The sequence below is a fragment of the Carcharodon carcharias genome, chromosome 2 (assembly GCF_017639515.1).
Source record: "Carcharodon carcharias isolate sCarCar2 chromosome 2, sCarCar2.pri, whole genome shotgun sequence".
NCBI classification, from domain to species: Eukaryota; Metazoa; Chordata; class Chondrichthyes; order Lamniformes; family Lamnidae; genus Carcharodon; species Carcharodon carcharias.
Window position 1 is genome coordinate 118,975,974 of NC_054468.1, and position 129,869 is coordinate 119,105,842.

Sequence of the window (129,869 nt, forward strand, 5' to 3'; positions counted from 1 at the left end):
ATCCAGGAATCCTGTTTGAAAACATAACACATTTCTCAGTTGATATGAATGCAATTGGATAGGGATTGTAGACACAATCTCTGTGGGAAAGGATGGGTTTGAGTGGGACATCATTCCCTCCCACCACCTCCCCCTCAAAAAAACCGTATTGCTGGCTTGGTTATCTCTCCCCTAATCCGGTCTGCCCCCCGGAATTGCTCTGGTTGTTCCCACAACTCCTTAAGGATAGTTATCCTTCTATCGAAGATAACCACGACCCATCTCATCACACTTTCTTGGTGTCAAGAGAAAGCAGGAATGTGGGAAGCTAGATAAGCACATGGGGGAGAAAGGAATAGAAGGATATGCTAATAGGGCCAGATGGAAAGGAGTAGGGGAGGAGACTTGCAGGCAGCATAAATGCCAACACAGGCTAGTTGGGCCGAATGGCCTGCTTCGTTGCTGCCAGATCTATATAATTCTCTGCAGCAATGATTAGAGAGGGGTGGGTTTGAAATAAAATAAAAGGAAGTGAAGAATCCTAGCAAACATAGACAACATGAAGATTATGTGGAAGAAACATTTCATTGGACCACTCATGAGACTAGCGAAAGACTTTTGTTCCAATATACTCCTGTGAAGCATCTTGGGACATGTCACCACATCAAAGGAGCAAACTGAAACAGGAGATGCCTTTAAGATTGTGAACAAGAGAGAAAATATTTAAATACTTCCACTGCAGTAAATGGAATGAAGTCTTTATTAATAAACAAATGAAAATGCTTTCTCAGTATAATAGTTTATTAATGAATTTCTCTGGTGTAATTTTACTTTAATCAAATGCTAATCCAGCAATCTCTGCTGGATGTTTCAATAAAAAAAACTCTTGCTGACATCACAAGCAAAGAGTGACAACTGATTAGTATCGTTCACATTACTTTTCAACCATGCCACTAGCAAAAGTGTATGTTTGACACATCGATGTTAGACAGTATTAGCTATAAATATGTTGTTAATATTTGGTACAAATAACAGTTAAGAAGGTTTTAGAATAAAAGTGAATCAAGCAGAAAAAGGAAGTGAAACACAGCTGATGATTTTGGAACAGAAAGAAAGTCAAACACATAGAAACCTTTTGGCACAAAAGCTATTCCAATTTTGACTCCACACAGATCAGATTCCATTTTTGTACGGCAGTGAAGCAGTGTAGTATCTATTAACAACAACTTGCATTTATATTGTGCCTTTAAGGTGGTAAAATGTCCCAAGGTGCTTCATAGGAGTAGTAATCAGACAAAATTAGACACCGAGCCATGTGAGGAGATATTAGGATATTACTGAGACACTATTTTAGTCATCACACAGTGTACGTTCATAATTAATGTTGCCAATCCAGCAATAAAGGGCTTAAGATTTATTTTGAGATCTAGTTAATGTTGTATGACTCTTGGAAACCAGCAGTGTGGTATTTGTTGAACTCTGTCTTTATTTTCCACTGCTTGCTACGCTCTTAATGACTTTAATCCACTCAGCGAGTTCTTCCCGTGTTGCGGCCTGTATCAGATAGTGCACTTCATCCGCTGTAATGATTTCAAAAAGGTTTCCCTTAACTTCAGATTTCTTTCCTGTAAAGAAAATTCTTTGTGTGAGAGACTTGGCGGCAAATATTCAGCATAAACAAAATATCAATAAGAGCTTATTTACGATAATCTACCTTCCAACTTTATTAAGCAATCTTTGTAAAAAAAAAAAGTTATATCAAAAGCAGTTTCGTAGAACATAGCGAAGGATTTATTGGCCTGTATTTTGTCTCGACAGATATCTGAGGTTATCAATGATAAAGAATCCATTTCCATCCATCCATACCCTGCCTCTTCCCTTTTAACTTAGCTACTGTTTCTCTTTCCTTTCAACTCCTTCCCTTGTCTCCTAGACATTTTCAGTGCCCCACGTATCTCGCAAAGTGTGCCTCCCATAATTTGATGGTTGATCATTAACTATCCATGGTTTAACCCTATTTCTGACTGGATTGTCTCTTTGGCTTTTTCGACTTCAAATTTCTTTATTGATTGGTTTTCTGTAAGCAATGTTTACAAAAAAACTACATTGGTCAAAAGAAAGTCAAACACATAAAAACCTTTTGGCACAAAAGCTATTCCACTTTTGACTCCACACAGATCAGATTCCATTTTTGTACGGCAGTGAAGCACCGCAGTATCTTTTAATAACAACTTGCATTTATATAGTGCCTTTAAGGTGGCAAAATGTCCCAAGGTGCTTCATAGGAGTAGTAATCAGACAAAATTAGACACCGAGCCATGTAAGGAGATATTAGGACAGGTCAGGCAATGACCATCTCCAACAAGAGAGAATCTAACCATCACCCCTTGACATTCAATGGCATTACCGTTGCTGAATCCCCCACTATCAACATTCTGAGGATTACCATTGACTAGAAACTGAACTGGGCTAGCGATATAAATACTGTGGCTACAAGAGCAGGTCAGAGGCTGGGAATCCTACAGCGAGTAACTCATCTCCTGACTCCCCAAAGCCTGTCCACCATCTACATGGCACAAGTCAGGAGTGTGACGGAATACTCTTCACTTCACTGGATCAATGCAGCACCAACAACACTCAAGAAGATCAACACCATCCAGGACAAAGCAACCCGCTTGATTGGCACTCCGTTCACAAACCATCACTCCCTCCACCACCAATGCATAGTGGCAGCAGTGTGTACATCTACAAGATGCACTGCAGGAATTCACCAAGGCCCCTTAGACAGCACCTTCCAAATCCACAACCACTACCACCTAGAAGGACAAGGGCAGCAAACATATGGGAACACCACCACCTGGAAGTTCCCCTCCAAGCCACTTACCATCCTAACTTAGAAATATATAATTGTTCCTTCACTGTTGCCGGGTTAAAATCCTGGAACTCCCTGCGGGTGTACCTACAGCACATGGACTGCAGTGGTTCAAGAAGGCAGCTCACGACCACCTTCTCAAGGGCAATAAAGGTTAGGCAATAAAGGCTGGTCTAGCCAGCAACACCTACATCCCGTAAATGAATAATAAAAATGGTGACCAAAATCTCAGTAAAAAAAGTTAGCTTTTAAGAGGCTTTTTAAGGAGGAGAGAGAGGCAGAGAGGTTCAGGGAGAGAATCCCAGAGCATGGGGCTCAGGCAGCTGAAGACACGGCTACCAATGGTGGAGAGAGTAAAATCGGTGATGATCAAGAGGCCAGAATTGGAGGAGTGTAGAGATCTCGGAGGGTTGCAGGGCTGGAGATGGTTACAGAGTGGGATGGAGCCATGGAGGGATTTAAAACAAGGGTGGGAATTTTAAAATTGAGATGTTGATGCCCCTGATGAAATTATTGGCCTGCATTTTTAGATTGTGGGGCAGGCGCAACCAGCAGCCCCAGGATCAGCCGGGAAACAGATCACTGACTGTGATCGGCCCCTCACTGTGACTTCACCCTGAATTGCCGACCGACGGCCAGTTAGCGTGAAGCACGCGCTGAAAAGCTCAGCGCTACCGGAGCGGGGGCGGGAAGGGGGTGGGCGATGACGTCAGCGCAGGTGCGGGGCCAGCGCTGACAGAAAGCTCCCTGAAGGCAGAGAGCTGCCTTGGGGAGCTCTGCAGACCTGAAAATGTTCCAATGAAGCTTTAAAAAGCAGGAAGAAAATGTCCCAGCGTCACAGTCAGGCACCTGAAAATATTGGTGATAAAAATGCTGCCCACAGGTTTTTATTTTTATTTTATTTCATAACAGAAACCTCATCCCACCCTTGGATGAGGTTTCATGAAAAATGTAAAGGCCGCTTGGCTGATTCACTCATCCGCCAACTGTAAAATAGCAGACGATTGCACCGTTAATTGTTTTGAAGGCATTTTTCTTGATGAGTTTGTAACCTAGAACAATAGTCTCCTGGGTTAGAGCAGCAGGGACACTTACCATCTGGGAGATCGTCTGTCGCAGTCACCACACAGCTTCGCAGGTGAATAGAACCAAGAGGCTGATCCTGGTCATCCTGTGGAGCAAGATTAATGGGGAAAGAGTCAATACGTTCCAACACAAAGTATGGGCCTTGTTACACGGCCACATATCTTGAAGGATTTTGATAGAGTAAATAAGGCAAAACTGTTTCCAGTGGCAGGAGGGTTGGTAAGCAGACGACACTGATTTGATGCAATTGCCAAAAGAACCAGGAGTGAGGTGAGGAGAAAAATTTCGCAGTAAGTTGTTGTGAGCTGGAAGGCACTGTCTGAAAGAGCTGTGGAAGCGGGTTCGATACTAACTTTCAAAAGGGAATTGGACAAATACTTGACAGGCAAAGATTTACAGAGCTATTGGCAAAGAACATAGGGGGAGTGGGACTGACTGTATAGCTCTAACAAAGAGTAGGCACTGGCATGATGGGCTGAATGGGTTATTCTGTGACTCTATGAAGTCAAGTATTCAGTTTGTAAAATGACTTTCTTCTCTTATATCTTTGCATATCTTTCACTCTCCTTTCTTGTGGTGTTACCTGGAGCCAGGCCACTGAATGGGCTGCCCCGCTATTCTCAAAGCCATCCTGCAGGTGCTGAAATCAGAACTATTTCTACCAGGCAGGAGAGAGTAAATGTTCTCAGTGACCTGCCCAGAATTCAGTGGGATCCATCCCTTTCCTGGATAGCGAGAGCGGGAATTCAGTGCAGCAAGAGGCCAGAGACAGGTACCTGCAGGCACAGTTCCATTAGTCAAATAAATGAGGAGGAGTCAGGAGCTCTGGACGCAATCAGGAAGGGATGGGAGATGTTGTGGGGGCTGGGGAGGGGTATCCTGGGGGAAGCAATGGCCCTGGGCTTTCTTATGAAGGCTGAAAGAGGATTCCATCGGGGCATGGCAGGAAGGATAGTACTTGTTTCATTTGAACTGCAGCTGTCTCCCTTGGACCCAGATGGGAGGAGTTAAAATTGCACCCTGGATTTTGGAAGTTAGGATGGCGGGGAAGCAGCAAGGGACAGAGAAGCTTCTGCGGAGTAAAGTTTAAACATAATGCACTCAATCTCTACCGCTGTAGGGTCATAATAATGCAAATAGGCAGGATCATCTCGCAGGACAAACTTTCGGACTTTCCAGTTTTTCCTCCTGTGGCCCTGTTAGGGAAAGAAAAGACAGCATCAATAGCCTCAGTGAAACCTTCCACAGTACACCTGTGCCCAGAGAAAAGAGATCAGCTCCCAATGGAACATGTCAAACATCAGAGTTTCAGCATTTCTGAATCCAGTCAGTGTATCAGAACCTGGTGACAAAGATCAGTAGCGACCAGGCCTCTACGCACCTTCCCCCCTCCCCCACCCCGCCCAGCCAAGCTCCACTCAGGTCTGACCGCTAATGCTCTGCTGTTACATTTTGCTATTTGTGACTTTGATAGTGCCACAGTGAGTATTGTTGGGTCTCTGAATGCTGTAGGCTTGAACTTCAAGGGAACATCAGCAATCAGTGATTGCAACACCAGAGAAGAGCAAAGAACCCTATTAAGTGCAATGGCAGATAGTCTCAGGTAGGAGTGGTATGGAGCAGGGATGCAAAGCAATGGAGAGGGGAAAAGGGGTCAGAAAGGAGAACAAGGGTCAGGTAGCCCAGCCTGAACTGAGGGAATGGAGGCAAGATGGCTAATTGAAAGAAAAGAAAGGCTTGGAGTTAAATAGCGCCTTTCACAACAATCAGACATCTCAAAGCACTTTACAGCCAATGAAGTATTTTTGAAATGTAGTTACTGTTGTGATGTAGGAAACAGAGCAGCCAATTAGCTCACAGCAAGCTCTCACAACAGCAATGTAATAATGACCAGATAATCTGTGTTTGTGACCTTAATGGAGGGATAAATATTGGCCAAGAGACTGGGGAGAACTCCCCTGCTCTTCTTCGAAATAATGCCATGGCATCTTTTACATCTGCCTTAACAGACAGATAGGGACTGGTCTAACATCCCATCCAAAAGTGCAGCACTCCCTCAGTACTGGGTTTTTTTTTGTGCTTAAGCACTGGACCCTGCACCTAGACACTCAGTGCTACTCACTGAGCCATAGCTGCCCTATCACAATTGGATTGCACAGACAGTGTTGCAGTAAAGTAACATAGATATGGTTATCCTTTTACTGGCTCCATTACAGTTTTTACTTTACTCTTTCATAGAATGTGGAAGGCCAGCATTTGTTGCCCATCCCTAATTACCCTTGATTCTGGGTGTGGAGTCACAAATAGTCCAGAGCAGGTAAGGAAGAACATTAGTGAACCAAATGGGTTCTACAACAATCAATGATAATTTCAATTCCAGATTTTATTAATTGAATTCAAATTCCACCAGCTGCCATGGTGGGATTTGAACCCATGTCCTCACAGCATTAGCCTAAGCCTTTGGATTACTAGAGCAGTGGCATTACCACTACACCACCATCTCCCCCTACATTGCAAACATACATGTTGCTGTCTCTTTATTCCTGGACTCTATAGTAATGTAACACTGGTCCAATTCTTTCTTACCAACCTGTTTCAGCAGACATCCCTGTTTTATAATGACCCCTCGAAACTCCTCTTTTAAAACTTCATCATCATCACTTGAATTTCCTTCACTGAAAAAGCCACTGTCGGCCTATAAGATGGGGAAATGCAATACAGTTAGACACAATTAAACACCTTGCCAAAGTAATGCAATCCACACAATTTCACCGAACCAATCAAGCCGCATACGATCTTCGGTTGTTGTGTTTGCAGAAAGGGGAGAAATCACAGGAAACACAAATACCTCAATAATACGGCCCTTGAGAATTGTGTGCTGGACTTGTCTGATTTTCTGTGAGGCAGCTTGAGGGCATTTCTATGTTAAAAGCAGTTGGTATTGAGGGAGTGCTGCACAGTTCAAGGTCCCTTCCTTTGGATGATACATTAACTGAGGCACAGCCTGTCCTTTTAGCTATACAAAGCTCTAGTTAGACCACACCTAGAGTTACTGTGAGCAGTTCTGGACTCCACAACTTAGGAAGGACATATTGGCCTCAGAGAGAATGCAGCATAGATTCCCCAAAATGATACCTGGACTCCAGTAGTTAAATTATGAGGAGAGATTAAACAGGCCAGCGTTGTATTCCCTAGAATTTGGAAGGCTAAGGGGTGACTTGGTCCAATTTTTCAAGATATTAATAGGATATAGAATACACAGAAAGATATATAAAAAGGGACTACTCCCATTGATCAGAAGTCTAGGACTAAGGGCCATTGCAGGAAAATTGGAGCCAGACCTTTCAGGAGTGAAATTAAGAAACACTTCTGCACACAAAATGTAATAGTAGCTCAGAATTCTCTTCTGCAAATGGCAATTAATGCTAGATCAATTGTTAATTTCAAATTTGATACTGATAGATTTTTGTTAAAAGCATTAAGGGATATGAGGTGAAGTGAGTACCTGGAGTTTGGTCTCAGCTCAGCCATGATCTCATTGAATGTTGGAACGGGCTCAAGGGGCTGAATGGCCTCTTCCTGTTCCTATGTTCCCATATTCCTATGTTTCTATGAATGTTAATTATTTTGTGACACAATTTGAAGAAAACCAGGGGCATTCTCCTAATGTCCCAGTTAGCAATTAACCCCCAACTAAGATCGCTCATAAAAAAGCATATCTAATCATTTAATCTCATTGGTCTCTGTGGAACCTTACTGTGAGCAAATTGGATCATATGTTTTCAACATTTAAATGGTGTGTACACTTCAAAATTGGTTAAACACAATTATTAACCCTCTTGAAATTAGGTGAAGGATTTGGAGACACTTAGATAATTGCAAGCATTTTTTTTAACTGGGCAATTGTCAAAGATCTGCCATGGAGAAGATTGAAGCTATTTACTCCACCTGGGTGAAATGATATAAAGGAATAATCTTACTCTGTTTGGATCAATGACACATGAACAGGAGAAGACCGTTCATGTACTTGAGCCATTCAATTAGACTGTGGCTGATCTGCACTTTAACCCCATCAACTCATCTGAGTCAGTAACACCCCTGAGCATAGAATCCAGGAATGTTACAGCAGAGGGGACACAACTTGATCCACTGTGCCTGTGCTGAGTCTTTAGTAGAGCTGTCCAAATAATCCCACTTTCCTCATTGTTCTGTAAACTAGTTATCCAATTTCCTTTTGGAAGTTACTATTGAATCTGCTTCTTCTAACCTTTCAGACAGTGCACTCCAGATCACAACAACTTGCTGTGTAAAAAAATTGTTTCCCTATGTTGCATCTGGTTCCTTTGCCAATCATTTTAAGTCATGTCCTCTGGTTACTGACCCTTCTGCCACTGGAAGAAAGTCTCTCCTTATTCACTCTGTCAAAGCCGCTCAGGATTTTGAAGACCTCTATTAAATCTCCTCTTAACCTTCTCTGCTCTGAAGAGAATAATCCCAGTTTCTCTAGTCTCTCCACATATCTGAAATCCCTCATCCCTGGTACCATTCTGGACCCTTGCCTAACAAAAATGGCTGTTGTCAGACACTTCATAAAATGTTCTAAAGTGCTAGACAGAAAAACAAACAAATATTCTGACCACTTACAAAGTAATAATATGCATCAGAGTCATCGATAAAGCAGTTTTCTGCTATTTGATCAGCTGCTGCCTTGGCCTTATCTTCAGCGGGCTGAATATACCCATCGCAGGTGAGAGCTGCTGCCAACATCACCCCCTCCCGGCGGTTCCTGACAAAGTTAGATGACAGCAACCAGTCAATCACAGAGGAACCTGCAATAATAATTTTAAATGAATGAAAAAAATGCTTTATTCCTTTTTCTAGCATTATTTATTCTCAGGATACAGGCAGAGTAGAGAAGCCATCATTTGAAGCCCTTGTTGCCCTAGAGATTGAAGTGGGAGGGTATTTTGAGTCAATCACTTATCGTGGGCCTGAAGTCACCTGCAGGTCCAGATCAGGTAAAGGTGACAGATTTCCTTCTCAGCAGGAAATTCATAAGCCAGTTGAGTTTTTGTGACAATTCGTCATCTCCTGCAACCATTTATTTTTCTGGTGCAAGTCCATAAAACACCAGGTTTGTCAAATTCAATTTCACGACATATAACTTGGGATTTGAGCTCATGTCCTCTAAGTAGCTAATCTAATTACCATAATATTAATGGTTTCAAAGCCATATCCGCAGATTTTCCATTGAGAACCAGGTCCAATTTTTCATTGAGGAACTCAAGTAAATTTAATAGGCAAAGATTCCCTCCCATAAATCTAGACTGACTCCAGAACATGTGTCATTTCATGGCTATTAAGGTGTTTCAGTGGCCCAGATTTTGCAATCAGTGGCAAAGTTACTCTGCTCGCCTCCGACCTTGAAGAAGGTCTAGCGATCTCTGTGACATGACAAGTGACTCCTTTCCCAATGTCAGTTTGAATCAGGTGCCAAGTCAAAGGGATCTCCAGACATCCAACAATGGTGATATCATCAAGCAGGGTAAGCAGCCAACCACTTTGAAGTATTCTCAAAGACAGCAAAGCAAGAAGCACTGATTGTCCTTCACTTTTTATAAATTTTACAGAGGGCAAAATAAAGAATGCAACATGCACATTAGAAGCTGAAATATCATTTAAAAAAACTAATAGTTTTTATTATGCTAGAATACTATGGGATTTGTATCATAGTGGGAAAAAATGACATTACACAAATATACAATTAGTTTTCCAAAGTCAGAGATGTTGTTCATCAATAGTTATGACTTCGTACATAGTTAACCCAACTACACCTCACTAACAAGGAGATTTTAACAGTGAAATTACAGTGTGAAAGGAGAAGTTCTCATCAGTTCAGTGATTTCTAAAGAATGCCATCTGTGGAGACTTCAACAGCACATCCTGTGGAGGAGCAAGGAATCACTGACAACATCTTCAGGATTTCTGCACTGAACTGCTCATGGGTGGATGTCAGAAGTTGCTCTCAGTTTCACAGAGTAATGACATCGAACGCTAACAGTTTCACCAATTTTTCAAATGCAAAATTCAGTCCACTAATTCTTCTTTCAGGCTGCTTTATTACTTTATCCATAACAGGATGTCAGGCTCATTGACACAGCACATACAAGTAGCAGAATACATTAAACTCACCATCATACACAAGTTAGTCCATTTACTCAATAATAACTTTATTTGCATAGTGCCTTTGAAGAAGTAAAATGTCCCAAGGCATTTCACAGGAGTAATGATCAAAATTTGACACTGAGACATATAAGGAGATGTTAGGACAAGTGACCAAAAGCAAAGAAGTAGATTTTCAGGGGCATCTTAAACAAGAAGAGCGAGGTGGAGAGGCGGAGAGGTTTAGGGAGGGAATTCCAGAACCTATGGTCGAGGCAGCTGAAGACACAGCCATCAATGGTGGAGCAATTAAAATTGGGGATGTGCAAGAGCCAGAATTAGTGGAGCGCAGAGATCACATAGGGTTGTGGGACTGGAAGAAATTACAGAGATTGGGTGATTTGCAAACAAGATGAGATTTTTAAAATGGAGGAGTTGCCAGACCAGGGATAGAATTTTACAGTCCCACTGCAGCGGGGGCAGGACTATAAAACGCAACGAGCCGTTCAAAAGTCCATTGACTTCAGCGGGACCAGAAGATCCCGCTGGCAAGAGAGTCTATAAAATTCCACCCCAGAAGCCAATGTAGGTCAGTGAGCTCAGGGGTTATGAGTGAACAGGACTTGGTATGAGTTAGGATATAAGCAGCAGAGTTTTTTCACACATCATTCATGGTAAACATCAAATGATTCTTTTAATAAAGATAGAAATAAGGTGACAACAGCACTGTACAATTTCACACATATTGGTGTTGCAAGCAGTGAGAATGTTGCTCAAAGTCACAAAATACAAGGGAAAGCTACACCGAGCATTTTCATTTTCTCAAATGTCGGGTTAAATGTTCAGCCTTATTGCATGGGCGTTAATCTGAATGTAATGAGAATCGGGCCAGTTTTGTTATGGGCAGGTGGCACACCCTGCCTGATTGTTGTGGATTGGAAGCTAGGTAGAATTAACAACTTTTGAGCTGCTGTACACAGTTTTCAACTGTTCTTTACATTTCTTAATTTGCGCTATGAGTAAGTAGAGATTTTTAATCACCTTTATTCCTGATGATGTGGCAATAAGAAAACTGAAAAAAGAGACATGCTGTCAAAACTTTTTGTCTGACACTCATCAGGACAGATGCAAGAATTCCAAGGGTAGAATTCTCCCTTTGGCAAGTGGGGGTGGGGCCTGCTCCCCGACGCATAAAATGACTTGCGGTGGCGTCGAGCGGGCATCCCGATGTCACAGCACATCATTTAGATTTTTAGTTCAGCGGGTGCACAGCCTAGTCGGCTGCATGCCCACCGAGCTGTCAAAGGTCTATTAAAGCCTATTGAAAAGTAATTAAAACAGTTAAAGGAGCTGCCCGTCCAACCTTAAGGTGGGGTGAGGTTTCAAGAAGTGTTTAAAAATTCAATAAAAGTTTTAATAAAAATTCAATGACATGACACTGTCACATGAGGGGACATGTTTTTAAAATTTTAAATTCCTTTATTTCAAAGTTTAAAGTTTAAACTAATCTCCCTGAGGTCCTATTATCCCCTTCTGCTCCTCAGTCAAAGTTTTGTTAAGTGCCCTGAGATGTTTTGTTATGTTGAAGGAGCTACTTCAATGCAAGTCATTTTGTTGCATTTTGTTCACTTTAATTTACTTTGGCCACCAGCCTGAGGGGACTAATGAACATGAGCCCATGCGATTAAAGTCTATGAGGCAAAGTAACAGGTGGTCTTGGCATCTAAGCTTGTAGTCTGCTGATGGAAGAAATTACATAGGCCCCTCAATGACACTATCACAGAGAGAAAAGCATTCATTCATTCTGAATTTACCTGCAAAGCAATGATTGAAGACTTTCTTGTCTTTTTGCAACTTCAGTTCTTTGACTCCCGTCTCTGGGTCTTTCATAGAAAAATATAAAGCACTAAACAGAGGGGAGAAACCAGATTTCTAAAATTAGGACCCACAAGTCAGTCTCTTTATAATAGCAAACAACACTGAATGAACACGGGTTCAAATTTGTTTTGAATAGGACTATTGATAGGTCTGTATTTGATAAGAAAAGCAGAGTAGATCATCCCAGGGTGCTCTTCAACAAAGACCAATAAATAAAATGCAAGAAAACTGAATGGGGGAAGTTGAACTAACATCACACCGCTGCTAACTGAAGAGCTATAATTTCCATTTGAGAGATTTATTTTTTCTTAGGCCAATTTACTGTATCTCATACAAATCACACTCATGTGCACACACACACACACACACACACACATATGCACATATGCACACATAAGCCCATACGTACTTCCAGCAAGCTACTTGACTGAAGAGAACATTGCAGCCAAGGCTTATCATGTTTATGCATGCTCATTTTACAGCAAGAATAAGAGAGAGAACAGGGAAGGTGGGCAGTTAATCTGATGGGCAGGTTATGACCAGTGGTATCCCACAAGGCTCTTTGTTGGAGCTTCGATGATATAGCATTTATTAATGACTTAGATGAAAGGATAGAAAGCCACATTTTCAAATTTGCCAATGACACAAAGCTAGGTGACATCGTAAGCAGTGGATATGAAAGTATAAAGTTACAAAGTGATATTGACAGATTAAGTGAATGGACAAAACTGTGGCAAATGAATTTCAATATAGGAAAATGTGAAGTTATCCACTTTGGATCCAAAAAGTGTATACAGGGCACTTTTTAAATGGCAAAAAGCTAGAAACAAGGAGAAACAAGCCTGGAGGTTTGAAGCAACTTGGATTCTAGGTAACCAGGTCATTAAAATGACAAAAACATTTACAGAAAATAACCCAAGGGGCGAATGGAATGCTGGCCTTTATATCTAGAGAACTGGGATACAAAGGGGTAGAAGACATGCTTCAGCTACACAAAGGCCTGGTCAGACTACACCTGGTGGACCGTGAGCAGTTCTGTCACCACATTATTATTCACTCACGGAATGTGGGTTTCGCTGGCTAGGCCAGCATTTATTGCCCATTCCTAGTTGACCTTGAGAAGGTGGTGGTGAGCTGCTTTCTTGAACCGCTGCAGTCCATGTGGTGTAGGTACACCCATAATACTGTCAGGAAGGGAGTTGCAGGATTTTGACCCAGCGACAGTGACGGAATGGCGATATATTTCCAAGTTAGGATGATGAGTGGCTTGGAGGGGAACTTCCAGGTGGTGGTATTCCCATTTATCTGCTGCCCTTGTCTTTCTAGATGACAGTGGTCATAGGTATGGAAGGTGCTGTTGAAGGAGCCTTGATGAATTCCTGCAGTTCATCTTGTAGAGTAGTGGAGGGAATGAATGTTTGTGGATGTGGTGCCAATCAAGCGGGCTGCTTTGTCCGGGACAGTGTCAAGCTTCTTGAGTATTGTGGGAGCTGCACTCCAGGCAAGTGGGGAGTATTCCATCACACTCCTGACGTACTTTGTAGATGGTGGACAGGCTTTGGGGAGTCAGGAGGTGAGTTACTTATTGCAAGGTTCCTAGCCTCTGACATGCTCTTGTAGCCACAGTATTTATATGGCTATTCCAGGATGTTGATATTGGCGGATTCAGTGATGGTAATGCCATTGAACATCAAGGGGCGATGGTTGGATTCTCTCTTTTTGGAGATGGTCTTTGCCTGGCACTTGTGTGGCATGAATGTTACTTGCCACTTGTCAGCCCAAGCCTGTATATTGTCCAGGTCTTGCTGCATTTGGACATGAACTGCTTCAGTATCTGAGGAGTTGTGAATGGTGCTGAACATTGTGCAATCATCAACAAATATCCCCACAACTGACCTTATGATGGAAGGAAGGTCATTGATGAAGCAGCTGAAGATGGTTGGGCTGAGGATACTACCCTGAGGAACTCCTGCAGTGATGTCCTGGAGCTGAGATGACAGACCTCCAACAACCACAATCATCTTCCTTTGTGCTAGAGAGTTTCCCCCCTGATTCCCATTGACTCCAGTTTTGCTAAGGCTCACACTCGGTCAAGTGATGCCTTGACGTCAAGGGCAGTTACTCTCACCACACCTCAGGAGTTCAGCTCTTTTGCCCATGTTTGAACCAAGGCTGTAATGAGATCAGGAGCTGAGTGGCCCTGGTGGAACCCAAATTGGGCATCAGTGAGCAGGTTATTGCTAAGCAAGTGCCGCTTGATAGCATGTTGATGACCCCTTCCATTGCTTTACTGATGATCGAGAGTAGACTGATGGGGCGGTAATTGGCCAGGTTGGATTTGTCCTGCTTTTTGTGTACAGGACATACCTGGGCAATTTTCCACATAGCCAGGTAGATGCCAGTGTTGTAGCTGTAGTGGAACAGCTTGTCTAGGAGTGTGGCAAGTTCTGGCGCAAGGTCTTCAGTACTATTGCCGGAATATTGTCAGGGCCCACACTCATTGCACTATCCAGAGCCATCAGCCATTTCTTGATATCATGTGGAGTGAATCCAATTGGCTAAAGACTGGCATCTATAATGCTGGGGACCTCCGGAGGAGGCCGAGATGGATCATCCACTCGACACCTTTGGCTGAATACTATAGCAAATGCTTCAGCCTTATCTCTTGCACTGATGTGCTGGGCTCCCTTGTCATTGAGGATGGGGATATTTGTGGAGCCTTCTCCTCCAGTGAGTTGTTTAATTGTCCACCACCATTCACAATGTGGCAGGACTGCAGAGCTTAGATCTGATCTGTTGGTTGTGGGATCATTTAGTCCTGTCTATCACTTGCTGCTTATGCTGTTTGGCGTGCAAGCAGTCCTGTGGTATAGCTTCACCAGGTTAACATCTCATTTTTAGGTATGCTTGATGCTGCTCCTGGCATGCCCTCCTGCATTCCTCATTGAACCAGGGTTGATCCCCGGCTTGATGGTAATTATAGAGTGGGGGATATACCGGGCCATGAGGTTACAGATTGTCTTCAAGTACAATTCTGCTGCTGCTGATGGCCCACAGCGCCTCATGGATGCCAGTCTTGAGTTGCCAGATCTGTTTGAAATCCATCCTATTTAGCACCATGATAGCGGCACACAGCACAATGGAGGGTATCCTCAATGTGAAGGTGGGATTTTGTCTCCACAATGACTGTGAGGTGGTCACTCCTCTCGATACTGTTATGGGCAGTTGCATCTGCAGCAGGCAGGTTGGTGAGGATGAGGTCAATTATTTTTTTCCCTCCTGTTTGTTCCCTCACCACCTGCCGCAGACGCAGTCTAGCAGCTATGACATTTAGGACTTGACCAGCTTGGTCAAAAGTGGTGCTACTGAGCCACTCTTGGTGGTGGACATTGAAGTCCCCCACCCAGAGTACATTCTGAGCCCTTGCCACCCTCAGTGCTTCCTCCAAGTAGTGTTCAACATGGAGGAGCACTGAGTCATCAGCTGAGGGAGCAGTTCTGGGCATCACACCTTAGGGAAGATATGTTGATCTTGGAGGGAGTATAAAGTAAATTTACCAGAATGCTACCTGGACTCTAAGGGTTAAATTACAAGGTAATAAAGTAGGTGGTCATGGTGATGGACTGGATGGGGGCTTTTACAATTAAATTAGGTTAAGTAGGACACCGAAGTTTGCTCAGGATGGTTTTAGGTTGCACAGACTACAGATTAAACATGTGCCCTTCCTGGTTTGTGTTGCTTTCATAACAATCTGCATAATGCCGTTACACACTTTGGACAATCAGCAAACATTATTTTACTGCCCCTTGGGGCAACAATATTTTTTTACTGATTTTGACTGAGAGGTGGCCAGGTTCAATTGGATGGTGGATGGGTTGGAATTACTGCAACCAGTTGCATAGCAAACACCAAAGAATATGCACAGACAAGTGTGTAAAGATCAGAACAAAAACAGAATTACCTGGAAAAACTCAGCAGGTCTGGCAGCATCGGCGGAGAAGAAAAGAGTTGACGTTTCGAGTCCTCATGACCCTTTGACAGAACTTGAGTTCGAGTCCAAGAAAGAGTTGAAATATAAGCTGGTTTAAGGTGTGTGTGTGGGGGGCGGAGAGATAGAGAGACAAAGAGGTGGAGGGGGGGGTGGGGGTGTGTGGTTGTAGGGACAAACAAGCAGTGATAGAAGCAGATCATCAAAAGATGTCAACGACAATAGTACAATAGAACACATAGGTGTTAAAATTAAAGTTGGTGATATTATCTAAATGAATGTGCTAATTAAGAATGGATGGTAGGGCACTCAAGGTATAGCTCTAGTGGGTTTTTTTTTATATATATAATGGAAATAGGTGGGAAAAGGAAAATCTTTATAATTTATTGGAAAAAAAGGGAAGGGGGAAACAGAAAGGGGGTGGGGATGGGGAGGGAGCTTACGACCTAAAGTTGTTGAATTCAATATTCAGTCCAGAAGGCTGTAAAGTCCCTAGTCGGAAGATGAGGTGTTGTTCCTCCAGTTTGCGTTGGGCTTCACTGGAACAATGCAGCAAGCCAAGGACAGACATGTGGGCAAGAGAGCAGGGTGGAGTGTTGAAATGGCAAGCGACAGGGAGGTTTGGGTCATTCTTGCGGACAGACCGCAGGTGTTCTGCAAAGCGGTCGCCCAGTTTACGTTTGGTCTCTCCAATGTAGAGGAGACCGCATTGGGAGCAACGGATGCAGTAGACTAAGTTGGGGGAAATGCAAGTGAAATGCTGCTTCACTTGAAAGGAGTGTTTGGGTCCTTGGACGGTGAGGAGAGAGGAAGTGAAGGGGCAGGTATTGCATTTTTTGCGTGGGCATGGGGTGGTGCCATAGGAGGGGGTTGAGGAGTAGGGGGTGATGGAGGAGTGGACCAGGGTGTCCCGGAGGGAGCGATCCCTACGGAATGCCGATAAGGGGGGTGAAGGGAAGATGTGTTTGGTGGTGGCATCATGCTGGAGTTGGCGGAAATGGCGGAGGATGATCCTTTGAATGCGGAGGCTGGTGGGGTGATAAGTGAGGACAAGGGGGACCCTATCATGTTTCTGGGAGGGAGGAGAAGGCGTGAGGGCGGATGCGCGGGAGATGGACCGGACACGGTTGAGGGCCCTGTCAACGACCGTGGGTGGAAAACCTCGGTTAAGGAAGAAGGAGGACATGTCAGAGGAACTGTTTTTGAATGTAGCATCATCGGAACAGATGCGACGGAAGCGAAGGAATTGAGAGAATGGGATGGAGTCCTTACAGGAAGCAGGGTGTGAGGAGCTGTAGTCGAGATAGCTGTGGGAGTCGGTGGGTTTGTAATGGATATTGGTGGACAGTCTATCACCAGAGATTGAGACAGAGAGGTCAAGATCAGGTTGTGTAAAACGTCAGGATTTGAGTAGATAATTCAGGGTTAAAGCAGACCGAGGTTAAGGCATGGTCATTCTGTTAATTTCATCATCATATTTGGCCTTTGCACCTTCATGATTTCTAGACTGCTGACAAACCCTCCTTAGCCAAATTCTTAACCACATCTTCGACATTCACACCATCATCACACCAGCTCTGACAAAACTCATGTCACAAAAGTCCCTGACTCTCACTTTAACAATACAATTTAGCTACAGTTCAACGCTTCTAAATCTCACCAGATTGGACCAACTACACAGGTTAAACAATTTGCTGCTGTATCTTCAGAAGTTATAGGCAGGGAAACACAGATCAATTGAAGTCTTTACCCCAAATTTATATTTTCAGGCAACTTGATAGACTTCCTTGTTGACTTGCGTGCAAACCTCTGTCCACCTTCGATGCATTGAATTGCTCTCTTAATGTCCTTCACCCAGACATCACGTTCTTCAAGATGTGTAGCTTGCAGATAATGGTCCTGATTTTTCCCCGTGTGAAACTTGAAAACAAACTGGGAGAAAGAAGACATCACAACAAGGAACTGCAGGATGGCCAAACCAATTCAAGAATAAACACACACAAAAGCAGTCCAAATGAAAGAGAGTTTCCAATTTCTACCCAGCTGCTGTGATCTGGAATGTGCTGCTTGGATGCAGGGCAGTGGATGCAGATTCAATAGAAGAAGGGAAATTGGATAACCATAGAATCATAGAAACATTGCAGCACATTCATCCAACCCATCGTGTCTGCACCGGCTGAAAATGAAAAAAAAAAACTAGCTGCCCATTTCAATCCCACCTTCCAGTACCTGGTCCGTAGCCTTGCAGGTTACAGCACTTTAGGTTCAGATCCAGGTACCTTTTAAATGAGTTGAGGGTTTTTGCCTCCACCACTAAACCAGGCAGTGAATTCCAAACACCCACCACTGTCTGGGTGAAGATTTTCCTCATGTCCCCTCTAATCCTTCTACCAATCACCTTCACTTTGTGCCTGCTGGTAATTGACCTCCCTGCTAGGGGAAACCTGTCTACTCTATCTAAAACTTGAAGGGAAAACAATGCAGGAATCTCTGGGGTGGGAGCAGGGGGAGTGGAAACAATTGATTGCTGGACTGAATTTCGCCACAGGTCCAGAAGGAGAAAAGGCAGTGTGCTTTGCTGCTGCACTGTTCATTAGTACCTATTAACATGCACTGCATAGGGCATTTCAAGTCATAAATAGCACTATTAATATAACTTACTTGATGGAAACTATGGTTTCAAAGTTTGTATTTTTTTGTAGGGTTTAGACCCTAACGGAAGGAGAAATTGAACTGTCAGGTTTCTAGGGAAACTAAAACTGAAACTTGAAACTGAAACTGAAACTGAAGCTGGTTGGAACCAGATAAAAGAGAAAGAGCCATCTGAGCCAACATTACCTAGTGATGCAGATGAAAAGAGGAAACATGAACACTGGATCTGAGAGGGGAGATAGAGGAAAATAAGGTCTCTGCTGCTGCTTGAGTCATTTTAAAGGAACTGATTGAACAGCTTTAGCCACACTGTGCACAGGAGGAGTCCCAAGGGTTCAGATAAAGGTGATTCTGGTGGAGTCACACCATCAATGCTGTCGTGAACAGAGCTGAGGTGGTTCTGCAGAAGTGTGCCATTTTGGTGAGGACCATGCTCGTGGAGCTTGGGTAGTTGGGAGCTGCTGTTGCATGAGGATCCATGGTTAAATCCTCAAATGAAAGGAACTAAAATTCTACCTGACGAAGTTCAAAGCTTCAAAGGGTTTTGTGGCTAAAATTAATACCATACATGCTGAGTAGACTGCCCGGTAAGTCCATGAGATCTATCTTTGTCATATCTGCTATTTAATATTTAATTAGAGATAATATTAGATCCAAGGAAGAGGCATGCAAATTGGCCAGAAAAAGCAACAGATCTGAGGATTGGGAGTAGTTTAGAATTCAGGAAAGGAGGACCAAGGGATTGATTAAGAAGGGGAAAATAGGGTACAAGAGTAAATTTGCGGGGAACATAAAAACTGATGGTAAAAGTTTCTATAGGTATGTGAAGAAAAAAAGATTAGTGAAGACAAACGTAGGTCCCTTACAGGGAGAAACAGGGGAATTTATAATGGGGAACAAAGAAATGGCAGACCAACTAAATACATACTTTGGTTTTGTCTTCACAAAGGAGGACACAAATAACAACCAGGAATGTTGGGGAGCACAAGGTTTAGTGAGAGGGAGGAACTAAAATAAATCAGTATTAGTAAGGAAATGGTGTTAGGAAAATTGATGGGATTGAAGGCTGATAAATCCCCAGGGCCTAATAATCCACATCCCGAGTATTTAAGGAAATGGCCCTTGAAATATTAGATGCATTGGTGGTCATCTTCCAAGATTCTATAGACTCTGGAACAGTTCCTACAAACTGGAGGGTAGCTAATGTAACCCCACTATTTAAAAAGGGAGGTAGAGAGAAAACATGGAATTATAGACCAGTCAGCCTGATGTCAGTAGTGGGGATAATTCTAGAGTCCATTATAAAAGAGTTAAAGGCCGAGTACTTGGAAAACAGTGGCAGAATTGGGCAGAGTCAGCATGGATTTACGAAAGGGAAATCATGTTTGACAAATGTTCTGGAAGTTTTCGAGGATGTAACTAATAGAGTTGATGAGGGGGAGCCAGTGGATGTGGTTCATTTGGACTTTTAGAAGGCTTTCGACAAAGTCCCACATAAGAGATTGGCGTGTAAAATTAAAGCGCATGGGATTGGGGGTAGTGTATTGAGATGGATAGAAGGCTGGTTGGCAGATAGGAAACAAAGAGTAGGAATAAACGGGTCTTTTTCCAAATGGCAGGCAGTGACTAGTGGGGTACCACAGGGATCGTTGCTGGGACCCCATCTATTCACAATATATATTAATGACTTAGATGAGGGAACTAAATTTAATATTTCCAAATTTGCAGATGACACAAAGCTGGGTGGGAGGGTGAGCTGTGAGGAGGATGCAGAGATGCTTCAGTGTGATTTGGACAAGCTGAGTGAGTGAGCAAATGCATGGCAGATGCAGTATAATGTGGATAAATGTGAGATTATCCACTATGGTAGCAGAAACAGGAAGGCAGATTATTATCTGAATGGCTATAAATTGAGAGAGGGGAATGTGCAATGAGACCTGGTGTCCTTGTACACCAGTCGCTGAAGGTAAGTGTGCAGGTGCAGCAGGCGATAAAGAAGGCAAATGGTATGTTGGCCTTCATAGTCAGAGGGTTCGAGTACAGGAGCAGGTATGTCTTGCGGCAATTATACAGGGCCTTGGTGAGACCACACCTGGAATACTGTGTGCAGTTTTGGTCTCCTTATCTGAGGAAGGGTGTTCATGCTATAGAGAGGGTGCAGCGAAGGTTTACCAGACTGATTCCTGAGATGGTGGTACTGACATATGAGGAGAGATTGAATCGGTTAGGATTATATTCACTGGAGTTCAGAAGAATGAGGGGGAATCTCATAGAAACCTATAAAATTCTAACAGGACTAGACAGGGAAGATGCAGGAAGTATGTTCCCAATGGTGAGGGAGTCCAGAACCAGGGATCGCAGTCTGAGGATACCGGGTAGACCATTTAGGACAGATGAGGAGAAATTCCTTCACCCAGAGAGTGGTGGGCCTGTGGAATTCACTACCACAGAAAGTAGTTAAGGCTAAAACATTGTATGTTCAAGAAATAGTTAGATATAGCTCTTGGGGCGAAAGGGATCAAAAGATATGGTGAGAAAGCGGGAGCAGGCTATTGAGTTGGATAATCAGCAATGATCATAATGAATGGCAGAGCAGGCTCGAAGGGCCAAATGACCTACTCCTGCTCCTAGTTCCTAGGTATGTTTCTAATACGTCATTTATAGTTTATATTGATTGCAATTGGCCTGTTAATTCATGTTTAATTAATGTTGATTTTCATTCAATTGTTAAAATAAAAATTATAAAAAGTGAAATCTTGTTCATTGTTTTTCTTGTTGGGGTCATTCAGTAAATTTGTTTTGTTGGCCACCACAGGGATCATAACAATACTTGGTGTGTTTTATAACAATTTTTAAAAATTGTTAATATTTATAAGCAACACCCTCAAAAGAGATGCGATCAACAATTTGGATTAAAATAACTTACCATTCTTTTGCTGTAGTCCAGACACGGGGATGTAATTGAACTTCCCTTCAGTGGAATGACTCCTTTGGGACTCCCATCACCTTTTTTACTATAAAATTCAAACCCATCTTCTAAAAGAACAACCCAAACTGCCTTCCAGGAATTAAACATATTCCCCTAGAGCAGAAAGAAAAGAAAATATCACATTAGGAGGTATTAATACCTGGAATGAGTTCCCAGTGTTTAACATAAATACTGACATTTGTGGAAGCTTTTATTTTGGGCTGTCAGACTTGCAAACCTCAAATCCAATATTACATACCAGACTCACTCGTAACCAACTGCCTAAGATAGCTCTCTATGTAAGGGTTTGTAACTGATGTGCACACCTAACCTATGCCCCATTCCCCTCCAAGCTTCAGAGTGACATATCAGTTTAGATTGGAGCTCTATCACCCTTTTACAACAAATCCATGTTTGTCCTGGGGCTCACAGTGTAGACGAAAGAAGCCCGTCTCTTGCAAGTTTAGGAGTTTCAAGCCATGAAGGAGAATTGTTTGGACACTGCAACCTTAACTAGTGCTGGGAAATTGCTGCAACTGAGAAATGGTTAGAGTTACCCTTCATTCGATGATGCACCGAAGGACTAAACAAGCTGCATTTGGCGTTCACCAGAACAGATATTAATCATCAGTTGAGACAGACACTCCTGCAGCTTCCAACAATCCATAAAACGCTAATGGCACAAATAAAAACAGCTGTTAGAGTGTTAAATCCAAAAAAATTATCCTTATACACTGGGCTTCCTTCTGGTGGCTCTCTCTTCAGCTGTCTAGGCCCTAAACTCTGGAATTCCCTTTCCAAACTTCTTAATTTCTCTGCCTCTTTCTCTCCTCTAAGATGCTCCTTAAAACCTACCTCTTTGACCATAAGTTTTGATGTCCTAATATCTCCTTATGTGTCGATTTTGTTTGACAGTCGTTCCTGTGAAGTGCCCTAGGGACAGTTTTACTGCACTGCAAGCATTACAAACTCTTGCTGCTGTTTACAATTTGTCATTAATCTGCTTCACAAGAGTCACTGTATTTGGTTGAGTGAAGAACTTTTAGACATTTTGAAGTGCGAAGGCATTACTTAAAAATGTTTTCATTTTACAATCTCTATCAACCTTCACAAAATTCTCATCATGTAGAAAAGCAGAAACCTTATGCCAGATGCAAAGTGACCGGAAACTTAATGAGTATGGGTAAAAGTTTTGTCTCAGCATTCCTGGCAAAGGCAAAGAAGCACCTATCAGGACTACAGGTGTGTGCCTTCTACTGGTATAGTAGACAGGAAATCACAGGGATTTGTGTCTGAATTCGCAATATGTAGTCTTATGATCAGCACAAAATAAATTGAAGTAATACATAAGCCTGCTCCAGGAAAGCCCTATCTCAAGCCCAAGGTTTCAGTTCATGACCAGAACCTGTCAGCAGTGGATAAGTTCACTTATCTCAGCAGCACACTCGCTCGAGCTGTCTATATTGATGATGAGACACATGCAAGGCTTGCCAAAGCAACTTCAGCACTTTGGCAGACTTCAAATATCAGTCTGGGGATGAAGCGGAGAAAATCTGCCTATCAAACTGAAAGTCTATGGAACAATAGTCCTGCCCACTGCACTACACATGTGAGACTTGGACTGTGTACCAGCGTCACACCAAGAAGCTCAACCACTTTCACTTGAGCTGCCTTTGGAAGCTTCTGAAGATCAGATGCAGGAATAAATATGGGTGTATTCTCAGGGCAGGAAGTGCCACAAGGGCACTCTGAAGGCTTAACTTAGGAGTTTTGGTATTGACTTTGAGTCTGGGAGACGCTCCTGAGGCAACAACTCATCTAAAATTCAGTCATCTGTGGTATCCTGTCCTATTTGCAGCAGAATCTTCCCACCGCAGATCAGCCTTAGCAGTCACCCAAGTACCCACCAGAACTCTTCCATTACCCCAGATGCTGAACATGGTCATCTTCACCTCGAGGGACAAACAAGAAGATACAACCCAGCACACGATCCTCAGCACTAGAAACATTGAAATGAAGGTGCCCAAGTATCTAACTAGTCCTGAGAGTCAGTGGGCTTTATTCCCCCAATTTCTTTTCAATTAGTCAGAAGCATACAGAATTTCTGAAGCACTATTAAGCCACAAACACATCAGCAGTCATAATATGTAGTCATGCAAATTTGAGGAGCCTGTCAGCTGCATCCAGTTATTGACTGATAGAAAGTCTAAATGACGCTTTGATTGAGTTTACTGTGCTTGTCAAACACCTCAGCACCTTCTGGCTGATTTACAGTCCTGCAATGTTGCCCCAGGGGTGACGTGGAAACTGCTGTTTGTGTTGAGGATCTGACTGCATAATTCTCCAAACAACATATAATGCAAATGCATGCACAAGCCAGCTCATTTCAGAATCGCAATTCACAGCTTTCTGGCCTTCAACTTATATAGACATTCATTGTGAACAGCTGGCCACAAGGGGAAGGACAGGAGATTGCAATCTTGCATGTGTTATTTTCAGAAGATTGAAACACAGCAGTTACCCAGCAGGAACCCTTCTGTTTCACATTCAGTCTGTCACATGTGAGTATTAAAGAATTATTCACTCTATGCAGTGCTGCTAATGGCAACTTCTTGTTTCTTGTGTACAAGGTTTGCTGCATCAAACCACCGCCAATTGTTCACATTAGTCTGGTTCCAATGAATCTTTATCATTATAGGTAGATGCCAGCTGTGGCTCAGTGAATAGCACGCTTGTCATTAAGTCAGAAGATTGTGGATTTAAGTCTCATTCCAGGACTTGAGTGCAAAAGAAAATCTATCAGTGCAGTATTGAGGGAGTGCTGAACTGTCAGAGATGAGGGCTGGGATTTTCTGTGCCCACCTTTGTCTGGTGTGTTTGGTGGCATGAGTTGGCAATATGGCGAGAAGGCCAAAAATCAGTTTCACAACATCGTGAAACCAATTTGCTATCATCCGCTCTGCCCACCCATTGGATGTCGGGAACCTCATTTTAATACATCAGCATATCATTATAAGGCCAGCCCGCCGGAATCATCCCCCCCCCACTGCTATGACTCCATGCGAAAACCCCCCCAACCCAACCCCCCCCCCCCCACTGGATTGTCTGCCCACATCGGCCAGAAAACTCATTGACATGTTTCACAACAGCATATAAAAGGCATACACTTGGTGAGCTGCACTTCGCTCGGCATTTTGCGGTTTGTTTGCCTACCTTGCTTTGGTCAGCACTCGCAGTAATCAGCCCCAGGCTTCACAGGCAGCACCACATCACTCTTAGGGGGCCTCACGGGTAGGTCTCTACCTACCAGATCAGCCACATGTGGGTGACTTTTCAACAGCTGCAGGGCTAGGGCTTGCTTGGGAAAGGGGGAAAAGTGGCCTCAGGCAAGGGAAGAGGCTGCAGGACAGGAGCTGTAGTGGGGAAAGAAGGTAACCCAGGGCATATGTGGGGGCACACGTTGATCTGTGCAGGTGGTCTCAAGACATTGAGGGCTGAGGAGGCAGTCTCCAGAGGAGATGAGGCCAAATGGAGATGTGAGGGTATGTGTGTGAGAATGGATGGTGATGTCCCTTGAGCTGGCAGTGAGTGAGAAGTCAGTGAATGTTTGATGGGCTTGAGTGTGTGAGTTTAGAATGATGAGATGATTGCCATATCCTGGCTGCACAGAGGAGCTCATTCGTCCTCTGTCTACATTGGATGGCTAACCTCTTCTGTGCAGCATTGGCACGGACCACCACTGCCATCACCTACCAAGCCAGAGTGGTAATATAGCTGCCCCCTCCTGCAGCCAGAGTGGGGGTAGATGACATCACAGCGGGCCTCCATGGCATCCAAAAGCCACTCGAGGGCTGCAGTCTTCCTGCCTTTCAGGGCCATGTCTTCTTTGCTGCAGTCTTGGGCTGGAAGCACTGAGCGTGGCTGTACATTAAGTGTAGTGCCTGGCGTGGTGAAGCATCAAGGTGATGGCATGGCTGGTGAAATGGCATGTATCCTGGGAATGCATAATTAATGCAACAGGTTTGGGATGATACAGCTTGAAAAGCCACCTTTGGCGCCGGTGGGTGAAACGTTGTTTTACTCGCCCACTGCCACACTTAGTGCAAATCTGGAATGATTCCAACTGAGAGTCTGCAAAAATATCTAACAGCACAAGTAGGAGTGAATGGGATATCTGGTGGGAACGTAACAGGCTGGTAGAGAGTTGGATGGGAGAGAGTGATGGTCTAGATAATGTTTTTAGAAGTGACCATGTTGCCAAATGCTTGGTTGGATGAAAATCCAAATACAACTTGATAATCTTTGCCATTTTTTAAAAAAAACTATTAATTATTAAGTATAAAATTATGAAAATTAATCTTGCTAATTTTAATTTGATTCAAATTTTTCCAAAGTGACATTCTCACAGGACCTTCCCCTTAAACATTGATTTTACATCTTTATGCTTTCATCAAGAAATAAGCAGACTAAATATCGAAAAGAGGGAGCAGGTCAATCAAAGTCTGGAAAGAGACATGGGGCAGAATTTTTTGCTGAGCGGGTCAGGCATGATAATAATGCGTGATGACGTCGGACACGCGTCCTGACATCATCGCGCACTCGTGCAATATTTCAGTCGGCGGGCGCGTGCGGGTGCTGGAGCCGTGCCCGCCATTAATTAAGAGGTAATTGACGTCAATTTTTCATTGCCCATGTGATTTTGTGCTCAACGAACAGGCAGGTGACCAGCCAACAATTTCAAAAACCTCATCCACAAGCAGGATAAAAAGGGTCAGCAGCATTGCCAGTGTGAGTAGTGAGGAGCTTGGTAGATCGTTTGCTGCTGGTGACTTACTGGCAGCTTCATCTCTGTGGGCATGGAGGCAGATCTCTAACCTTCAGGCTAGGCTGCCAAATAAGTGTTACCACCTCATGCCAGGAGTGCTTTCTCCAGCTTGGATGTCTGCAAGGACCCTTTCCTTTGACCCCAATGTCAACTCAGTTCTTGTGCAATAAAGTTTCGAGCCGCCCATGTCCAGCATTACATTCTGCACCACGTTAAATAAAAAAGTTGAAGCATACTCAGGCCATTATGACAAAAGAAAATTAACCTCGTGTTGACAGTCAAAACAAATTAACAGAACCTTCTCTGGTCTTCAGACCCAGACCAGTAAACATAAACAAAACAGAAGATCACCCACAACCAGTCCCTCTTGTGTTCATGGTACCTTAAACTTACGTTTATGAGTGCAACATCTTGGTTCTCCCCCCAAGCTGGTACCGGCATTGGAGACAGCCTGCTGACTCTGCTGTCTTGTTGACCTTGATGACCTTGGCAGTCATCCTCTGGCCAGTGGAGCCTGTGCTGGCCCTGCCTGGGAGGGAGCGGCCAGTGCCATAGCTGGCATCTGCCCAGTCGTCACAGCCTTATCAGGTGCCACGGTCACTGGCAGAGGGGCGGAGCAGCTGCCATCATCCTGAGTGCTTAGAGAGGAACCCGCAGAGATGACAGGCAGCTCATGTGCCAACGTGAAGTCACTCTGGACCTCGCTGCTCACCACTGACAGACGGGCATCTAGCTGGGATACTGGGTGCCTCATCCATCTCCCATGCATACACTGGCCACCTGAGATCATTGCCTGTGTGAGGGCTTGCAGGTCCGAGCGCAACGCCAGGAACCCCTGATTCTGCTCCAGGAGCTGCCTCTCCAGGAGAGTCACCACTCTCTCAATGGAGGAGGCAGTGTGCTTGGTCATGAGGGTCAACACAGTGCTCATGCTCCACATGGACTCATCCCTCCTCCATAACGAAGATCATGGCACGCATACTCTCATGGAGATGGAGGAGAGAGAGTTCATGATCTGAAGTTGTTGAACTCAGTGTTAAGGTCAGGAAGGCTGTAAAGTGCTTCCGGACTGAATACTGAGTTCAACAATTTCAGTTCATGAACTCTCTCCTCCATCCTCATCCCCTTTCTGATCCCCCTTTTTCTAATAATTTATAATTTTTTAACATATTTTTCTTTTCCCACCTATTTGCATTATTTTTATATTTATTTCCATCTATTGTTTTATCTCCACCTTTTAGCCTGCTTCGATCCCTTCCCCCCACTATCTGCCCCTTGCTCGTCCTACTTTCTACCCTTAATGTCACCATTAGCACATTCCTTAGCTAATATCACCACTGTCAACACCCCTTTGTCCTTTTGTCTATGACATCTTTGGCAATCTCTTCTTTGCCTCCACCTATCACTGGCCCCCTATCCAGTTCTACCTGTCCCACACCCCTCAGACAGCTTATATTTCACCACATTTCTATATTTCCTTAGTTCTGATGAAGAGTCACACGGACTCGAAACGTTAACTGTATTCCTCTCCACAGATGCTGTCAGACCTGCTGAGTTTTTCCAGCTATTTTTGTTTTGTTTTATGAACAAGTGACAGATGGCCTTTGCTGTGGTGGGGGAGAGGACAGTGGTGGGAAAAAAGATTGAAAATAGGATAAAAGGTGAGGATAAAACAGTTAATAAAAATGAAAATAAATACAAATAAAAATAAGTAGATAAAAAATAAAACTTTAAAAATGAAAAAATTAAAATTAAAAAATGAAAATGAATAGTGAAAAGGGGGGATAAAAAAGGGGGTGAGGGTGGAAGAGAGAGTTCATGATCTGAAATTGTTGAACTCAATGTTAAGTCCGGAAGGTTGTAAAGTGCCTAAACGGAAGATGAGGTGCTGTCCCTCCAGTTTGGTTTGGGTTTCAATGGAACATTGCAGCAGGCCAAGGATGGGCATGTGGGCATGAGAGCAGGGTGGCGTGTTGAAATGGCAAGTAAAGGTCTGGGTCATGCTTGCGGACAGACCGAAGGTGTTCCACAAAGCGGTCACTCAGTCTGCATTTGGTTTCTCCAATGTAGAGGAGGCCGCATTGGGAGCAGCGAATGCAGTAGAACAAATTGAAGGAGGTGCAAGTGAAGTGCTGCTTCACCTGAAAGGAGTATTTGGGCCCTTGGACAGTGGAGGGAGGAGGTAAAAGAGCAGGTGTTGCACCTTCTGCGATTGCACGGGAAGGTGCCTTGGAAGGGGAATGAGGTGATGGAGGAGTGGACCGCGGTGTCCCAGAGGGAACGGTCCCTGTGGAATGCCATTGGGGGAGTGGGGGTGAAGAGAAGATGTGATTGGTGGTGGCATCATTCTGGAGTTGGTGAAAATGATGGAGGATGATCCTTTGAATGCGGAGGCTGAGTGGGGTCCTCACTTATCATCCTCTGCCATTTCTGCCAACTCCAGCATGATGCCACCATCAAACACATCTTCCCTGCATCCCCACTGTCAGCATTCCGTAGGGACCATTCCCTCTGGGACACTCTGGTCCACTCCTCCATCACCCCCACCTCATCCCCCTCTCATGGCACTTTCCCATGCAATCACAGAGATACAACACCTGCCCCTTTACCTCCTCCCTCCTCACCCGTCCAAGTGCCCAGACACTCCTTTCAGGTGAAGCAGTGCTTCACTTGCACCTCCTTTAATTTTTATCCACTTATTTTTATTTTTATTTATTTTCATTTTTATTCATTTTTTATCCCCACCTTTTATCCTATTTTCGATCGTTTTTCCCACCACCACCCCTCCTCCTATCCCACCCCCACAAGGGCCATCTGTCACTTGTTCATGTTGTTCTTTCCAGAGTGCTTACCCTTGTCCTGCTATTATCACATTTACTTTCTAACCTTAATGCCACCATCAGCACCTCCTTTAGCCAGTACCACTATCATTAACACCCTTTTGTCCTTTTGTCCATGACATCTTTGGCATCTCTCCTTTGCCACCCCCCCCACCCCCCCATTGCTGGCCTTCTATCCAGCTTCACCTGCTCCACTCCCCTTAAACAATATAAATTTCATCGCATTTTTACTTCTCTTTAACTCTGAAGAAGTCATACAGACTCGAAACGTTAACTTTAAAGTTAACATCTCCACAGTTGCTGTCAGACCTGCTGAGTTTTTCCAGCATTTTCTGTTAATGACTTAGCATGTGAGAGAAAAAGGACGCCTCAGTTTCAACATCACAGCACTGTCGCTATAGTGAACTGACTGGGGTATCCTGTTTCACAAGTTTGGCAATGCATACATTGCTGTGGCGCTTTTTAAAAAAAAGCAGCAGAAGTGGTTCAACTTGAGCAGGATGAAATGGGGGAGAATGGTCTTTTAAGACAAAGGAAGCAAGAGGATTGTGTCATTGACTGGATTGCATTAAAAAGTGTAGAAATGTTTAATGAGAATGGTTCTTGGGATGAGGAACTTCAGTTCTGAAGATAGATTCGAGAAGTTAAGACAGTTTTCCTTAGCAAAAAGAAGGCTGAGATGACTCATCTCCATTTGATGCGGAAACGGGACAGTAATGGCCACAGGTTCTCCTGCGCAATTTAGCCTGCTTTGTTATCAATGGGATAGTCAGGTTTGCAAAACAATGTCAAATGGAGTCCAGTCCGGAGAAGTGTGAAGTCATGCATTTGGGGAAGGTTAACAAGGCATGGGAATATACAATAAATGGCAAGATACCGAGCAGTGTAGAGGAACAGAGGGAATTTGGAGTGCACGTCCACAGATCCCTGAAGATGGCTGGTCAGGTAGATAAGATGTTCAAGAAGGTATAGGGGATACGTACCTTTATGAGCCGAGGCATAGGACATAAGAGCCAGGAGGTTTTCCTGGAACTGTATAGAACTGTGTTACAACACAGCTGGAGTACTGCATATTTTATGAGGGATCTGGACTGAGTCAATCAGGAGAAAAAGTTCCCACTTGTGAAAGGCTCGAGAATGAGAGGGTACAGATTTGAAGTAATTAATAAAAGAAGCAAAAATGATACAAGGAAAAACTTTTTCACACAGTGAAGGGTTAGGGTCTGGAATACACTGCCTGAGAGTGTGGTGGAGGCAAGTTCAATTGAAGCATTCAGAAGGGAATTAGACTGTTATCTGAAAAGTGCAGGCTTACGGGGCGAAGGCAGGAGAACAGAACTGGGTGAGTTGCTCATTCGGAGAGCTGGTGCAGACATGATGGCCTGAGTGGCCTCCTGCACCATAATAATTCTGTGATTCTGGGAAAACTCTAGACTAGTTTCCCTAAGCTGAACTTTCTCTGGGTTTTATTTCTGTAAAGCTGCTGGATGTGCTGAGCTGAACGCAAGGTTATAAATAGAATGCAGAAGTCATGCAGAGGAAAAGGGCTGCTGTGCAGTTAGTTTTCACTTGATCTTTGGCATCTTTTCAGCATCTTTCAGAAATTGAGAAAAGCAAAAGAGGAAGTTGTAAAATAACAGTCGATTTCTGAGACGAAACGTTCCCATACTGAGAGAGCCACTCACGTTCAATTCAGTGTTATTGCTTTCATATCTGATATTCCTGTCCTGTGCTGTTGTAAGGCAGAAAGAAAACCGAACCACAATCACTGGACGGAACGCACAATTGTGTTCCTTATACACTGGCTCTGCTAATGAAGCTATTGCGAATACAAAAATGATTAAACATTGTGGAGATGATTCTGGTCTTATTGTCCCATTTGGATGTGGAAACAGGACAGTAATAGCCATAGGTTCTCTTGCACAACTTAGCCTGCTTTGATAGTCAGATTTGTGAAACAATGTCAACTGGGGTTCAATCTGGAGAAGCGTGAAGTCATGCATTTGGGGAAGGTTAACAAGGCATGGGAATACACAATAAATGGCAGAATACCGAGCTGTGCAGAGGAACAGAGGGACCTTGGAGTGCATGTCCACAGATCCCTGAAGAAGGCTGGTCAGGTAGATAAGATGTTCAAGAAGGTATAGGAGCCTTTATTAGCCGAGGCATAGAACATAGAACAGGAGGTTTTGCTGGAACTGTGTAGACCAGTTAGAACACAGCTGGAGTACTGTGTGTGGTTCTGGTCACTGTACTATAAGAAAGATGTTATTGCACGAGAGAGGGCACAGGAGAGATTTATGATAATGTTACCAGGAATGGAGAATTTTTGCTATAGGGAAGATTGGATAGGCTGGGGTTATTTTCACTGGAATAGAGGAGCAGAGGGGAGGTTTAACTGGTGTGTAAAATTATGAGGGGCTAGATAGAGTGGATAGGAAGGCTCTCTTCCACTTGGTTGAAGGGTCCATAAGCAGGGGCCATAGACTTAGGGTAAGACATGGGAGGTTTAGAGGGTTATTATTCTAGAATCATCCAGAGGGTGTTGGGGATGTGGAACTCACTGCCTGAAAGGGTGGTGGAGGCAGAAACTTTGATAACAATTAAAAATTACTTGGATATGCACTTGAAGTCCCTTTACCTATAAGGGTACAGACCAAGAACTGGAGAGTGGGATTTAACTGGATGGCTACTTGTCAGCTGGTATGGACATGATGGGCAGAATGGCCTCCTTCTGTGCTGTAAGTTCCTACAACTCAGCAGGTTTTCTTTGGAGAGGGGGAAGGGGAATGGGCGAGGAGGGTGGGGCGGATGGTCGGTGGGGGTTGCACGGATTCTAGAATAATTTCTGCAAGAAAGAACACCGGTCTGAAACAGATTGGAGCCTCACAAATATTGTCAAAGTGAGGCCACATGGTGCCGTTAGGATGCTGCCATTTTTCAACCTTAGTCTGGGATCATTGGCTTTATTGGTAGAGGCATTGTGTACAAAAACAAAGAGGTTTATGCTGAACATTTATAAATCACTGATGTGACCTCAGCTGGAATATTATATTCAATTCTGGGCACCACAGTTTACAAAGGATGTCAAGACCTTGGAGAGGGTGCAGAGGAGATTTGCTAGAATCATCACAGGGATGAGGGACATTAGTTAATGGAGAAGCTTGGATTGTTCTCCTTAGAGAAAGTTAAGCGGAGATTTAATAGAGGCGTTCAACATCATGAAGGGCTTTGATACAATTGATGCAGAGAAACTTTGTCCACTGACAGCAATGCTGGTAACCAGAGAACACAGGTAATTGTCAAAAGAACCAGAGACAACATGACGAAACATATTTTTTTCTTCATTCTTTCATGGGATGTGGGCATCACTCCAAGGTCTTGACATCCTTCGTAAACTGTGGTGCCCAGAATTGAATACAATATTCCAGCTGAGGTCACATCAGTGATTTGTAAATGTTCAGCATTAACCGCTTTGCTTTTGTACTCAATGCCTCTACTAATAAAGCCAATGATCCCAGACTAGGGTTGCAAAATGGCACCATCCTAACGGCACCATGTGGCACCATGTTGTCCATCCCTAATTGTCCTTGAACTGAGTGGCCATTCCTGAGCCATTTCAGAGGGAAGGTAAGAGTCAACCATGTTGTTGTGGGTCTGGAATCACATGTAGGCCAGACTGACCAGGCAAGGGTGGCAGATTTCCTTCCCTAAAGGAAAGTAGTGAACCAGATGGGTTTTTATAACAATCAGTGATAATTTCATGGTCACCATTACTGAGACTAGCTTTCAATTGCAAACTGCCATGGTGGGATTTAAACTCATACCCCCCAGAGTATTAGCCTGAACCTCTGGATTACTAGTTACATTACCACTACACCACCATCTCCCCCATTTTATACAGTGAAATGCTGTAATCTGGAATACATTATCTGAAAGGGTGACGGAAACAGATTCAATAATAACTTTCAAAAGAGAATTGGATAAATACTTGCAGGGAAAGAATTTATAGTGCTATGGGGAAAGAGCAGGAGGAGTGGGACTAATCAAGATAGCTCTACCAAAGTGTCAGCACAGACATGATGAGCAGAGTGGCCTCCTGCTGTGCTCTATCATTCTATGATTCTATAATGCCTGGCTAATCCCATTTCCTGCTCCCACTCACAAACTATGGGCATTGCAAGTTCTGAGGCAGCCGTTTCAAATGCTACCTAAAAGAGTCCACAGCTTCTCTTTGGTAAAGCTTTTCAAGGGAGTTTTCTTGCTGAAGCTGTGGACTTTCTGATGGTAAAAGTTTTTAAGGGATGCTTTTACCTGCTATTTTAGCTTCTGCACTGTAAAGGTGCTTCTGGCATTCCAGTCATTTCTTAACTGGAATCCATCTAAGAATCCTGTTTTCAGGGGAGAGTGAGCAGGACAATGGATTAACGGAGCTGCATCTACAGAAAGGAGGAATAGAAGACAACACACCAGAAAAAACCTTGACCCTTCTAACAGAATTTCTAGGCCCAGAACAACATATCACAGTGTAAAAGGAGTGTTTGATTCTCCAGGGAGGCAGCGACAGCATTATGCTACATTCTTTAAGAAGATTTTCAACCAACTGCTAGAGTTAATGCCATGAGCATAGACAATAGGGAAACCCTGTAACCTGTGCAAACCCAGACACTTCATCAATCAAAAGAAAGAGTTACACTTATATAGCACCTTTCACAACTTCAGGATGTCTCAAAGCACTTTACAGTCAATGAAGTACCTTTGACGTGTAGTCACTGTTGTAAAGTAGGAAATGTGGCAGCTAATTTGCACACAGCTAGCTCCCACAAAGAGCAATGCAGCTATGACTGGATAATTTGTTTTTATAGAATTATGGAATTGTTGCAGCTCAGGAGAAGGCCATTTGAGCCACCATGTCCATGCTGGCTCTCTGTAAGAGCAACTCAGCTCTTCCCATTCCCCCAGGTGATGTCAGTTGACAGATAAATATTAGATAGGACACTGGACAAAACTTATCTATTCTTCTTCGAAATAGTGCTATAGGATCTTTTATATCTACCTGAGAGGGCAGATGGGGTCTTGGTTTAACATTTCATTTGAACAACAGTACCTCTGATAGTGCAGCATCCCTTGAGTACTACACTGAGGTGTCAGCCTAGGAGTTTGTGCTAAAGTCTCTGGAGTGGGGCCTGAACACACAACCTTTCTTAATCAAAGGCAGGGGTTGCAGCAACTGAGCCACAGCTGTCGTCAACAAATGGCTCCAATGCCTGAACTGGTCTGGGTTATTTTAGTTTATTCTTGATACATGGGCTTTGCTTGCGAGGCCAATCTTTGTTGACCATCCTGTGGGGATGTATGTTTTTAGAATAGAGGGGCCTCTCAAGGGCTGGTTGTCTGTCTTTGTTGTGTGTAAGGTCTGTGTGTAAGCAGATTGGAAATGGGTTAACATGTGCCTGGGGAAAAGGCTGTCAACTGTCTCTGTATGAGCCAGCTTCCCATTCTGGACATGTGACAGGAAGAAACAACAGGTGTGAGAAATAATTATGAGGCAAAGAGGTGCATGAAGTCTTCACCAGGAACTTCTAGAGCACAATGGACAGCTGGGAATTGAAGAATGCAGACAAAGAGAGAATGAATGCAGATAGAATGAGCAATATAGAACCATAGAACCATAGAAAAGTTACAGCACAGAAGGAGGCCATTCAGCCCATCTTGTCCATGCCAGCCCAAGGACACCCAGGTGCCCTTTCTAATCCCACCTTCCTGCACCCAGCCCATAGCCCTGCAGCTTACAGCACTTAAGGTGCAGATCCAGGTACTTTTTAAAAGAGTTTAGAGTTTCTGCCTCTATCACCAACTTGGGCAGCGAATTCCGGACACCCACTACCTTCTGCGTAAAAAAGTTCTTCCTCATGCATCCCCTACACCTTCTGCCACTTATCCTGAATTTATGTCCCCTGGTTCTAGAATTCTCCACCAAGGGAAACAAATTTATCCTGTCCACTCTATCTATTCCCCTCATAATTTTGTACACCTCAATCAATTCACCTCTCAGCCTTCTTTGTTCCAAGGAAAATAACCCCAACCTATCCAATCTCTCCTCGTAGCTACACTTTTCTAACCCTGGCAACATTCTTGTAAACCTCCTCTGCACTCTCTCCAGAGCTATTACGTCCTTCCTGTAATGTGGTGACCGGAACTGCACACAATACTCCAGTTGTGGCCTCACCAGTGTTTTATACAATTCCAACATTATATCCTTACTTTTATATTCTTTACCTCTGCCAGTGAAGGAGAGCATTCCATATGCCTTCTTTACAACCTTGTCTACTTGAGATGCTGCCTTCAGGAACCTGTGTACTTGTACGCCAAGATCTCTCACTTCATCTACCCCTCTTATTATATTCCCATTTATTGTGTAATCCCTGCAACTGTTTGACCTCCCTAAATGTATGATCTCATACTTCTCTATGTTAAAATCCTTCTGCCTCTTTACCGCCCACTCCACCAACCCATCTATATCGTTTTGGAGATTATGGCTATCCTCTACATTATCCACTACTCAGCCAATCTTTGTGTCATCTGCAAAATTCCCAATCGTGCCTCCCACGTTCACATCCAAGTTGTTAATATATAATACAAACAGCAAGGGAATATGAAGGGAAGCCATACCTTGACATTACTGGTGAGATCATTAAATTTCTTTTTGCATTGCAGTCAAGTTCTGTAGGCAATGCTCCATGTATTGACCTGTCATTGATTTCCCATCATGCCATCTAGATTGACACTCACCAACCATTCAATCTTAAGGATTTCTTTCCTCTCCTGAGCTCACCCCATTAGTCTCTCCGTGGCTTTAACTGATAACCCTGAGAGCACTGCTGGTGCTTCCCTTGCCCTGAATCTCATCCTGAATCTTCTCATTGCTGCACCCTTTCCTTGCCCATAGAAAAATGCACCTCCCCTTTAAGCTGCTACTTGCCTTTAAGGATCTACTTAAGCACCTGATTTTCCGTCTCTGAACCAATCAGCTGCCATTAGGGGGACATTGTTTATGCTGGCTATTCACCCATGCATTGAAATGAGCGGCAAACAAAGAACCTGAGATAAATCTTTAAAATACTTTTTTTATACGCATAAAAAGGAGAATTAGGATTTGACTTAATCTGATCAGATTAAGGTTTTTGATTTCTTTTGATTTAAAGCATATAGCCATATAATGTAGAATCCTAGCAAACTACAACATAGAAGGCCATTCAGCCCATCTTGTCTGGGCCAGCTCCCCCCACTCTTTGCCCATATTCCTGCAATATTTTTCTCCTTCAAGTATTTATCCAGTTCCATTTTTGAAGGTTATTGCATCTGTGAATTTTAAATCCTAAACTATTGTGTAAAAAAGTTTAACCAAATATCACCCCTGCTTCTTTCCAACCACCTGAAATGTGTCCTCTTCAGCCATTGGAGGCATTTTTTTAAATTTATCCTATCAAAACCCTACATGACTTTGAACACCTTTATCAGATCTCAGCTTAGCCTTCTCTGCTCTAAGGAAAACAACTCCAGCCTTCCCAGCCGATCCACATAACTGTAATCACTCATTCCTGGAACCATTCTAATAAAATCTCTTTTGCACCCTCTCACAAGTCTTCACATCTTTCCTAAAGTATGGTGTGCAGAATTGGGCACAATACCCCAGATGGGACTGAATCTGTGTTTTATACCGTAGCTAGAACTAATAAAATGGTCAAGTAGCTCATTCTGAGAATTCTTGTGCGTATAGATGGCATTTAGCAAGAAAAAATGTTATCGGCAATGAATAGCTTTTTTAAAATCAAGGAATGATGAATAAAGAGTCAGCGATCTTCAGGATATGATGCCAGTGCAAATCACAAATGGACACAATGATCAACAGATTAGTCAGGAAAATTGAGACACAATTTTTATTCACGCCATAATGAATCATCAAGGATACAAGGATGGGTGCAAGTGACTAGAGACCTATAAAGATCTTAAGCTTTCCTTCACATAATTTGTACAAAGGGAAAGACAAAAGAATGAACAAGGATTAGATTCCAGAGCAAAAGTGGATATTGATCTTTACTTCTCTGTACAACTACTGCCCACTGAGCTTGTCAAGACTTGGTTCAACCCAGTGAAGGTTATTTGTAAACCAATAAATTAGTGTCAAGTCTAAGAACCTTACAAGCCTCCAGCTGACCCCACTCAGCAGATATTACTCATACTCCACCCGCCACCCACTAGGATACCAAAATCAAACCTCAGCATCTTCCACCTGATAAACTTGAGTGTGAAATGATGGTTAGTGTATCAACAAAGACTCAAAATGGAATAGTTTTTTCCTGAATGGAGTATACATGTGCTGCCATAAAGCAGATAAAGAACTATGAAATAGTGAAGGGAAACGCACAGATAAATAAGTTACTTGTTGATGTCAGGGCTCAATACCACTTGCTAGGTGGGTATTCTTCCTCAGGTTATTGTTCAAAATACAAAAAGCAGAAATGTCAATGTCAAGAAGTTGTTGGGAATAACATTCACGACCAATAAAAAGTGAGGCTGAATTGTAAAATTGCGTCATACACATGGAGCTACATGCATTTTCACCAGAGCTGGATGCTTAAAAATAAATTTCAATTGAGAGTTGTGTGTCAGGTTTGTTCAAGATCTTTTAATTTGTAAAGAATTAGAAGCTGATTTTTCAAAGCAAAGAAGGATTCAAATCAGGAACTTTAGTTTTGCATGCGAAAGGATTATTAAATTTGTAAAGATGTTTCTTTTTAATATGTTCCACACACCATTCCCATAAATTATACTCTAAACCCTAGTTTTTTCCAGGAAGCATATGTGTATGAATGTATATAACTGTGCTGCTGTTTTCTTAACACCACATTCGGAAGAAACTCAATCTCCCTCATTCATATGGTAACTGCTGACTGCAGCATCTTGTTTTATTGAACAAGTTATCCAAAAATATCCAAGGGCAAATCTCCATTGATTTTTTTCTCTTGGTAAAATAAAGGACAATTTTGAAATGTTCTTTTCATTTGCTCTGTATTCTGAGTCAGGAGTCCAGGAAGGGTTGAATGGCCTCCTCCTGTCCCTAAAAGTGAGAACTGATCTGATCAGAATGGAGTACAGTACTGTATTTTCCTTTCATTTCACATGGTCTCCATAGAAGTGCTATTCTTCAAACTCCCCAAATACCTAAAAAAAATTGTGAATTGTGAACAGCCTTGAATTCTTCTGCAGACTCTGTCCACCTTGCCATTTCCTTTTCCTTTCAGATGCTGCACTGACTCATTCAGGGGTTAAAGCACCACGCCCACATTGGCTCCAGTTTCATGTCTAAGTGGCCATTCTTTGGGGTTCAAATTCCCATGCTGTAGAAGTATTAATACTTTAGCTTGAATGGGTTAATAGCTCCTTTCAATCCTGGTCATAGGACTATCATTTAAATGTGATGGGGTAAAATTTCCCCTTCACAGGAGCCTGCAATCCATAAGCACAAAATTGAACATTTCCAACAAGTGATTTACCATCCGCAACCTTTGGTGCATTCCCACATCAGTGTGGTGCAATTTTTATGCCAATAAGAATTTGTGTTCTAATATCATGAATACTAATTTCTAGCAGAATTTCCCCAGGGTTCTTGCAATCTCTCATTTTGCAAAACATTGGCAGAAACCTCAGGTAAATGTTGTAATCGGCCATTTTTTAGCCATTTGCTCCACTTCTCCAGGTATTATGAAGTTACAGCACCCTACTCCCACCACTGCCCCACCCCTTCCCCCCAACACAAGGGCATTCCAGCTGAATGGCTCCACAGCTCCCATGTGTTCACTCATCCAAAATGGTCAGCTGAAACACACCCAGTCTCCTGGCACCTCCTTTGCCATTGAAGTCTTGCAGGACTGGGCATTGTAGTGATCACCCATACTTGGCACCAGTGTGATTCTAGTTCCTGTACCAGGCCTTTACATGTAGGGTTCACAAGTAGAAGTAGCACATTAACCAATGGTCAAAGAATCACATCAATTGGTTCATCAGATCACTAGTGCTTAATGGGTTTATTAATGATCTGCTGTCACCTACTAATACACAGTCTGTCTTCACTATCAGAATCTCACCTAAAAAGGGGAAGAGGTTGGCAGCTGGGAGAAACTGTGGGGATGAAAAATGCAGCAGTTGGACATGTCAGGAGAAGTCAGGATCCACAAATGGGCAGAATAAGAGGCAAAGATTTAATTATTATAATTATCTGACTGTTGCTTATGAACAAAAAGGAAGGCTAGGGTAACAGCAACAGTTTCCCAACAGTGTGAATGACCAACAGAAATGACATATGTTGTAGATAGCAGAGCACAATCCAAACCATCAGTTGAACGGCTGTGACGTCAGGTAAGAATCAATACAATATGAGACAATGGGCAGCAGGAGGGAACAAATTTGCCCTCCTATCCTATCATGCCCAATTTCAAAATCTGCAATTTTTTGTAGAAGGATACAATGCAGAAGGAAGCCATTGAGTCTGCATTGGCTCTTTCATAGAGCGATCCAATTTGTACCACTCCTCTCAGTCTTTCCCTATATCCCTGTACTTTATTCTCCTACAACTATTTATCCAATCTCTTTTGAAAGCTACTGTTGAATCTGTATCCACCACCCTATCAGGGAGTACATTCCAAATCCTAACCGCTCACTGTGTAAGAAAAATTCTCATCTTCCCTCTGGTTCCTTTACCAAACACTTGGAATCTATGCCCTCTGTTTCTTGATACTTCAGGCATTGGAAACAGTTTTATTTTATTAACTATATTGAAATGCTTCATGATTTTAAACAGCTCTATCAAATCTCCTCTTAGTGTTCTCTGGTCTAAAGAAAACAACCCCTTTAAGCCAATACCCAAAAGACACCTTTGGTAATTACCAAGGATCACAAAAGTGTTACTTATGTAAACAATCACACATTAAGCATGTTGGGTAATAATATTTAAGCCTGGATTTTCACCAAGTCAGGCCAAGTCAGAAGTCCTTTAAAATGGCAGATGGGACCTGATTCTAAGATTCCTGACCCATTCCCATATCCATCAATTTTTGTCAGTGCATAATAAAGATGTGGGTAGCCAGCCTGCATGCAGCACTCCCAGCCATGCTGGCTCCATTGTGGTGGCGAGTAGTTCAAACCTGCAGCAAACCACCCCTCCCCCCACCCAATCCCCCAGGACACCATCCCCTCCCCCCGCCCACCCCCGTCGCACCACAATTTTTGTGGAGTCAGCTTCCTTCTGTGAGAACACATGATTCTTGGCGCCTTAAATAAGTCGTGAGCACAGGGGAAACCCAGTCCTGAAGTGGGGTAGGGGGCAGAAAAAGACAATCACCTGTTCCTGGAATTCTTTTATTGACAGGCTTTGAAATATAAAAAAAAAGTGCTTTCAGTTTCAATAGTTAGATGCTCTATTGTACGTTAGATGGATTTTTATTGCAGTGACTGATTATCAGGCACTGTACTGCAGAGGTGATCAGCATTGAGTAGCTGTTGAGATGCATTTGAGTACTTTTCCCATTGAGAAACATGCCATTATGCATTCAAAACTGAAGAAAGCAGTGCTTGAGGACTTTAGGCATCATGATCTGAAGTGATTTAAATATTCACAGCCATTTAAAATTGAAAACAAACCTGCTGTGCAGCTTCCCACAGAGAAAAAAAGCAGGCACCTACTCCTGGGGTGCACTGATTGACAGGCCATCTGGTGTAGCTTGGGAAAAAAGACCCACCTATTTTTGCAGTTTCAATAGGCTTCATTGCCTGTGGGCTATAATAGTTTGATATGAATATTGAGCCCATTATGAATGCTTTGCTGAGCATCATAAGCTACAGAATCACTTATCTCAGCAGGGGACTGTGAAGATAATTTGATTGACAGTTTTAAGAGCTTATTAGAGGATTATCTGTGTTGTTAATCAAGAATCTACCTACCTCTGCCTTAAAAATATTTATTGACCCTACCTCCACCACTCCCTGGGGAAGAGAGTTCCGCAGACTCATGACCCTCTGAAAGAAAAAAAATCCCTCATCTCCGTCTTAAATGGGAGACCCCTTATTTTTAAACTCTGTCTCCTAGTTCTAGTCTCTCCCACAAGGGGAAACATCCTTTCAGCATCCATCTTGCTAATTCCCCTCAGGATATTTTATGCTTCAATAAGATTACCTCTCATTCTTCTAAACTCCATTGGATACAGACCCAACCTGTCCAACCTTTCCCCATAAGCTAACTCCCTCATCTGAGGAATCAGTCAAGTGAACCTTCTTTGAATTGCTTCTAATGCAATTATGTCCTTTTTTAAATAAGGAGACCCAGGGCATAAATTTTCACTTGGCAAGTATGCCGGGGTCGGCAGCGTGCCCACTGACAATTGGAAGGCTTGTTAAGTCCATTGAATAATCAATTAAGCTAAATTTTACGCTGCTTGTTCAACCTAACAGTTGACAGGCAGGCGAAAAGGCCAAGCGGCCGTTGCATTTTTTTGGAAACCTCACCCACAGGCAAGATGAGGTTTCCAAAAGCAAAGAAAAATAAAATAAAAGTTTTCAAATTTAATTAATAACATGTCCCTGCTCATGTGCTCATGTCACATGTTTTATTACATTTTTATTTTTTTAATTTTCTTTTTAAAAAACGCATCATCTCCCTGAGGCAGCTCTCTGCCTCAGGGAGATTTTCAAGCCCTCACTCGCGCGCATGTGCAAAGCTCGTGCTCAGCCTACTTGCCCTCCTCCCTGCAGCACCTCCCCCACCCTCCCACAGCACAGGCAGCGCTGAGCGCTGCCACTCATGTTTCATGCTGGGCAGGCCTTAATTTGCGTTTGGTGGTCAGCTTCCCCACCACCATCACCGAGCCCGCCCACCAAGGGCAAAATTCTGCCCCAGAACTTTACACAGTATGCCAGATGTGGTCTCACCAATACACTATACCACTCTAGCATTTTTTACAGGAAACAGGTCTGCTGAGTCAGGTAGTCTCCCAACTCAACCTTCCCGCATCCTCCATGAAAATCCAGCCCTTGATCTTTAGTAACTGAAACGTGAGCATGTGCTTGTCAACAGAAGTTAAAAGTGGATATGAGTAATTTCCCATTCAGTACATTTCTGAGTGAAGTCACTTGCTAGTGACTCAAGGATTGAAATTGTAACCTTTCTGACCTGCCTGGTTCAGTATCACACCATGTAGTAGTAGTAGTACATTACCCTCTGATTGGCTCTTTTTGAGGTGTTCAACATCCAGGGAGGAAAGAACTTTTAAAATTTCCTTTGTTATGTGTGATAGTTCCTCATAGCTATTCTGTCATAACTCTTGTATAATGGATGAGGACTTAATCATAGCATTACATAGCACAGAATGAGGACATTCAGCTCATTGTGAAAGTTCCAGCTACTGTGCTGAATTAGTTAATCTCAACCAGGGCAGTGATGGGACTTCTACAAATTGACCCCAGCACCCCTGAATTAGTGGAAGGGAAATCAGCTATGGTTTCTCCTCCTGACCCCACAAAATCATTTACATTTTTCTTTACCTTTCCCAGGGCCACTGTTTAGGTCACTCCAAACTTTGCAGTCAGCATGGAACATCCTCCAAATGGCATTGAGTATCATAGGACCCCAATTTGCATGCACTAGTGAGGATGGCATCTCTTTCTACTGGGCACCTGTGTTTACCCCTGTCAAAAACAGCAGGGCCAAAAATGGCATCGACAGAACCAGGCAAACACAATTCTCAGCACTCCACTAGCTGGCTCCTATCTAGAAGTAAAGCCATAAATTGGCCCTCCCTGTCTCAATAGTGTAAATACACAGGAAAGACTAATTCAACTCATTACTCTGAAAAACCAATGCAGCTGTATTTGCTTTGTGGTCAGTTCCAGTCAAAGAATTATGGGTAATGCAACTTTTGTCTAATTTGCATGTGGTCTTTGCAGAATGTAGATGCTAGTGTAGTTGTAATCTCACTGGACTAGTGTCAGAGGCTAAGACCTCATTTTACGTTTTTATTTTATAAATATATATCATCATGGCTAATTTATAAAAATCTTAAAAACTGGACAATGGCTTTAAAATGGCTGAAGCCTGGCTATGACTCAAACAAAAGGAACATTCTGGCATTCAGAGAAGCTGACATCTCATTATCTCTAAAGAGATGTTAATGATACTTACCTGGCAGGAGAGAGACCTTTATCGCATTTCTGCCAGGGAAAGAGCAATGGCTATAACCAGTCAAACTCCTTACCATGGGGTACCTAACACCATCCGAGTCATGGTGAAGGGCAGCGAGCTAGGAACAGGAATGGATAGGACCTTCTTCACCAAGAGGATCCTATTCAAGCTGTGTGGTTTCGAGGCTGCGGAGATCTACTGCCTACAGGATTTCCCCAGCGCTGGTTTCTTTGATATGACCTTCACGCACGTGGCAGCTTGTGTCAAACTCCTGAAGGTGTTTGAGGAAAAGAAAGACAGAAATAAAGATCCTGACGGCGGAGCCGCTCTTTGTTCTACCGTTGCATCATGAATGGGTTGCGACGGTACATCTGTACAACCCCTACGTCCCTGTCGCTGACGTGCTCACCTTCCTTACCAGGTACTTCGATAAGGTTGGGAGCTGCACTGAAGTTAAAGATATTTTGGGGATCTGGACATGTAAACGCCAGGTTAAGATAACGCTCAAGACCGACGGTAAGGGAGCCGTTTTCCACCCCCCTTCCAGATTCGCTATCGGGGGAAGCCGTGGGTACCTTGTCTACGCGGGGCAACCCATACTTTGTCGCTCATGCGGCAAGTCTGGTCATGTGGCGGCCAACTGCAGAGCTGTCCTCTGCAAGAACTGCAAAAAGGAAGGGCACCAGACAAAAAATTGTAAACAGGCTAAGTGCTGCAACCTGTGTGGCGAGGCAAGTCACCTCTACAAGACCTGCCCTAAACGTTGCCGTACTTATGCACAGGCAGCTAAAGCCAACGAGGGGGAAGCAGAAGAAATGCCTCGTGTCACTCCAACCACCAAGGCCCCCAGGGAGAACAACGGGACAAAGGAGGACACAGAGAGAGACAAGGTGGAGGAAAAGATTGGGGCAATGGACAGCCAATCAACAGCACTGCCCCATGAACCTCCCACTCCTCAGGAGAACAAATCAACGGAGGAGGAGGAGGCAGCAGTGGGAAAGCAGCAGGGGGAGTGGCAGCAGGTGAAGAGAGCAAAAAGGAAGAAGGAGCAAAAAAGAAACCAAGCCTCTTCCCAGACAAGAGTCAAGAGGCGTCTCCTATCCGACACAGATAACAAGAGCAGCGGCTCTTCGGATGAAGAAGTGCCAGGGCGGCACCAACAGAAGAAGCGGCAAATCGCTTGGGAGTTGGAGGACGAGACACCCAAGCTCCAGAACATTGGAGAAAATGAGGAGACCAGCGCACCCCAACTTTGCCCACAACCTGAAGAGGCCAGTGCACCACAACCCCAGGAATCTGGGAGCGGCGAGGCACTCAGCGCACCCCAGCTCCGGGAAGCCGGGAGCAGCAACGCCCCAGAGGGGGAGAGGATTGGAGAAGCTTCTCCAACCGAGGACATTTCAAACCCCGCTCTCTGCACAGACCCCCAGAAACCACCCGAGCAGAACACCGCCAATGGGGAGGTTCAGGACGCTTTCCTCAGCCCATCCCAAGTGAAGCAATTTGAGCACACCACGGGCATGAAGGAACTCTCAGAGACAACAGGTTTGGTAAGCGACTAACTGTTTTAAAATGGGTGTAAAGATTGTATCCATAAAAGTGCGTAGCATTAAATCTACTACGTGAAGTGTTGCGACCTTGGACTACCTTGCCAAGGTCAAAGCTGACCTGTTGTTTCTGCAGGAGTGTGCGATACCGCACCTCAGCTCCTACAGGCAATGGTCACAGTGGTGGTCCCATGGGCCATCGATCTGGTCAGGAGGAAACGACTCTCGTTCCTCCGGCCTGGGGATTCTGCTGTGGGGAGGCAGCCTCAGCGTCTCCCAGGTTAAGGAGGTGGTGGGGGGGGCGCCTCCTCGTAGCAGACATAATGTACAAGAATGCTCCACTCCGTTTAATTAACGTCTCAAGGGGCTGAGCGGCTGGAGGTTTTTCAGCAGCTCCCACTGTTGCTGGCGGCCTCCAGACCGGTCATTCTGGGCGGTGACTTCAACTGCATCATCGATGCGGCTGGACGATCCGGCAGGGCCGACAGCAGATTGGACGCTACGTCCAGATCCCTAATGGAAACAGTAAAGGATGCCAAGCTGCACGACGTCTTCAGCAACCCTGCAGATGGAGCGCAGCGTAGATACACCTGTTCGTGGCCAGACGGGTCCGTCTGTTCCAGGATAGACTTCCTGTTTGTGTCCCGTGCATTCACAGTCAGATCCACCGACGTCAAGCCGGTGTTCTTCTCTGACCACTGCCTCCTACTGGCTGACTGTCACTTAGAGAAGGACCAGAGGGTTGGCAGGGGGGTATGGAAGCTAAACGTGCAACTGCTGACCCCAGAGAACATTGAGGAGCTCAAGAGGGATTACAAAGGTTGGAGAACCATGAAACCCCACTTTGAGTCACTGACACACTGGTGGGAAGCGATCAAGGGAAACATCAAGAGGTTTCTCGTCCTCAAAGGCACCCAGAAAGCTAGAAAGGAACAGAGGGAAATGTCCCGACTCCAGGAAAACACGCAGAATCTGCTCTGGCTGCAGTCGATGGGGGTCAATATCAAGGAGGAACTCCAAGAGGTGAAGAGCCAGCAAGCCTCGCTCTTTGCCTCGGAGGCCTCCAAGATCATTTTCCGTTCCAGAGTCCGCTCCGTGGAGCAGGATGAGACGTGCTCACGTTTCTTCTTCCAAAAGGTACACAGGGAGAGCTCTGTGATCAGCAGCCTGAAGGAAGAAGACGGCTCAGTAAAGTCATTGCAATCTGACATTTTGAGGATTAGCAAATCCTTCTATGCCGGATTATATGACGTGAAGCCCACAGACAGCACGGCCTCCCAGTCCTTCCTGTCCTCTATCACGGAGGTCTTAGATGACAGTACACGGGAGAGTCTGGACAAAGCGCTAACTCCGGACGAACTGACTGAGGCCCTTGAGTCCTTCGAGAAGAGTAAAACTCCCGGAAGCGACGGCTTGCCGGCGGAGTTGTATTTGGCTCTGTGGGACTGGATCGGCCCAGTCCTGCTAGAAGTGTACGAGAGTATGCTCCTGGCTGGCAGTATGTCAGAATCCATGAGGAAAGGCATTATCACCCTCATCTACAAGCACAAGGGGGAAAGGGAGGAAATTAGAAATTGGCGACCCATTTCACTGTTGAATGTGGACTATAAAATTCTGTCCAAGGTCATCGCCAATCGGGTCAAATCCGCTCTGGAATTGGTGATCCACCCTGACCAGACCTGCACTGTGCTGGGCAGGAAGATCTCTGACAGCCTCGTGCTGCTCAGGGATACGATTGCCTATGTGCAGGACAGGGGTGTGGATACCTGCCTCATCAGCCTGGATCAGGAGAAGGCCTTTGACAGAATATCGCGCACCTACATGGTGGATGTGCTCTCCAAAATGGGGTTTGGGGAGGGAATTCGCAATTGGATCCAACTGCTCTACACTAACATCAGTAGTGCAGTCTCAATCAATGGGTGGGAATCAGATAGCTTTCCTATTAAATCTGGAGTCAGGCAGGGCTGCCCTCTCTCGCCTGTTCTTTTCATGTGTTGCATAGAACCCTTTGCTGAGTCCATCAGGAAGGATCCGGGCATAAGAGGAGTGACTATCCCAGGTAGTGGAGGCACTCAGATCAAAACCTCTCTGTACATGGACGATGTCGCTGTCTTCTGCTCGGATCCGCTGTCGGTGCGCAGACTGATCCACATCTGCGACCATTTCGAACTGGCCTCGGGAGCCAAGGTAAATCGTGGGAAGAGCGAGGCCATGTTCTTTGGGAACTGGGCTGACCGATCCTTTGTCCCCTTCACTGTCAGGGCTGATGGCCTGAAGGTGCTGGGGATATGTTTCGGAGGGACTGGGGCATGCGTTAGAAACTGGAAGGAGCGAGTGTCTATGGTGAAAAGGAAACTGGGCATGTGGGAGCAACGCTCCCTCCCCATTGCAGGTAAGAACCTGGTCATCAGGTGTGAGGCACTCTCGCTGTTGCTGTATGTGGCGCAGGTCTGGCCCATTCCACACTCCTGTGTGGTGGCGATCACCCGAGCCATCTTCCGCTTTATCTGGAGGTTGAAAATGGATCGTGTCCGCAGGGACATGATGTACAAGCCTCTAGATAAAGGGGGAAAAAATGTGCCCAACATCGCCCTCATACTGATGGCCACCTTTGTGTGCGGCTGCATCAAGCGGTGCATAGACCCTCAGTATGCAAACACCAAGTGTCACTACATGCTGAGGTTCTACCTGTCCCCGGTGTTGCGAAGGATGGGTCTGGTCACGCTGCCGCGGAACGCTCCAAGTAGTTGGACTGTGCCGTACCACCTGTCCCTCGTGGGAAAATTTATGCAGAGAAACACCTTCGACCACAAGTCCATCAGGCAGTGGTCGGCACGTAACGTCTTAAAGGCCCTGAGGGAAAAGGAGAGGGTGGATCCTGTGGGATGGTTCCCTGAGCAGACTGACAAAGTCATTTGACAGAACGCCTCATCACCAGAACTTTCCAACAAACACCAAGATGTAGCTTGGCTGGTGGTGAGAAAGGCCCTCCCTGTAAGATCCTTCCTACACGCCAGGAGTCTCACCCCCTCTGCACGTTGCCCTCAAGGTGGCTGTGGTGGGGAAGAGACCGTTGTTCACCTCCTTGTAGATTGTGTCTTTGCAAAGAAGGTCTGGAGAGAGATGCAGTGGTTGCTGTCGAGGTTCATCCCGAGCAGTTCTGTGACAGAGGACTCTGTGCTCTACGGGCTGTTCCCAGGGACACACACTGAGACAAACATCAACTGCAGCTGGAGGATCATCAGCTCGGTGAAAGACGCTCTTTGGTCTGCCTGAAACTTGTTGGTTTTCCAGCGCAAAGAGTTGTCCCCGACCGAGTGTTGCAGACTGGCACTTTCCAAGGTCCAGGACTACGTGCTGAGGGACACAGTTAAGCTTGGGGCAGCCGCCGCAAAGGCGCAATGGGGAAGGGTCGCTGCCTAAGACCTTTCTGCCACAGTGCACTGGGGGCTGGGAACTGTAAAGAGCCCCTCAGGCTGTACAGATTAAAATGTATGTCTGCCAATGATTGAAATATTCATTGATTTTTCTGATACACCTTTTGTTTCATGTTGTAAAAGTTGAACCTGTTTGTATTTTTGTAATGGTGATTTGAAATGTTTCGAAATGTTTTTGAAGATTTATGAATAAAGTATATTTTTGCAAAAAAAAAAGTTAATGATCCCTGTGACAGTAGAGACCAAATTCCAAGGGAATTGTACAAAGGTCTGGCCAACAGAGGCTACCAGTCTGACAGGACAAAGGACACTGAAACCTCTTTTAAAATTCCTAATGGTTGAAACTTTTCCAATCTCAAGAATCTAGACTATGGAACATATAATCTTTGTCCAAGCCAAACTTGGGAGTTGGGAGTCACATGACCCTCTCTACACACCCACCACAAACTGGTGGAATATTGCTTTGAGAAGCTGCAAAGCAGTCTGCCATCTTCCATTTAGCAAGCAGCAGCACTGAACCAGTATTGTGTCCAGGTTTGAATGCCTGGCCCTATCTACCTTGTTTCAACTGGAACTTCTGAACCTCTGTACCAGTGCCTACAAGACTACTTTGCCTCTATGTTCCTATCCCAATGTGGATATCATCTCCACTGGAAAAATGAGTTATCCAGCATCAGCCTTCAACCTGCCGACTCTGTGAAAGAATACACGATTGGATTTTGATTCTGGACTCTGGACTCTTGTGAAACAATAATTGTTTATTTTGTGGTTTTTACTCTGGTAAACCCCTTTCTTTCTCTATTCCCCCTTTTACTGTATGAGTGAAAAAAGTGGCTACATTGCCACTTCTCCACTTGGGTTTGAATATATGCAAATAAACTACCCCTCTGAGTCTATTCTATCTTGCTGTAAAGTTATTAATGGAAATTGGGTCACACCAAAGCTGAAAGGTTAGGAATATACACCACCACTTATAAAGGGGGAAACCAAAATCAAAATGCCTTTCTGTTTACAGATGGGTGGTGAGAGGAGAAATCAGGGCTGTTTAAATGAATTCCCCCTCCTGTCTGTGACACTAAACTCATTTGGTTCACTAACGTCCTTTAGGAAAGGAAATCTGCCATCCTTACCTGGTCTGGCCTACATGTGACTCTAGATCCACAGCAATGTAGTTGATTCTTAACTGCCCTCTGAAATGGCCGAGCAAGCCATTTATTTCAAGTACAATTAGGGATGGGCAATAAATGCCAACCTTGCCAGCAATGCCCGCCTCCCACAAAAGAATAAATTAACTGCAGCTACTGGTAAACCTGCACCGATACAAAAATATTCAATGCGTTATTCTATAGGCACGCATTACAGATAGAACCTACATTCACCTTGGTCATATCCGTCATATGGTGTATTTAAAAGAAAGTTTACGGCTAAAGTTAATGGCTTTCTACTTGGGTTGAATTGAACAGAGGAACTAAGAGTGTTCGACATATCTGAACTCCAACAGAGATACATTGACAATGTGCATTTCCACACTAATAAATTTGTGTTATAATTAGTTTTTTCACCGCTGCAGCCTTTAATAGTGGCCCCTTAGTCAGCCACACAAAAGCCACATCAATAAGAGCAGGAAGTAAACATTTGAGTTCTAAATCAGCCATCTGACTACTCACATAAGATGCTGAAAGGAAACTTGGACTAAAAGTTACTCAGGGTGCTTTGTGTAAGGTCTTCGGAAATATTCTTTCCTCTGTGTTTTTACAACATCACCACGCACAGCAACCAGTCATTTCAGCTGGGTTGTTGTTTATAGACCATGGAAGCCAGAGACCGTTGGCTAAACCAAGTGTTGAGATGTTAGTGTAGGTGTGAAAAAAATGTTTTTTTGACAGCAGCAACATCTTACGTTATTAGAGTGTCTTTAACATCATCAGACAAAAACAGGCACTGACAAAGAAGGAGGAATGAGGAAGGGTGACCAAGCAATTGGTGGGACTTTAAGAAACACCTTAAAGGAGGGGAGGGTGATTGAGACACAGAGGGGATTGGGCAAAGAATTTCAGAGCATTGTAACCAGATAGGTGAAGAAAGGGTGAGGTGCATATGCAACCAGAATCACAGAAGCAAATAGTTCATGGGTGTTGAGGAAGGTTACAAGGACAGGGCAGGATGAGGCCATGAGGGGATTTAAACACAAGAATGAGAGTCTCTTGGGGGGTGCGTCAAGCCGATATGGGTCAACATTTCAAGGATATTTGAGTGGATGTGGTGGAAGCTTGGATATTGGGCAGCAAAGGTTTGAAAGAGCTGAAGTATATGCAGTGGGAACATCAGCAAGGAGAGCATTGGGATAGTTGAGCCTGAAGTTGGAAAAGGTCACCAGGAAGAAGGTAGAATTAATATTTCTGGAAAAGGGTCATAAGAACTGAAATCTTAAAAAGGCCTTCCTCTATGCACAGATGCTGCCTGATGTAAAGCCTGAGTGAAACCACATTCTTTGTGCAATGTGGACTCCAACTATGGGAAGGACATTAGGTAATAAATTCACTGCAACAATTAATTAGGATGTGGAACAGCAAATAAGAAAGATTTGAAAAAATGAAACAGTTCTCATTTAAACAGAGGAGGTGAAGTGGTTTTTGATAAAGATGTTTAAATGGTGATGGGACAGGGCAGAGCAAATAGAACCAGACTGTTTCCATTAATTGAGACATCAAGAATGTTGAGACCTTCTTAGGCTGGAACAGTATGGCTATTAGCTCTGCTGTATGACTGTAAAATGGAAACTTATGTGTTAAAAGGGTCTGTCCCCTGACAGTGGTGAGTTTTCCATCTTGCCAGTAGACTCGGGGGAAGATTGTGGTAGCCATAGTGATGGTTGGACCACAGTGAGAAGTCACTTCCCACCATTCATGGGATCCTGCCATTCATTTCTGCCAAACAAGAAAGTCTCCATGTCAGTGTCATAACTTTCACAAAACTAGCTGTATGGAAATACAATTTTGTCTGTTGGATTTAGAAACCAGCTTCTGACAGACAGGAAATGCACACAAGGCAAACTAAGCAACATTTCTCATGAAGCAGAACCTGGTCCTACAAACCAGCCTTTTTATCATCTTGCTCTTTCTTACAGCTGGTGTAAATATAGAGCAACAATTCTAATTTTACATTTAGGCGGTCAAGCCAGATAATTGCATCATGAGTGGCAAGTGTACCACTGTGATACTTCCATTGTATTTGTGAATCTGGGACTGAGTCATTATATGTTCCATAGTTCATTCTGGGTGACCACAATAACACACTGGAGAGGCTTGAACTCCCCATTTGTGCATCAGTATCTGGATGAACTGTGGTGTATGTGGATGTGATTTATGGGGTCACCTATGAGCTGGGTGGATGATCAAAGCCAGGGACCTACTACGAGGTGTTTATTTGTGACTTCTTGAGAACTCCATTCAGCTTTCCGAGCTTCATCAGGGTTGAAGTCGCATTGTTGAATATTAAGTGTATGGGTCCAAAAGAGTTTGTGCGACTTCAAGTGGTGCTGAGGGACGTTAGCCAGAATTTTCCAGCCCCCCCTGCAGCTGGTTCCCCCGTGGCGGGGCCTGCAGGCCATTGAAATCTCCATTCACATCAGCGGAACCAGAAGATCCCACCGGCATGAGAGGCTGGGAAAGTCCAGCTATTGTTAACCTCCTGGTGGCTGGGGAGATGTTTGTGTTCCCAATATTCCCAATGCAGATTAGAACAGGGTGAGGAATAAGCATTTGGATTAATTCAAAATTGAATCCAACTAAAGCTTGAATTAATTTGCATCCTTTGTAAAAACAGTTCTCAAAGGAACGAGGACTGACTAAACTCTGGTGATGTCAAGGAGGGATGAAGGTGCTTCCTTCATTGCTTTGTGGATTTTTTTTAAAATCAAAGGTCCCCTAGTTCTTGAGGTTCCTGTGAGTTTTCCGAGAAATTTCACAGGATCATCATATTTTTTAAAATGTGACCTGCATTGCTTTTCTTTGGTAGCTGGTTCTGTGAGTTCAGTACCTCTATCTGAGTGACTGTGATTAAAGGAGTTTGTTTTACTTCGGAGATTGACCTAATTGCTCAGTTAACAGGTTTTATTTCTTTATATGTAAACAAATTGACAGAACATAAGCAGGTATCTCAACTCACACAAATCCAAATCTGCCATGTGGGAATCTTAACACAATTCTTCATGAGTTCTCTAACCACAAGGTAGTGCAGGGAGGCAGGTCCCAAATCCACCCCATCCAGAACAGGGATTGAAGCATATACTGTTGGGATGAATCTGATGCCATCATAGGCTGACAGGGAATCTTTCCCACTCTAAACGCCTGTCAAGCTGATACACAACCTGCTTGGTTGTTCTGAACACACCTTCCTTGGCCATCAAGTCCTAGAATGGGACTCAAACCCAGAGTTTTTGGCTCAGAAGCAAGGACACCACCCACTGCACCACAAGACCTCCTCCATGCAGTTAGGGGAAAAACATTACAGGGATTGGGGAAAGAGCAGGGGAGTGGGAATAATTGACGAGCTCTATCAAATAGCCAGCACGGACATGATAGGTCGAATGATCACCTTCTCTGCCGTATAATTTCATACTGCTAATTAAGTAAAGAAGTGATGGCAACATGGCACTAGATGAACTGCTTCTCCCGGGGACCAGCACGGACACGATGGGCGGAATGGCCTCCTTCTGTGCTGTAACTATTCTAATGATTCTATGATTCTTCAAAACCTCAGCAATGCAATCCAGCCATAAAAGCGTCCAGCTCAGCTGTTTGCACCAGAAAACATTTTGGATGTCTCGAAGTGGCTGCGACTCCTCTTGCAAAAAAGGCAGTTTGTTATTGCCTCCCAAAGAAGAACCGTTCGCCCCGGGAATTTCCAAAAAGGAACTTTTCGTATACCTTCTAGATAAACAGTGACTCAAAACGCCTATAAACTGGGACTCTCAAAAACCGCCTTAACACTTCTTAAAAGTTTGCCAACTGCTAATAGTGGATGAAAAAAAATCTGATTGGCTCAAATCGATAACTTCTACTCCCAATGAAAAAAAGTTATTCTTTTCTCTGACAAATTGACAAAATTAAAAGCTGACGGGGAGTATAAGGTGATATATGTGGGTAAACCAAAGTCCTGATGGAACAGGATAAGATGTACAGTACACACACACACACACACACACACACAGGAGTAGTTTATAATACTTGACCCCTTACCTGTCTAGCACCAGGGGCAAGAGTGGGGCAGCAACTTTTAAAAGCTCTAATTCACAGCAACATTGCAAAGTAATTAGAGGTAATTTGGAAGTTGCTTATATGAATCAATTGTGCAGAATTTTCACAAGAATACAGGGATATCTTCTAATTGCCCAGAAGCAGAATAGAGACAGATTCCAAATGAACCTTTCAAAAATATTGATTAATTGTAGATTAATTTTAATTCCCTTTAATCTCTTGCAAAACATAAATTGCTTGGAGTTATGCTGGCACCCGCCGCGAGCAAGCAAACAGGTTACAGATCTGAAATGACATCCCCGACTGACAATGGTCGATCCAAAAATATAATCTACCTTTTTGACGAGATAACCCTCCCGGATAACTTTCGCCTCCACTTCCATGCTTTTGGCAGTTGCCTTCTGAACTGACAAGCTTCAGACTGGAGACTGAGTGTCAGTCGCTTCTCTATTTTATCCACCTCCCCTCCCCCCACTTTTTAAAAAAATATAAAATGCTAGTTCCTCACTGACACAATGCATCACGACCAGAAAAGTAAGTTTCCGCTCCCAACTCTGTTAAAACCTCAAGAAATGACTGCTGATATAAACATTGCCTGCACATTGAGAATAGGGAGGGGTGAAGGGTTTCGACTGGTCAGGATGTAGCTGAAATTGCCCCCACGCCCAAACAATGTGTGTGATGCACTCTAAGCCATTCGGTCGCTGCAGTCAATTTACTCTGCAGGAACCATGTTTTTGTATCATTTGAAATAGTTACTAAAATTCCCACTGTTTCAGAATCCCATTTCATCTCATTTTGATGGACCGGCTGTTTAAAATCTCATCTGAAAGAAGCACTCCCAGCAGGACAGCACGCCCTCAGTACTGCACTGGATGGAGTGTCAGCCTAGAATCTATGCTCAAGCTCTTGAAACCACAACCTTCTGACGTAGAGGCGAGTACTGCAGCAGAGCCTTTGATACCTAAGTAGAGGATGCAATTAAAGCTTGGCAGCTTCCATTTTCAATGCACAGTTTAAACACAATTTAAAAATAAGGGGGCTCCCACTTAAGACAGAGATGAGAAGAAATTATTCCTCTCAGGGGGTTGTGAATCTTTGGAACTCTATTCCCCAGAGAGTGGTGGAGGCAAGGTCAATGAATACTTTTAAGGCAGAGTTAGATAGGTTCTTGACTCACAAGAGAGTCGAAGGTCATTGGGGGTAGGCAGAATGTGGAGTCGAGGCCACAATCAGATCAGCCACGATCTTATTGAATGGCAGAGCAGACTCGAGGGGCTCTACGCCCTACTCCTGCTCCTAATTCATATGTTCGCATTAGATTTAGAGAGTAACAGAAGGGCATTTAGGGAGGTCTTGTGGCACAGTGGGTAGCATCCCTGCCTCTGAGCCAGAAGCTCTGGGTTTAAATCCCACTCCAAAACTTAATGACTAAGGAAAGTGTGTTCATAACACAAGCAAACAGATTGATTATCAACCAGCAAATCTTTCCAACACACACCTGTGGCAAGAGTGGGAGAGATTCCTGGTCAGCCATCTGATGGAAAAAAAAATGTTGAAGCCTCTCCCATCACTATCCATAGCTCCAGGCTACAACATCCATGTGAAAGTATAGGTTGCCATGGTAACTCAGACTCCCTGAGTAAACATCCCTCTATGTATCCATGTGTCTACCTTTCTGTAACACATCTCATATGTGACACCCTATCAAATGTCTACCACATTACCTTTAACCCTGTGAAATAATTTCCCCAAAATTCTCAAAGCAAGTAAGATCCAATCTTTACAAATCCGCATTTGACTGTCCTTGATTAGCCCGTGCCTTCCTCGGTATTTCCATTTTCACGACAGCAGGCTGGGACTGACTTCAGCCATATCTACCCATCATTGTTGTGAGAGGCTTTGTGGATGATGAATTCAACATGCTAAAAATTGATAAACACAATACTAATGCTAAAATAGAGCTTCTTATTAATAGTACAGAAGTAAGGGATGGAGCACTGGTATAATCAGTCATACACAAAATGATATGAGTGGTCCCCGTGCAAGGTCCCCAATTTGTTATGATCCCCAATTTGCTAACTTCCAGAACAGAACCCCAATTTTGTTACGCTCCTGGGTAAGGAGGAATGAGCTGGCTCCCCTTCTTTATTCAACCCCTCAGTTGGTCACAACAAGGTTAATTTAAAAAGGATCCCTTCCATTATGGACACCTTTTCCCAGTTCAAATGTATTTGTTTAGAAGAAGCCAAATTAACCAGGCTTTCTTGAGTCAAAGAAAGATTAAGTTTATTAGTTACTAAAAACCCAAGAAAAAATAATAAAAATGCAACACATACACACAGATTAGAAATGAGAAATTTAGTTCAAAAATAATTTTTTTTAAAGATATACAAATCAGTCTTTGGTTTGTCCATGAGGAGTAGATGGCAAAATGTTGTGGCTGTTAAGTTGGGTGATTCCGGTAGAACTGACTTTGGCAGTTCAACAGTTGGTTTGGAGACACTTGGTTCTGCAGGTTAGTTGAATGAGTTGTCCTGTTTCCTTTTTGACTGTGGCTTTGCTGACTTGCTTCTAGCCAGACTGAGAGAGAGAAGACAATTCCCTACAAGTTGCAGGGATGCCTAGTTGCTGTTCTTCTGCTGTGACCTTCACAGGGCACATTAGCACACCAGATGAGGTTTTCAGCTGCCTTTTTAAACTCCTATTCTTGTGTATTCCAGGAAGGGAAAAAACAAACATGCCTTTCACCCAGAATCTGCTTTCTTTCAACTTAGGCCACTTCCACATTCTGGGATATAACTCAACAGGAGATGGTTTTTGCTGAGGTGGTAATCATAGAAACATAGTAGGACATTTGGCCCTTCAATATGATCATGGCTGATCCTCTATCTCGATGCCATATTCCTGCTTTCTCTTGATACCCCTTGATGCCCCTAATATCCAAAAAATTATCAATTTCTTTCTTGAATATACTCAGTAACACAGCCTCCACAGACTTCTGTGGTAGAGAATTCCACAGGTTGACCACCTGTGAAGAAATTTTTCCTCATCTCAGTCCTAATTGGCCTGTCCCGTATCCCGAGACTGTGGCCCCTGGTTCTAGACTCCCCAACCAGGGGAAACATCCTCCCTGCACCCAGTCTGTCTAGACCTGTTAGAATTTTATACGTTTCAATCAGATCCCCTCTCATTCTTCTAAACTCTAGTGGATACAGGCCCAGTCGAACCAATCTCTCCTCATACGACAGTCCTGCCATCCCTCGTGTCAGCCAAGTGAACCTTCGCTGTACTCCCTCTATGGCAAGTATATCCTTTCTTAGCTATGGAGACCAAAACTGCATGCAATACTCCAGATGTGGTCTTACCAAAGCCCTGTATAACTGCAATAAGACATCCCTACTTTTGAACTCAATTCCTCATGCAATGAAGGCCAACATACCATTTGCCTTCTTAATTTCTTGCTGCACCTGCCTATTTACTTTCATTGATTGGTGTACAAGGACACCCAGATGCCTTTGTACATCCACATTTCCCAATATATCACCATTTAAATAATACTCTGCCTTTCTGGTTTTCACAGAGAAGCATATAACTTCACATTTATCCACATTATACACATGGCATCTGCCCACACACACAACTTGTCTGAATTGCCTTGAAGCCTCCTTGCATCCTCCTCACAACTCACAACCCCATCCAGTTTTGTGTCAGCAGCAAACTTGGAAATATTGTATTTGGACCCCTCATCCAAGTTATTAATATACATCGTGAATAGCTGGGGCCCAAACACTGAACCCTGGGGTACATCACTAGTCACCGCCTGCCACTCGGAAAAAGACCCATTTATTCCCACTCTTTGTTTCCAGTCTGTCAACCAATTCTCAGTCCATGCCAGTATATTACCCCAAATCCCATGAGCTTTAATTTTGCCCACTAGCCTCTTATGTGGGACCTTATCAAAAGCCTTCTTGAAATCCAAATACACTGGTTCTCCCTTATCTATTCTACTAGTTACATCCTCAAAAATCTCCAGTAGATTAGTTAAACATGATTTCCCTTTCACAGACCCATTCTGACTTTGTCAAATCCCGTTAACGCTTTCCAAGTGTTCTGTTACCACGTCTTTTATAGTAGACTCTAGCAATTTCCCCACTGCTGGTCTTAGGTTAACTGGTCTGTAATTCTGTTTTTTTTCTCTCTCTTTTTAATAGTGGGGTTACATTTGTCACCCACCAATCTGTAGGAACTGCTCCAGTGTCTATAAAATTTTGAAAGATGACCACCAGTGCATCCAATATTTCCAGGGCCACTTCCTTTAGTACTCTGGGATGTAGATTATCAGGCCCTGGGGATTTTTCAGCCTTTAACCCCATTCATTTCTCTAGCACCATTTATTTACTAATACTCATTTTCTGCAATTCCTCCTTCTCATTAGACCCTTGGTTCCCTAACATTGCAGAGAAATTATTTGTGTCCTCTTTTGTGAAGACAGAACCAAAATATGTGTTCAATTCTCCTGCCATTTCTTTGTTCTCCATTATAATTTCCCCTGTTTCTGACTGTAAGGGGCCTATGTTTGTTTTTGCTAATCCTCTTCTCTTAACATATTTATAGAAGCTTTTACAGTCAGTTTTTATGTTCCTTACAAGTTTACTCTCATACTCTATTTTCCCCTTCTTGATCAATCTTTTTGTCCACTTTTGCTGAACTCTAAACTGGTCCCAATCCTCAAGCTTGCTGCTTTTTCTGGAAATTTATATGTTTCCTCTTTGGATCTAATACTATCCCTAATGTCTTTTGTGAGCCATGGTTGAGCCAACTTTCCTGTTTTATTTTTGCGCCAGACAGGAATGAATAATCATTGTAATTCATGCATAAGTTCCTTAAATATTAGCCATTGCCTATCCACTGTCAACCCTCTTAGTAAGGTTCCCCAGTCCATCATTGCCAACTTATGCCTCATAACCTTGTATTTCCCTTTATTTAGATTTAGGACCCTAGTTTCAGATTCAACTTCTTCACTCTCCAACCTAATGAACAATTCTATCATTTTATGGTCTCTCTTCCCCAACAAGATTGTTAATTAATCTTTTCTCATTGCACAATACCCAGTCTGGGATAGCCCTCTCTCTAATCAGTCAAGTTGGTTCCTCAATGTATTGGTCTAAAAAACCATCATGTACACACTCCAGGAAATCCTCCTCCACAGTATTATTGCTAGTTTGGTTTGTCCAATCTATATGTAGATTAAATTCACCCATGATTACAGTTGTACCCTTATTGCATGCATCTCTAATTTCCTGCTAAATGTCTTTCCTTACATCTCCAATACTGTTTGGGGGCTTATAGGCAACCTCCAACATTTTCTGCCCCTTGATGTTTCTTATCTCCACCCAAAAAGAATCCACATTATGATTTTCTGAGCCAATATCCTTCCTCACTATTGCATTGATTTCCTCCCTTACTAAGAATCCTACCCCACCTCCTTTCCCTATTTCTCTGTCCTTCCTAAATATTGAATGCCCCTGGATGTTCAGTCCCCATCCTTGGTCACCCTGCAGCCATGTAAGTAATTTGGGCTGTGATCCGTTGTCATGACAAAAGTTACATAGCATATATAAATAGTCATTCAGCCCAGTGAGCCTGTGCTCCCAGTAATGCAGGTTTAATGTTGAAATTTGGTGTTTAATAACTATTCTGTGGAATTGTTATTAGGGTTTTGCCTTGTAGTACAGGTCTATGCATTGTGACTGTGCTGCCAGCAATATACCGATCTAGACTTGAGAATAGTTGAGTTTATTCAATGTATATACTTCATCTGTAACATGGTCTAGGTTTAGTATTATTCTATATACAGTTAAGATTGTTTAGGCTTGTGCTTTATTACATACATCAGTTACTGAATAACATTTACAGCTGCTATATTGCCTTCCTTTAATTTATTTTGCAATGTGGGTGATTATTGCAAGGTCCACATTTATTGCCCATTCCTCGATGAACTTGAGAAGGTAGTCGTGAACCATCTTCTTGTAGCTACTGCCATCCAGCTGTTGAGGGTACTCACCCCAGCTGCTATTAAGTAGAGAATTCTCAGATTTCAAGCCAGGGATGGTGCAGGAATGCCAATGTCTGTCCATTTAAAGATGGCATGTGGCTTGGAAGGGAATTTGAGACAGTGTATCCATGTACCGGCTGCCCTTATCCATCTAGATGAAGAAGATTGTGGATTTGAGAAGTATTGCTGAGGAAGACTTGGCAAGTTGCTGTGATAGATCCTGTAGATGGTACACATTGCCTTCAAAAAGGATGATATAGAAGGATTTGTTCAAATCTGGCTTAATTTTACAATGTTGCTGTTAACAGTGCTTCAATTTGAGTTTTGGTGCAATGTTATAGAGGGGGAATGCACAGCTGTCTGACAACTGCTCATTTACTTTCCAAATTCACATGTTAGCCTGTGTTTTACTAGGGTATTACATAGTGGCAATTCATTTTCTCCATTGCCTATTACATGTGCAGGTACCAAATGCCAAACCTATTGTCAACACATTGTCCATGTGCACAGTCTCATATAGGTTAACTGTTGCAGTCCTACTCCGGCCCCCTTCCACAACTCTTTCTCCGGTACATCGATGATTATTTCGGTGCTGCTTCATGCTCTCGTCAGGACTTGGAAAAATTTATTAATTTTGCTTCCAATCTCCACCCCTCCATCATTTTCACGTGGTCCATCTCTGACACTTCCCTTCCCTTCCTTGACCTCTCTGTCTCAATCTCTGGTGATAGACTGTCCACCAATATCCATTACAAACCCACCGACACCCACAGCTATCTCGACTACAGCTCCTCACACCCCACTTCCTGTAAGGACTCCATCCCATTCTCTCAGTTCCTTCGCCTCCGTCGCATCTGTTCCGATGATGCTACATTCAAAAACAGTTCCTCTGACATGTCCTCCTTCTTCCTTAACCGAGGTTTTCCACCCACGGTCGTTGACAGGGCCCTCAACCGTGTCCGGCCCATCTCCCGCGCATCCGCCCTCACTCCTTCTCCTCCCTCCCAGAAACATGATAGGGTCCCCCTTGTCCTCACTTATCACCCCACCAGCCTCCGCATTCAAAGGATCATCCTCCGCCATTTCCGCCAACTCCAGCATGATGCCACTACCAAACACATCTTCCCTTCACCCCCCTTATCGGCATTCCGTAGGGATCGCTCCCTCCGGGACACCCTGGTCCACTCCTCCATCACCCCCTACTCCTCAACCCCCTCCTATGGCACAACCCCTTGCCCACGCAAAAGATGCAACACCTGCCCCTTCACTTCCTCTCTCCTCACCGTCCAAGGACCCAAACACTCCTTTCAAGTGAAGCAGCATTTCACTTGCATTTCCCCCAACTTAGTCTACTGCATTCGTTGCTCCCAATGTGGTCTCCTCTACATTGGAGAGACCAAACGTAAACTGGGCGACCGCTTTGCAGAACACCTGCGGTCTGTCCGCAAGAATGACCCAAACCTCCCTGTCGCTTGCCATTTTAACACTCCACCCTGCTCTCTTGCCCACATGTCTGTCCTTGGCTTGCTGCATTGTTCCAGTGAAGCCCAACGCAAACTGGAGGAACAACACCTCATCTTCCGACTAGGGACTTTACAGCCTTCCGGACTGAATATTGAATTCAACAACTTTAGGTCGTGAGTCCCCTCCCCCATCCTCACCCCCTTTCTGTTTCCCCCTTCTCTTTTTTTTTTTTTCCCAATAAATTATAAAGATTTTCCTTTTCCCACCTATTTCCATTATATAAAATAAAAAAAAAACCCACTAGAGCTATACCTTGAGTGCCCTACCATCCATTCTTAATTAGCACATTCGTTTAGATAATATCACCAACTTTATCTTTAACACCTATGTGTTCTATTGTACTATTGTTGTTGACATCTTTTGATATTCTGCTTCTATCACTGCTTGTTTGTCGCTACAACCACACCAACCCCCTCCACCTCTCTGTCTCTCTATCTCTCCGCCCCCCACACACACACCTTAAACCAGCTTATATTTCAGCTCTTTCCTGGACTCGAACTCAAGTTCTGTCGAAGGGTCATGAGGACTCGAAACGTCAACTCTTTTCTTCTCCGCCGATGCTGCCAGACCTGCTGAGTTTTTCCAGGTAATTCTGTTTTTGTTTTAGGTTAACTGTTGTCTGGCTGGTACGCATTTCTCAGAATCCTCATCTACAGGATCCCTTTTCACCTGTCTGCAAGAAATGGCTATGCACAACAGGTAGGTAGGTACTCTAACGTATAACCTTTGATTCCTTATAAGGAGAGGGCCTGGAGACTTTGGGCATGGGGAAATACTGCCATACTGATGCATGGCAACATTTTGCCACATAAGCTCTATTTCAAAGAGTTTCTTACTGACAACTTCTTAAAATCTAACGCTACTCTGGATTCCCATGAGGATTTGATGGCAGAGCCCAATACAGAGCCTCAGCTGAAGACCTCATAATCAGTCTGTGTCACCCACTGCAAAGTCACCATCACCACAAACTCCATTGCAAGAGCCATTCTCTGGTTCGTTCCCCAGGACAATGCTTTGACCAATCAGGGTCAACCTGTCTGTTTTGACTTTAAACTAAGCTTGGCAGTTAACTGTCAGTCATAAGTTAACTGGTGAATTCTCCGTGGTAACACCTCTACCAATCAGAGTATACTTGCCAACCAATCAGCACTCTCATGAAGTATAAATTATTGTTCCCTTTACATTTGCTATTCTTGCGAATGCCCTTATGTGTGCAAGTTGAAACACTTTGATATGTCTTTTTTCAGTGATGCTCAATGTGAAAGTTGTAGCACAAAGGCCATGGTGAAGCATACGCCAGGGGAATTTGAGGAACTCCGACTTGCTGTCAATTCAAGGGCTCTTTTGATCGCTGATCACAATGCTTCACATTGTTGCAATATTCCTCTTTAATGTAGCTCAATGATGTCAGCTGTAACTCAGTGGGTAGTACTCTTACTTCTGAATTAAAACATTGGGATCGAGTCCCACTCCAGAGATACAAGCACAATAGCTGACATTCCTGTGCAGTACTGGCTGAGTGATACACAGTTGAAGATGCCAGCTCTTGAGATGTTAAACTGAGGCCATGTCTGCGTTCTTAGGTGGATGTAAAAGAATGGTACTATCTTGAAGAAGAGCAGAAGAGTTCTCCCCAGAGTCCTGGCCAATATTTACCCCTCAATCAACAGCACAAAATACAGATGATCTCGTCAGTATCACATTGCTATTTGTGGGAGCTTGCTGTGCACAAATTGGCTGCCATGGTTTCTACATTTAAACAGTTGACCACACTCAAAAACGTACTTCATTGGCAGTAATGTCCTGAGGTTGTGAAAGGTGCTATAGAAATGCAAGTATTTCTTTTCAATTCTCTTTGTCGGTATATACTATAATGTTCATTCTCATTCCAGGAATTTACTGTCCCTTTCTGTATCATAAGCATTTGCTGCAATCTCCTCTCAGTTGCCCTAATTTATTGTAATGCTGTTGTTTATTGTCAGGACATTTTACAACATTGCACCCTATTGTACAGATTGACCATCATATCCTTCCTCTTTACTTCAGTGATTATCTGCCGTTGTCTTATGTAAAATAACACTTTTCTCCAATGCTCCTGTTTGTCACAACAGTTCAGTTTATTTTCTCACAGGGATTATTCACTCCCTACCATTGTCACACATGGTTTATGCAGCATAGATCTTACTAGACATGCTTGCCTTGCAATTCCTTCCCTTAACCTCTCCATCTCTCTAACTTTTTCTCCTCCTTTAAAATGTTGCTTAAGGCCTTCAACTTTGGTCAAGTTTTTGGTCACCTGTCCTAATATCTTCTTATGAGGTTCACTGTGAAGTCCCCCCTGTGAAGCACTTTGGAATATTTTACTACATTAAAGGCACTATATAATGCAAATTGTTGTTGTTGCTTAATTACAAGTCCTGAATGAACATTAGGTATATGGTTTTCACTTCACCTCAACTCAGTATGGTTTGTTGTAATACATTTATTTTTGATATGAATTTAGATAAATGAAGAGCAAATGCCCACTTCCTTTCTAGAGTATGAGTTGACCTGTTTATGCACAAATGCAGATTCTTGCCATGATATTATGACTGCAATTGGAATAGACTTAGAAGAATGATGAAATATTTGATGCAGGCTTTTGATTTGTAAAGAGGTATCAACCCTGGAGCTGGACAGACTCAAGATTAAGTGACATTTGGAGATGCACATGCATTTTTCAAAACCAAGCCATACATTGGTAGTGAATTTAATTCCCTAAGCATTTACAAACCATTGGTGTTTGAGGCATGTGGCCTGGGATTATATATATGACTAGAGTGAATTTAGACAAAGACAGGGCGATAAAGGCAGCTATTATGTGATTGTTTTTACTGATATATATGTGCCCTTCATTTATCGAAATTCATATCAAAAGGAAGTGTATTACAACAGACCATACTGAGTTGAGGTGAAGAGAAAACTATATATCTATTGTTCATTCAGGACTTGTAACTAAGCAACAACAACAATTTGCATTGATATAGTGCCTTTAATGTAGTAAATATATACCTTTTGTAAATGTGATTGGAAAATCAGCTCTAAATCAAAGCTTTTTAGAAAATATTTGGACAACCTTTGGGCAAGTTCTTCATTTTTAATATTTCATGTTTAATATTTGATATTGATATATAATGGAAGATTCTGTGTTTATAAAGGGTTATATTTAACAAATATTCAATACTGTGCATGTTGGAAATCTGAAATAAAAAGAATAAATGCGGGGGACCACCGAAGAGGCCAGGCAGCATCTGTGGAGAAAGAAATGGACATTTCATTAACATATATTTTATTGGTCTGTGAATATTCATTCATAAATCTCTTACCCCCAAATTGCTATTGTTGTATTGTAATTAACCGGTTTTGCATTTTCATAAAATGTCAAAAACGAGGATATTAAATGCACCATGTCATGTTTACTGCTTCTAGGAATTGCAATTCATGAGGCAGTGTCCTGTCAGTGTAGTGCTGACGTCTGTATATTGCAGCAAGGGATTATGCCTGCAATCAGTGTGGATTTAGCCCTCCCGGGTTGATGTTTGCAGTCCTGCTTATACAGTCGGCACATATTGAAGAATTTCTACTGGCTCTGCTTCTTTGCCTATGGGATAAGAAGCCAGAAGCTTTTTTTTGCAGCCCATTATTTCTATTCGCCCGTCTTATCGTCCAGTCGTCCCCGATCATGGGCGAAATTCCCAGTTTACTGAAAATTGCCGTCTCTCTGAAAATCCAACCCGGTGACGGCCCGGTGTATTTCAAAGTCGATGGCCAGCGATTCGGACAGAACCGGACCATCAAACTGCTCACAGGAGCGAAGTACAAGGTCACCGTCGTGCTGAAGCCGGGGGTAGTGTCAGCGAAGTGAGTACCAAAGGCGAGACTGCTGAGCAAGAGTGTCTCCAGAGCCGCTTGTGTGTGGCTGGTGGATTTGGACAGTCAGCTATTTTCAAATGGTGCGATGCTTTATTATTTTAATTTCCCGCAGCAGACTGCGCCTGTCCGTCCCTGGGCAGCAACCTTGTTTAAGGTGACAGGGTTCCTGGGGTAATCTGTCCTGAAGGTTTGAGCTACTGAGCTTCGTGCAGGAGATGCTAACCTTTTCTCTCTAAACCGCCTGTTAAAACTATTTTGGAATTATCAACACTTCTTACAGTTCTGGAGGACCGGTTAAATCTTGATTCTCGTTTGATAACAAAAACATTGCAAAAAATGCCACACTGCCTCTCACAGATATTTTGTTTTAAAATGCTTAATCTGGTGGATGTTTATTTGCGCAAATTGCTGTTGTTCGACATCCAATGGTTGGTTATCAACAAACGGCAGGCAGAAGGTGCGAGGCAGGTTGTAAATTAGGCTGTAGATGCCAAAAGGCATTGAGTAAAAACGAGCTGTGAAGCTCCTGATGGTCTTTGTATCACTAGTTGAAATCAGAATTGTCTACACAAAGACTCCCTTCTCCCTCTCTCTCCATCTTGCTAAAGCAGAAAGCCTCTTTTTATGACATTAAATATTTACCATTTCTGCCTATCAAACGCGTAATCTATATCCTCGCCTTCATTAATGACATTTTGCACAAGTCAGGATCAGCACAGATATGGTTCCCAGATTGGTTGGGGCGTTTTCTTTCTCAAATGCACAATAATCTCAAATCGTGTTCCTTTTTAATTTGCACATGCCGTATTGATTTGTGGCTAAATCCTAAAGTTGCTAAAAGCAGTATTGGCTGAAGGGAGCGCCTTTTGTTTGATTGCAGGTCCATGATGATCGGTGTAGTGCCTATCACCCTGGAAGAGAAATCGAGGGACCCGCAAGTGGTGGATTACACCGGCGTCTATGACACTGAAGGAGTGGCTCACACCAAAAGCGGGGAGCGCCAGCCCCTGCAAGTCAATATCCAGGTAAAACAAGAACAAGATTCAAAGGTACAATCCAGATATAGTGTTCGTTTAATTGTCTCTGATTTTAATCTTTGGCATTTACTAAAGCCATCTTGGGATAGAGCAGGGGAAAAAAACATAATCTTAAGGGTAAAAGCAGTGTTGAACTGAAGAAAAACAGTTTCCCTTTCACATAGACAGATGTTTCCATTCGGTGTTACCTTGGGAATTGCGAGTCCTTAGCATTCCAGCTCCCTAAGGGATTTTCTATTCTGCAGGATGCTGTCCTTTTCATTGATTATTTTGCGAGATTCTGCATTCTTAAAATAACCATTGCCAATATTCAGTGAGATCATTGAATTCAGAGAGCTACAGTAGAGCAACATGCACACGAACATACACATTAGGAGCAGGAGTAGGCCATTCGGCCCTTCAAGCCTCCTCCGCCACTCAATATAATCGTGGCTGATCTGATTATAACCTCAAACCCACGTTCCTGCGCGCCCCCATAAACTTTCACCCCCTTGTTAATCAAGAATCTATCTAGCTCTGCCTTAAAAATATTAAAAAAACTCTGCTTCCACCATCTTTTGAAGAAGAACGCCAAAGACTCAACCTTCTGAGAGAAAAAAATTGTCCTCACCTCTGTCTTAAATGAGTGACCCCTTATTTTTAAACAGTGACCCCTAGTTCTAGATTCTCCCACAAGAGGAAACATCCTCTCCGTATCCACCCTGTCAAGATCCCTCAGGATCTTAAAGGTTTCAATCAAGCCGCCTCTTACTCTTCTAAACTCCAGCAGATACAAGCTTAATCTGTCCAACCTTTCCTCATAGGACAACCCACCCATTCCTGGTATTAGTTGAGTGAACCTTCTCTGAACTGCTTCCAAAGCATTTACATCCTTCCTTAAATAAGGAGACCAGTACTGTACACAGCACTCCAGATATGGCCTCAGCAGTGTCCTGTACAACTGAAGCATAACCTCCCTACTTTTGTATTCAATTCCCCTCTCAATAAATGATAACATTCTATTAGCCTTCCTAATTACTTGCTGTACCTGCATATTAGTCTTTTGTGATTCATACAGTAGGACACATAGATCCCTCAATCTCAGAGTTTTGCAATTTCTCACCATTTAGATAATCAGCTTCTATTTTATTCTAAACAAAAACAGAATTACCTGGAAAAACTCAGCAGGTCTGGCAGCATCGGCGGAGAAGAAAAGAGTTGACGTTTCGAGTCCTCATGACCCTTCGACAGAACTTGAGTTCGAGTCCAGGAAAGAGCTGAAATATAAGCTGGTTTAAGGTGTGTGTGTGGGGGGCGGAGAGATAGAGAGACAGAGAGGTGGAGGGGGTTGGTGTGGTTGTAGCGACAAACAAGCAGTGATAGACAATCTCTGGTGATAGACTGTCCACCAATATCCATTACAAACCCACCGACACCCACAGCTATCTCGACTACAGCTCCTCACACCCCACTTCCTGTAAGGACTCCATCCCATTCTCTCAGTTCCTTCGCCTCCGTCGCATCTGTTCCGATGATGCTACATTCAAAAACAGTTCCTCTGACATGTCCTCCTTCTTCCTTAACCGAGGTTTTCCACCCACGGTCGTTGACAGGGCCCTCAACCGTGTCCGGCCCATCTCCCGCGCATCCGCCCTCACTCCTTCTCCTCCCTCCCAGAAACATGATAGGGTCCCCCTTGTCCTCACTTATCACCCCACCAGCCTCCGCATTCAAAGGATCATCCTCCGCCATTTCCGCCAACTCCAGCATGATGCCACTACCAAACACATCTTCCCTTCACCCCCCTTATCGGCATTCCGTAGGGATCGCTCCCTCCGGGACACCCTGGTCCACTCCTCCATCACCCCCTACTCCTCAACCCCCTCCTATGGCACAACCCCTTGCCCACGCAAAAGATGCAACACCTGCCCCTTCACTTCCTCTCTCCTCACCGTCCAAGGACCCAAACACTCCTTTCAAGTGAAGCAGCATTTCACTTGCATTTCCCCCAACTTAGTCTACTGCATTCGTTGCTCCCAATGTGGTCTCCTCTACATTGGAGAGACCAAACGTAAACTGGGCGACCGCTTTGCAGAACACCTGCGGTCTGTCCGCAAGAATGACCCAAACCTCCCTGTCGCTTGCCATTTTAACACTCCACCCTGCTCTCTTGCCCACATGTCTGTCCTTGGCTTGCTGCATTGTTCCAGTGAAGCCCAACGCAAACTGGAGGAACAACACCTCATCTTCCGACTAGGGACTTTACAGCCTTCCGGACTGAATATTGAATTCAACAACTTTAGGTCGTGAGTCCCCCCCCCCATCCCCACCCCCTTTCTGTTTCCCCCTTCTCTTTTTTTTCCCAATAAATTATAAAGATTTTCCTTTTCCCACCTATTTCCATTATATAAAATAAAAAAAAAAAAAAAAAAAAAAAATCCCACTAGAGCTATACCTTGAGTGCCCTACCATCCATTCTTAATTAGCACATTCGTTTAGATAATATCACCAACTTTATCTTTAACACCTATGTGTTCTATTGTACTATTGTTGTTGACATCTTTTGATATTCTGCTTCTATCACTGCTTGTTTGTCGCTACAACCACACCAACCCCCTCCACCTCTCTGTCTCTCTATCTCTCCGCCCCCCACACACACACCTTAAACCAGCTTATATTTCAGCTCTTTCCTGGACTCGAACTCAAGTTCTGTCGAAGGGTCATGAGGACTCGAAACGTCAACTCTTTTCTTCTCCGCCGATGCTGCCAGACCTGCTGAGTTTTTCCAGGTAATTCTGTTTTTGTTTTCTATTTTATTCTTCCTGCCAAAATGGACCTAGCAGCACTGTGATGAAAACTCCTGAAAGAAGACCTGAAACAACCCACCATCAATGCTGCTGGTTAAAGAAGATTAGATTTGAAGTGGTAAAGAATGAAAGACTTGCATTTATATTGCACCTTTCACAACCACCAGACATCTCAAAGCACTTTACAGCTAATGAAGTACTTTGGAAGTGTAGTCACTGCTTAAGTGTCAGAAACACAGCAGCCATTGTGCCCACAGCAAACTCCCAGAAATAGCAATGTGATCATGATTAGATAATTGCTTTTAGCGATGTTAATTGGAAGGAGTTGATAGGACAGAGAGATAGAGAGAGAAACCATTTCCTCTGGTCAGGGGAGACCAGAACAAACAGGCACAAATTAGAAATTAGAGTCAGGCTGCTGAGAGGTGATGTCAAGAAGCTTCTTCAAAGAAAGGCTAGTGGAAATCTGGAACTCTCTCCCCAAAAAATTGTTGAGGCTTGGGGTCAACTGAAAATTTCAAAACTGAGATTGACAGAGTTTTGCTAACAAGGGCAATAAAGGGTTACATAATCAAGTCGGGCATATGGAGTTAGGATTCAGATCAGCCATGACCTAATTGAATGGCAGAACAGGTCCAAGGGGCTGAATGGCCTCCCTCTGCCCCTTTGTACCTCCACCATGTATAATCTTCACTCCAATAAACTTGACTCAATTCAGTTAGTCCTTGGGGGAAATAAATAGCAGAAGATAAAACTATCAAAATATATAACTACATAATTATTTCCTGAACTCTGAAGACAATTGAATGGAAACTCCAAGATACCAGTCAAGGAGGCCATTCATCCCCCCGAGCCTATTCTGCCACTTAACAAGATCACAGCCTAACTCCAAATACCCATTTTTGCCCCAAACCCCTTGATCCTTTTGCCTAACAAAAATCTGTCAATTTCAGTTTCAAAATTAGCAATTGACCTAGCATCAGTTCCCATTTGTAGAAGGATCATGAAGCTACTAAATATATGTTGCCTCACTGTAGAAAGGGGCTTTTAGTTTGTAGAACTGAACTATGGAGGAATTAGTGGAGATTTTTGGCATTGCATTTTTTTGCTGCCAAGGCTGATAAGATTACAGTACACTGGTTGCTTTCTGAGCGGTTGTGGAAGGAAGCAGGAAGACATATGTATGTTATAGTATGTTGAGGTAGAGTTTAAAACATAGCTCAAGGAGCTATTAATCATGCAGAGCATTGGGGGAGATATTTGTTTGATGCATTATCTATACAGATAGGTTCTTTCCTGAGCCTTTGAAATAATTTTTCATGTCAGTACAGATGGAATTTTGTGACAGTGACGGCATAGTGAGGGTTTCTGATTGCTATAAGTCATTGAAGCAATGGGCACTATGAGACATGCTGCCTGCAGGGCCAGGAAAACATTAATATTTTTAGAGTCTGCACAAAGGAATTTTTGCCTTTATGTAAGGCTTGATAATGCACTTCATAATTTAAATTGAAAAATGTGCAAATATTTCTTTTATAGTCTACCATAATTGGAATGTTCCAATAAGTTTGAGATGTTTCCTTTTAGCAATTATTTTCTTGAAAATCTGAAAATACTTTTTGGGGGAGGAGAAACAGTACTTTCCTTTTGCAAAGCAGACTGCCTGCTGTTACAACCTGGTGCAGCAAATATAATGATGATCTTGGCATTTTCTACTACTGAAAGCTGCATTGGACTATAATAAAACTTGTATAATTTCTATTTCTTTATGCTGCAATGCAAGCCAATATAAGGAAATGCATCTTGATAAATCAAGACCTAAATAGGTTTGAGGAGGAGCAAGATTTCATTTAATTAATTTTCTGCTTTTTAAATTGAAGTCCTTAACACAATGAAATGGATTTTATTTTTCATTTTGAGTAGATAGTGTCAGCATCAAGCAATTTCAGATTCAAGATTAGATGCCGTGTACTAATGTATCTCATCCCCAACCTCAGAAAGATATCCCCTAATGAAACAGCATTTTCCACAACAACCTTCATCCAGCTCCTTTGTGTAACATTGCCCATTTATTGCAGAATCAGGGGCTGTTTACTGGGCTGAAGAAGCTGTGTTTGCAGTGACGGTGCAAGACCACTTCACATAGGACTTTAGAGCCAGCAAACAGAAGATAATTTTATCCCATTGGTCTGGGTTGAACTGAGCTTACAGAGATCCTAGAGTTATGAAGGCAATACCGAACCTATTTTTCCAGCAGTTCCAGGAGAAAGCTTTAATTATCCCTAATTTATGAAGAGCGATTTATGCCATTGAAGCTATTTGATTTGGAGAATAGAAGACAAAAAGCAGATAATGCTGAGAAATGTGAATCATTTACTTGCAAACGGTTGTATTTTCTTTTAACTTTTACTTTTTCGGTGAAATATAAAGTGTGGCAGTGAGGCTCCATAATGACTCCATGAGCTTAACCAGTGAGTGTTACAAAACTAGAACACATAAACTCCAATATTTCATCTATTTTTCTATGGCCTTATTCACTTGAAGAATTGCCTCTAATCCCTTTTGAGCCTGAACTGCCCCGATCCCTTTGCTTGACCATATTACCCAGCTCTGTCTTAAACCACATTGTACCAAGTCATACTTGCTGACATTGAATTCCATCTGTCACGTTTTGTCTATTTCACATTATCATCAATGTTCGCTTGCATCTTTCGTTGGTCCTCAGAACTGTTTGCTACTGCCTCCTAATTAAAACCCACTCCCTTTAACCTCATAATCCAAATTGTTGATGTACACAGATTGATGTGAACAGGACTGGTCCAAGAACAGAACCTGGTGGGACACTGCTAACCAATTCCCACCAGCCTGAGAAATAGCCATTTGGTAGCACAGAACTTGAGTATTGCTGAAAAAAAGAGACATGTCGAAGCTTTTTGTCTTGCACTCATCAGGACACTTTGCAAGAATACCAATATAAGGGGAAAAATATGAAAAGCTTCAATATGTCCCTTTTTTCAGCAATATTCAGTCTGAGAAACTGCCCTTAGTATCTGCTGTCTATTCCCGCCTTTCCAAATGGTTTGTAATCCAATTTGTGAACTCTTTTCCCATACCTTTTGGTCTTCTCCAGTAGCCTCCAGTATGGTTGGCCAGCACTGTTTTTCTTCTATAATGAATAGTTGTGTAAAGTGAGTAAACAGAGTTTAACTTACAAGAGATTATTGATGGTGAAACTTTGGGATTGTGATGTCTACATTTTTAAGTTAAATAACAACGCCATTAAAGGAGCTAACCACCCCAAGGTTTTACATAGGAGGATTATCAAACAGAATTTTTTGCCAAGCCACACAAGGAGATGGATGTAGAGAGGTGTAAGAAGGGAGTGCTAGAGTTCAGCGCCTAGGCAGCACAAAGCCTACTTACCAATGATGGAGTAATCAAAATCAAAGATGCTTAAGAGGCCATAATTGGAGGAGTGTAGATATCTTAGAGGTTTGTAGGGCTGGAGGACTTTACAGTGAGAGATGACGTCATGGAGGGATTTGAAAACAGGGATGAGAATTTTAAAATTGAGGCACTGCTAGACCAGCAGCCAATGTAGGTCAGCGAGCACAGAGGTGATGAATGAACAGGATTTGTTGTGAGTTATGACATGAACAGCAGAGTTTTGGATAAGCTTAAGTTTATGGAGGGTGGAAGGTGGGAAGCCAGCCAGAAGCGGATTGGAATAGTCAAGTCCAAAGGTAACAAACACATGGATGAGGGGTTCAGCAGCCGATGAGCTGAGGCAGGGTCAGAGTTGAGCAATGTTACAGAGGTGGAAATAGGTGGTCCTAGTGATAGAGCAGCTATATGACAATTAGACAGAGCAGATGGCAGTACAGGAGTACAAATTGCATACCATTGTGGATGTATCTAGCGGCAGTACATTGTAGGAAAATTGACTCTCTGTAGTGGATCTCCATGCTTGAGGAACAATCGGCCACACAGCAGAATCAGCCTAAGAGGTCCTTAGGCTGTTCATTTGAAAGATCTGTATGGCCAGCAATGTCTTTCTCCCCTCCAGCTCAATGTATTACTGTTCTATACCAGAAAGCCAGTTAGTGAAGGATAGAACTGGAGCCAATCTTTACACTTATTTACAAAGTTACACATTACAAACATATACCTCCTAACACAAGAACCACTGTTTCAGTCTGTGCTTTTGTTTCAATGAACAAAATGGGGACACATAAAAAATAACAAATCAACTTAAGCAATTTAGGGAAGCAGTTTTATTTATAGGGGCACAAGTGACTGTCCAGCTAATGTCACCACCCGCATACAATTATACACAATTAATATACAATTAACACTAACTATCCCTCTCTGAGTTGCTGCTTTGGAGTTAGATGTGAATGATTTTTTAAATTCATTCAAAGGATGTGGGGCATCACTGGCAAGGCCAGCGTTAATGCCCATCCCTAATTGCCCTTGAGAAGGTGGTGGTGATTACCTTCTTGAGCCGTTGCAATCCTTGTGGTGTAGGCACATCCACAGTGCTGTTAGGGAGGGAAGACTTTGACCCAATGACATGAAGGAATGATGGTGCATTTCCAAGTCAGGATGCTGAGTGGCTTGGAGGGGAACCTGCAGGTGGTGGTGTTCCCATGTGTCTGCTGCCCGTGTCCTTCTAGATGGTAGTGGTCATGGGTTTGGAAGATGCTGTCTAAGGAGCATTGGTGAATTTCTGCAGTGCATCTTGTAGATGGTACACACTGCTGCCACTGTACGTCAGTGGTGGAGGGAATGAATGTTTGTGGATGGGGTGCCAATCAAGCGGGCTGCTTTGTCCTGGATGATGTCAAGCTTCTTGAGTGTTGTTGGAGCTGCACTCATCCAGATAAGTGGAGAGTATTCCATCACACTCCTGACTTGTGCCTGGGAGCTTGTGGACAGGCTTTGGGGAGTGAGGAGGTGAGTTACTTGTCGTAGACTTCCTAGCCTTTGACCTGCTCTTGTAGTCACAGTGTTTATATGGCTAGTTTCTGTAGCCAACTATGAAGGGCTGGCAGTGCCAGATGCAGAATGCTTTGTGTCTTAGAATCATAGAAACAGTACAGAAGGAGGCCAGTCGGGCCATCATGCCGGTGCTAAACTATTTATCCTATTCCCTGTTGAAAGCTCTTTGAAAGTGCAACACTGGGAAGTCCCACATCCCAACTTTTTGTCTGTAAATCTGTAAGTTCCTTATCTTCAAGAACCTCTCCTACTTCTTTTTAAAACTAGTTATGGAATCTGCTTCCATCACCTTTTCAGGTCTAGCATTTCAAATCCAGACAACATAGAACTTATTGTGAAACGCAGCTAGGGGTTAAGAGGTTGGAATGGTTTTTTGCGTAGTGAAGTGCATGTGCTTTTCATGGAAGGAGCACCATGCTAGTTTCATGATGGGGATCAGTGATAATTAATGAATGACACTATTGGAAGAGAGGCTCAATGCCATTATTAACCCACAACTGTCACATTCCTTCTGCCATTTTCCCATCACTGCCACCCTCTAGGACTCTCGCACACAGCATACAGATTGCTTCCTCTTAGTTGAGGGTGAGTGGTCAGAGATTTAGGGAGAGGTATCAGCTTTTAGAGTCAGGGAATGATACAACACAGTAGGAAGTCAATTGGCCTATCATCCCTGTGCCAGCCTATCCAATTTGTCTCACTCCCCTTTCCCCAGAGCCCTGTAATTTTTGTCCCTTCAAGTATTTAAGGCAGAGTTAGATAGATTTTTGATAGACAAGGGTAATTGGTGGGGGGTGTGGGGGGGTGTGGGTGGAGGTGGTTGCAGACAGGAATGTGGAGTTGAGACCACAACCAGATCAGCCACAATCTTATCGCACAGTGGAGCCAGCTTGAATGGCTGAATGGCCTACTCCTGCTCCTAAGTCCTATGGTCCTATTTATCCAATTCCCTGTTGAGAGCTATTATCAAAGCTTCCTCCATGGCCCTTTCAGAATTCCAGATCACAACAATTCACTCCGTTGTTAGCTTTGAAGGAGAACACAAAAGAAACCTGCACTGCAGAAGATATCTCTTTGCTTTCAATGCATTCATTTATTTCACAAACCTTTTTCATATTACATGCATAAAGTGTGCTGGAGTACTTACCTAAGGCCTGTTAAAATGTAATAGCAGTTTTATTGTTGGCAGGGTTTAATAGGAGAAATGTATATTGCTTCTCAGGCCAGAATTTTTACCTCGTTGGGTAGGCGTGCGCCTGACCCGAACAAGTGTAAAATGACGTGCGATGAAATTGGGCGAGCGTTCCGACTTCATTGCTCACTATACAATATTTCGGTCGGCAGGCATGCACGGGAGTCGGCAGTGTGCCCACTGACAATTAAAAGGCCTATTAAAGTTATAATTGAATCTAATTTTTTGCTTACAGTCGACGGGCAGGCAAAAATGCCAAGCGGCCTTTGCATTTTTTAGGAAACCTCATCCATGAGCAGGATGAGGTTTCCAACAGCAAATAAAAATGAAATAAAAATTTAAAATTTCATTAGTAACATGTCCCTGTTCATGTGACAGGGTCACATGAGGGGACATGTTTTTTAACATTTTAAAAATCTTTATTTTCAAAACTCTTCATCTTCCTGAGTGTACCCGTGAGGTTCCCCACTCGCCCTCCTCCCCTTCCCCCCCTCAACACACAGGCAGCGCTGAGCGCTGCGGCATGCAATTCATGCTGGACGGGCCTTAATTGGCCCACCAATGTGAAATCACCATCCGGCCCTGATCACAGGCAGCGGTCAGCTTCCTGCCCACCCCCGCTGAGCCCACCCGACGAGGTACAAATCTGGCCCTAAAGAAATTGGATCCTTCAATAGTTACTGAAGTGTTCCCATGTGTTCCTTTTTGAGCAGCTTATGATGCAACATTTCTTTCCAGTCAGAAATCCATTTGCTTATTTTCAACAATCATTGTGAGTGATGTGACATTGCGGTGCTCAGCTTGGTTAGCTAAGAACTGTGTTTACTGCCTGTGCTTAGTTACAAGCAGAAAGTAGTGTCATAAAATGATGAATCTGGATTGTAAAGGGTTGCATTAAGTTTGATTCAGTGAAGTGAGATGGATGGAATTATTTTTCATGGCTCATTCCATCATGTCTTCAAAGTGCAGTAGGTGATGGCTTGGATTTTGCAGTCAGCAGTGATGATACTCGATGCTGACCTCTAAGAAAGCTACCTACAGAGATCCCTGAAATGGCGTGGACTTCTCCTTTCCTGACATCAGTTTGAAACTGGAGTCAAGTCAAGGGGATCTCCAGGCATCCAGCAATGGTGATTTCATCAAACGTTGTAATCAGCCAATCATATTCAAATATTGTCACAGGCAGCAAACCAGGAAGTAAAATGCTCTGGTTATCCTTCACTTACAATTAAATTTTACAGAGAAAAATTGAAAATTGGGACATATACATTAGAAGGTGGACTATTACAAACAATCTTTTAAAAAGAATAACCTTAAAAAACAGCAATTTTTAGCACAGTTATTTTTATTATTTCATGGGGTGTGAGCATCACTGGCAAAGCCAGTAATTGTTGCTGATCCCTAATTGCCCTTGCGAAGATGATGGTGAGTTGCCCTCTTGAACCGCTACAGTCCCTCTGGTATAGATACACTCACAGTGCTGTTAGGGAGGGAGTTCCAGGATTTTGACCCAGTGACAGTGAAGCAACGGCGATATATTTGCAAGCCAGGATGGTCTGCAACTTGAAGGGGAACTTGCAGGTGGTGGTGTTACCATGCGTCTGCTGCCCTTGCCCTTCTAGGTGGTAGAAGTCATAGGTTTGGAAGGTGCTGTCAAAGGAGGCTTGGCAAGTTGCTGCAGTGCATCCTGTAGATGATACACACTGCTGCCACTGTGCGCTAGTGATGGAGGGACTGAATGTTGAAGATGGTGGATGGGGTTCCAATCAAGTGGGCTGCTTTATCCTGGATGGTGTTGAGCTTCCTGAGTGTTGTTGGAGCTGCACTCATCCAGGCAAGTGGAGAATATTCATCTCACTCCTGACTTGTGCCTTGTAGATGGTGGACAGGCTTTGGGGAGTCAGGAGGTGAGTTACTTGCCACAGAATTCCCAGCCTCTGACCTGCTCTTATAACCACAGTATTTATATGGCTGGTCAATGGTAACCCCAGGATGTTGATAGTGGGGAATTCAATGATAGTAATGCCATTGGATGTCATGGGGCGATGGTTCAATTCTCTCTTGTTGGCGATGGTCATTGCCTGGGACTTATGTGGTGCAAAGGTTATTTGTCACTTATCAGCCCAAGCCTGAATGCAAAGATATGACATTACACAAATATAAAATTAATTTTCCATGGTGACAGCAGTTGTAGCTATGACTTAGTATGTGGTTATAAGTCCAGTTACATCTCATGAACAAGACAGAACTTTTTTAGGGATTTAAACAGCGATGTTACAGGATAGAAGGGAATGTTCTGCTTAGTTCAGTGATATCTAAAGATTGCTTTTAGCGCTAAGTTCAACAGCGTACACCATGGAGGAGCAGAAATCACTGACAGCAATTTCTGGATTTCTGCGTGTAACTGCACATGTGTGGATTCCAGAAACTGCTGTCCGTTTCGCAGTTGCAATGCTACCAAATCCTGAGTTTCATCATTATTACAAATTCCAGGCCCATTATTAACACTGGCACATGGACAGAAAGAAGGGGCCTTGAAGTTTGCCCACTTTTTAAGTGTGAGAAGGGAAAAAGGAGGTGAGGTGTGAAGAAACTTTGAACATGGCCCCTTCCAACACTGCGACCATTATCCTTCCCCTACGTGTGTTACTGTGCATTTCCTTGGAAAAAGGCAGCTGAGGGGAGATTTGCTAGAGGTATTCAAAGTCATGAAGGTTCTGAACAGAGTAGATGGGGAGAAACTGTTCACACTCATGAAAGGATCGAGAACGAGAGGGCACAGATTTAAAGTAACTGGTAAAAGAAACAAAAACAACACGAAGAGAAGCTTTTTCTCGCAGCGAGTGGTTAAGGTCTGGAATGCACTGCCTGAGAGTGTGACAGAGGCAGGTTCAACTGAAGCATTCAAAAGGAAGTTAGACTGCTATTTAAAAAGGTTGAATGTGCAGGGTTCTAGGGAGATGATAGGAGAATGCACTTTGTGAATTGCTCATTCGGAGAGCCAGTGCTGACACAATGGGCCAAATGGCCTTGTGTGCAGTAACAATTCTGTGATGTCCAGTACCTTTTCTTCCGGAAGGGGAATGGATGAGCAGGCGCGATTGGCCTCCTCCCTTCTCGGGCTCCTGCTGCAAGTTTGATGAACTTGTTCCCACAAGTGCGTTAATGATATCCCTGTGAGATATTTTGAGAATGTGCCTGTCATGGTTGAATAGTTTGTATTTTCTGTGGAAGTTGAGAAGTAGTAAAATGAAGACTGCAATGAGATTCTTACTCTGACATCTCTGGTGAGGTCATTAAATGCCGATTTACTGAAATTCTTTTGGCAGCCACATTTTTGTATTCATCCAAGGGATGTGGGTGGCGCTGGCTAGGCCAACATTTATTGTCCATCCCTAATTGCCCTTGAGAAGATGGTGGTGAGCTGTCTTCTTGAACCACTGAGGTCCATTTACTGGGAGCTAAGCTATTGGCATTGACATCCTTAGTGATCCCTTCTCACTGGCACTGCCTGCTGTAGAATACTGTAAGAGCTGAGCATTTTATTATACTGCCTCTCTGCTGCCCTCTCTGTTGGGAGGTGTAAATAATGTTAGTCCAATAATGGCTGCAGTTGAGCATGTTAAGTGTTCTCAGTGCAGTACACAACACCTAGAAGACTTTCTGCCCCCTTGAGAGAGAACAGGATCTCCATCCTCATGTCCACTGCCTGCACTAGGGCCACTAATGCTATGAAAAGGAATGTGGCTGCCTTCTCTGGATTTCTTTAAAGCCATTTTCTCACATAACGTTTCACTGCTGTCTGCAGCCAAAATGCACCACCCCTTTAGGAGGCGCTAGCTTCCTATAAGTTGCACCAGATGACCCCAAGTTCCCACCCCAACACCAGGCGCACAGCCAATGAATAGCAATGAATGGTTGGCTGGCTGCACACCTGGCTCACGATAAAGAGCTGGCAGCATTAATCGAACATGGTGCCTGTGGCCATGTGAACATACAGAGCTGAGCACCGCTCTCTCTGCCCCTCTTCACCACTCTCTGTGCTCCCCTGCACCATTCTCTGCTGCCCTTCCCCTTCACCATTCTCTCTGCCCCCCTGCATTACTCACTCTGCCCCCCTGCACCACTCTCTGCCCCCCTGCACCACTCCCTCTGCCCCCCTGCACCACACTCTCTGCCCACGTTCACCACTCTCTCTGCCCCCCTTCACCACTCTCTCTGCCCCCCTGCACCACTCTGCCCCCCTGCACCACTCTCTCCGGCCCCCTGCAACACACTCTCTGCCCCTTGCATCATTCTCTCTGCCCCTCACCACTCTCTCTGCCCCCCTGCGCCACTCTCTCTGCCCCTCTGCATCATTCTTTCTGCCCCCCTGCACCATTCTCTCTGCCCTCCTGCACCATTCTCGCTGCCTCCCTGCACCACTCTCCCTGACACCCCTGCACCACATGCTCTGCCACCAACGCCGTTTCCCCGCTTCACCACCCCCCCCCACCCCCACCCACCCCCAATCCCCACACACTGGTTTTCAATGTTATGGGATTTCTAGGCTGGGACTTTTTAAAAGGAGCTCATTGATTTAATCCTTGAACTTCTCTTAACTGTTACACCCCAAAATAACACTTGATTATTGAATGAATGCAGATTTACTGTAAATAAAGCTGGCGTTCTCTCCTCTGCTGCCTGCTCGGAGGGGATGGTTGGCCATATTCAAGTTGAAGCCTCACAGCAGCTGTCATAATATCAAAGGTAAAACACAGAGAAATTTAGCACTGGCTCAGGATTGTTTCACATGGACTACAGGTTCGCACAAAAACCAATGTCAATGCAAAACGAAACACACAAGCGTTCCAGGATAGTGGCTTTTCTGATTCTGAGTCAGATTGATTCAGCAGGGCCAGCAACATTAATTATTCTGGGAAAATTGAGTCATTCAAGTAAGATGGCTTATTCTGATAATGCCGAGATCGAGGGTTGAGGATCTTGAAATCTGATTTGGCTATGAGGCTAATATTCCAGTGAACTCTGATCAAACTGCAATTTTTTTCTCTCCCCTTCCCTTCTGCAGTTCGACAACATTGGCACCTTTGAGACAGTGTGGCAAGTGAAGTTCTACAATTATCACAAGCGCGATCACTGCCAATGGGGAAACAGCTTTGGCAGCATCGAGTACGAATGCAAACCCAATGAGACTCGCAGCCTGATGTGGATCAACAAGGAGATGTTCACCTAGGCTGCAATGTCACAGGATATTCTTCTGAAACATCAGCAGTGGACAAATTATAACTGTCTACACACAAGAATAAAAATGCCAAGCCTTAATGTAGATACAATTGAGTTGAAATTGCACAGTGTGGTATTAGTAATGAAAACATTAGAAGCTGATATGGATTTGTTTGTCCTGACAATTTAATGTGGGGATTAATCCAGTTATTTTAAAACAGATAAAAGTATTTGATACAAATGCATTTGAGACATATTCGTTATTAATATCATTTAACGCGGTTTAAACTCCAGTATCTCCATATTCTTGGAAAGATTTACAAAGTAAGGAGGGTGCATTTCAGTGTGAAATTTCTGTAAGCTGTCTTAACAAAGCAAACAAATGTATCTTATACAGACGCAGTGCTGATATGGTACAGCTCTGCTGTGTGTTGAGAGAAATGCATAAATAATTCCTTATGGACAGCCGTTTAAGTTACCAACACAAATAAAGTTCACTGGACACGCACCAGTACTTTCCGTTGTTTAGTTATGTGCTAAATTGTATTAGTCTACCTCTAATTGGGTACAAGTGACCTGGTGGTGAGTTGTTGAAGTGACCAGTTCTGTAGTTCCAGTCAATCAATGCAGGATAGGTTTGCACAGATTAGTTTAAAATGTGCACGTTGTTCAATCAAGTTTTTACTTGTGTTTGCAGTTCAATGTTTTTTTCAAATGGTTAATATTTTATGAATTATGATGTGTTGGTGTACTCAGTAGCAGGTTTTTGGTATAATAGTGCAATGTGATATGCTCTTTTGTAATGTTTTCTGGTTGGGTTTGGGGGTAATGGGAATTCCCACAAAATACATTAGCTGTGGATGAACAATTTGCAAGAGAAACAATTCTTTCTGTATCAATGATCCCATGAAAATTAAATTCTTCATTGAGAGCCAGTATTGGCCACTTAAAATATGGACGTGTATAAGCATTGCTTCATTTATTTTGTAACCATTTGGACAGGATAGAATGGAGAAAAGTTTTTGGTTCAAGGCTCTTACCTTGACCTTGCATTTGCAGTCTAGGAGTTAGTTATCATTGGATTATAGAATTCAGCGAAGGAGGCCATTCAGTCCATCATGCCCATGCCGGCTCTCTGGTAGAGTCGTGCCATTAGTTGCACTCCTCGCTGTGAATTACTTTTCCTTTGTGTATTTCTCTAGTTCTCTTTAGAAATTACTGAATTTGCTTCCTCATCAGCAGCGTGTTCCAGATCACAACAATTCACTGTGTGAAAAATGCTTCCTTGTGTCATCTCTGATTCTTTTGCCAATCACCTTAAACTGTGCCCACAGGTTACTTTTTTTTCTTTGTTCTTGCGATGTGAGCATTGCTGACAAGGCCAGCATTTATTGCCCATCCTGAACTCCAGGGTGGTGAGCTAAGTGGCTTGCTCAGCCATTTTGGAGAGAAGTTAAGTCATCAGGTCATATGTTGGCCAGACCAGGTAAGGATGGCAGAGTTTTTCCTGGAAGTGCTTTTACAACAATCCAATAGTTTCATGATTGTTATTAATGAGACCAGCATTTTGTACCAGATTTAATCATGAATTTAATTTAAATTCTCCCAGTTGCTAAGGTGGGATTTGAACTCATGTCACCAGAGAATTAGCCCAACCTCTGGACTGCTAGCTCACTAGCAATATCACCATGCTATCCTTCAGCCACTGGAAGCAGTTTCTCCTTTTTCTCCTCTATCAAAACCACTCATGCTTTTGAAAATCTTTATTAAAGGTATATATTAAAAATAATTGAATGTGAGTAGTGAAGGTTACACATCTTTTTTTGGAGGATAACATCAGTTATCGCCTCTGACTCACTATCAGATAACATAATAAGGGTTGAAATTACGGAGGCTCTAGCCACAATCTTCCAATCCTTCTTGAATATAGTGTAATGCAAGAGGTCTGGAGGATTCCAATTTTCCAAATTAATTCATAGGGTGTGGGCTTCACTGGCTGGGCCAGCATTTATTGCCCATCTCTAGCTGTCCTTGAGAAGGTGGTGGTGAGCTGCCTTCTTGAATCGCTGCAGTCCCTGTGGTGTAGGTACACCCAATGTGCTGTTAGGGAGAGAGTTCCAGGATTTTGACCCAGCAACAGTGAAGGAACGGCAATATATTTCCAAGCCAGGATGGTGAGTGACTTGGAGGTGGTGTTCCCATGTGGCTGCTGCCCTTATCCTTCTAGATGGCAGTGGTCATGGGTTTGGAAGGTGCTGTTGAAGGAACCTTGATGAATTCCTGCAGTGCAACTTATAGGTGGTACACACTGCCGCTACTAGCATCGTGGTGGAGCAAGTGAATGTTTGTGGATGGGGTGCCAATCAAGCCGGCTGCTTTGTCCTGAATGGTGTCAAGCTTCTTGAATGCTGTGGGAGATGCACTCATCCAGGCAAGTGGGGAGTATTCCATCATTCTCCTGACTTGTGCCTTGTAGATGGTGGACAGGCTTTGAGGAGTCAGGAGGTGAGTTACTCGTCGCAGGATTCCTAGCCTCAGACCTGCTCTTGTAGCCATATTATTTATATGGCTATTCCAGGATGTTGATAGTGGGGGATTCAGTGATGGTAATGCCATTGAACATCAAGGGGCAATGGTTGGATTCTCTCTTGTTGGAGAAGGTCATTGCCTGGCACTTGTGTGGTGCAAATGTTACTTGCCACTTGTCAGCCCAAGCTGGGACATTGTCCATGTCTCGCTGCATTTGGACATGGACTGCTTCAGTATCTGATCTGAGGAGTCATGAATGGTGCTGAACATTGTGCAATCATCAGCGAACATCCCCATTTCTGACATTATGATGGAAGGTCATTGATGAAGCAGATGAAGATGGTTGGGCCAAGGACACTGCCCGGAGGGACTCCTGCAGTGATATCCTGGAGCTGAAATGCCTGACCTCTAACAACCACAAAGATCTTCCTTTGTGTTAGGTATGACTTCAACCAGTGGAGAGTTTTCCCCTGATTCCCATTGACTCCAGTTTTGCTGGGGCTCCTTGATGCCATATTCGGTCAAATGCTGCCTTGATGTCAAGGGCAGTCACTCTCACCTCACCTCAGGAGTTCAGCTCTTTTGTCCATGTTTGAACCAAGGCTGTAATGAGGTCAGTAGCTGAGTATTGTTACACCCCTGTTCAATAAAGGGAAGAGGGATAAACCTGGCACCTGCAGGCCAGTCACCCTAATGTCTGTGCTGGGGAAACTTTTAGAGACAATAATCCAGGACAAAATTTGCAAAGTACATGAAAGTTAGCATGGACTTTTAAAGACAAATCATGTTCGACTAACTTGATTGAGTTCTTTGATGAAGTAATGGAGGTGGTTGAGGGCAGGAATGTGGTTTATATTGTGTGTGTATTTGAAATTTCTAAAGGTGTTTGACAAGGTATCATATAATAGAGATAAAAACAAAAAAACTGCGGATGCTGGAAATCCAAAACAAAAACAGAATTACCTGGAAAAACTCAGCAGGTCTGGCAGCATCCGATGCTGCCAGACCTGCTGAGTTTTTCCAGGTAATTCTGTTTTTGTTTTTTATCATATAATAGACTTGTTAACAAAATGAAAGTCCATAGGATTAAACGGACAGTGGCAGCATGGATATAAATTGGCGAAGGGACAGAAAGCAGAGGGTAGTGGTGATTGGTCATATTATTTTAGACTGGAGAAACATGTGCAAAGGTGTCCTCCAGCAGTCAGTATTAGGACCAACAATGTTTTGCTTTTTATTGATGACTTGGGAATAGGGAGCATAATTTCAAAATTAACAGATGATATGAAACACAGAAATGTAACACGCAATGTGGGGGGCAATATTAGACTTCAGAAGGACATAGACTGCCTGATAAATTGGGCAGATAAATGGAGGTTGAAACCCAATGTAGAGATGTGTGAAGTGATATATTTTAGTAGGAAGAATGAAGAAAGGCAATAAGGGCAAAATGGTAGAATTTTAAATGGGGTGCTGAAACAGAGACGTGGGGATGTAGGTGCACAAATCTTTGAAGGCAGCAGGTTAAGTGGCTTTATAAATAGAGAAATAAACTACAAAAGCAAGGGAGCTACACTAAACTTTTGATACCATTTTTTGATAAAACATTGGTTCGGCTTCAGCTGGAGGACTGTGTTCAATTCTGAATACCATGCTTGAAGTAGGATGTCAAGGCCTTGGAGTGGGTACAGGGGAGACTTAGTAAAATGGTTCCAGGGATGAGGGACTTCAGTTAATGTGGAGAGACTGGAGAATCTGGGATTGTTTTCCTTAGAGCAGAGAAGGTCAAGATGAGATTTAATAAAGGTATTCAAAAGCATGAATGGTTTTGATAGTGTAAATAAGGAGAAACCATTTCCAGTGGCTGAAGGATAGCAAATGGAAGAATAGATCCCAATACATTGTAATCTCACCAATCTGGAATGCATGGGACTAAGTCATTCCTGGATTTTGGAATTTTCTGGATTATAGAGTAACATTAGAATGTCCAACTACAAGTGTGTGAACCAAAAAACACTGTGGATATACATATTTACCTGAATAAAACATTATAAAGCAATAATAAAAGTGTTTTACTTATCCAAATTCTGTATCTCCCATGTTTCTGCTCCCAAAGTACTGTATTAAAATGATGCAGTGAGTTAATAGGTCTGCTCAAGACATTTCCAGACAACCAGTATTTCTGAACAATAGAATTCCAGACCGGAGAGGTTGTGGTGTATTAGAATTGAGTTAGAGCCAATCTTATGAGTGAAAATGCTTGTCTTACCAAATTGCTGTCTACAATATATGACGGCTGAGAATTTAATCTTCTTTGGCACTAGGTGAGCCTTGTGCCCTCCTGGAGGTGTGTCCAGTGTGCCAGACAGGTGTCCCCTGTGTACACCAAATGCAAGGGAAGGGACAACATCCTGATGCGACACAGCCGGGCCGGCTGATGTGATGCAGGGCTTCCAATTTTGGACCATGAAGGTCAAGGCTATGGATTTGTGCAGCACTCTGCCAGAAGCAAGCACTGAGCTGTAAGATGAGCCCAGCACCAGACTACTTAAAGGACAGTTATTTTGAATTATTTTTGCTTTGCCGCAGTTAGTGGAAGCACTGTATGGAGCATTGTTGGAGTTGGGGTTTGAGAGTTGGTGGTTACAGTCAGGAAGGACAGGGTAATACCTGAACCAAGTAGGGGGCTATGGTTGCAGTGCCTCTTGGTCTGCAACATGATCCAGGCCATGGAACCATAGAGGCAGAGAGAGGAAGCTTTGCATAGAGAAAGGCGGAGAAGGAACAAGAAGAGGCAGATCTGGAGCCATCCTGAAGCCCTTTTAACCAGAGTGTCTATGAGACTGTGGATTATGAGGCTCCAATTTCATTGGTGCAACATCCTTAGACCAACAAGGATCCATCAGTCCCAATCAGTGCATCCATCTGAGATGCCACAGTGTCCCCTTGGCTACTATCCAATAATAAAAGCCACCAACATAAACCTCCACATAACATCATTATCCAGCAACACATCCAATTAAACAAACAAAAACCAACTGTTCACTCTCTTGCATTTCCTTAGCACCAGACTTGAGGGTGCCCTTGCCTCTCCTTGTACCCCTACACTATGTGATCCATTGGCTGCAGAATGGCTGACAGAAGACTGCTAGTAATCTGTTGGATGACAGATTGCTGGCAGCAACAAGATACTACATGACCCTTTGAGCACTGGGATCTGCAGCGGTAATGACAGTAGTCTGAGCCAGCATGGCACCAAGCACGGTCTCACAACTTCTATCTGAGCTTCCACCACAGCACTGAGACATTGAGTAGAACCAGCAGATGCTGCTAGTGCTGTCATGGAGTTGGCCACTATTTCCATGGTGGAAAAGCTGGGTGCCATGCTCTGGGCATAGCCAAGTGCCACATTGGAGCTGGACTCCCCAAGCTCCTTGGCAGTGACAGAAGGCTGCCCAGCAAGCTTGTAAATGTCCCAAGATCTCTCTGTGCATGCTCATCAGCGTTTTTCTGCCACTGCCCCACTGAAGTTCTCATCTGAGTGCCCTTCAGCAGAACTCATCCGTGACCTCACCCTCCAGGGAGCTGGCACACAAGCTACCCTTTCCCACTGACCTGGCTACAGTCCAGTTGTGCCTTCTATTGAGAGCCCCATTCTTCCTCCTCCCATCACACACTGCTTCCCCTCTCGGCTCCGTTTCCATTATGTGATGCAGTGCAAGACGAGCTACAACTGTAGCCCTGTTTGCAGAAGTGGGCTTTCTCCTGACAGGCCAATCAGCTTCTCTGGCCTTCTTGTCAAAATCCAGCAGCACTCTCTTGAAAATCCAAAAAATTACCAAACTTCCTCCAATAAGACAGCACTGTGCTTCCAAAACTCTGCACCAGCAAAAGGAAGTTAAAGGCACTTCACCTTGACTAACCCTTTAAATAGCACTGATAGGTGGGGAGGGGCGCACAGGAGTCCTTCATGCTGCTGAATGCATGTTCAGCTGATTAATTAAGGCCATTAACTGGACCTGCACCATCCACAAAGGCAGACTGTACACCCAATCAGCTTTAGAGATTGTTTGCCTGATGATTGGTCCATTCTGTGTTCTTCCACTCACATACAGAACACCGATGCCAGCATCCTGTCAGCCAGGACGCCCGTCATCGGCCACATTGGCTGTGGGCACAGGTGCCTGAGATGGTTTCTTTTTCTGTTCCAGGCTGCCGTAGCTCTGGCACCAGCAGCGCCATGGAATCCAATTTTACGGCTCTAATCTCTCACGTGTATAGAGTGAAAATCACTCCTCAATGCATGAACAATCTGGTTTCCATGCACAGCAGGTAAGATGCAACCTCCAGCGGGTACATGCTGAGAATATCATAACTCACAAGCAGGATTGTGAAGAGTAAATTGTGCCGTCATCACCAAATTTGATGTAAAGAATTTCTTGGAATGCTATCCCCCCTGTCATATGTTGTGAAATTAAACCAGGTACCAGTACAGTTTAGGTTCCCTGTTCTGACCATGAGAGTCTATTCTCTTTTTATCTTTTCTAAAATCTATATTCAAACACGAAAAATATTAGGCAATGTGCAGATTAATTGTGCATATTGTCAAGAGTGATGCAAGTTGGAGAGTGTTTGAAAGCTGTAACACAATACAGCATTTAACTAACATTGATCAATCCTCATGATGATTTTCAATGGCTAATAGCAGATAAATCCCTTCTGTTACAATCTTGGAACACAGTCTACCTTGTGGATATCTTATATCTCACCCATTAGCCTGAGTGCTTCCATTTAGACATTTTCCTGTTGCTGTCTCCCTCATTTGTATTCAAACTATTGGGGTAAATGTTCACCTTCCCCATTTGGGTGTAATTGGCCTGCTCATTGTAGAACCCAGCAGATTATCATAACACTGAAATCAGCACAATGAAAATCTGCTCTGTCAGATCATCCCCTGGATGGTAAAGATGAAAATCTCTTTGTGTCCATGGCTTCAGCACAGGTAATGCTACCGAACCCAATTTCCTTGCCTCTTTCATTTCCTACAGTACCACACCTGTTCTCCATGTCAGATTGCTGCCCCTGCAAGTTTAAGATATGTAACACTGGCACATAACTTCAAACCAATTCAATCCCTCACTGAATTGTGGATTTTATTTTTAACTCTCACCCTTATTCACAAATCCCTCCACGACCTTTCCCCTCCCTAACTCTGTAATCTCCTCCAGCCCTATAACGTTCTGAGATCCCTGCGCTCCTCTCATTCTGGACTCTTGCACATCCCCAATTTTAGTTGTTCCATCATTAGCGGTCATGCCTTCAGTTGCTTTCGCCCTAAGCTCTGAAATTCCCTCCCTATACCTCTGCACCTCTCTTTCTTCTTTAACAAGCTCCTTAAACGTCGCTGACCAAAATTTTGGTCGCCTTATGTGGCCTGGAATCAAAATTCGATGCTTACTCGCTCCTGTGAAGTAACATGGGATGTTTCGCACGAACCAAACCCAGGGGTATGGCTTGGCTTGTGTGATGCCCCTGCAGGCGAATACCCTGCCAGCATTCAGTGTTTAGACTCACATAAGACAAACAGTGGGCATTTGAATGAAGCGCCTGAGAATGGACAGTACCTATTATATCACAGTGTGGCAAGACCCAGAGCCTTGTGAAAAGAGGTTGGGAAATTGAATTGAATTGTTATGCAACTGAAGAAAGATAAGTAATAAAATGCTTGTGAAAGGAATGAAAGAGAAAGGTTAAGGAGAGATAAAGGAAAAGACAAAAACAAGTGGTGAAGCATGAGGAAAGAGAAACAGTGTCAAACAGAGTGCAAGGGAATTGATTGTCTAATAGGAAAAGTAATCATGCCTATCATAGATTGATTGGCTGTCTGTTCAAAATCAGTGTAAGACAGGGCACCATGACTGTTATGTGAAGCTTGGCCTAAATAGCCAAGTGGTTACAGTACTAGGTTTGTAACCCCAAGATCAAGAGTTCAAATCTCACAATGGCAAACCAGGAAAAACAATGACTGTTATGTGCATACCATAGATTCTCACAAAGCAGTCATCTTACCTGTCTTTACAATCTCCAGCCTCATCCACATTTAAACTAAACTCTAATGTTACCAGGATTGGAAATTCCTGATCTTTAATCATATGGGAGCTGGAAGATCGGACGGTGCAGTGAACGGCCACTGGTGTGTAGAACTGAATTATATTTCACATCTCTGATATTAAAGTGTGAATGAAGCAAGAAAATAAGACTGAACATTCAATTATGGTGTCTGCAGAAGAACCCCAAAGGATTTTAACAATGCTAACATGGGCCAGTGGGATTGAGCTTTTGGTGAACAGCTCCCTCTGGTGGCAGCTCCTTAATTTACTTGGCTGCATTTGCATCAGTGCTTATACCAAACTTTTTTCGGCTGTGGTCCCATTTGAATGCTTCACATTTGGTGCGGCCCCAGAATGAAAATTTGGTGGTGGGGGGGGGGGGGGGGGGGGGGGGGGGGTGGAGGGAGTTGTCCAGTCGGGTAGGGTGTTCAACCAGCAGGGGTACAGTCTCAAAAAATTACTAAGACTACCATTTTGCAGGCCTGTCAACGATCGGGCCTCAAAGCTAATTGGATTAGACCATGACCACAGGCAAGAAAAAGCACAGACATTTAAAGGGGCCTGACAGCAATCCCAGGGTTGTCAAATCTAAGTCTCTGCTCCACAGCCTCGATTGCTGTCTCAGAGCTGGCAACCCCATTAGAGGTTGGATCACACGGTTTGGGAACTCCAGAGTTATATCTTGGAACACAAGAAAATAAACTGGAGCAGGAATAGGCCATTTGGCCCCTCGAGTCTGGAGCGAACCCAAAACTTCAAGAGACAGATGGCCATGGAGACCGGCCTGGGTTAGGATTAATTCCCAATGCAGTAAAACCTGGAGCTGCACACAGCTTTGTGTTGGCATGAACAATATAAACAGATTTCCTGGCTCCAAGTTTTAAAAAATGAATTAAGATAAAACAGTTCACTACCCATGGCTCCAAGTTTATGTTACCAGCAAAAGTTTGTCTAAATCCCTCTGAAAATTACTAATGCTATCAGCTTCGACCCCTGTAGCTGTCCATTCACAAGTTTGCTATGAAATACTTTTCCTTTTCTGTGCTTCATTCTATGTTCCTTCAGTTTTTTGGATTCAGTCTGGCAATTGTGTTGGCAGGGTGCTGTGTTGGGAATTCTTACCATCACATGAAACTTCATTTTATGGCATATTGTACATTTAATGGGTACGGATTCAGGGGTAAATATGCTAGCATTTTTCAAATGATTATTTACAACAGTCACAGGAGCCGCAAAAACTGCAAAATTTAAAAAAATACAAACAAAAGTGAACACCCACCAAACATAAAATATTGAAATCAACTTAAACATTGAGGTTAACTTCCCCCAACAAGTTAATTAGTTAAGAATTTTCTTTTGCACTCCCCTCTCCCACTCCTTCTGTCACTATTTCTCTTTCCTTGTGCTTCTCCTGTTTTTGGTCCTTTCTCCTTCCTTTGTCTCTTCTTAACTTTTCTCTTTCATCCCTTTTTTTATCTTTTCCTTGTCTGCTGCTATAGGTCATTTGCTATTGATAACATGGACTAAATGCTTGCATTGGAGGCAGTACAACAAAGGTGCACCAGATTGGTTCCAGGACAAAGCAGCCCATTTGATTGGCACCCTTTCCACAAATATTCACTCCCCTGAATACCGACACACCGCAGCAGCAGTATGTACCATCTACAAGATGCACTGCAGGAATTCACCAATGCTCCTTAGGCAGCACCTTCCAAACCCATGACTGCTATTATCTAGAAGGACAAGGGCAGCAGGCACATGGGAACACCACCAACTGGAAATTCCCCTCTAAGTCACTCACCATCCTGACTTGGAAATATATCGCTGTTTCTTCACTGTTGCTGGGTCAAAATCCTGGAACTCCCTCCCTAACGGCGCTATGGGTGTACCTACACCAAAGGGACTGCAGTGGTTCAAGAAGGCAACTCACCACCACCTTCTCAAGGGCACTTAGGGATGGTCAATAAATGCTGACCTAGCCAGCGGCACCCAAATCCCATAAATAAATCAAAAAATTTTTTTTCATGAGATAGTTGTCCAATGATCAGAGGTTGAGTAAATTGGGCCTGTATTCTCTGCAGTTTAGAAGAATGAGAGATGATCTCATTTTACTCTGAAAGGGCTTGACAGGGCAGACACCTGGAGGCTGCTTCCCCTGGCTGTGGAATCTAGAATATGAGGGCACGTCTCAGGATAAGGGGCCGACTGTATAGGACTGAGGCAGGGAGAAACCTCTTCACTCAAAGGGTTCTGAACCTTTGGAATGTTCTACCCCAGAATGTTGTGGATGCTCCATCATTAGGCTAACTGGTCAGTAAGAATTTGTCTTCTCCCTTTCCCCCTTTTTGAGCAAGGAAGAGAAACTCAGCTCCAGTCAGTCTTCTTAATGCAATTTCCTATTCCAAAAGTATTGGGAAATAGGGCAGAATTTAGCCCTCGATGGGCGGGCGGGCCCCACCAGCTCGGCGGCAGTCGGACAGCTGATTGCCGCTGCCAAAACAGGTCCCGCCGCCATTTTGAGTGGGCGGGCCAATTAAGGCCCGCCCAGTGGACTGCGCGATGGGAAGCACTTTGCGCTTCCTGTGCCCGGGGCGGTGGGGGGGAGGGATTCCCCATCTGTCAAAGTGCTCGCACTGCTCCCTGAGGCAAAGTACTGTCTCAGGGAGATTGGTGACAGTTTAAAAAACATCAAAAATAGCAAAATAAAAAGATTATTAATGTGTCCCCTTCATGTGACAATGTCAAATGGGATGGGACATATTAATAAATATTACATAAACTTTATTAAAGGTTTTTTAAACAGACATGAAACCTCATCCCGCCAGTGGATGAGGTTTCATGTTTTTTCTCCTTCCCGCTGGGGCTCCTGGCCCGTCCACCAGCCTTAAAGTTGGACGGGCAGGTCTTTACTTACTTTAACTAGCCTGTCAATGACCTCAATTGGCCATTGACAGGTTGGCGGGCGGACAGCTGATTTCACTGTCCGCCCGCCTTCCTGAATATTTAAATGGGGCAGGATGACGTTGGGGGTTCCTCCTGACATCATCCCGCGTCATTTTCCCCTCGGCGACGCTGACGGAAAAATTCTGGCCCTAGTGTTTAATATTTTATCAACAGAAGACAATAACAGGCAAAAAGTTTGAATGGAAATAAAAATTTGCCTTTGTTGGGGGTGTTTGTGTCATGAAAGAATATAGGAACTGGAGGAGGCCATTCCATCCCTCAGGCATCTTCCTCAATTCATTTAGACTTTGGCTGATCTGTACCTCAACTCCACTGTTAGGCTGAATGGCCTGTTTCTGTACTATGGATTCTATGCAATTCTAAGAGGAGCTTAAAACTAACTACAACAGCTCAGAAATGTAATGTAATATTTATAACTATCTTCCTACTTCAGATACTCATGATGGTAAAGCAATGCCTCTGCTCTAATACTCTACAGAGTATTAATGAATTATCACATTGGAAGATGTCCTTCCAAAGACTAATGTAACTGACTTATTTTGGCTATGATGCACAAATAATGTTGACAACAATCAGCTGTAGATGTTTGTCTTTCTATTCCTTGAAATAAATTTTCCTCTTTTGGGAACTGTTTACTAAGTACATAAAATGCTAGGGTTAGTTCCTGATTATTGCCACGTGTGTTCAATTGAAAAAAGACTATCAATTTGCATTGGTGTCGTAAGTGAGTCACTTCCTCCAGTTCTATTTCTATAATCCACTATGTAGCTCATTTTTCCATTTGGTCGTTTTTTTAGTATTGTGGTCAAAATTACAGAGAATGGTAGAGGATGTTGCACCCCTGAAAAATCGGCAGAATAATGCGCCCTAGTAACTTTTAAATCTGCCACAACTCTCATTTGTTCTCAGGGTCGTATGTAATCAGATTAGGCTAAGAAAGGCAAATGAGTTGGTTTCATTCTCAGTCTGCTAATATTGCTGGCTTTGATTAATTACTCTTCAGTGTGAATCTAATATGTTGGTTGGTTGTGATCTGCTGGTTCTATATTTTGGCATATTATGCTGCTTGGGTTGAAACCCGCAATGCAGTTATCAAGAAAGAAGCAAACAAGAATGTACAAACCACTGAATCCCTTCGCTTCTAATTTAAATGTTACAGATAGTGTAATAATTGATTGGGACGTACACATGGGAATAAGAAGCTAAAATATCATAAACTAACATCTTTAAAAAATATTTTAAGAATGCAATTTTTAAAAATCATATTGGAAACAATTGACATTTCTTAAACATAAATAGCTTTTCAGGACCAGAATGGTTGCTCAGCAATAGTAAGCACACCATTAAAATCACAGTTATACCTCATTCAACAAAGTATAATTTTCACCAAGTGTTTTTACAGTGAGAGTAATGGCATAAAAATGAAAGTTCTAGTCAGTTCAGTGATTTCTAATTGTTTGCAGTCTGAGGAACTTCAAAAGCGGTCCACATGGAAAAGTCTAGAATCACTGACAGCAACTTCCAAATTTCCACTTTTAGCTCCGCGTATAAGGACTCCAGAAGTTGCTGTCAGTTTTGGAAGAGTAATGATGATGAACACTGACAGTTTCACTGTCATTACTGCTGCAAAATCCAGGGCAATGAGAATTAAAATCAAGGGCGGTGTCTAACAGGCTGCTGAGCTGATATCGCACTTTGCACTATTGTCAGAAGTCAAAATTATGCACTAGTAGTTTTATCTGAGACACAGGAGCAGATGACAGAATGGGGAGTGGGGCGGGGGGGAGCAACATTTTTAAAATAAAACCTCAATTGGCAGTAGAGATTTTAGTACTGATGTCAAATAATGGGACATAGTGGATCATCAAATGGTGCTGTTGTCTTTTGACCTTTTGCTCTGGACACTGATAATAAATTTGATATCAATTAGAGGCTGCTTTCTTTGTTAAAATTTGAGAATAGGCGAAGAAGCCATCTTAATTTAAGGAATATATTTGAATAACACAAGCCTTGTTGTTATTTTTTCCCTCTATTTATTTGTGTGTCCCCTTGAAGCATTTTATGATGCTTGAAAAATGCTTTGTCACACATCTGCAACATGGGGCAGAATTTTACGCCAGCGGGATTTTATGGTCCCACCAAAGTCAATGGGCCTTTTAACGGCTCGCTGCATTTTACAGCCCTGTCCCTTGCTGCGATGGGGCTGTAAAATTCCGCCCATCTATTCTGCTGCATTGGGAAGAGCTGTAATATATAAAACTAAAGAGTTTATCAACAAAGGCTTCCATGCGGTCAAAAGGCTATTTGTAATCATATAATATTGGCTATAATAAGAATCATGCCAGTGAGCCTACATTCGTTGCCCTCTCATGAATCATCTCACTCACCCAGATCATGCAACACTCTCGAAGGCTGCAAAGGAATTTCTATCATTGTGCGTCACAAGCAGTCTCACAAAATCAACCCACTGAAATCTAGGGCAGGATTTTGAGTTCGGTCGGCAAGCCTGGGGGCAGCTAGGAAACGGGCTAATTAACGGCCAGCCAGCTTGAAAGACGCACTGAGGAGCTCAGCGCTGCTGGGATTGGGGTGGGAGGAGGGTGAGCGCTGAAGTTAGCATGGGCACGGGGGAGCACTCACAGAAAGCTCCCTGAATGCAGAGAGCTGCCTCAGGAGCTGAAGATCCAAAAGCCATAAAAAAAGATTTTCAAATGCTGAAAAAAATGTCCACGCATCAGGATCAGTCACCTAAACATAAGGCTGATGTAAATTCTGTTTGAACATTTTTATCTTTTTTAAAATTAATATTGAAACCTCGTCATGCCCTTAAACGAGGTTTCCTCAAAAAGGCAAAAGCCGCCTGGCCGATTCACTCACCTGCCAACTGTAACGTTGGACAGGCAATGAAAAGTCACGGCTGATTACGTTAATGGCCTTAATTGGCCTCTTAATTGTCGGCGGGCACGCTGCCAACTCTTGCGCCCGCCGACTGAAATATCACGCGAGTGCACTATTTCACACTCGAGCAGGTCAGGAGCGCCCCCACACACCAAGCAAAAAATTCTATTCCTAGACTCTACCATATTTACTGTTATAGTAACTAGCATCAAGCACTGTAACGCACAGTTATCAAATTAACAAGCATCTAGCTGGACTAGAAATTAGAAAAATAAATTCCAACTGAATAATGAATGCTTGGTGCAGAGTCCCAGAAAAGGAATGTTTGTATAAGAATGGAATTTAATGCTAAGGAGAAGATACTATGGACATGATGGTTCCTGAGCTGCTGGAACTATGGGTGCATTATCTGTGGAATGCGACTGATTACCGCAGAAGTGAAGAACCTTTTTCTTATCACGGGCCATTCACACATAGAGAAAATCAGTTGCAGGCCACATACACATAAAAATCAACTTAATTTAGTTTTTTAAGAGAGAATACAGATGCATTCAACTCACCCATTGTTTTCATGCAATGGCTGAATTTGAATATTATATTGTTAAATATTATTATGGTAATTTAGCTGATGCTTTTATTGAAAGTAGATTCATAACGATGATGGTAAGTGAAATTTTGAAGGCACTACTGTCATAGGTCTATAGTTTTAGAAATCTTGCTGTAGGCCAGATAAAATTGAGCAACAGATCAAGCCCACAGGCCATAGGTTCCCCACCCCTGGGTTACAGAATATAGGGTATTGACATACATTGGCTCTTGGTCTATCAGCGCCTGGATATTAAGTCTCATCATTGTTTGCAAAGTCTTCCATGGCCTCACCCCCTTCCCTATTTCTGCAACCTCCATCTGTCCTACAGCTCTCTAAGATATCTGCGCTCCCCAATTCTGGCCTCTGGTACACCTTAATTTTCCTTCTTCCATCAATAATGCCCATGCCATCAGCTATCTGGGCCCTAAACTCTGGAATTGCCTCCCCAAACCTCACTGATGCTCTCCCCTCTTTTAAGATGCTCCTTAAATCCTGCCTCTTTGACTAAGCTTTTGGTAATCTATCCTAATGTCCCCATAAGCGGCTTGGTGTCAAATTGTGTTTGATAATCGCTCCTGTGAAGAATGTTTTACTACTTTAAAGATGCTATATTTATGCCAATTGTTTTTATTGTTCTGAGTTTAGATTGATTGCTTTCATGAATCTTTGTTTCCAAGAATTTTATTTGTAGTCAGTTTGCAGCCTCCTGGAGACTAAACTGATTGGATGGAGACTGTGGTTATGCAAATTATACATAATTTCAGAAAAGAATGAGATTGAAGGGGCAAATGACTTTTTCTTGTTTCTGATGTCCTACAAATAAACTGGGAGCAAGGCAGCAGGGAATATCCTGATGGTTTGTAACCAGTACTGCTTGATTTGTTTGGTATGAACCAGTTTCTGTAAGGATTTGACCACTCCGCCTTTGAGATGAGGGAAGGCTGTGACCTGCTTCTAATAGTTAGATGAAAAATTATTTGCATCTTCTACACTGTCGTTTAAACACAACTGGCAAACTCTATCGTGGAGGAAGAAGGTTGAGATTATGTGGAAGTAACCTGTTGATGCATCCTGATACAATGATGTATGTGTTTGTCAACACCACTTCAGTGACTCACGTTCAAGTAAAGGCAACTTTTCACGATGAAGGTTTGCCGGAAACCCAGTTATTTGTGTAAGCTTTTCAAAAGGACTTTTCTTCTGCTTTTTCCTCCTGGGGTTTCCTTGTGTGACACGATTTCTCAGGTGAAGAGGCCAACTAGAAATGTATCCCGTGGCTTATTCTATTGCTGGCCACCAGGAAGCACATAAGAACAATCCAGGTGCTGACTGAATTCTCTTCTTCCCTATGAATGCCTATTCAGTAGCCTGCTTCATACCTACTATGTTTTATTTTTGAAAGGCCACTCATGTACCGAGAAAAAAATATACCATTGATAAACTCAGATCTGAGTTAATCCATTTCCTTAAGATGGTTCCTCCAACTCGCATGTAGATTAACATTGTGACGGGCTGAGTTTATCTTTTAAACTATTATGCTCGCGGTTTCTGCATACTAAACATACAGACAACCATGGTTACTACAGAGCTGTTGTTACCATGACAATTAATCCATTGTAAAGCTTACAGTGTTTCTTTCTGTTAAAGGTTTAACCATTTACTCTTCTCTGTTACAGCCGCCGAAAAATGGCGTAAAACTGGACTGAATACGCTGACACAGACAAACCTGTGTTATTAATCCTTTGAGCATGTTCAGCAAGGAACCTCACCGTTGAAGTAGGTACTTCCACATAGTGGCTATTCTTTTCGGAATTTGAATTCTTCTCCACTTCAGGACTGCTGGTTTGCATCTAATCACCTTCAGCCAAGAAGCAAGCAAACTGAGAAGTTAGCTTACAGGTGAATGAAATAAGGGGATATTATATATTCTTTCCCCACCCCCCATATGAAAAATACTGCAAACGCTGGAAATCTGAAAATGCTGGAAATACTTAGCGGGTCACACAGCATCTGTGGAGAGAGAAACCAAATTAAATGGGGGTGGGGGGGTTTGTTTAATCTAAAGAAACAGGCAGGTTTGAGTTGGGTGGAAGGTTAAGGTGCTAAAAACCTGAATCCCAATCCAAACCCACCTCCACCCCTCCCACTTCAGGTTTTAACAAAGGCGGGACAGTGAATGGGTTGGCACTTCAAATATTATGTGAGGGTGAGAGCTAGCCAGAGGATCAAATCTCTCCCTTCTGCAGGGTCACAAAACTGTTACATTCTGAGCAATGCCCAATAACATATGCTCCACTTTTATTTGCAGAATGATTGAAATTATGAAATGCTCAAAATACCCTATTTGTCTCCATGCCCTCCCCCTGCCCCCATTGCCCACCTCTATTAACAACACATACTGACAGATACAGTATATTGTTAAGCAGAGAAGAGAAGAAGCAATGTATCACTACAGTGTTTACTAAATGGTCACTGAGTTGCGTGAACACATTTTTATGAATTACCACTTTGCATCATTCCCCAATGTTGTATAAATGGCATGTAGCCAAAAAATGGTTCTTGATTAAGGCAGCTGGCTTCTCAAGTATAATGGACTGGGATTTTTAACAGCGATATTACTGCGGAGGTTTTTTCCTTGTTTCAACAACAGTGGAAGGAAGGGATTATTTTTACAACATTGGATGGAACTTCCCGGCCCCATTGGGCGTCAGAGCAAACGGGGGTGGGACAATATGGCGAGAAGGCCAAAAATCGGTTTCATGCCGTGGTGAAACCAGTTTGCAATCATCCTCTCCACCCGTCAATGGTGGGCCACATTTCCCACTGCTGCATGTCAGGAACCTAATTTCAATACTGTAGCATCTCATTATAAGCCCTGCTCGCCAGAATTGCCCCCTCACGCTGGATCATCCGGGCACGCTCATGTGTTTCATAACTCTACGTAAGCGATGCACACCCGGGGAGCTGCACTTTGTTCAGGCTTTCGAGGTTCATTTGTCTACCTTTCTTCGGGCAGTGCCAGGCTTCACAGGCAGTATCGCATCACTTTTAGGGGGTCTCACAGGCAGATATCTACCTACCTGACTAGCCATAAGGTGGGGTTGGCTTTTCAATGGCTGAAGGGCTAGGGCTGGCTTGGGGAAAGGGGAGAAGTGGCCTCAGGCAAGGGAAGAGGCTGCAGGGCAAGGGCAGTACTGGGGAAGGGGGTTATCCAAGGGTGTGTGTGGGGGCACAAGTTGATCTGTGCAAGTGGCCTCAGGATGAGGAAGGCTAAGATGGCAGTCTCCAGAGGAAATAAGGCCAGATGGAGATGTAAGAGTGTGTGTGAGAGAGCGAGTGGTGATGTCCCTTGAACTGGCAGTGAGTGAGATGCCAGTGAATGTGTGATGGCCTTGTGAGTGTGTGAGTTTAGAGTGATGAGATTGTTGCCATACCCTGGCAGCACGGATGTGATCATTCATCTGCTTTCTGCACTGGATGGCTGACCTCTTGTGTGCAGCGTTGGCACTGACCACCTCTGTCACCACCTCCCAAGCCTGAGTACTGAGACTGATGGGCCTCCTGCGGCCAGAGCTGGGGGTAGAGGACATCACGGCGGGCCTCCACGCATCCAGGAGGTGTCCCATGGATACGTCACTGAATCGGGTTGGTGGGCTGCGCTCTTATTGACTTTTGGGACCATGTCTTCACCAGAGCTTTCCTGGGCTGCAAGCATTGAGAAGTATGTGCGCGGCTGCAGTTTAAATGTGGCACCCTGCCTGAGGTAGCTGTGAGGCAACAGTTTGGCGGGCAAATCGGAGGCTGCCCGTCAGCAAGATGGCATCTTTCCTGTGGCTGCATAATTATTGAGGCAGAAATGGGACGCTACGGCACGAAAACCCACCATTGCAATCAACTGATAAAGCACCTTTTTTTCCTGCCTGCTACCGCACTTTGTGCAAACCTGGGACAAATCCACCCATTGTCTGAGGCAATATGACCCAGATGATCTGTCAAACTTTCTGGCTCACTGGTTATCAGGAAGACAGGATAATGAGGATCCTTATTTACTGAATGGTGCAAAATGGCACATTATGCTTCTGAATTTACCAACTGTGTTAAAAAACAATTAATACTATGCTCATCAACAATATAAAAAAGTGGCATTCTGCCCACAATATATTAAATAAGACTGGATTACTAGCTGTTCCAAAGTTGGTAATGGCAAGTAATTTAATACAACAATATTGACCAGGATTTTTTCTGTGGGAACAATGCTGAAAATGTGACCTCCTGTAACAGAAACGTGCAGCCTTCATTGCCTGGCAGAACAACCCAAGATCACAAGCCAAGAAGGCAGCATTCCAACAGCTCAAGGTTGATGCCCAAAGACAAATCTGGAAGATAAAGGACATGTAGTGAGAAGAGAAAGCCCGAGAGATCCAATAATATGCTGACCACCATGACATGTGAAGCTTTTTTGAAGCCACCAGGACCATCTATAGACCAAGGTCAAATGGACAAAACTCCCTTCATTCACAGGATGGTGTTTCTCTTCTTGAGGATGACAACACATCTGTCAACGCTGGAAAGAACATTTTCAACAGCTCCTCAATGGTGAATCCACAGTGGCAGCTGATACTCTCCAGGGTATCCACCAGCACCCTGTGGTAGAATCCATGGGTGAACCACCATTGATGCAAGAGCTGCAACAAGCAATCAAATGGGTGAAAAACAACAAAGCCTGCGGCCCCAATGGTATTCCAGCTGAGCTCTTCAAAGCTGACAGATTTTTGCTCTCATCAGGACTCCATGCACTACGGATTTGGGAGGAAAAAGAACTCTCCCCACACCCCTTGTTCAGGAATGTAACAATTATAACTATCTTCTAAAGAAGGAGATAAATCATGCTGTGGAAACTATTGAGGGAGTTCCCTGTTGTCTACAGCAGGGAAAATTGTGACATGCATTCTCCTGAATTGCCTACTTCCTGTGGCTATAGAAATCGTCCCAGAGACACAGTGTGGCTTTAGAATTTCTAGAGGAACCTCTGACATGATTGCCAAGCAAATCCCAGGAAAATGTCGAGAACAACTCCAGGATCTCTTCATTGTGTTCATCAACCTGACCAAAGCATTTGACTCAGTAAATCGTGAGGCTCTGTGGATTGTTCTCCAAATATTTGGATGTCCAAGAAACTTCACCACAATCCTGCAATTGCTTCATGATGTTATGGCTGCAACTGTCTTGAGTGGGAAATCTGAAACAGACACCTTCAAAATCTGGACTGGGGTCAAGCAAGGCTGTGTGATAGCCCCCATACTATTTACAATCCAGCTGACAGTGACTGTTCACTTCATCAAAGCTACTAATCTATGGTGTCAGTTTTAATGCCACCTAGCTAGAAAACTCTTTAACCTCAATTGCCTCTGTGCCAAAACTAACTGACCACCATAGATATATATGATCTACAGTTTGCAGATAACTGCAGTGTCATTACCCACTCTGCAGCAGATTTGTCAGCCACTCTCGATCTCTTCAATTCTGCAAACAAGAAACTTGACCTCTCCTTAAATGTTGCCAAAACAAAACTCATATGTCAACCCAGACTGGTTCAGCCAAATATTCCACCTCCCATATATGTTGAAGGAGAGACTCTGGAATATGTTGAGACTTCCCATACCTTGGCAGCCACCTCTCTCAAAAGGTCGATTGACAAGGAGATCCAACACTGGATCAGCTGTGCCAGCTCAGCCTTGTACAAACTACAGCAGCGAGTGTTTGACAACAAAGACCTCTGCAAGTCAACAAAAATCCTACTGTGCAGAGCAGTTATCGTCACCACACTCCTGTACTGCAGTGTGACCTGGACTGGATATCAGTGACACATAAGAGCCTTAGAGAAATCCTACCAGCAATGTCTCTGCTGCATCCTCCGGATTCAATGGGAGACCGCCGAATAAACTCTTGTGTCCTTCTTGAAGTCAATTCCACAAGCATTTGGGCAAAACTCCTGCAAAATCAATTATGATGGGCTGGACACTGTGTCCGGGTGGTTCAAAAGCGCGTCTCCTACCAGGTCCTGTTTTCTCAATTCTCAAATGGCCAACATTTCAGGGGAGAACAAAAAAGACACTTCAAAGACACTCTGAAGTTCTCATGTAGCACAGCAGCATTGACTAGGAGGAATAAAAACAAAAATAAAAACAAAAATACTGCGGATGCTGGAAATCCAAAACAAAAACAGAATTACCTGGAAAAACTCAGCAGGTCTGGCAGCATCGGCGGAGAAGAAAAGAGTTGACGTTTTGAGTCCTCATGACCCTTCGACAGAACTTGAGATCGAGTCCAAGAAAGAGTTGAAATATAAGCTGGTTTAAGGTGTGTGTGTGGGGGGCGGAGAGATAGAGAGAGAGAGGTGGGGGGGTGGGTGTGTGGTTGTAGGGACAAACAAGCAGTGATAGAAGCGGATCATCAAAAGATGTCAACGACAATAGTACAATAGAACACATAGGTGTTAAAGTTAAAGTTGGTGATATTGTCTAAACGAATGTGCTAATTAAGAATGGATGGTAGGGCACTCAAGGTATAGCTCTAGTGGGGTTTTTTTTAATTTTTTTTTTATAATGTAAATAGGTGGGAAAAGGAAAATCTTTATAATTTATTGGAAAAAAAGGAAGGGGGAAACAGAAAGGGGGTGGGGATGGGGGAGGGAGCTCACGACCTAAAGTTGTTGAATTCAATATTCAGTCCGGAAGGCTGTAAAGTCCCTAGTCGGAAGATGAGGTGTTATTCCTCCAGTTTGCGTTGGGCTTCACTGGAACAATGCAGCAAGCCAAGGACAGACATGTGGGCAAAAGAGCAGGGTGGAGTGTTAAAATGGCAAGCGACAGGGAGGTTTGGGTCATTCTTGCGGACAGACCGCAGGTGTTCTGCAAAGCGGTCGCCCAGTTTACGTTTGGTCTCTCCAATGTAGAGGAGACCACATTGGGAGCAACGAATGCAGTAGACTAAGTTGGGGGAAATGCAAGTGAAATGCTGCTTCACTTGAAAGGAGTGTTTGGGTCCTTGAACGGTGAGGAGAGAGGAAGTGAAGGGGCAGGTGTTGCATCTTTTGCGTGGGCATGGGGTGGTGCCATAGGAGGGGGTTGAGGAGTAGGGGGTGATGGAGGAGTGGACCAGGGTGTCCCGGAGGGAGCGATCCCTACGGAATGCCAATAAGGGGGGTGAAGGGAAGAGGTGTTTGGTGGTGGCATCATGCTGGAGTTGGCGGAAATGGCGGAGGATGATCCTTTGAATGCGGAGGCTGGTGGGGTGATAAGTGAGGACAAGGGGGACCCTATCATGTTTCTGGGAGGGAGGAGAAGGCGTGAGGGCGGCGGCGCGGGAGATGGGCCGGACACGGTTGAGGGCCCTGTCAACGACCGTGGGTGGAAAACCTCGGTTAAGGAAGAAGGAGGACACGTCAGTGGAACTGTTTTTGAATGTAGCGTCATCGGAACAGATGCGACGGAGGCGAAGGAACTGAGAGAATGGGATGGAGTCCTTACAGGAAGCGGGGTGTGAGGAGCTGTAGTCGAGATAGCTGTGGGAGGCGGTGGGTTTGTAATGGATTTTGGTGGACAGTCTATCACCAGAGATTGAGACAGAGAGGTCAAGGAAGGGAAGGGCAGCACCGCCGTACCCTTTTTCAAAGCTGCGCGTGCCCCCAGTTTCATTTTATCCTTCGGCTCATCCGACGCCTCAACAAGAAACTTTTTCTCTTTCTCTCAAGTGCTAAGGAACGCAAGCTCCAACAACTCATCGACACCAACACCCATCTAGGACCCTCCACCCCTGCCTGTCCCTCCGTCCCCACCCTTTCTTCCAAACCCAAACCCAGCCGTGTATTCACTATACCCCCTGACCTTCCCCTCTCCGATGCTGAACGTTCAGTGCTCAGCAAAGGACTTAGTTTCATACCCTTACGCCCTCACCTCAATGAATTTCGGGCTCGGCATGATGCTGAACTCTTCTTCCGCCGTCTTCGTCTCCGGGCTCACTTCTTTGGGCAGGAGTCCTCTCCCAGTTCAACGGATCCTTTTACCCATCTCCAATATTCTCCCTCCACCTGGACCCCTCCCTCTGGATTCTTACCTTCTCTCGATCTTTTCATTGAGAACTGTCGGCGCGACATTAGTCGTCTCAATTTCTCTGCTCCTCTCACCCATTCTAACCTGTCTCTCTCTGAACTTACTGCACTCCATTCTCTCAGGTCCAACCCTGACATTGTCATCAAACCCGCTGACAAGGGTGGTGCTGTTGTTGTCTGGCGCACTGACCTCTACCTCGCGGAGGCTGAGCGTCAACTCGCAGACACTTCCTCCTACCTCTCCCTGGACCATGACCCCACCACTGAACATCAAGCCATTGTTTCCAGGACCGTCACTGACCTCATCTCCTCTGGGGATCTCCCTCCCACAGCTTCCAACCTGATAGTCGCCCAACCTCGGACGGCCCGCTTCTATCTCCTACCCAAAATCCACAAACAGAACTGCCCCGGTAGACCGATCGTCTCAGCTTGCTCCTGCCCCACAGAACTCATTTCTCGTTATCTTGACTCCCTTCTCTCTCCCCTTGTCCAGTCCCTTCCCACCTACATCCGTGATTCCTCTGACACCTTACGTCACATCAACAATTTCCAGTTCCCTGGCCCCGCTTCCTCTTCACCATGGACGTCCAATCCCTCTACACCTCCATCCCCCACCAGGATGGTCTGAGGGCCCTTAGCTTCTTCCTCGAACAGAGGCCCGAACAATCCCCATCCACCACTACTCTCCTCCGTCTGGCTGAACTTGTTCTCACGCTGAACAATTTCTCCTTCAACTCCTCTCACTTCCTCCAAATAAAAGGTGTGGCTATGGGTACCCGCATGGGCCCCAGCTATGCCTGTCTCTTTATGGGGTATGTGGAACATTCCTTGTTCCAGTCCTACTCCGGCCCCCTTCCACAACTCTTTCTCCGGTACATCGATGATTACTTCGGTGCCGCTTCATGCTCTCGTCGGGACTTGGAAAAATTTATTAATTTTGCTTCCAATCTCCACCCCTCCATCATTTTCACGTGGTCCATCTCTGACACTTCCCTTCCCTTCCTTGACCTCTCTGTCTCAATCTCTGGTGATAGACTGTCCACCAATATCCATTACAAACCCACCGACTCCCACAGCTATCTCGACTACAGCTCCTCACACCCCACTTCCTGTAAGGACTCCATCCCATTCTCTCAGTTCCTTTGCCTCCGTTGCATCTGTTCCGATGATGCTACATTCAAAAACAATTCCTCTGACATGTCCTCCTTCTTCCTTAACCGAGGTTTTCCACCCACGGTCGTTGACAGGGCCCTCAACCGTGTCCGGCCCATCTCCCGCGCATCCGCCCTCACGCCTTCTCCTCCCTCCCAGAAACATGATAGGCTCCCCCTTGTCCTCACTTATCACCCCACCAGCCTCCGCATTCAAAGGATCATCCTCCGCCATTTCCGCCAACTCCAGCATGATGCCACCACCAAACACATCTTCCCTTCACCCCCCTTATCGGCATTCCGTAGGGATCGCTCCCTCCGGGACACCCTGGTCCACTCCTCCATCACCCCCTACTCCTCAACCCCCTCCTATGGCACCACCCCATGCCCACGCAAAAGATGCAACACCTGCCCCTTCACTTCCTCTCTCCTCACCGTCCAAGGACCCAAACACTCCTTTCAAGTGAAGCAGCATTTCACTTGCGTTTCCCCCAACTTAGTCTACTGCATTCGTTGCTCCCAATGTGGTCTCCTCTACATTGGAGAGACCAAACGTAAACTGGGCGACCGCTTTGCAGAACACCTGCGGTCTGTCCGCAAGAATGACCCAAACCTCCCTGTCGCTTGCCATTTTAACACTCCACCCTGCTCTCTTGCCCACATGTCTGTCCTTGGCTTGCTGCATTGTTCCAGTGAAGCCCAACGTAAACTGGAGGAACAACACCTCATCTTCCGACTAGGGACTTTGCAGCCTTCCGGACTGAATATTGAATTCAACAACTTTAGGTTGTGAGCTCCCTCCCCTATCCCCACCCCCTTTCTGTTTCCCCCTTCCTTTCTTTTCCAATAAATTATAAAGATTTTCCTTTTCCCACCTATTTCCATTATATAAAAAAAAAACCCACTAGAGCTATACCTTGAGTGCCCTACCATCCATTCTTAATTAGCACATTCGTTTAGACAATATCACCAACTTTAACTTTAACACCTATGTGTTCTATTGTACTATTGTCGTTGACATCTTTTGATGATCCGCTTCTATCACTGCTTGTTTGTCCCTACAACCACACACCACCCCCCCCCACCTCTCTCTCTCTCTATCTCTCCGACCCCCACACACACACCTTAAACCAGCTTATATTTCAACTCTTTCTTGCACTCAAGTTCTGTCGAAGGGTCATGACGACTCGAAACGTTAACTCGTTTCTTCTCCGCCAATGCTGCCAGACCTGCTGAGTTTTTCCAGGTAATTCTGTTTTTGTTTTTTTTTTGACTAGGAGGAACTTGCTACAAATTGTTCAAAATAGCGGCAACCTGTCCATCAAGCAACGCTATGCTTCGAGTCCCAACATCTTATTGATGAGGCAGAACAATGGCAGGGAAGGAAAGAAAAGGAAGCAAATCCTCCTGCATCTACCCAGCCAAGCCCTGTAAGGATGTTTCCCCCGGTTCTAGATCTGCCCCCACGCAGCCAGCGGAAACATCCTTACAGGGCTCGACAGGGTAGATGCAGGAAAGCTGTTTCCCCTGGCTGGGGGAATCTTGAACCAGGGGACACAGATTCAGAATAAGATGCAGGCCGTTTAGGACTGAGATGAGGAGGAATGTCTTCATTCAGAGGGTGGTGAATCTTTGGAATTCTCTGCCCCAGAGGGCAGTGGAAGCTCAGCCATTGATTATGTTCCACTGACATCAATAGGTTTCTACATATTAAAACCTTAAGGGATATGGGGATAGTGCAGGCAAATGGTGTTAAGTAGAAGATCAGCCATGATGTCCTTGAATGGCGGTGTGGGCTTGAAGGGCTGAATGGCCTAGTCCTGCGCCTATTTCTTATGTTCTTACGTTCTTAAATGCAGCACTCCGGATCCTACTATCTCAGTGGGACATCCTGCCCCATGTGCCCAAAGTTCTGTGTGTAGAGAATTGGCCTGTTCAGTCATGTGAAGACCCATGGCAGAAACTCAAGACCCTGATAGGATGTCAGCCTTGAATCAAGGGATAGCCGACATCAACGTTAATGACAATTGAAGTAGAATTAATATTAGTTACAAAATGTATTTATTTAAAATGAATTAAGGGTGTTTACTCATTACAGCTTTCTTTCTTTGTTGTTCGTGTAATAATGGGTGGTGGCCTCAGGCTGTTTTGTATTTTTGTCTGTGTGTACCAGGTGAGGCAACAACAGACTTCAATCAGAGACAATTAGAACAAGGATGGTGTCTCACAATTTTACCCTGGTAGTTACTGGCAGCAGACAGACTTGGAGAGATTGTATTATAGCTGCAGCTGGCAAGTCACTGTTGGTCAGGCTACCCTTATATACCAAGAACTGCTATATTCCTCATACAAGCCTGTTTAAAACCACCCCCACTAGAGCTATACCTTGAGTGCCCTACCATCCATTCTTAATTAGCACATTCGTTTAGATAATATCACCAACTTTAACAACTATGTGTTCTTTTGTTCTGTTGTCTGTGACATCTTTTGATGATCTGCTTCTATTACTGCTTGTTTGTCCCTACAACCACACCAACCCCCTCCACTTCTCTCCCCCCACCCAAACCACCCCCCCCCCACCCCCCAACCCCACACACACACACACACACACACACACACACACACACACACACACACCTTAAACCAGCTTATATTTCACCCCTTTCTTGGATTCACTCAAGTTCTGTCGAAGGGTCATGAGGACTCAAAATGTCAACTCTTTTCTTCTCCACCGATGCTGCCAGACCTACCGAGTTTTTCCAGGTAATTCTGTTTTTGTTTTGGATTTCCAGCATCCGCAGTTTTTTTGTTTTTATCTGTTTAAAATCAGGCCCTTTTAATATTTTTTTGTTGACATCAATGTGTAATGTGTGATTCATGGCATTATTCATCATAACATTAATTACATAGATGTTTTGTCAAGGTTATGCAGCACCTGCCTCCCTGTGAGAAACACACTATGGCATGCTGCCCAGAAAGCAGAATCCTGATGGGTTCTTCTGGCGAGTCTCATTGGGAATTGTAGAGAACAGAAGGTTATTTGGCCTATTGTACCTGTGCTGACTCTTTCAAAGAGCTACCCATATAGTTCCAATCCCTTGACCGTTCCTCATAGCCCTGCAAAATTTCAAGTATTTATCTAATTCTCTTTTGAAAATTATTATTGAATCTGGTTCCACCCTCCTTTAAGGCAGTGTGTTCCAGGCGATGATAATAATGCAGCAATGCATTGTCATGTTAGCAGTTTTCTCCAAATGAAATTGCTGCGAGGGTATTATCAAAAATTGTGACAGTTCTATGTTCCTGTTTATTCATTCATGGGACATAGGTGTCGCTGGCTAGGCCAGCATTTATTGCCCATCTCTAATTGCCTCTGAGAAGGTGGTGGTGAGCTGCCTTCTTGAACTGCTGCAGTCCATGTGGTGTAGGTATACCCACAGTGCTGTTAGGGAGGGAGTTCCATGATTTTGACCCAGCGACAGTGAAGGAACAGCGACATATTTCCAAGTCAGGATAATGAGTGGCTTGGAGGGGAACTTCCAGGTGATGGTGGTCCCATGTGTCTGCTGCCCTTGTCCTTCTAGATGGTAGTGGTTGTGGATTTGGAAGGTGCTGTCTAAGGAGCCTTAGTGAGTTTCTGCAGTGCATCTTGTAGATGGTACACAATGCTGTGACTGTGCATCGATGGTGTATGGAGTGAATGTTTGTGGATGGGGTGCCAATTAAGCGGGCTGCTTTGTCCTGGAAGGTGTCAAGCTTCTTGAGTGTCGTTGGACTGCACTCATCCAGGCAAGTGAAGAGTATTTCATCACACTCCTTTCTTGTACCTTGCAGATGGTGGACAGGCTTTGGGAAGTCAGGAAGTGAGTTACTTGCCACAGGATTCCCAGCCTTTAACTGCTCTTGTAAACATAGTATATATATGGCTAGTCCAGCTCAATTTCTGGTCAATGGTAACCCACAGGATGTTGATAGTGGGGGATTCAGCAATGGTAATGCCATTGAATTCAAGGGTCAATCGTTACATCCTCTCTTGTTGGAGATGGTCATTGCCCGGCACTTGTGTGGCACAAATGTTAATTGCCACTTGTCAGCCCAAGCCTGGGTATTATCCACGTCTTGCTGCATTTGAATATGGACAGCTTCAGTATCTGATCTGAGGAGTCGCAAATAGTGCTGAACATTGTGCAATCATCAGCGAACATCCTCACTTTTGGCCTTATAACTTCTGATGGAAGGAAGTTCATTGATGAAGCAGTTGAAGATGGCTGGGCCGAGGACACTACCCTGAGGAACTCTTACAATAGACACATAGAAACATAGAAATTAGGAGCAGGAATAGGCTATTCGGAACTTCGAGCCTGCTGCACCATTCAATATGATCGTGGCTGATCCTCTATCTCAGCGCCATATTCCCACTTGGCAGACATTCTCACTTCTCCTATGAATTTGGCTCTTTTGTCCAGGTTTAGACCAAGGCTTTAATGAGGTCAGGAGGTGAATGGCCCTGGTGAGCAGGTTATTGCTGAGCAAGTGTAATTTGATAGCACCATTGATGACCCGTCCATCACCTTACTGATGATCGAGAGTAGACTGATGGGACGGTGATCGGCCGAGTTGGCTTTGTCCTGCTTTTTGTGCACAGGACATACCTGGGCAATTTTCTACGTTGCCGGGTAGATGCTAGTGTTGTAGCTGTACTAGAACAGCTTGGCTATGGGTGCAGCAAGTTCTAGAGCACAAGACTTCAGTACTATTGCTGGAATATTGTCAGGGCCCATAGCCTTTGCAGTATTCTGTGCCATCAGCCATTTCTTGATATCATGTGGAGTGAATTAAATTGGCTGAAGACTGGCATCTGTGATGCTGGGGACCTCCAGAGGAGGCCAAGATGGATCATCCACTCAACACTTCTGGCTGAAGATTGTTGCAAATGCTTCAGCCTTATCTTTTGCATTAATGTTCTGGGCTCCCCCATTATTGAAGATGGGGATATTGTGGAGACGCCTCCTCCAGTGATTTGTTTAACTGTCCACCACCATTCACAACTGGATATGGCAGGACTGCAGAGCTTAGGTCTGATCCGTTGGTTGTGGAATCGCTTAGTTCTGTCTATGTCGTGCTGCTTATGCTGGTTGGCACACAAGTAGTCCTTCACCAGGTTGATACCTCATTTTTAGGTATGCCTATTGCTGCTCCTGGCATGCCTTCCTGCACTCTTAATTGAACCAGAGTTTATCCCCTGGCTTGATGGTAATGGTAGAGTGGGGGATGAGGTTACAGATTGTGGTCGAGTGCAGTTCTGCTGCTGCTGATGGTCCACAGCGTCTCATGGCTGCCCAGCCTTAAGTTGCTAGATCTGTTCGAAATCTATCCCATTTAGCAGGGTTGTAGTGCAACACAACACGATGGAGGATATCCTCAATGTGAAGATGGGACTTAGTCTCCACAAGGACTATGCAGTGGTCACTCCCACCAATGCTGTCATGGACAGATGCATCCGTGGCAGGCAGGTTGGTGAGGATAAGGTCAAGTATGTTTTTCCCTCTTTTTGGTTCCCTCACCATCTGCCGCAGACTCAGTCTAGCAGCTATGTCCTTTAGGACTAGGCCAGCTTGGTCTGTAGTGGTGCTCCTCTTGGTGATAGGCATTGAAGTCCCCCACCCAGAGTACATTCTTCACCCTTGCCAGCCTTAGTGTTTCCTCCAAGTGGTGATCAACATGGAGGAGTACTGATTCATCAGCTGAGCAAAGAGGGGATGTGGAAATCAAATAGTGCAATATATGGCAATCCGCAGGAGGTTTTCTTGCCCATGTTTGACCTGATGCCATGTGACTTCATGTGTTCCAGAGTCGATGGTGAGGATTCCCAGGTCAACTCCCTCCTGACTGTATACCACTGTACCGCCACATCTGCTGGGTCTATCCTGCCGGCGGGACAGACTGTCGTTAATGCTTGGAAGTTAACTATCAGTCACCATCAATTGGTGCATCCTCCATGGCAACGCCTCTACCAATCAGAATCCACTTGCCAACCAATCAGCACTCTCTACACATACAGTATAAATTGTTGTTTTACACTTATATTGGTATTCTTGTGAAGTCTCCTGATGAGTGCCAGATGAAAAGTTTTGACATGTCTTTTTTCAGCAATACCCAAGTTCTGTACTCCCAAATGACTGTAGAAAAATTTCATGATTTTGGGATCTACTCGAAAGGATTTTAATTTTCTGAGGTTGTACAATGGTGTATGTCCCTTGGGTACCACATCTGTACACTCCTCTCACTTCCTCCAAATAAAAGGTGTGGCTATGGGTACCTGCATGGGTCCCAGTTATGCCTGCCTCTTTATGGGATATGTGGAACATTCCTTGTTCCAGTCCTACTCCGCCCCCCTCCCACAACTCTTTCTCCGGTACATCGATAATTGCTTCGGCGCTGCTTCATGCTCTCGTCTGGACTTGGAAAAATTTATTAATTTTGCTTCCAATTTCCACCCCTCCATCACTTTCACATGGTCCACCTCTGACACTTCCCTTCCTTGACCTCTCTGTCTCAATTTCTGGTGATAGGCTGTCCACCAATATTCATTACAAGCCTACCGACTCCCACAGCTACCTCGACTACGCCTCCTCACACTCCGCTTCCTGTAAGGACTCCATCCCATTCTCTCAGTTCCTTCACCTCCGTTGCATCTGTTCTGATAATGCCACTTTTAAAAACAGTTCTTCTGACATGTCTTCCTTCTTCCTTAATCGAGGTTTTCCACCCATGGTAGGTGACAGAGCCTTCAACTGTGTCCGGCCCATCTCCTGCGCATCCGCCCTCACACCTTCCTCTCCTTCCCAGAACCATGATAGGGTCCCCCTTGTCCTCACTTATCACCCCGCCAGCCTCCGCATTCAAAGGATCATCCTCCGCCATTTCCGCCAACTCCAGCATGATGCCACCAACAAACACATCTTTTCTTCAGCCCCCAGCGGCATTCCGCAGGGATCGTTCCCTCCGGCACACCCTGGTCCACTCCTCCATCACCCCCTACACCTCAACTCCCTCCCATGGCACCTTCCCATGCAACCGCAGAAGGTGCAACACCTGCCCCTTTACTTCCCCTCTCCTCACTGTCCAAGGGCCCAAACACTCCTTTCAAGTGAAGAAGCATTTCACTTGCACTTCCCTCAATTTATTCTATTGTATTCGCTGCTCCCAATGCAGTTTCCTCTACATTGGAGAGACCAAACACAGACTCGGTGACTGCTTTGCGGAACACCTTCAGTCTGTCCGCAAACATTACCCAGACCTCCCTGTCACTTGCCATTTCAACACTCCACCCTGCTTTCATGCCCACATGTCCATCCTTGGCCTGCTGCATTGTTCCAGTGAAGCTCAACGCAAACTGGAGGAACAGCATCTCATCTTCTGACTAGGCACTTTACAGCCTTCCAGACTGAATATTGAGTTCAACAATTTTAGATCACAAACTCTCTTCTCCATCCCCACCCCCTTTCCGATCCCCCCCTTTTTTCTAATAATTTATATAGATTTTTCTTTTCCCACCTATTTCTATTATCTTTAAATGTATTTCCATCCGTTGTTTTATCTCTGCCTTTTAGCCTATTTCAATCCCTTCCCCCATCCCGCCCCCACTAGGACTATTTTTACCTTGCTCGTCCTGCTTTCTATCCTTAATATCACCTATTATCACATTCCTTAGATAATATCACCACCTTCAACACCTCTTTGTCCTTTTGTCTATGACATCTTTTGGTTGTCTCCACTTATCACTGGCCCTCTATCCAGCTCTCCCATGCCCCCTTAAACCAGCTAATATTTCACCTCTTTTCTAGTTTTCCTTAGTTCTGTTGAACGGTCATACGGACTTGAAACATTAACTATGTTCCTCTCCGCAGATGCTGTCAGACCTGATGAGTTTTTCCAGATATTTTTGTTTTTGTTTTGGTTGCTAATCATTCAGCTCTGCAGGCCCTGACTTCTTAGCAATTACAACAATGATGGCTGATTTCCAACAGGAAGGAACAGTGTGCATGCCAAACAATTTCTGAAAGACTAGAGAGAAAGGAGCTGCCAACAGATGAGCACATTACAGTGTGAAAAAGAAATTACACCATTAACAGCCGGACCAATATATTAATCATTAGCTTTGCTGCTTATGATTTGCCACCAGGCTCACTGCAATGTACTCTAATTGCAAATATAAGAAAATGTGGCAAAAGTTGTTGACAGTAAGATCATCGCACGAGGTGGCAAAATTTACACGGATATTGTCGATCTCAGGGAAGTCTGGGTTAATATAGTACTGTATTGCGTTTCCTTTCATTCAAATCATTCTTGGCAGTTTTACCATATGAAAATAGAAAAATGTTGGACTCAGCTAGGGAAAAGGCCAACTGAAATGTTATTATGTTATTTAGTGATCAGTGCCACTTTGAAGCCATTGCAATGCTTTTCACAGAAAGGTTGGCTGGAGAAATGATCATTATGTGCTAAGTAAGCCTTTTTTTCTGAGTTAACCTTTACATAAGGGCTTATAAGTCTCTACTACAGTGAGGTTTAGAGGAAGAATTAAAAATTCTGAAATGCATTGTGTGATTAACACGTATTTTGAGGATTTTATATGTTTATTCTCTTCTGAAAGAACAAATCAGGCTGTATTTATCATTTATGTCAACACAGTAATACCCATTTGGAATGTTTTAAAAAAGTTAACAATAATTCTATAGTCCCAAGCTCTGCTAATATGTAGCTGGGGAAATAAAAACAATAATAGCCATTTCCATACCAGGCATGAAGCCACCTGGAAATACTTTTGGAATGACGCCCATTAGATTAATCATAGAATGGCTTGAGCACATGAGGAGGCCATTCGACCTGTTGAGCATGTGCTGATTTTATGTAGAGCAATTCAATTAGTCCCACTCCCCACTCCCTTCTCCCACAGCCCTGCAATTTTTTTCCCTTTTTGTTCTTATCTATTTCCATTTTGAAAGCTTTAATTGAATCTGTCTCCACCACATTGTCAGGCTGTGCATTCCACATCCTAACCCCTGCTGTGCAAAAAAGCTTTCCCTAATTTCACCTTTGGTTCTTTTGCCAGTCAGCTTAAATTAACATTGAGTTCAACAATTTTAGATTATGAACTCTCTCCTCCATCCCCATCCCCTTTCCGATCCCCCACTTTATCCAGCTCTACTTGTCCTACCTCCACCCCCTCCCTTAAATCAGCTTATATTTCACCTCTCTTCTATTTTTACTTAGTTCTGCTGAAGAGTCATATGGACTCGAAACATTAACTGTATTCCTCTCCAGAGATGCTGCCAGACCTGCTGAGTTTTTCCAGGTATTTTTATTTTTGTTTTAAATTAGCATCCTCTGGCTCTCAGGGTTATTATGAGGAAAGGTTGAGCAGGTTAGGCCTGTATCCATTGGAGTCTAGAAGAATGAGAGGTGATCTTATTGAAACATCCTGAAGGCACTTGACAGGGCGTTTGCTAAAAGGATGTTTCGCCTTGTGGGAGAGACTAGAACAAGGGACACAGTTTAAAAATAAGGGGTGTCCCATTTAAGACAGCGATAAGAAGAATTTTTTTCTCTGAGTGTCTTGAGTCTTTGGAACTCCCTTCCCCAGAGAATGGTGGAGACAGGGTCACTGAATATTTTTAAGGCAGAGATAAATTCTTGACTAATGAGGGAGTCAAGTGTTATTGGGGGTAGGTGGGAATGTGGAGTTGAGGCCACAATCAGATGAGACTTATCTTACTGAATGGCAGAGCAGGCTTGAGAGGCTGAGTGGCCTACTCCTGCTCCTAATTTGTATGTTCTTATTAATGTATGTTCGACCCTTCCACCAATGAGGACAGTTTCTCTCCATCTACTCTGTCTCAACCCCTCATGGTTTTGAACTGCTGTTAAATCTCCTCTCAACCTTCTCTTAGAGAGCATCACATTGGGTCAATTTCATGCAATTATGTCAATGATTTCTTATCATTTTACAAAAAAATATATAATGTACTGTTGCCGGAACACTTGTGTGTATTTATTGTATATAATTAAACCAATCCACATAGGTCTGCCAAAATAGACTTTAACAAGTACAAAGTATCAACTAAAATTACGTTGCATCCTGGCATCTGAATCTGTACTGCTAAGAAAACAATGAAGTGGATTTTCGTCCCAGTGGCAGACACAAACAACGCTGGACTTCTGCCCAACAATGTGACACCATCACTACCCTCTCAGGTGCTAATTATAGAGACTAGGAGACAGTTATCAGCAGCATTACTGCTCTTTCTTGGATTACTCATAGACTCAATAGCCAGATCTGATAGAAGGTTTTGTTTTTAATAAAGAAATGCTGTTCTCTTCAAAATGAGGCACGTCAGTTTGTTTGAACTGATATTTTCTCATTTTGGGTATCAACAGTCATCATCAAACAGATTGAGCCCAGATATAGTAAACCAGATTTTTAGTAAAAATCCTTTTACTTTACTGCAACCACAATGCAGTACACTGAAAATATCTAGATGAAAAATTATAGTGAGTGACATTTATTCTTGGGGATTCCGCTATTATACATCAAAGGATAATATTTGCTTTGATGAAATGCCAAGCAGCAAGGTTTTTTTATGAAGGAGCCCTTTTGAAGAGGTTTAATCTGGGCAGGTGAGAGGATTTTATAAATACATCACTGGGAAGAACAAAGGGGTCGGTATTTTCTTAAGTAAAGCACTCATAGCAAGATAAAGATATTGACAACAGATTTTTTTTTGTTTGATCAACGGGTCTGCTACTTGCAGAAACCAATAGCATGTTTAATTGTTTCCAAACAAACTATTGAGATCCAATGAATGAGATATAGAATGTGTTACAATCCTGAGGGACTGGGCTAGAGTTGTGGCTCCTGTCAGCTTTGGGATAGGGAAGGGGAACGTTGGATATGTAAGAAGTTTCTTCCCAATGGCAATGAGCTATGATTCACACAGCTTCCATTTGTATCTCAAAATATCTGTCCTAAAAAATAAAATGTTAAAAATAAAATAGTGACAATGATCTTTGAAGAATTAGGACAAATAATTAATATTCTATAAATGTCAAGGTTTCAAGATGCCACAGTTTTCAAGCTATGACTGTCCATTTAGCAAGTTCAACTCCCGCAATAATATGAATAGTAGGCAAACAATGGGACTCAAGTTTACAATACTAATTTTGGCTGTTTAATAGCACAATCCGCTATGCTGACAGCACCCTACTTATAGCTATGAATGAAAAAGACTTTACACAGAATTTTATGGCTTCATTTCAGCATGGGTTGGGCTGTAAAATGCAGCAAGCCAATCAAAAGTCCATTGATTTCAGCGGGACTGGGAGATTCCAGCGCACCCCCCCCCCCACACACACACCACCCCCCCCAACCCCGTGTAAAATTCCGCCCTTGGAAAAATTAATCACTACAATTGTAAAGGAACTGGTCAATATGGGCTTGCACTCAACTGCAAGAAAATGTACACTATGATAATGACAAAGAAAAGAGGATATTCCAGTATGCAACATCACAGTAAATGGAAGCAAGGTAGAAGGTGCTAATCAATTCAACTATCCAGGAAGCACACTAACATCTGATGTCAAAAACAACACTGAAATCCGAAATAGGACTGGACAAGCCAAAAGTGTTTTTACAAAATTAAGCAGCATTCTAAGAAACATCAGCTTGAGTCTTGAAAAGAGAATCCATGTACTAAATGTTATGTCTGGTCAGTAATGAATCATGGATGTGATGCTTGGAGCATTGAGAAAGAGGAAGAAAAGTAAATCTACTGCTTCAAAATATGGCGTTTAATTAAGAAGGATCCTTAGAGTAAGCTAGGTGGAGAAAAGAACAAACAAAGAAATGCTGCATGGGCTGGAAAAACAAGAGAACTCAAATAATATCAAGAGAAGACAAATGGAGTTCTATGGACATGTTATCCATGTAGAAGGGTTGGAGCCTAATCGCCGCTGGAAGGATTAGTGGAAGGACAGCAAGAGGCCGACAGCAAAAGGAAGCAGCGAGACAACATTAATGACGGGCTTAACCAGAACTCCAAAGTTGAGGGCATCCAGTGTTGCTATGGTCGGAAAGTTTAGAACACCATAGTCACCTACACCATTTGGCATGGCGCTTAGATGATGTCAACAAATAGCATAATCACAAGCTGGGCCTAGCAGCCACAAAAGATACCTGACCAAGTTGATAGCCTGTTTTGAATTTTACTTCTTTGGGCTGAAAGGAGTAATTCTCTTCTGACACTGCTGACAGAGGGGAATGCTCACAGGGAAGTCATTGCAGGGAATCACTTAGCTTCAACTAAAGATATTATATCTGTTAATTTTAATGGATAGACAATCACAAGCTCCATAACTATGATATCCTGAAATGTGCTCCCTGCAAGCGGTAGGACCCTGCAAGGACAGCGAGCTCAAAGGATCACACTTTGTATTCTGTATAATTTATTCTTTATGACTCTTTATAATACATATGAAACAATTAAAGAGGGGCCAGCAATCTGAATCCAGAAATCGGAAAATAGGCTTTTTATGCTGTATTTTTTGGATGATCAGTATCAGTAATAACACAAACTTGAATGTGGTAATGTGAATGTGGATGTGGTAAATGTATTAATTAAATATGTGATTAAAACTATGGTTAACTGAGAATATGCAATAATTGGAACCCGATCTTCTGAAGGAGAGTCTTATTGGACTTGAAGCGCTAACTCTGTATCTCTCTCCACAAGTGCTGCCAGACCTGGTGAGTTTTTTGAACATTATCAGTTTTAATGTCAATAAATATTGTGCTATCAAATCTGAAAGTACAAGAATGAAAATTGGTAGTCTTCACATAGCCACAAGCAAAGAAAAAATGCATCACAACCAAAATATAGTTAGATCTTCATTTAAAAGAATCAACAAAATAATGATCAGGACAACACACCTATTGATTATGAGGCCAACACAATTTTAAGGATTTATTTCTGTGATTCAATGTCTACTGTTGTGCATCATACACAGACAAGAACTGAACAAATAAAATATTTGCCGTTAAAGAACATTATTGACTACACCCACAGTTCTGCTGTTTTGGGGATCAGAAATCACAAAAATTTGTTCTGACAAGTGCTTGCATGCTAAAAAAATAAGCGCTAAATGAAAGTCTTTAATTCTAGTTTGCTATCAAATGACTCTGGAATGCACCACATTACACCTGCTGCCAAAAGTCTGGTAGGCAAACATCCTCCTTTGTCTCTCTCTCTTTCTCTCTCTTATTTTGATATTTACAAAAATGTCAGTAGAGAGCTGAAGGTCTTGCCTGCCTACCACAGCATCCAGTGCAACTAATGGGGAGTATGAGATTCTCGAATCCAGTCAAGACTTGCTGTCTACAGACAGACTCACCTGTCAACAGGCCAGTACAGGAACAGCAAGTTAAACATCAAGATGTGTATTTAAAAAGCAAACATGGACAGCATACGCACTATAAATATTCAGTACAGTCCGTACCTTGACTTAATTAAAAATACATTTTAATCCAGACGACCTCCTTCTACAAATAAAGTGACTCCTGAATTAAGAGCAAGGATTTTACAACAGCACAGTAACACAAAATGACTTTTAAAATGTATTTGTTGAGAAACACATGCAATATTTTAACATTCTTAGCATTTGCCAGCTCATGTTTTACAGTAGAGCTCCCTTCCTCAGTATCATATTCAGCACAAACCCGGTCTGAATTCAGTAATAAAGCATGAGTTTGTTAAACAAACATAAATTCCTGAAAGCATGCTGGTCTGAGTCACCACTGGCCACAGTCGCCCTCTCTCTTCCCAGTGCTGGTGTCACTGTTAGTGCTGGCGTGTGATTCATCATGAGAGTTTTCATTGCCTAAAGTGCTCCCTAAACTTCTCTGTTTCTTTTGTCCTTCTTGACGATGCTCCTTAAAACTGCATCTTTGGCCAGGTTTTGGTCACCTGCCCTAATGTTTCCTTCTCTGGCTTGGTGTCAATTTTTTTGTCTGATTATGCTCCTGTGAAGCAACTTGGCATTTTTCACTACATTGAAGATGCTAGATAAATGCAGGTTGTTCTGCACCATGTTGTGTGCAGAACCAAGAAACTCATGAACCATATGTCCCAACAAGCTTGTCAAAATTCACACATGCCCAATGCAAATTCCCACCTTCCCTCCATCGGCAAATACTTTTTCCTCTGATTTTCCAAACTGGGAAATGCCGACAAGTCCCAGGAGGGGAAAATGAAGTTAAAAATGTATAATGTGAGCTACTTGACCTATTTATACATTTAAATTCAACAGGCAGCATATTAGTGATATACTTTGATACCCTCGTATATAACACTTCAATCAAACAATTTAGTATATGGAATCATCTCCTTATTATAAATTATCTATGCCATTCAACAAACATTTGGAGTAAACAGCGGTTTGCCCTTTACAAATATCCTGACTGCAGCTCGAATGAGAGAACTTTGTCATTATTTTTACAATTAACCATGCAGAAATCCTCTTCAACTCTTGATATTAAAGGATTATCACGTTAAATTAATAAGGTAATCTTAGTTGTGCTACAAATGTACGAGCATTTTACCTAGGCAGTTAACTGGGTAAGGCTTTATTCAAGGTGTTGTAAAATGGATACAATTAAACAGGTGAAATAATAAATGTGCAAAATGAATACAGGGGATAGAAACATAGAAACTAGGAGCAGGAGTAGGCCATTCTGCCCTTCAAGCCTGCTCCGCCATTCATTATGATCATGGCTAATCATCCAACTCAATAGCCTGCTCCTGCTTTCTCCCCATACCCTTTGATCCCTTTTGCCCCAAGAGCTATAGAAACATAAAATATGCAAGTCAAGCACTTTCAGCAAACTTGAAATATTCCATTTGGTCCATCAAGGCCTATCTATATGTCCTCCCTTAGAATGGAAATCCCTTTAATTTTCCTCCATCGATAGCTAAGCAGCTATAAAAACAGGCTGAAAATAACATAAATTCCTTTTATTTCTTTTATTATTCCAGTATTCAGGGTTATCAAGCGTGGCTTATGTGCAGTCTAGGGGCAGAATTTTTAGGTTGGCAGGCAGGTGCATGCCCGACCCGAAATCGCACGAGATGACGTCGGGCAAGCATACCAATATCATCCCGCGATCGTGCGATATTTCTGTCAGCAGGCGCACAATTAAGAGGCCTATTAAAGTCATTAAAGTTGTAATTGTCTCCGATTTTTCATGGTCCATCCAAACTTATGGTTGGCGGACTGGCGAATTGGCCAGCCGGGCTTTGTATTTTTCATGAAACCTCATCCAAGGGCGGGATGAGGTTTCCGTTATTACATTTTTAAAAAATCTATGGACAGCATTTTTACCATGTATATGTTCTGGTGACTGATTGTGATGCTTGTACATTTTTTTCCTGATTTTACAAACTTTATTTAACTGTTTTCAAGTTTTCAGCTCCCTGAGGCAGTTCTCTGCCTTCAGGGAGCTTTCATTCAGCGTTCACCTATACCCGCACTTACATCAGTGCCCGCCCTTCTCCTGCCCCCACATCAGCAATGCTAAACATTTCAGCGTGCGCTTCACGCTAGCTGGCTGTTAATTGGCCAGCCAGTGTGAAATCGTGGTTGGGGACCAATCGTGGTTGGCAGTCCATTCCCTGGCCGATCCCAGACCCGCTGATTGCATCCACCCGCTGACCTAAAAATTCTGCCCTCAGTGTACGTGCCTTATTTCTGAAGGACGGTAAATTGAAAAAGTGATGTAATGAGTTCCATTTTGAGGAAAATAAACATGACAAGGATTTATGAAAATTACCAACAGATTTTATGAAAATACCATTCAAACCCAGGAATAAAAAATAGGCTACCATAAAACAACAGCAAGGAGGAGATTGGGAATCAATTAAATTGTTAAATGTATTTTTCAAAAATCTTTTTAGCTGTTACCCAGGTTTGTCAGTCACTTCATGAAACAGTAACACATTTCTGTCTGACACTGACCTCTTGTGTACCCCCTGCCCCTCCTCTTTGTCCTGTCATTGGTTGTTGTGCCTTCAGCTGTTTGGAATCCATGGACTGAATTTACATAATGATGGAGAGGCACTCCAGCTTAGCCAAAAATGACTAAAATAAGCCTGCAATAGACACTTAGAGCTTTATTTTAATTCATCTCAACATGGGTCCTGAGGTCTGGGGGTGGGAAAACGGCATAGGTTGGCATGGTGGGTATGAAGGGCCGTGGGGGTGGGTAAAGGGGCATAGTTGACATGGAGGGTATGAGGGGGCATGGGGAGGGCAGGTGGGGACATAAGATGGCATGGATTGGCATGGATAGGGCATGGGGAGTGTGTTGGGCAGTTTTTTATTTTTTTTTACGGCTGCGACAAGGTCTGCCCATGGAAGATACAGGATGAAATGGTATGGAGTGTGTAAGGGTGGGGGGGAGGGGGGTTGGTGGCATGGTTGGCATCAGTCAGCAGTAAGTTGAGGGCTATAAATGACAATAGGAAGTGGATAGGGGGTCATAGATTGGCACAGAGGCTATAAAGGGGCATGGGGTGGGAAAAAGGCATAGGTTGGCATGATGGGTATGAGGGGTATGAGGGGGCATGGGGAGGGTATGAGAGGGCATTGGGAGGGCAGGTGGGGGGGGGGGGGGGGTGCAAGGCACCAAGGCAGGCTTTTCAAACAGTCTGCCTCCGTACCCAGAATGAAAATTACACTCTCCGGGCACTTTCTCCCGGATTGAGCTTGTGAAGCCAGGAATTTTCCTGACTCTGCGCTTCTGGCTTGGAAGCAAAAGTTCAGGCCAATGCTCTGGAATTCCTTCCATAAAAACCCCTTCTTGCCATCTATCTCTCTCTCTCCTCCTTTAAAACCTTCCTTAAAGCCCATCTCTTTCACCAAGCTTTTGGCCACTGCTTCTAATGTCTCCTTCCTTTGTTTAGCATTCAAGTTTTACCTGATTAAGCTTTTGTAACATGCCTTGGGGCATTTTCCTATGCTAAAGGTGCTACATAAATGCAAGTTGCTATGCTAGCTTCAGACTAATCATGCCATATTTGTGTTGGATGGGGGCATAAATTGGGAAGGACCTTCTGATATATTGCAACTTTAAAGGGCTTTCAAATAACAAGGTGGGAATGAAGTGTTTTTGTTTTGGATTACCTAGGTAAATTAATAAATTGTTTAATGATTTGGTGCCAAGGGAAACAATTGTTTAGTGGTCTAAGTGATTTTGCTTAAACTTGTGGAAAAATATTTTATTTAAAAATAATTTAGAAGTATCTCATATTTAAATCTTTTTGGTGGAGAAATGACCTAAATGTCTGAAACATGGCAAGCATTCAAAGATAGAGGGACATCATCAAAGGGGAGAAGACACGGAGGAAAGGAGAGGTTTAGAGAAAGAAGTAAAAAGAGTGACAAAATTGGAGATATGAGAGAAAAAAAAAATGACAATGAAAATGTGCATAAGTGGATGGCCTAGTTAGGAATTAGCTTTTGGTATGACCCAAATTCTGCTGGACAGTCCTCAGCTGAACAAGGGCAGCACTTATAGTTTCAGCTTGTCCTGGGGCTTCTCAGCCCCACTAAGCAACGAGAAGGACTTGGTGGGGGTCGGCTGCTAGAGACAGGAATGAAGACCCAGTGACTGATTAAGAGGAGGACGACGACATCCGGGTGCCTGTTACTGTCTGGAGTGGGGTGAGAGGTTGTGGGGAAGTCAAGATCAGGCCAGCATCAGCTAGATGAACCACTCTGCCAGCTCAACTGACAGAAATGAGTAGCTGGAAATATCCCATGGACAAGCTGGAGACCTCCTCTTAGACTTCAGGAGCTCTACCTAAGCATAAAGATAGTCCCAGATTTGGCTGGGCCTGCGTCTTAATTGGGTGGGCTGTGCTCTAACTACGCCCCTCACCCTGTGGTTACTCCCCTGATTAAAGGAATACATTAAAGCGAAAGAGAAAGGGAGAAAGAGTCAAAGATAAACAGAAGTAAAAGAGAAAAAATGTCAGAAACAATCATGGATTGGGAGACAATCCAAGAAACCATTAGTAACAACCCCACTTCAGTCTCAGCTTTGGGCTTTGAGTCTAGACTTCGACCTTAGTATTGGGATAGTAGTTCAGCAAACAAAATTGAAATGAAATGACACCTCATCCAAGGCCAAGAAACTTCTTTAAAAAAATTGTATCTGCTATACCATCTTCACTTATACAAGGTAGTAATGAATCATTTTCACTTTGTTACTTTGTGGCATTCAATCACAATTTAACTGCATGATTTACGATTTTCTGCATTCTGCTTGATGAGTCTTCACAATATTTCTGAGTCTCAGTGAACTCATTCACTTGAACAGTTTTTGCTATTGTTACAGAAGGTTCTTTTGCTAACCCATGGTAAATCCCCATAGGTGCCTCCTGGCCATTGAACTAGGCATCTTTGGTCAGAAATAAAAACAAAAAAACTGCGGATGCTGGAAATCCAAAACAAAAACAAAAACAGAATTACCTGGAAAAACCCAGCAGGTCTGGCAGCATCGGCGGAGAAGAAAAGAGTTGACATTTCGAGTCCTCATGACCCTTCGACAGAACTTGAGTTCGAGTCCAAGAAAGAGTTGAAATATAAGCTGGTTTAAGGTGTGTGTGTGGGGGGCGAAGAGAGAGAGAGAGTGGGAGGTGGAGTGGGGGTGTGGTTGTAGGGACAAACAAGCAGTGATAGAAGCGGATCATCAAAAGATGTCAACAACAATAATACAAAAGAACACATAGGTGTTAAAGTTAAAGTTGGTGATATTATCTAAACGAATGTGCTAATTAAGATTGGAGGTAGGGCACTCAAGGTATAGCTCTAGTGGGGGTGGGGAGAGCATAAAAGATGTAAAAAAAATAAATTAAATAAATAAATACATCTTTTTTCTCTTTTTATAATGGAAATAGGTGGGAAAAGGAAAATCTATATAATTTATTGGAAAAAAAAGAGAAAAGGAAGGGGGAAACAGAAAGGGGGTGGGGATGGGGGAGGGAGCTCACGACCTAAAGTTGTTGAATTCAATATTCAGTCTGGATGGCTGTAAAGTGCCTAGTCGGAAGATGAGGTGTTGTTCCTCCAGTTTGCGTTGGGCTTCACTGGAACAATGCAGCAAGCCAAGGACAGACATGTGGGCAAAAGAGCAGGGTGGAGTGTTAAAATGGCAAGCGACAGGGAGGTTTGGGTCATTCTTGCGGACAGACCGCAGGTGTTCTGCAAAGCGGTCGCCCAGTTTACATTTGGTCTCTCCAATGTAGAGGAGACCACATTGGGAGCAACGAATGCAGTAGACTAAGTTGGGGGAATGCAAGTGAAATGCTGCTTCACTTGAAAGGAGTGTTTGGGTCCTTGGACGGTGAGGAGAGAGAAAGTGAAGGGGCAGGTGTTGCATCTATTGCGTGGGCATGGGGTGGTGCCATAGGAAGGGGTTGAGGAGTAGGGGGTGATGGAGGAGTGGACCAGGGTGTCCCGGAGGGAGCGATCCCTACGGAATGCCAATAGGGGGGGTGAAGGGAAGATGTGTTTGGTGGTGGCATCATGCTGGAGTTGGCGGAAATGGCGGAGGATGATCCTTTGAATGCGGAGGCTGGTGGGGTGATAAGTGAGGACAAGGGGGAGCCTATCATGTTTCTGGGAGGGAGGAGAAGGCGTGAGGGCAGATGCGCAGGAGATGGGCCGGACACGGTTGAGGGCCCTGTCAACGACCGTGGGTGGAAAACCTCGGTTAAGGAAGAAGGAGGACATGTCAGAGGAACTGTTTTTGAAGGTAGCATCATCGGAACAGATGCAACGGAGGCAAAGGAACTGAGAGAATGGGATGGAGTCCTTACAGGAAGCGGGGCGTGAGGAACTGTAGTCGAGATATCTGTGGGAGTCAGTGGGTTTGTATTGGATATTGGTGGACAGTCTATCAACAGAGATTGAGACAGAGAGGTCAAGGAAGGGAAGGGAAGTGTCAGAGACGGACCACGTGAAAATGATGGAGGGGTGGAGATTGGAAGCAAAATTAATAAATTTTTCCAAGTCCCGATGAGAGCGTGAAGCGGCACCGAAGTAATCATCGATGTACCGGAGAAAGAGTTGTGGAAGGGGGCCGGAGTAGGACTGGAACAAGGAATGTTCCACATACCCCATAAAGAGACAGGCATAGCTGGGGCCCATGCGGGTACCCATAGCCACACCTTTTATTTGGAGGAAGTGAGAGGAGTTGAAGGAGAAATTGTTCAGCGTGAGAACAAGTTCAGCCAGACGGAGGAGAGTAGTGGTGGATGGGGATTGTTCGGGCCTCTGTTCGAGGAAGAAGCTAAGGGCCCCTCAGACCATCCTGGTGGGGGATGGAGGTGTAGAGGGATTGGACGTCCATGGTGAAGAGGAAGCGGTTGGGGCCAGGGAACTGGAAATTGTTGATGTGACGTAAGGTGTCAGAGGAATCACGGATGTAGGTGGGAAGGGACTGGACAAGGGGAGAGAGAAGGGAGTCAAGATAACGAGAAATGAGTTCTGTGGGGCAGGAGCAAGCTGAGACGATCGGTCTACCGCGGCAGTTCTGTTTGTGGATTTTGGGTAGGAGATAGAAGCGGGCCGTCCGAGGTTGGGCGACTATCAGGTTGGAAGCTGTGGGAGGGAGATCCCCAGAGGAGATGAGGTCAGTGACAGTCCTGGAAACTATGGCTTGATGTTCAGTAGTGGGGTCATGGTCCAGGGAGAGGTAGGAGGAAGTGTCTGCAAGTTGACGCTCAGCCTCCTCGAGGTAGAGGTCAGTGCGCCAGACAACAACAGCGCCACCCTTGTCAGCGGGTTTGATGACAATGTCAGGGTTGGACCTGAGAGAATGGAGTGCAGTAAGTTCAGAGAGAGACAGGTTAGAATGGGTGAGAGGAGCAGAGAAATTGAGACGACTAATGTCGCGCCGACAGTTCTCAATGAAAATATCAAGAGAAGGTAAGAATCCAGAGGGAGGGGTCCAGGTGGAGGGAGAATATTGGAGATGGGTAAAAGGATCCGTTGAACTGGGAGAGGACTCCTGCTCAAAGAAGTGAGCCCGGAGACGAAGACGGTGGAAGAAGAGTTCAGCATCATGCCGAGCCCGAAATTCATTGAGGTGAGGGCGTAAGGGTATGAAACTAAGTCCTTTGCTGAGCACTGAACGTTCAGCATCGGAGAGGGGAAGGTCAGGGGGTATAATGAATACACGGCTGGGGTTGGGATTGGAAGATGGGGTGGGGACGGAGGGGCAGGCCGGGGTGGAGGGTCCTAGATGGGTGTTGGTGTCGATGAGTTGTTGGAGCTTGCGTTCCTTAGCACTTGAGAGAAAGAGAAAAAGGTTCTTGTTGAAACGTCGGATGAGCCGAAGGATAAAATGAAACTGGGGGCACGAGCAGCTTTGAAAAAGGGTACGACGGTGCTACATCTTCCCTTCACCCCCCCTATCGGCATTCCGTAGGGATCGCTCCCTCCGGGACACCCTGGTCCACTCCTCCATCACCCCCTACTCCTCAACCCCCTCCTATGGCACCACCCTATGCCCACGCAAAAGATGCAACACCTGCCCCTTCACTTCCTCTCTCCTCACCGTTCAAGGACCCAAACACTCCTTTCAAGTGAAGCAGCATTTCACTTGCATTTCCCCCAACTTAGTCTACTGCATTCGTTGCTCCCAATGTGGTCTCCTCTACATTGGAGAGACCAAATGTAAACTGGGCGACCGCTTTGCAGAACACCTGCGGTCTGTCCGCAAGAATGACCCAAACCTCCCTGTCGCTTGCCATTTTAACACTCCACCCTGCTCTTTTGCCCACATGTCTGTCCTTGGCTTGCTGCATTGTTCCAGTGAAGCCCAACACAAACTGGAGGAACAACACCTCATCTTCCGACTAGGCACTTTACAGCCATCCGGACTGAATATTGAATTCAACAACTTTAGGTCGTGAGCTCCCTCCCCCATCCCCACCCCTTTCTGTTTCCCCCTTCCTTTTCTCTTTTTTTTCCAATAAATTATATAGATTTTCCTTTTCCCACCTATTTCTATTATAAAAAGAGAAAAAAGATGCATTTATTTATTTAATTTATTTTTTTACATCTTTTATGCTCTCCCCACCCCCACTAGAGCTATACCTTGAGTGCCCTACCATCCATTCTTAATTAGCACATTCGTTTAGATAATATCACCAACTTTAACTTTAACACCTATGTGTTCTTTTGTATTATTGTTGTTGACATCTTTTGATGATCTGCTTCTATCACTGCTTGTTTGTCCCTACAACCACACCCCCACTCCACCTCCCACTCTCTCTCTCTCTCTCCGCCCCCCGCACACACACCTTAAACCAGCTTATATTTCAACTCTTTCTTGGACTCGAACTCAAGTTCTGTCGAAGGGTCATGAGGACTCGAAACGTCAACTCTTTTCTTCTCCGCCAATGCTGCCAGACCTGCTGAGTTTTTCCAGGTAATTCTGTTTTTGTTTTTATCTTTGGTCAGAAGATGGGTTGGGATGAAAAAGGACCATTAGCCCATTTTTAAAAAAATTAATCATGGGATGTGGGGGTCGCTGGCTTGGCCAGTATTTATTGCCCATCCCTAGTTGCCATCAAGAATATGGTGGTGAGCTCCCTTTTTGAACTGCATTCCCTGTGGTGTAGGTACACCCACAGTGCTGTTAGGAAAGGAGTTCCCAGATTTTGACTCAGCAACCATGAAGGAACGGTGATGTATTTCCAAGTCAGGATGGTGAGTGGCTTGGAGGGGAACTTCCAGCTGGTTGTGTTCCTATGTGTCTGCTGCCCTTGTTCGTCCAGATGGTAGTGGTCGTGGGTTTGGAAGGTGAAATTTAAGGAGGATTGCTGAGTTCCTGCAGTGCATCTTGTAGATTGTACACACTGGAAACGACAATGGCAAACCCAGCCCTGGCGACTCCACAAAGTCCTCCTTACTAACATTTGGGATCTTGTGCCAAAATTGGGACAGCTGTCTCACAGACTAGTCAAACAACAGCCTGACATAGTCATCCTCACGGAATCATACCTTACAGACAATGTCCCAGACCCTACCATCACCATCCCTGGGTATGTCCTGTCCCACCAGCAGGACAGGTCCAGCAGAGTTGGCTGAACAGTGGTATACAGTTGGGAGGGAGTTGCCCTGGGAGTCCTCAGTGTTGACTCCAGACCTCATGAAATCACATAGCATCCGATCAAACATGGGCAATGAAACCTCCTGCTGATTATCATCCATGACCCCCACTCCCACACTCAACTTGAGAACTTGCACTCCTTCATGTTGAACACCAATTGGAAGAAGCACTGAGGGTGGCAAGGGCACAGAATGTACTCTGGGTGGGGGACTTCAATGACCATCACCAAGGTGAGCTCTGTAGCACACTACTGACCGAGCTGGCCGAGTACTAAAGGACATAGCTGCTAGACTAGGTCTGAGGGAGATGGTGAGGGAACCAACAGGAGGATGTCCTCACCAATCTACCTGTCATAGAGGCATCTGCCCATGACAGTATTGGTAGGAGTGACCACTGCACAGTCCTCTGGGGATAACGTCCCATCTTCACACTGAGGATAACCTGCTTGGTGTCATGTGGCACTACCACAGTGCTAGATGGGATAGATTTCAAACAGATCTAGCAACTCAAAACTGGTATCCATAAGGTGCTATGGGCCATCAGCAGCAGCAGAACTGTATTCAATTATGATCTGTAACCTCAAGGCCCTTGCATCCCCCACTCTGCCATTACTATCAAGCTGGAGGGATATCAGTGTGTTCAGGAAGCGCACCAGGCATACGTAACAATGAGGTGTCAACCTGTTGAAGGTACAACACAGGACTGCTTGCATATTAAACAGTGGAAGGAGCATGCAAAAGACAGAGCTAAATGATCCCACAACCAATGGATCAGATCTAAGCTCTGCATTCCTGCCATATCCAGTCGAGAATAGAGATGGATAATTAAACAACTACCAGGAGGAGGAAGTTTCACAAATATCCTCATCCTCAATGATGGGAGAGCATAGCACATCAATGAAAAAGATAAGGCTATCCCAGGAATGAAAGGCTTAACATATGAGGAATGTTTGAGGACTCTGGGTCTATACTCGATGGAGTTTAGAAGGATGAGGGGGGATCAAGGACACTGGGTCTATACTCAATGGAGTTTAGAAGGATGAGGGGGTATCTGATTGAAACTTCCAGAACACTGAAAGGCCTGGATAGAGTGGACGTGGGGAAAATGTTTCCATTAGTAGGAGAGACTAGGACCCGAGGTCACAGTCTCAGTGTAAAGGGAAGACCTTTTAGAACAGAGATGAGGAGAAAATTCTTTAGTCAGAGAGTGGTGAATCTATGGAATTCATTGCCACAGAAGGCTGTGGAGGCCAGGTCATTGAATGTATTTAAGATCGAGATAGATAGGTTCTTGATTGGTAAGGGGACCAAAGGTTACGGGGTGAAGGTGGGAGAATGGGGTTGAGAAACTTTTCAGCCATGATTGAATGGCGGAGCAGACTCGATGGGCCGAATGACCTAATTTCTGCTCCTATGTCTTATGGTCTTATGAAGCATTTGAAACCATCTTCAGCCAGAAGATCAGCCTCCTGCTGAGACCCCCAACATCACAGATGCCAATCTTTAGCCAATTTGAGTCACTCAACATGATACCAAGAAATGGCTGAAAGCACTGGATGCTGCAAAGGCTATGCGCCCTGACAACATTCAGGCTCCAGAACTAGTGTGTCCTTAGCCAAGCTGCTCCAGTACGCCTACAACACTGTCATCTGCCTGGCAATGTGTAAAACTGCCTAGGTAAGTCCTGTGCACAAAAAGCAGGACAAATCCAAACTGGCCAAATACCATCCCATCAGTTTATTCTCGATCATTATCAAAGTGATGGAAAAGGTTGTTGACAGTGCTATAAAGCGGCACTTACTCAGCTATCACCTGCTCACAGGGC

At 43.9% G+C, this 129,869-nt stretch overlaps 2 protein-coding genes across 2 annotated transcripts; one reads left to right on the top strand and one right to left on the bottom strand.

The window, feature by feature from the left end:
• Window positions 1-721: 721 nt before the first annotated feature.
• Window positions 722-54,210, bottom strand: plek (pleckstrin). The gene is made up of 9 exons (XM_041212329.1): window positions 54,061-54,210; window positions 21,544-21,699; window positions 17,716-17,897; window positions 11,914-12,005; window positions 8,582-8,766; window positions 6,528-6,632; window positions 5,050-5,133; window positions 3,947-4,022; window positions 722-1,604 (listed from the first exon to the last, which is right to left on the bottom strand). The coding sequence occupies exons 1-9, from the start codon at window positions 54,106-54,108 to the stop codon at window positions 1,465-1,467; spliced, it is 1,068 nt and encodes a 355-aa protein (XP_041068263.1). The 5' UTR covers window positions 54,109-54,210; the 3' UTR covers window positions 722-1,464.
• Window positions 54,211-64,844: 10,634 nt separating this feature from the next.
• cnrip1b (cannabinoid receptor interacting protein 1b) lies at window positions 64,845-80,966 on the top strand. Its single transcript, XM_041212394.1, has 3 exons — window positions 64,845-65,207; window positions 66,100-66,244; window positions 80,304-80,966. Exons 1-3 carry the CDS (start codon window positions 64,882-64,884, stop codon window positions 80,466-80,468), a joined length of 636 nt encoding a protein of 211 aa, XP_041068328.1. The 5' UTR covers window positions 64,845-64,881; the 3' UTR covers window positions 80,469-80,966.
• Window positions 80,967-129,869: the final 48,903 nt, after the last annotated feature.

Bases quoted from the DNA above. Each gene is read 5' to 3' on its own strand.
- plek (XM_041212329.1), bottom strand. From the start codon at position 54,108: ATGGAAGTGGAGGCGAAAGTTATCCGGGAGGGTTATCTCGTCAAAAAG. The intron at 8,767-11,913 runs GTAAATTCAGAA...TTATTATTGCAG, and splicing joins CTTCAATCATTGCTTTGCAG to GTTCCTCTGTGATTGACTGG. The intron at 6,633-8,581 runs GTAAGTGGTCAG...CCCATCTTATAG, and splicing joins CTGATGCATATTATTACTTT to GCCGACAGTGGCTTTTTCAG.
- cnrip1b (XM_041212394.1), top strand. From the start codon at position 64,882: ATGTTTGCAGTCCTGCTTATACAGTCGGCACATATTGAAGAATTTCTA. The intron at 65,208-66,099 runs GTGAGTACCAAA...GTTTGATTGCAG, and splicing joins CCGGGGGTAGTGTCAGCGAA to GTCCATGATGATCGGTGTAG. The intron at 66,245-80,303 runs GTAAAACAAGAA...TCCCTTCTGCAG, and splicing joins CCCTGCAAGTCAATATCCAG to TTCGACAACATTGGCACCTT.